The 134726-nt window shown below is 43.9% G+C and overlaps 1 protein-coding gene across 1 annotated transcript; it reads right to left on the bottom strand.

The window, feature by feature from the left end:
- Positions 1-13746: 13746 nt before the first annotated feature.
- LOC115092923 (protein NipSnap homolog 3A-like) lies at positions 13747-94718 on the bottom strand. The gene is given in 6 exon segments (XM_029604353.1): positions 13747-13964; positions 25246-25332; positions 38512-38661; positions 48544-48702; positions 67663-67867; positions 94439-94718. Coding segments are annotated over 6 exon segments (750 nt in total). The 5' UTR covers positions 94511-94718; the 3' UTR covers positions 13747-13887.
- Between the last annotated feature and the right edge of the window lie 40008 nt (positions 94719-134726).

Genomic DNA, 134726 nt, shown 5'->3' with positions numbered 1-134726 from the left:
TGAAACTGGAGAGCTGCTGCAACATACAGCTCAGTCTGGAGCTGTGATTCCAGGACTTGCTGAGCGTACACAGGTCTGGGACTTGTGACTCATAGGACATAGGAGCAAAGAGAGTACTGGGGTTAGGGAGAAAGGAAGGGGAAGAATGATGGGCTCAACCCCAGAGGGAGGAAAAGTGGTGATGGTGGATGGGTGAGGGGGAAAAGAGAGAAGGGTGGTGGAAGAAGAGAGAAATTTGATACGCATCATTACCCCCTCCTCCTGCTGATCAACAGCAATCTCAGGGTGACTACAACTCAAACGTTCTCAGGTATGTCACCTGCCAGAAATGTGTCCCTGAAGACCATTTCCTCAGAAATGGCCCAGTTCCAAATCTGACACAGAACCTAGAACCCTGTACCTTTCTGCTTTTTGATACAGAACACTGCTACCTGATTGTCTGAATGATGACAATTTTGTGGGGCAACTGATCTTTGAAAGTCATTAAAGTATATTGTATTGCTCTTAGCTGTAGGAAACTTATCTGATGAAGTATTTATTGACAAGATCATAGATCTTGGGTGTGCAGCACCTCTAGGTGAGCTCCCCATCCCAGACTGAATGCATCTGTTTCAGGACAATTTGCACCTGAGAAATTTGGAAGGGGATTCCTTTGGCCAAATTGGATCAAGCTAGCCACCAGATCTCTCAGTTGCCTTTGACACTGTTGATCACAATTACTGATACAACATTTAAGTGACAGCAGCATCAATGACACAATCCTTAAATGGTTAAGGTCTTTCCTGGAGAACAGTACTCAATCTATCATAAGCTAACAAATCATCTTCATCCAAAGTCTGGAGTACCCCAGACTTCAGTGCTATCACTAATCCTTTTCAACATTTACATCCATCTGATCTATGACCTTAGCCATTGCTATTAATTGCATCAGTAGCATGGGATCTTCTTAGTGTTTGGGTAATTGCCAGGTTCTTGTGGCCTGGTTTGGCCTCTGTTGGAAACAGGATGCTGGGCCTGATGGACCCTTGGTCTGACCCAGCATGGCAATTTCTTATGTTCTTATGTTCAACACCTTTTTCCTGATGACACACAACTCTGCATCAAAGCAGGATCAAATTAAACTTCAGCCATCACAAATCTTAATCACTGTCTCACAGCAGTAGCCCAGTGGTTCCACAACCACAACCACAACCACAAACTCAAACTCAATCCCTCCAAATCAAAACTCCTCTGGCTAAGCAGACAAGGTCACCCTCTGCTATCCTTGCCTTCCTTATTGGGCCCTCCCTGACAACCAAAAGATCCAGTACGAAGTCTGGGAGGCCAAGTTTACCTCAGCTCCCATATTGGAAACCCACATTTCAAAGGCGGTGAAGGCCTACTCTATGCACCTGTACCAGATTCGCCAACTTCAGAATTTTTCAATAAACACAATCTGGCCACTGTGATACATGCTGCAATCATTAGCCAGATTGACTATTGTAACTCTCTATTCCATGGAATCACAACACAATCTCAAATGGCTCCAGCTGCTGCAAAGCACAACTGCTAGAATTCAGGTAGGAGCCAAGGCATCTGACCACATAAGACCTATCTTAAGGAATTACACTGGCTTCCAGTTGAAGAAAGGATTCCATTCAAAACTCCTTGCTTTGTCTTCAGGTGTGTAAACAGTATGGCCCCTGATTATCTCTCCCAGCTTCTTTTCTCTTATACCCCTTCTAGAGATCTTCATTCCTCCCAAATGCCCCTTCTTTACTCTCTACCACTGGCTTCTGCCAGACAGACCTGCGCTAGACTCCATGCATTCAGTTGCTTTCACCCAAACCATGGGTGCACCATCCTTATGCCAAGGGATTTCCTACCTCACCTTCAGGAAAGAGCCAAAGCCTGGTTATTCAGCCAAGCCTTCCAAATTTCATCAATAGCTGTGATAACTGCAACAGGGTTAGAAAACGAAAGCTCCCTTATCCATTACGGAGCTTAGTTGTGAAACGTCATTCTCACCCATAACCGGACTTTACCCAGAGAGTCTCCCTTCCACTGCACTAGGTTCCTGCCCCATTAGTACTGCAGAGTTATCTTTCATTACCCAGGCTCCCTATTCTATCTGACAAACGGGTCTGCTTCTATCCCTTTACTACCTCAAATGACCAATGGAACTCCCTTATACTTCCAGTCATTGCTCCATGTGCCCTCCTTGTGTTCCCTTTGATGACCGTATACTGTGCACTATTGTAATAGCGATCATAAATTTGGGTTAGCAAGGTCTCCCCTACCTGCCACAAATATTGAAATGTTTGGATAGAGGGCCCAAGTCCTCGCTGTGGGATCCGCTCCCTTCCACCAAATTTAAAAAGTTTGCTGGAAGGATTCACAGCCTCCCCCGGCCAAGGATTCCCCTCTTCTGAGCCCCAAATTTAAAACGTTTGCATGAGGTGCCTGACAACTCTCTTCGGAATCTTTCCCCCTGTCCAAAAATAAAGCAAAAAAATGCAGTGCTAGATCCCCCAGCCCCCCACCCTTCTGATATTATAAACAATTATTCTGCCCCAGTCTCCCCATCTCACTTTCATTCCCTAATATTTAAATAAAAGTTACATATAGAAACATAGAAATGACGGCAGAAGAAGACTGAACGGCCCATCCAGTCTGCCCAGCAAGCTTTCACACTTATTTTGTTCTCACACTTACCTGTTACTCTTGGCCCTTATTAGTAACTTTTTGGTTCTATTTCCCTTCCACCCCCGCCATTTCTGTAGAGAGCAGTGCTGGATCTGCATCTAAGAGAAGTATCAGGCTTAATTGGTTAGGGGTAGTAACCACCGCAATAAGCAAGTAACTCCCACGCTTATTTGTTTACCCAGCCTGTGCAAGTTGAAGTTGTTCTGGGCCCCCACCCTCCTGACCTACCCCGAATCCTCCAAGATCCCCAAGCCAAGCTGGGAGCTGGTTCAGGCTTTCCATTAATGCAGCTTCCAGCGCTGCTCTGACAGGGTGGAGGCCTAGAGCCGCTTTCTCTTTTATTTAAATACCGGGGGGGCCGCGGCAGAACATTTTTTTATAAATATCAGAGGCATGAGTAGGAGGGGGGGATCTGGTGCTGCTCATTGAAGCTTTCATTGTGACCGGGACAGCGGGGGGAATGGCACAGGCGATGTTGAACCCCCCTGCACAAACTTTCTACGATGGTCAACAGGGAGGGGGATCCAGAGGAGGGCTGAAGGCCCCTCGCACAGCTTCTTTTGGCTTTGAGGAAGGAGCGATCCCATGGGGACTGTCGGGCCCTGCACAGCTTTTTGCTGAAAGCAGGATGAGGGAGGATCTAACACCTAAACACAATTTCCTTTTCATCTGGGTGGGAGGAAGGGGGTCAAGATTGGCTCTGGCAGCCAGATTTGTTTTAAAACGAAGCCACATAAGATTTGCAGCACTAACTGGCTAAATTTAGCAGGGGAACGTAGCCATATTTAAATCAATGACTAGTTTTAAATGAATTTTCAGCTGAAAACCAAGCTGCTTAGATTCAGCTGTACATCCCTAAATATAACTGGCTAATTTTAGCCACTCCACTGCTTTTTGAATACAGACCTCACTTTGTTACTATGTTTTGAAAATGTTATTATAAACTTAGGGGCTCATTTACTACGTTGCTGTATACCGTGGGCGTCACAAAGCCGCAGTAATTGGCCCTGCCACTTTGTGATATCTGTGGTATTTTTTCCTTGTGGTTAAATACTGCAGAAAAAAAATACCACAGCAGTATATGACCCCCAAACAACGCATGATGACAGCCTGGGACTGTGAGGCTGCTATTGCTTAAAAGAGCTGATGGCCCCAAGGTATTTGAAATACCTCATATTATCCCCATCTGAAGCCATTTACTACGCAGAAAACAGCATTTATCTTGCAGTAAATAGTAGAGCCATAGCTAGCCTATGGCCGATGTGGCCTTGGCCATAGGTGCCCATCCACTAGTGATGCTGTCACACAAAAACTATCAGCCTCCAGCCTCTTCCTCCCTCTTCACACCCTGGCAGTAAATAGCAGCTCGGCCCATAGAGTCTTGATAACAATTGATTTCCTCCGCCCTCCTCTTGCCGGGGCAATTAAGAACAGCGCGGCCCACACTCCTGAGCCCTCTATCCTCCGCCCTGTCAATGAAAAGTAGCGCTGATCATAGGGCCACAAAAAACATCGGCCTCCTTCTCCCCCCCCCACCCCCACCCCCCACCTTCCCGCCCTGGTAGTGCAGAGCAGGGCAACCCCATGGCCGCAAAAAGCATTAGCTTTTTCCTCCTCCCATCTCCTGCTCAGCAGTGAAAGGTAGCATGGCCAGCAGGGCCTCAAGGAGCAGCAATGAGCAGCAGCAGTGTGGCCCGCATGATACCAAGAAGTATTGGCCTCACTCCCCATGCTTCAGCCTACTTGGAGGCTAGATGAGAGAGAGAGAGAGGTATGAGCATGTGTGCGTCTGATTGAGCATGTGAGAGTTATGAGAATATATGATTGAGCATGTGTGAGAGAGCCTATGTATGTGTGGGGGGGGGGGGGTGAGTGAGCATGTGAGAGAGGTATGAGCAATGTGTGTGTGACTGAGCATATGAAAGAGACTGAATGAGTGTATGTATGGCTGTGTATAGTTGAGCATGAGACAGCGAACAAGTGTGTATGTGTATATGAATAAGCATGTGTGAGAGAGCCTATGTATGTGTGTGTGTGTGTGTGGGGGTGAGATTGAGCATGTGAGAGAGAAGCATGAGGGTGTGTGTACATGATTAAGCATGTGAGAGAGAGAGGTGTGAGCATATGTGTGTGTGACTGAGCATATGAAAGAGACTGAATGAGTGTATGTATGGTTGTGTATAGTTGAGCATGAGACAGCGAACAAGTGTGTATGTGTATATGAATAAGCATGTGTGAGAGAGCCTATGTATGTGTGTATGTGTGGGGGGTGAGATTGAGCATGTGAGAGAGAAGCATGAGGGCGTGTGTGCATGATTAAGCATGTGAGAGAGAGGTATGAGCATGTGTGTGTGTGACGGAGCATATGAAAGAGACTGAATGAGTGTATGTATGGTTGGGTATAGTTGAGCATGCGACAGCGAACAAGTGTGTATGTGTATATGATTGAGTATGTGTGAGAGAGAGCATATGAACGTGTGTGAATGACTGAGACTGTGACATAGCATATGAGCCTGTATGTGTATACGATTTATCATGTGGGAGAGACTGAACAAGTATTTAGGTGCATGTGTGTGATTGAGCAAGAGAGAGAGCGAATGATCATATGTGTGTATATATACAGTTGGACATGAGAGAGAAAACAAGTGTGTGTGTATGTGAGTGAGTGTGTGTGTGTGTCTATGTATATGATTGAGCACGTATGTGTATATGATTGAGCATGTGTGAGAGAAAGCATGGAGAAAGTTTATATGCAACAACCCCTCCTCTCTCCTTGCTAATCCATGATAATCTCAGGTGAACTGGAAATCAAAATTTCCCAGATATGGACAGCAGGGGATTTTAAAAAATCCTTATTAGTTTTAATTATTGGGTGATATTTCATGTATCAGCTGTTTTAAAATATTTTATTGACTTTTGGAAATGGATAGAGAGATGAGTTTTTAATTATTGGATGTTCTAGTCATCAGCTGTTTTGAAATATTTATAATTTTTATTAGTATGCTTTTACCATTATGATTTATGGTTCTTGATTCTATTGTTTGATGTTTTATGAGGAATGTGGTATTTCTGCTTTTTCATAGTGGCACTGCATAACTCTGGCTTGTTGTGGTTTCCAGTTCAGTTTTTGTCTGCACATTTCTATTTACACATTACAGTCTCTCTTTAGGAAATTGGGGAGGGTCTGTCTGTGTTCGGCATGTGTGATCCAGGTGAAGTGCTCTGCTAGTTTGTAGTTTTTATGTGGGGATCTATAACAGCCTGGCTTGTTCTGTTTTTTTAATAGGAGGTGTTTTGGTATTTAAGGCCTGATGTAATATTTGCAATGTTGCCTTTTCATAGGTAGGATTGAATGCTGGTATGTAATTCCATTTACTTGTGGCTTTCTGAGGGCCAAGCCTTCACCTTACATGCACTACCATAGGCCTAACATCATACTGGTTCCAAGTGCCTTTTTTGTTTTTCTTGTTTTGCAGAGTTTTCTAGTGAGCGCATAGCAATGCATGTAAACATAATATAGATGTTATTATAAGTGATATTTTTACCTCAGAATGTCCTTTTTTCATGTAAAATCTGAATAATCTTTAATTATGTGTGGGGAGGGTGTGACCGGGAGGGTGGTGACACCTAGTGGTTGGATTGGGGGCCCATGACTGCAGGTGCATGGCCCCCAGGCCAGGACGGACACTGCAAAGACTGGAGTAAATAAAGTTGAGAGGGGAAAAAAGATCTCTGGGAGTTGTGAATGAAGGCTCCTGCACCAGGAAGTCTGTACTGGTTCCGACTGAGCTGGAAGCCCAAAGGAGCCGGAGGAAACTGCAGGGTGAAAATAAAACTCAAAGACCCCTCCATTTGACAGTCTCCCAACTTGTGGTGTTGTATGTTGTGCTCAGGATGAGGGAGCAATTTTTCACTTGGCCATAGGTGCCACATGGCCTGGCTACAGCTGTGGTAAATGGCCTAGCACAGCTTAATGAATGAGCCCCCTTACTTTTCACTGGAGTTCATAGCCACCTTTGGCAATGAAGGGGTTATTTACAATTTTATCAAGGGCTTAGAAAAAAAACCTGGTCTTATGATGCTTGTGATGATGTCACAAGGGCAGCAGCACCTGACTGCTTGGTGTCCAGGGAGATTCAGTTCACGTTTATATCATCCAGGAGAAGAAGGAGGGAAATGAAAAATGAAGAAGCTCCAGTGTTCAGGAAGAGCAAACAAGAAGAGTCAGGAATCTATCTACCTCTTGAGAGCCTGCCAGGTACTTGTGACCTAGCTTGGCCACTGATGGAAACAGGATATTGGGCTTGATGGACCCTTGATCTGACCCAGTATGGCAAGTCTTATGTTCAGATGATTTTAGTGTGGCTTCAAGAGGTGTAGTGTGCTGTAAAAGCTCCAAGGATCCAGTACGCAGACACTGTAAAAAGGATGTGAATCATAGAGTGTTATTATGGATGTCTTTGTGATGGTGAGAATGTGCTGCATGTTTGGGCTGCCAACTGTCATACTGGTATTTCATTTGCAAACCATGTGTCAACAAATGGCATAATTGACCATACCGATAACATGATTATGACTGTAATCATCATAATTATGGCTTGTGGCTGCAGTTCGTGTGTCCTCTCATAATAGCTGATTTTGCACATCATATTTTTTTTATTGCTTCCATCACTACAAATCCAAATATGAGTTTATCTTTCTTAAAATAAAAATGCATTTTTTCATAAGACAGAGACTTCTGTTTTCCCCTTCAGATTAAGAACATGCTGCCCTCTTTTTTCTGTAATATTTGCATCTGGTCTCCTTTTTATTTGGAGAGGGAGAGGTAGGAAGAAGGGCAATCTCTTCATATTCAGGCTTTTTTGAACTTTTTCTCTTCTGTAATTAACAACTCCCTATCGCAAAGACAAGCGGTACACAGTTCACCCATCAACTATCCATGCTATATTACACACTCATTCTTATGCACCTTTCTCCCATTCACTCTCACTAGTTGGCATGCCTCTTTCTAGTTCTCACTCATACTCATTCACTCTTAGCAAACAGTGCCCTTTCTTTCTCACTCACTCATTCACACACACAAACAGTAATCATCTTCCACTTTCCTTCATACAGCCAGTAATCAGATCTACTTCTTTTGCAAGTCAAATACAAGATTACAAGAAGCTACTAAACAAAGCTTCAGTGCAAGCTGTCTCAGTAGCACATGGCACGTTAAACCAATGAATATGGCCTGGCCCTGGGGCACAAGAAACCACCCCAGATCTGGATGGGCAACTACAAAACGTATAAGATAAAGAGATTCTGCTCTGGTCCTTGAGGACCACAAAGTAGTCTGTGATTTTCAGAATGTTCACAAACTATGTTTCATAACATGTCTAGTTAAAATATGAATAGCATTAATTTGCACATTCTGAATGTGCTGAAAATCAGCCTAGTTTGTGGCTCTTAAGTAATGAAGTTGGCCAACTCCATTAGACAGAAAAGAGATTCTCCAGTATGGTGCATCACACTTTAAATCCAATGTTACATTTTCTTTTTTAATGTTCCTCCTTTGTACCTTTTCTCGGATAGTGTGGGGAGCCAAAACTATATACCATAAACCCTGGATGACTGAAAACCAACATCAGAAAATATTTATTCATAAAGAGGGTGGGGGATGCCTGGAATACCCTTCTGGAGGAGGTGGTGAAGACAAAAACAGTGAAAGAATTCAAAGTGGCATGGGATAATCACTGTGGATCCCTAAAGGCTAGAGCATGGAAATGAAGAAAAGAGTGCATGGGAGTAACTTGGCTGGTGTGGTGGTTACTACTCGTAACCAATAAACCTTGATACTGTTGATGCAACTCCAAAATTGCCCTCTGCTTCAACGGCAGGGGGAAAAAGGGAACTGGATTCAGACAGCAACCGAGGACCCTGACTTTTACAGTCTGGGAACTGATAAGCATGGGGGTAAGCTGCATGGAATGGCAGATACTACCATAAGCTTGCTGGGAAGACTGGATGGACCATTTTGTCCTTTTCTGCCGTCATTTCTCTGTTTTTGTGAACATGGGTTGAAATTCTCTTCCAGCTACACATTGTATGTATGTTAATGTGTAAATATACATTTACTGTCCGGTGTTTCTCTCAGATTGTTTATCTAGTTTACTTTTTCATGCACTAACTTATATGCATCAGTACTTTGTCCATCATTATAGCTTTGAATCATCACCATTTACACCACCATTTATGCTGCCTAGATCCATATATAATAAGATGTCATCCTCTGTACAGTATCTTCTAGCCCAATTAATTTTTTATTAGTCAGCAAAATCATTAGCAGTTATACAGAGCTCCAAGAAATTTGTAAAAAGCAATAAGTTTAAAATCATACATTTATTGCCCCAAACTAAACTCAAAACAAATTATCCTTTTCTCAACTAATGTGCTGCCAAAATGGTCATGGTGTGCCTGAAACAACAAGACGTGCTTAAGATGAGACACTGCAACCTTACCAACATAGCTTACCTGACCAATTTTATTGTGTGAAACATCAAATGTAGAACACATAAACAATGATTATCATCAACCCTGTTCGCTAAAAGAACTTCTTTTAGATCTGGTCTTTTTTTTACTGTAGAGAATTTCATGATATAGTTAAACAGTTGCGATGTGAACTTACAGTTTACTTATACTGCGGATTCACACCAAGTGAGCATTTTTAGATATTCTGATTAACTGTGTGGAGTCAGAGTTTCAATTCATGATCTTTTAGAAGCCAACAGATCATAATACTTTAATACATTTTGATAGTTGCCATCCATTTAGATTATGTCAGCATTTACCAATTGGACAATTTTTGAGACTTAGGAAATTATATTCCACTACTACAGAATATAAGATATGAGACTCAGAGATGAGAAATAGGTTCTTAGAAAGAGAATATCCAAAGAAAGTAGTGGAAAGGGCATACAAGAAAGACAGGTTGGTTAATTGAGAATTATTTTTTCAACCACAGAACTCACAAAAGTCTAACAAATTAGTTTGTGTTTTGCCATTTACACCAGAGACATTTGCACTTACTAGGGCTAAAAATCTAAACGATAGCTTAGTTCATTCATTATATCATAAGCGAATTCACGAGTGAGAGGAGGCATGACTGAAAGGGCATATTTCATGTGGACAATGCAGTGTCTGTTCAAAATCGTTTGAAGGGAATACACTCAGTTTTCCATGGCAACGACCATTCCAATTACGATCCCATACTTCATGTATAACGACAGAAGTGGTATATATAATCTGGTGCCCATATGCCCATGTCTTCCCTTGATACAGGGAAAACACCTCATACCTTAAAACTTTGAATTCAGGAACATTTAAGTTCTATCATTTGAAGGAAGATCTAGCCTCTACTAGTATCCCATTGGACCAAGAAGAATCATATAATGGATGACTTAAATTTTGCTGTGTTACCACAATTCACCCCAAGATAAAGTTAAGGTCATTTCTCAAAGTTTCTTCTACAAAAAGAACAAGCCTTTATTTTTAGGTGGAATACAGTGATTCCGCATGCCCTAAATAAAGAAGTAGAGTGGATGGCTTTTTATTAAAAAGAGATCCTTAAGAGTATGGCAATTTTGACTGGTTGTAAGAATCCCACTAATGAGATTGGCTATGGTCATTTTTTAAGACTGGCTGTATATAGAAATATGTCAGACCCGCCATGATGATTCTATGAGGAGAAGGTGACTCACCAGCTTTCAGTAAGTTACATACAAAAACGTTCAATAGATATTTTATAACATAGATAGGGCTTTGAGAATAAGTGAGTATAAGTATTTTATGGTTTTTTTTTGTGATAGGTCTTGGTGACCATTTGAGAGATTTCTTATATAAGGGCAGTTTAGTGTTTCCGAGACACAGTTCTAAAACAAATCAGAAAGCCAGTTTGGAGTAAATTTCTACGTCCATTGCAACTTAGTTAATATTGTCTTGGAGAAAACATATAGTCTCGATATATATATATATTTTTTTTTTATTGAAGAATTTCCCATTTCCCTGACGCAGGCACTTGTTGTCGAAATGATGTAGTGTTGGGAAAAGGGAGAGAAGCTAGTCGAAAACAGAGAAAGCTGACAGGAGAAAAAGAGTGGAAAGGAACAAGCCAAAAAAAGAGAAAGCTGACAGGAAAAAGGAGAAAACTGAAAAAGAGTAAGTGCATATAAAATCAGGAAGGACAGAGCAAGCAGTTGTAGAGAAAAGAGAGAAAGTGGTCATAAAATGGTTATAGGCAGTCTCACTGAGACTGTGGGCCTTATTTTCCAAGGCTATCGCATGCCTGCGCTACCTAAATCAGGGCGGAGTCGGCCCTGGAAGAGGAGGAGCTGGGGTGTCACCGGGGCCGACTCCGCGAAGACGCCGCGGACTGCGAAAAGGTATGGGCCTTTTCGCGTCCTACTTCACGCCCAATAAGTACACCTTCTATGGTGGCGCTATTGGCTGCGAAACCGGCAGCCATCGCACCGCGGCGGTGCGATGGCTGCCGGCTAGCGCAGGACCCCCGCTTCGACCCCCCCGCCTCCTATTAGCGCAATTTTCTAAAGTATCGCAGGCCTGCGATACTTTAGAAAATGAGGCCCTGTGTCTGTCATTTTCTAATTTTCATTAACTGTTTTGTGTCTGTATGTAAAATATATAAGTGGCTTTTACTTAATTGTATAGGTTTTTAATAGGCGTTGCATGGTAAAATATTTTTATATATGTTTAGAAACTTTTTATACATTTTTATGAATTTAGGTATAATTACCAAAATAAATATTAATACTACTGGATATATGAAAATTTGTATTTTACTGTTCATGAAAAATCTTAATTATTTTTTTTTTTTTACCACAACTAAATGTATGCATATGCATACAGATAGTTAAAACAGTTATTCTTTAGAGCTTTTGATCCACAATAAATTCATTTTAACATTAAATAGACCTTATTCTTTGGCTGGTATTAATAGATTTATATATGTGTGTGTGTGTATATATATATATATATATATATATATATATATATAAAATCTCTGGTAACATTCATGCAATATTCAAGTCATGAAAATGAACCTCATTACAGCATTGATCAATGTGTTTCAGGAACACTGCACCAAATTCCATAAACATAAAGGAAAATGAGAACACAATTCAATTTCTGGAAGACAGGGCCATTAACAAGTATTAGCCAGATGGAGTTACGTATCATTTATTCCTGGGTGTGAACAATATGGAAAGGACTTTCTTCTTGGCATCTGTTGGATATTTCCAAATGACCTGGACTTCCCCTGTCTGAGATAGATGCTGGGCTTGATAAACTATTGGTCTGATCCAGCATGGCATAAACAACTATGTCATACTTGTAAGAAACTACTTAAAAACTCCACAACATTGTACAAAGTAAAATACACTGAGAAATACAGTCAGAAATGTGAAACCTGATCTAGGAAATAGACATGAATCTTCCATCTCAGACCTACAGTTAGATGTCAATGTGTATATTGGAGAGTGGGAAGAATCAAATGCCATTTCTTTAGTAACAACTTCTCAAGATTCACACTTGGATTATCCAAAAAGATACCAGAGATCAAGGACAGTCTTTTGCTTCATGATTTGGGCATAGTAAAGCAAAGTAACTTGTTGCACTGCTGCCAATGGGTCGGATTTTAAAAGCTACACCCGATTTTATAACATGTGCGTGCAGCCGTGCGCATGTTATAAAATCCGGGGTCGGCACGCACAAGGGGATGCATACTTGTGCACCTTGCGTGTGCCGAGCCCAAGGGGAGCCCCGCTGGCTTTCCCTGTTCCTTCCGAGGCCGCTCTGAAATCCATATTGTTCACGGCCTCAGAGGGAACTTTCCTTCCGCCCCGGCCCCCACCTTCCCCTCCCTTCCCCACCCCCCAGCCCTACCTAAACTCCCCCCCCCCAATACCTTTGTTCTTCAAGTTGCACCTGCCCCGGGCAGGGGTGGGTTGTGCGCGCCGGCTGAGTGCCGGCGCGTGATCCCCCACCTAAAAGCCCTTCGGAGGCCTCTGGCCACACCCCAGCCCCGCCCCGCTCACTCCCAGCCCCTTTTTTCAAGCCCCGGGACATACGCTCGTCCCGGGGCTTGCGCATATATTACGCGTGTAACCGTTTTAAAATCTGCCCCAATCTGCACATGTCCAAAATTTGAAATAATGAATAAATTGGTATCTAGTATGAGGAAACAGATACTTGCCTTCCAAGTTTCAGAAATCATATAGTTGTAGCTAACATATGGTATAGAAAGAAGGAAAAAAGGTCACCCACCTTCCATAACATATAGCTCAACATAGTAACATAGTAAATGACAGCAGATAAAAACCAAAAGGCCCATCCAGTCTGCCCAGCAGCAATTTTATGTGCATTTACTCAAAGTAGATCATCTTCCCACATGGAACCAACCCCTAATCTCATTGTGTCCCCTTAAACAACATAAGGGGGGCATTCGTATCATGTCAGGTTCAGTGAGTGGGCAAAGTGATAAAACATTAGGGAATATTACAGGCAAATTTTATATTATAAATTTTATATAATAAAATAAGGAATAATATCATACTCCTAAAAATACATACAAAGATTTTTATCCGTATATAAACAATATTTATATTTAAAAAATGTGGGGTTCTGCTATTTAAGAAGAAAATACTACTTAATTTGATTTACCACTTTCTTGGATCTGTTGTTTCAAGCAATCAATAATTAACTAGCTTTTTTGGGATCATATCGCTATGTAAGCATGTATGTGCAAGTAAGAACATTTGAAGTCACTTTGTAGTATTCTACACAGTAAGATTTACGGTGTTTTCTTTATCGAATGGACACTTTTTATGAACTTTGGGTGTATATTAATTGTATTGTGGTATAAAAATATAAACATTTAAAAAATATAAATATAAATATTGTTTATATATGTATAAATACAAATCTTAATGTATTTTTAGGAGTATGATATTGTTACTTATTTTGTTATATATTTGTATAATTTTGAGGAACAAAAAATTGGTTGTCTGCCATTCTGTCTATATTATATATATTTAATAAATAAACCATATTACAGAAAAATGACATGAATGTCTTCTTAATAATGATTTAAGGATTATGACATCAGTTGGCAACTGGTCATGATGAGGTTGAGATGGTGGAGGAGAGCTATTTCAGGGGTGAAAACGGTGCAGGAATCAGTAGCGCATTCCTCTGGAACTCCAGGAATTTAACACTCTCCCTCACTGAAAACAGAACATAAACAAATTACAGGATGCTGAGAAAAGGCCTATTATCCAGTGGCATAATTTACTTCAGAACTTTCCGTTTACATACCATAAATGGTGTTTTCCATAGACAGCAGGATGAATTAGCCATGAAACGGGGGTGATATCTCAGCTCAGAGTGTTTGCTCTACTGAGCATGTGCAGAAATTCATGCAGGGGCGCTGCCCCATGAGCCTCTCAATTAATTTTAGAGCAAAGTTTAGCTAGGTAGTCAACTTTCCAAGGAAGCGGGCAGGTATTAATTATGGCTAACTCATCCTATTGGTTATGAAGAGCACCATTTGAGGTAAGCAAACTTGCTTTCTCCGTCAACCAACAGAGCTGAATTAGCCATGACATATTGGGAGTCCCAAGTTGAAGGTTACAGTGAAGCAATTACTGAAAATGTAACCCAGACTTCACCATGGAGAGTAGACTACTGGGTGAACAGTTTACGCAAAACTGCTTGTCCAAATTTCCTGTCAATTCTTGAAGGGATGTGTAGGTAAGCACTGATGACCAGGATGCAGATTTCCAAATGTCCTCGACAGGTTTGCAGAGGAGTCACTAATGCGGTCATTCCTCTTACTTGAAGAACCTTAATGGAGTCCGTAATCTGGAGGCCAGCAAGCGCATAACAATCCGCGATATAGTCTGCTAGCCAGTTGTACAATGCTCACTTAGCAATTACTATGCTTAGATAGTTAGGATTGTAAGATATGAATTGTTGTGAGGCCTGACAATGTAGCTTCCAGTAGCAAGCCAAGGATCTCTTACAGACCAATAAATGAAGGGCTTTTTCAATTTTATATGCATGTGGGCTTGGAAAGAACATGGCTAATAGCATGGCTTGATTTATAGGATATCACTTTTGGTAGAAATTTGGGGTGGATGCAGAGCAACACCCTGTTGTGGAAATACTGCATATATGGTGACTCTTTTGGCTGATGTGATTGTAACAAGTAATACTATTTTTCATGCGAGAAACTTTAAAGCCACCAACTTCAATGGCTCAAAAGGTGGCTTCAAAAATTGTGCCAGAGCCATAGTAAGGACCCATGAATATGTGGTTTGGCCAACAGAGACTTGGTATGCCATAGGCCATTCATAAACTTTGATACTAAAGGATGAGTAGATATTGGTTTTCCCTCCATTTGAACATGGTAGGCTGTTATGGCACTGATGTGCACCTTGACTAACAAAGTGCCGAGACAAGAAAAAAGAAAGATCAAGTACTGAAGTAGTTCCTGTGGTTCCCAAGTGAACAGGTCCAGGGAGCTCCACTGACACCAGGATGAAAACTATTTCTATTTAAAACTGTAAATCTTCCTAGTTGAAGGTTTCCTGGCAGATATTAATACATCTTCAACTTCCTTTAGAAAGATAAGGATGTGATCAGTGAGCGCTCAACATCCAGGCTGTTAGGTTGAGAGAAAGGAGGTTCAGATGGCCCTCTTCTTGAGTCAATAACGTTGAATCAGCCCCTAGAGGAGTTGCGGGGGGGGGGGGGGGGGGCTCAGTTGTAGTAGGTATGAGAGCCATACTTGTCTGGGACATGTGCAATAAGTATTGAGCACTTTTTGCATTGTTCTGACTATTAGTGGAGTCGGTGGAAAAGCGTACATCAGATCTGTATTCAAGGTGAGCAGAAAGGCATTTGGAGACGACCTGAGTTTGCCTAGAAGAATGGAGAAAAATCTTTCCACTTTTCTGTTTTTCTCTGATGTGAAGAGGAGCAGGAGGTGTGGCGCTTTATGTCCGGGATGGCATAGAGTCCAACAGGATAAACATCCTGCATGAGACTAAATACAAAATTGAATCTTTATGGGTAGAAATCCCTTGTGTATCAGGGAAGACTACAGTGATAGGGGTATACTACCGTCCACCTGGTCAAGATGGTGAGATGGACAGTGAAATGCTAAGAGAAATTAGGGAAGCTAACCAAATTGGTAGTGCAGTAATAATGGGAGACTTCAATTACCCCAATATAGACTGGGTAAATGTATCATCGGGTCACGCTAGAGAGATAACGTTCCTGGATGGAATAAATGATAGCTTTATGGAGCAATTGGTTCAGGAACAGACGAGAGAGGGAGCAATTTTAGATCTAATTCTCAGTGGAGCACAGGACTTGGTGAGAGAGGTAACGGTGGTGGGGCTGCTTGGCAATAGTGATCATAATATGATCAAATTTGATTTAATGACCGGAAAAGGAACAGTGTGCAAATCCAAGGCACTTGTGCTAAACTTTCAAAAGGAAAACTTTGATAAAATGAGAAAAATTGTTAGAAAAAAACTGAAAGGAGCAGCTACAAAAGTAAAAAATGTCCAAGAGGCGTGGTCATTGTTAAAAAATACCATTCTAGAAGCACAGTCCAGATGTATTCCACACATTAAGAAAGGTGGAAAGAAGGCAAAACGATTACCGGCATGGTTATAAGGGAAGGTGAAAGAAGCTATTTTAGCCAAAAGATCTTCATTCAAAAATTGGAAGAAGGATCCAACAGAAGAAAATAGGATAAAGCATAAACGTTGGCAAGTTAAATGTAAGGACCCAAAAAGTTAAATGTAAGACATTGATAAGACAGGCTAAGAGAGAATTTGAAAAGAAGTTGGCTGTAGAGGCAAAAACTCACAGTAAAAACTTTTTTAAATATATCCGAAGCAGAAAGCCTGTGAGGGAGTCAGTTGGACCGTTAGATGATCGAGGGGTTAAAGGGGCACTTAGAGAAGATAAGGCCATCGCGGAAAGATTAAATGATTTCTTTGCTTCGGTGTTTACTGAAGAGGATGTTGGGGAGGTACCCGTAATGGAGAAGGTTTTCATGGGTAATGATTCAGATGGACTGAATCAAATCACGGTGAACCTAGAAGATGTGGTAGGCCTGATTGACAAACTGAAGAGTAGTAAATCACCTGGACCGGATGGTATACACCCCAGAGTTCTGAAGGAACTAAAAAATGAAATTTCAGACCTATTAGTAAAAATTTGTAACTTATCATTAAAATCATCCATTGTACCTGAAGACTGGAGGATAGCAAATGTAACCCCAATATTTAAAAAGGGCTCCAGGGGCGATCCTGGAAACTACAGACCGGTTAGCCTGACTTCAGTGCCAGGAAAAATAGTGGAAAGTGTTCTAAACATCAAAATCACAGAACATATAGAAAGACATGGTTTAATGGAACAAAGTCAGCATGGCTTTACCCAGGGCAAGTCTTGCCTCACAAATCTGCTTCACTTTTTTGAAGGAGTTAATAACATGTGGATAAAGGTGAACCGGTAGATATAGTATACTTGGATTTTCAGAAGGCGTTTGACAAAGTTCCTCATGAGAGGCTTCTAGGAAAAGTAAAAAGTCATGGGATAGGTGGCGATGTCCTTTCGTGGATTGCAAACTGGCTAAAAGACAGGAAACAGAGAGTAGGATTAAATGGGCAATTTTCTCAGTGGAAGGAAGTGGACAGTGGAGTGCCTCAGGGATCTGTATTGGGACCCTTACTGTTCAATATATTTATAAATGATCTGGAAAGAAATACGACGAGTGAGATAATCAAATTTGCAGATGACACAAAATTGTTCAGAGTAGTTAAATCACAAGCAGATTGTGATAAATTGCAGGAAGACCTAGTGAGACTGGAAAATTGGGCATCCAAATGGCAGATGAAATTTAATGTGGATAAGTGCAAGGTGATGCATATAGGGAAAAATAACCAATGCTATAATTACACGATGTTGGGTTCCATATTAGGTGCTACAACCCAAGAAAGAGATCTAGGTGTCATAGTGGATAACACATTGAAATCGTCTGTTCAGTGTGCTGCGGCAGTCAAAAAAGCAAACAGAATGTTGGGAATTATTAGAAAAGGAATGATGAATAAAACGGAAAATGTCATAATGCCTCTGTATCGCTCCATGGTGAGACCGCACCTTGAATACTGTGTACAATTCTGGTCGCCGCATCTCAAAAAAGATATAATTGCGATGGAGAAGGTACAGAGAAGGGCTACCAAAATGATAAGGGGAATGGAACAACTCCCCTATGAGGAAAGACTAAAGAGGTTAGGACTTTTCAGCTTGGAGAAGAGACGACTGAGGGGGGATATGATAGAGGTGTTTAAAATCATGAGAGGTCTAGAACGGGTAGATGTGAATCGGTAATTTACTCTTTCGGATAGTAGAAAGACTAGGGGACACTCCATGAAGTTAGCATGGGGCACATTTAAAACTAATCGGAGAAAGTTCTTTTTTACTCAACGCACAATTAAACTCTGGAATTTGTTGCCAGAGGATGTGGTTAGTGCAGTTAGTATAGCTGTGTTTAAAAAAGGATTGGATAAGTTCTTGGAGGAGAAGTCCATTACCTGCTATTAAGTTCACTTAGAGAATAGCCACTGCCATTAGCAATGGTTACATGGAATAGACTTAGTTTTTGGGTACTTGCCAGGTTCTTATGGCCTGGATTGGCCACTGTTGGAAACAGGATGCTGGGCTTGATGGACCCTTGGTCTGACCCAGTATGGCATTTTCTTATGTTCTTATCATCGCAGGGTATGCATGTATGTTATTTTAATACTGTATTGTCATTTTATTGTATAATTTTTATTTCTTTCATTTAATTTATTTATTATGTATGTTTTGTTGTAAACCGTTTTGATTAATTCTTTTGAATTGTAAAGGCGGTATATAAACATTTTAAAATAAATAAATTAATTAAATAAATAATTAATGGATGTCCCCCAAAGGTTGACAAAAGCGGATAAACAGTTTATCCGCTTTTGACTGATGCAGGGCCCATTCCTGAGGATGAAACACTTTGCAGAGGCTATCTGCCAATGTGTTGTAAATCCCTGGAAGCTAGATCATTTGCAGAACTGCTTGTGGTCGCACATCAATTCCCATATCTTGAGAGAGTCCATGACACTGTGCCTCCTTTTTTGTTGACATAAAACATGGCTACTTGATTGTCAATTTGAATGAGACTCCTCTTTCCCTCAAAGAGATGTGAGAAAGCTCTTAGGGTGTGGCGGACTGCTTAAAACATACCAACAGTAGGGATTTGGAAAAAGTTCAAGTCCACAGATTTCAAATAGTTGTACAAAAGGAATAATTTAATCACTTAGAAAAGACAACATCTCAATGAATATTGTTCATGGTCCCCTGACATGGACCGTGTTTTATTTTTATTGCGTCGGGAGGAACCAAATCCGCCTCGAAATGCTGGAGAGGAGTGGGCAGTATATGGGAAGAACTCACTATCTCTAAATTTGCTGGGGAAAAGTGTGGCTTTTCTCTGTCAATGCTTTAAAGCTACCTTTTTGACTGATGATGACAACATTATACTGAGATTTGGTCCCTCCCAACATAGTTAAAATGAAACATGGTCTTTTCGGGGGACCGTGAATATTATTCATTGAGATATTGTCTTTTCTAAGCGATTAAAGCATTTCTTTTGAACAGCTATTAGAAATTTGTAGACCTGAACTTTTTCCAAATCACTACTGTTGGTATACAACTATATCAGTGATTTTGGGTTTCCACCTTCTTTATTTGGACTGCTTGAAACACCAACAAGTTGATTTGAAACTGATGTTTCACAGATGACAAGTTCTTTGAGTTTTTAAGGGTTCCCTGGGTGTCTGTTGCTAACGTGAACTGATGGGGAAGCAAATGAAGGGGTGCAGAAGTAGAGGTAGAGCCTGAATCTGCTGGAATTGTTGGAAAGGGCGTCTCTGGAAGAACAATTAAAAGTAGGGACGCCTTGATGATGACTGTTGCACAGAGCTAGTAGAGGGCAACTGGACTGCTACAAGTTGCTCTTTTATCTATGCAACTGTTTCTCTGAGCTTGTCTTTGAAGAAATGATCACCTGTACAAGGAACATCTGCTAACTTCCACTGGACATTGTCAAACAACTGCTGGCTCACAGCCACGCCATGTGATGCTCTCTGATGGAAGCAGATGATGAAAAGGCCATCTTGTTGAATGCCTTGTTTACTGATCGAATGAGATGATGAATACACTCTTCTGGGTCCAGGAGCAGCTGTGGACATGAGGTATGGCCCCCATCAACTAGATCTAGAAGTGGCTTAAGTGTCTGCCTGCAATCATGTAAGTACTGCATCAAGTAGAACAGATGAGCAGAAATGCAAGCACTGAGCTCTGGAACACAAAGTTGTCCAGTCATCTGGGATTTCTTCATGATGGAGCACTGGAGAATATCCTTGTTTTCTTTGGCCTGTTTAAGTGCCGATTCCATAATGACTGAATGATGGGACAGATGCAACACACTTGAAGCCCAGGGTTTTCTGGACTCTGTATTTTAGATCTAATTTTTTGCTACTGGAGCATGGAAATTGGGAAGTCAAAAATCAAAGTTTTTGGATATTCAGCCCTTTATCTGGCTAGATTTTAACTGGATGTGTCATTATCCAGCTAAAATATTGCTGGATCAAAAAGAGGCATCACAGGGGCATTTTGGTAAGTAAAGTTATTTGACTAACTTAGCTGATTTTGAATTATAACTGGTTATATTAGCTGGATAACTTTAGACTTACTTCACAATAGGTCTAAAGTTATCTGGCCTTGTGTGGCAGGTTAACTTCATACTTAACTGGATATTTTCAATTGATATCTGGTTAAGTAGCGCTTTAAAAAAAAAAAAAAAAAGAATGAAGTAAAAGGCCTATGGCCCGATTTTATACTTTCATGTACAAACTTGTATCCAAGCCCTGTTGGGTCGACCATCCCCTCTGCCTCCTAATCTCCATTTGAATGCAAGGCGTGCTCTGGGATCCATGGGTGGCCCACCTTTCCCTGGATCTCACATTATTGAATACCCCCACTCTTTCCCAGACTCAATATTCAGTGCCGCATTTCCTCCCGCCTCCCCCATCAAACACTAAAAATCCCTGCAGAGAGTGGGATCTGAACTTACCTGCTCCTAGCAAGCTCCAGGGCAGCTTCTGTATGTAGTTTACATTTCTAGCACAGCTTGCCAGGAGTGGGAAATTCAGACCCTGCCCCCGGAAGGGATTTTTAGGGTTCAAGGGGATGGAAGGAGGGTCTGGGGAGTGGGCAGGTGCAGCTCTGAATCTTGAGACTGAGAGGGTATGGAGGGGTAGAAGGACATTGCAACATTAGGTTTAATAATGCTCGATCTGGGGAAGGGGATAGGGGGCCATCTGCAGACCCTGGAACATTTACCTTACATTTAAAAGGGGATTAGAAGATTAGGGAAGGGGTTGCATGGCCTGACAGTGCTTGGATACAAGTTTGTATATGAAAGTAGCAAATCGGGCCATATTCTTTTTTTTTCCCCCAAACGTTACTTAACCGGATTTCTTTTGAAGATAATCTGGTTAAGTAGGAAGTTATCCAGCCTTGTGCGCTGGATAACTAAAAAAATATAACCAGCTATATTCAAATTTAGCCGGTTAGGTTTTTTAGTTGTTTGTCTACATGTAACCAGATTACTTTAGGAAGGTATAATTCAATGGGACATTTAGCCCATTGAATAAATGGGATAAGTTATCCAGCTAAATTTAGCTAGATAATTTGCACTGAATATTGGCCTCCAGATTTTCTCACATTCTTGTCTACAAGTTTTGCAGGTCGGAATGTATTGAAATGGCTGCCGACTTCACTGGGGTGTTTAGGATCTGGAGAAGGCCAAATAATTCTGTGTGAGGGTCCTGGTCCTTATGAATATTCACTCCCAGGGCCTTGCCCAAGTTAACCAGAAATTGGGAATAGGAGAGGTCTTCAGGTGGAGATGAGGGTACTGGTGGATCAGTTGGGGGTCGGAGGGAATTCTCATCCATCCTTCCTCTTATGTGATACAGGACTTCAACGATAATACAAACGACTGAGGTAGAGAACTTGGTTACTTCTAAATGGAGTTTGCCTAGGGAATGTCCACTGTGAGAATAGTGAGGACTTGAACCTCCTCGAGGGGATTCTTTTAGGGAACCCCTGGAATTGGGGGGGGGGGGGGGAGAGGGGGCAAAAGGGACTCCTGCTTGAGGGGAAAACCTGATACCCTCTTGAAGAGTGCTCTCCTTGTCCTTAGCCACCAGAAAGGCAAAGAAAGTCTTCACCAACTCTGCCACTTGGTCTAATGGCCAATGTGTCCTCTGGCTAGGCATTGGAAGTGGAAGATTTTCTTCAGAAATCAAGATAGGCTCCTTTTGCATGCTCTCTGTACTCTGCAATATCTGCCCCAGGGGGAAGATAGTTAGAGATTAAGGGCATCATTGTCTCTAGAATAAGACCTTGCTCAATCAGCCTCGATGAGAAATAGCCCTCGAGATAGGAGGAAGTAAGTGGCTCATATCTCCCTAAGCACCTCCAATCCTCCCTGAATATGTAGAAGATGACAATTTGAGGAATAGTTGTGTTGTAGCACCAAAGCTTGGTGCACCGACAATGCCAATCCATGCTCTGAGGCTCAAGATGTTGCAGGATCCCCAGTCCGATGTGACAATAGTGCCAAGAGAGGAAGCATTGCTGGCACTGGGGTTCAATGCATTGACAAATGCTGCACTGACATTTCCAGGGCTTCATGTATTCACTGTGCTACCAGTGCTGAGAATCAATGTTATTTCATGGTGCCGATGGCACCACTGGCTGTAAGGAGTGACGCTTCTTTTTCTTAATCTGCCCTGAGCCTCATTCTGCTTGCAAGGAGCTTGCAACTGAGACTGGCGCTTACACTGCTTGCATTACCACAAGAAGGTGAAGGGGCCCCAGGTCTGCTCTAATGAGGGGAAGAAGCTCCTGCTCAACTTGGCACACGGGGAGCTAGATGAGGCTCCACTCTGGGAGAAGGAATGGCTGTAGCTCTTTAGAGATTTTACATAGCTCTTTAGAGACTTAAGAGCTCCTCCAACTTAATTTCTGAGTTTATAGAGACATCTGGCCACAGTGATAGCACTTAGCTTAGTTGTAGACAAGACTTAGATACCAGTCACATATGTCATGGCCATCAGTGACGGACATCATATTACCTACATACACAATCCTGAAGCCACTGATAGTGTAGTGGGCTTCTTAGAGCCAGGTATTATCTGTGAGACCATCTCATTATGCAATCTGTATGTAAAGACAATTGAGCAATGGTTAAGCCATAGTAGGCTTAAGCTCAATTCTAAAAAAAACAGAGCTTCTTCTGTTAAGTGTGATTGAGAACCCTACTAATTGCCCACCTTCCTCAGTCACACTAGGTACAGAGATCATTGAGATAAAAAGAGTAGCTCGTAACCTGGGAATACAATTAGATACCAATCTGTCTTTAACATATCATATCTCTCATTTAGTTAAGACTTCATTTTTCAAATTACAGACAATAAAAAGATTAAAACCACTACTATTTAAATCCGATTTTCAAATGGTTCTTCAATCTCTCGTTTTCTCAGGATTAGACTATTGTAATAGTCTTTTTTTGGGTTTGTCAGATTCTACTTTAAGACCTTTGCAACAGATTCAGAATTCTGCTGCCCGATTACTAACAGGAGCACCCATGAGACATCATATTTCCCCCATCTTATTTGGCTTACACTGGTTGCCTATTAAGTTTAGGGTGAAATATAAAATACTGTCACTAATCCATTCATTAATACATGATCCGGATTCAAATTGGCTCTGTACCTCATTACGGTTATATAAACCTACTAGAAATCTTAGATCTACCACCAAGTACCTACTTGATGTTCCCACGGTTAGGCTGGCCAGATTGAATATAACCAGAGAGAGAGCTTTCTCGGTGGCGGGACCCATACTTTGGAACTCGATTCCAAATACATTAAGATTAATTACTGATCACAATGAATTTAAGAAGGTATTGAAAACCTACCTATTTAAAATGGCCTTTGCAGGAATTGAGGAAATGAATATATTTCCTCAAAGACCTTTATAATATTAGTGGATGTATGTTATACATAGAGCTAATAGTTTGTTTTTACTAACCATGTGATAACACTGGTCTCCGGTTTCTTAACCTTTTCTGACTTTTCTTGTTTTAGTTATAAACTTAGTATAGTTATGTTAAAGAATTAGGGATTATAATTATACATTGTATTTTTTTTCCATCTATTACTTTACTTATTTTTATTTATATTTATTGATTTTGTTTTTGTTATGCAGTTTTTTTGTTTAGTTATTTCTTTTAGTTTTTTATATTTTGAAGTTGTGAACCGTCTTGGTCAGACTTTGTCTGTGAAAGTCGGTATATAAAATGTTTTAAATAAATAAATAAATACATACATACATACATACATAAAGTGCTGCTTTCACTAAAGAAAAAAAATGAGAGAAAGGGAACATGTCCATGCTGATGCTCAGACAAAACAAGACTGAGAGGCTCACATTGCAATGTCTGTGTGGGAATTCTGGTACATGCTCAGTACAGCAAAAGCTCTATGAGCTAAGAGAGAAGGGTCCACTTGGTCCTGTGAGATAACATACCCATGGCTAATTCAGTTCTGCATGTCAACGGAAAAGCTATAAACCATTAGCCATACCCATGAAAGACAGTTGTAAAAATATATAAAATCAAATATCTACAAAGTTAGTAAGACACTCACAAAAAGTCTGACCATGGATACACAGTTTAAATTCTATGAAATTATTTAAGTTATGAACAGGAATGAAAAACTGCTAAGTGCCAGGTTGCCCAGACACCTAAAAATTGGTGCCTGGTTCTAGCTAATGAGAAGCTGATATGCTATGGTGTTCCAGATCTGGGAGAAGCTGCTATGCCTCATTGGGCTAGAAGAGAACAGCAACTGCATGTGGCAGGCCCAGGTTGTGAGCAGCTACTGCAAGCTGGAGTTGTTCCCTGCCTCACAGAGGAGAGGCTAGAGAAGTGATGGAAGATAGGTATGAAGGTGAAAAGAGGATGGAAATATTAAAACAAAACAGCAAAAAGATTGACAAAAAACAAACAAGAAAAAAGGAGCAAAATAGTCAACAACAAAAAATCATAATTGAAAAATACAATTTTACCTTGGCTCCGAAAAATGTCTGCAGGCACCCAAGTTTTCGATATATTTTTCCACCTCTAGTTATGCTTAATTATAGATTAACCAGTTGCTATTCAAGTTCAACAAAGTGCATGAGTGCCTGTATTTTTTTTCTTGGTTGACAAGTAAGGGATAGGTTTCATTGTAATTGAAATGGCTTCATGACATACAAAGGCATCTTGGAAATGTTAGCACATTAAAAAAATATTAGCTATGTTGAAATTGTTTGCTAACTTACCAGCTGCTACCACTCTGGCATCTTCATGGGCCACATGTCTTCCAGCAGCACGACTGTCTGCATGCTCATTCCACCACAGCACATGAACTATGACAACAACCCCCAACCAAAAATCAAAACAGGAGTACAAGTATTACAAGTATAAAACATGGCTTTTCAAACAAGCCTTCCCAGACTCAGATTAAACCCAATATTTTCCGACAAACAACCTCCAAGCAACAACTTTCTTTTTACAACCAATTTTGCAACCAACTCTAAGCATTACCAACATCCAGAATTTCATTACTTCTGATCTCGTCCATCTTGTTATGTGAATTGAACAATTCATTGTAAATCACCCACTTCCCTGCTTGCTAATTCTACCATTTTACGGGTTAATATACTATGTTAAAGTTACTATCTTCTCTTCTTCTTGCTCCTAGTTGTAAGCCTCCTTATTTTATTGTAACTGCATCTATTGTATGTTTAGGACATATTATCTTGTTCTCTGTTCCGGTTATCACCCCACTGTTTATTGTAAACCGGCTTGATGTGATATTTTCACGAATGCCGGCATAGAAAAAATTTAAATAAATAAATAAATAAGTATTAATGTTCTAGCTAAAACTGTAGCAAACCTTTCATGGCAGATGTCAAAAGGCATGGAAAAATGAAGCCTTACTGATAACTTCCTTTCCTTGAATTCTGTTACAGATGTGTAGGTTTTCTCCCCTACTAGCAGATGGATACAGAAGACGCATCTTTTTCTGTGACATCAGCACTGATAGTTACAATAATGCAGTTACAGCAAAAAGCCAAAATTCTTATGTCAAAGCCATGGGATTAAAATCTAACTACAGATTCAAACTTAAATAACATCTACATAATTTGAAACACTGAAAGGATCCTCCAAAGAAATGATCCTTCTAAATTAACCAATAAGAAAAAGGTGGTGGTGATGCCCTTGTACAGGTTCTTGGTGAGGCCTCATTTTTGAGTACTGTGTTCAGTTCTGGAGTCTCCTATCTTGTTCCTGTGTCCCTGCCTTACCCTATCCTTGCCATCATTCAGTCTTGCCTTGACTTGTCTTGTCCTTCCTCAGCCTGATTTTCTTGATTCTGACCTTGGCTCTGGACCCTAACCATTCTTGTTTGCTGCCCGGACTTGACCCTAGCTTTGGACCTAACCTTGCTTTGTCTGCTGCTTGTACTGATCTCCAGCTCGTCTACTGGTTCTCGTTGTCTGCTGCCTGCCCTGACCTGTGGCCTGTCTACTGGTTCTCCTGGTCTGCTGCTTGCCCTGACTTCCTCCTGGCCTTGGACTCTTGTTCTTGCCATCAACCTTGGAACCCACTTAAGACTAACCAGCTGCTTGAACCCAAGGGCTCAACCTGTGGGGAAGGCAGCTGGTATAGGCGAAGCTCCAGTCTATTCTGTCACAGGGCATGTCCGCCTGCTGATGGAGTGGACCTAGTAGGTTTCCCATTAGGCTGTGCCAACCACTCCTTGGCATCAAGAGTCCACCATCCAGATCTGTTACAGATTGACATGGTTAGTGAAAAAATGTAAGGAAACCCAAGCGTCTGCCTTACAAATATCCTCCAAATATCCTGTACCTTTATAAATAGGAGATAGCAACCACTTGAAACTTTAAAGATATTTGAGGTCAAACCTGAATGCAACCCTCTCTGAAAAAAGGTCAAAATGTTGGAAATATCGGATTGCCACAGTGATACAGACCACTCCCTGCAGCATACTTCAAACAGATGCTAGACTCAAACATAAGCAAGGAAAATGGAATTCTTATGGATCTTCAACAGAGTAAATGTTACTAAAAGGAAACATCCCTTACTATGCAATCGCAACCTATCAAGAACCAGACCCTAAGGTAGATTAATCTGGACCCTCCATGAAAATCAGACTGTGATTTAAGAGACCTTGATACCCTTGGAATCATACTGGAGAATCAACCTGTAGTCTCACAAGGTGTGCGTGCCAAGGACTGCTTGGCCAATCCAAAGCCATTTGAATGACTTGCGAAAAAAAAGTTTAATTATTATTCTCAAGGTTCTCACTCTCAGAAGCTAGGGAGGAAACACATAGAACAGCTGTCCCTCTGACAAATGTCAGAATGTCTATTCCTTTGGCGCCATACTTACAATGATATCTGAAGAACCAGAGGACTTTGGCATTCTTGTGAGTTGACATTAGGACTATGTGTGGAGGCTTTCATCATTCTCTAAAAAAGTATCCTAACTGAGCTCCCGCTCTCTGGGAACCAACACATCTCTGAAGAGAGAGACAGACTGGATGTTTCCCAGTCCCACAAAATGAGTCATGGAAATTGCAAAAGATTTTGCTGTGTCTATTGAAAGATAGAGGGCTCATTTTCTTAGAGACCCCTTTACTCCAGGTGTCTGACTATCCACATAAATCACTCCCATGACATCAGAGAGAACCCAGACTACCATTTTCTTCACCAAGGATAGGAGAAATAGAGGAGGAAATGCCATCTGTTGATGGACCATAAGCCCTTCTCCTCTGACTAAAATCCCATGAGCAATCTGGTCCTGGTAGTCAGTTCCTCACCTCAACAATCTTGCATCTGTTTTGAGGAGCATCAACTGAGGAGGTTATAGACTCATTCTCCTCAGCAAGTTCAATGGCATCAACCCCTTAGAGAGGTTTTCCCTACCTGACCCTGGAGCAGAAGACAAACTTCATAGATCAGAAACTGAGACCAGTGAGAGAGATGGGAAAACTACAGAGGAGTCATATGGGCCTGGCTCACTGAACCAAACCTCAGGAGGCTGCCATGAAGCCAAAGAGCCCCTCTGAGCAAAAAAATTCTCTATCTGACTCACAACTGGAGTCATTCTTTCATGAGTCAAATAGGGTTCGCCTACTTTGGCATCAAAGAGAAATCCCAGGTATTCCAGAAACTGGTAAGAAACAACTTTCTCTTGGCAAAGTTGATTACCCAGCCTGAGTCCTCTGTTGGATACCGTAAACAACTTGCTGGTGGTCCTGTTAAGCAATCACAGATGTATGGATGAACCATAATCTATTTCTTTTGTAAGAAAGCTGCCACCACTACAATTATCTTGGAAAATTTCTTGGAGTCATGGCAAGATCAAAATGGGTATGCCTTGAACTGAAAGTGCAAAAAATGGAGAAACTGAAAGGATGCAAAAAAATGAAGGAACCTATGTTGATCTTCCCAGATAGGAATATGGAAGTAAACCTCAGAAAGATTCTGAGAAGAGAGAAATTTGTCCTGCCGCATAGTCACTAATATGGACCGGAGGGTTTCCATACTAAAATGGGAAATGTGAAAACTACTGTTTACCTCTTTTAAATCGAGGATGGGTCTCTATAGGAACTGTCCTTCTTCAGGACCACAAAATAAATGGGAGTATCCATCATGCTCCTGTGCTTTACATGCAAATGGAACTGAATAGTCCTGCTAACCCCGATTCATCCATACCAGATCGGGAATTCGGTGTGGATAAAAGACTGGGATGAGTCTGATTTCCTCCAGCCTCGATGGAAAGGGCCGTACACTGTATTACTAACTACTCCAACAGCTGTCAAAGTTTTTGGATGTCCTTCATGGATTCATTGGACACGTCTCAAACCAGCTTCAGCCAACTGGCAGGTCTCCAAGATAGGAGACCACAAATTAAGATTCACCCAAGGCAGGCCCAATGCTAGTCCTGAGTAAAAAGATATCAGTAACTGCAGCTAAATATTAATGTGTCCATTTCTCTCCTTCCTTTCAGAATCCATTACTTATGAATGCAACCATCTACGTCATAAAGCAATGTCACAGATTCCGACTTCCAAGATCTACGTTGCATCCATCTTCTACATTCACTTACTACTCTTCTGTACACCGACTACTTCTGTTTTCCTGTCCTTGAGCAAGAATTGCACCGAATGTATCAAGCTAATTCGTACTACCACTCAAACTGGATTTCAAGTTGTCTCAACAATCATCCACCAATCTCAACCACCAACTTCCTGTGCCACACTACCTGCTTGCGCCCTGAATACTACTCAAGGCTATCAATCCTTCCATCGATGTTTAGAAACTGGCAAAGTCATCTGTCATACCCCAACAACTCCTAAGTACTACAACATCACCCTCACTGCAGGTCTACCAAAGAGCTACACATCAAGTATTGTCCCAGAAGGAAAGGGCATCTTGTACTACATCAACTCCACTAAGGTTCTTATGGGAAGTGAAACGATTGTCACAATAACGTTCGATGCCTGTAAAGCCATTGATAAACACCCAAATGCACTCCACTGTGGGTCTCAAGCCTGGAGAAATTCCTATGTCTACAATCACAAATACCTCTGCCCATACAACCGTGCAGCTAATCCATCCAGTTGGCTACCATGCGGAGGGGACTTGACACTGTCAGGATGGGCTCTAGTTTGTGATTACACCGGAGGAGGTTACCATGGCTGCCACGGAATAGGACGGTTAACTGCAGTAACTGGTAATACAGTATCTATACAATGGCCTCTAAGAAGTGAAGGATTCCCTTGGCAAGATACTTGGGGATTTGGTATCGACGGAACTGGAAAAGACCCTATGACCTACATTACCATCACTCAGCGGAGAGACAAACCTCGTCCAATTATTCACCAGACTACTGTGGTGGGTTATCAATCCTTTTTCGATGAAATATCTCATGCCACTGAGGAATTAAAGAAACATACAATTTCTCAGCAAGTAAAAAACCTGTTTGTCAATTTGGCAGAAAACATAGCTCTCTCTCTCGAAGTCAAGAACTGTTTTGTATGTGGAGGAACAGATACAGGAGAGCAATGGCCATGGGAAGCCAAGGAAACATTCCAATCTGATCTTAACACCTTGAATACCACTGTAACCTATAACCGTAAATCTCATCCATATGAGTGGGCGCTACAGACTGATGTTATTGGCAGACTATGCATCTCTCGACAACATTCACGCATCTACACCGTGCCTGTTGGAAATTCTCCATGCACAGGAGTTCTTACTGCCAACCTTACCACCCAGACATGGTGGCAGACTGAGAATTCTACCATGCCTACTCCCATCTGGACTGAATCGACTTTGAACAAGACATGGACAGCTGCGGGCGTTGCTACTACCGTTTTCAATGCTCCAGATGGTTATTATTATGTATGTGGACGAAGAGCCTATGAACAATTACCAACAAGCTGGTATGGAACTTGCTTCCTGGCTACAATTCGGCCAAGTTTCTTCCTACTTCCCATCACTGCTGGGGAAACCTTAGGAGTTCCAGTATACAGTCCCATGAGACCCAACAAACGTCGAAGCACTCCTAAAGTATCCATAGGAGATTGGAAAGATCAAGAGTGGCCTCCTGAACGAATTGTACAATACTATGGTCCAGCCACCTGGGCTGAGGATGGTTCTTATGGATATAGAACACCTATCTATATGCTCAATCGAATTATAAGACTCCAAGCAGTACTGGAACTCCTGACAAATGATTCTGCCTTGGCTCTCAACATCTTAGCCAAGCAAAACACTAAAATTCTAACAGCTGTCTACCAAAATCGATTGGCTTTAGACTACCTCCTAGCCCAGGAAGGTGGTGTATGTGGCAAATTTAATCTTTCTAACTGTTGTTTGCAGGTAGATGACAAGAGTAAAGTCATTGAGGAGATTACTGATCGAATGATTCGCCTGGCCCATGTACCAGTGCAGACGTGGACTGGAATTCTTGACTGGACAGGTTCTTTACCCAACTGGCTCACTTCCATTCCTGACCTTAAAGAGCTCCTCTTTCCTCTGATACTTCTTGTTCTGACATGCATTCTATTTCCTATTTGTCTCCCTCTTATTTTTAGACATCTCCGATCCATGATTGAACATATTGCTGATTGGCGAGCAGCTGCTCACGTCATGATGATTAATAAGTATGTGTCTGTCTCCACATTCCCTTCATCTGATTCTTCTGACTACGACACTAACAATGATTCGGATACTGATTCTGATAAAGAGTACCTAACTACTAACTTATAAGTCTGATAAACTCTAACCTCTAAGCATTACCATAATGGAGCCACCGTGTTGTTGGGGTAAGTCGGGCTACAAAGGGGGGTGACACCAATAGGGTCCACCCATCTCAAACCCGTGAAGCAACCAACGACCTAACAACATATTAGGGCTCACATTCAATGTCACTGGTATTAACTCTTATTGTCGTTTCAGTTACTCTTCAGATATAAAGTGATACTTCTGCCTTCTCTTCAAAGTTGAAGTATCAAAGGGGGGAATGAAGGGGTTCAATTTCGTGACCCCCCTGAAGTACGAACGAACAACTGAACATCCTCCGACTAATCATGCCAGCAGTGAAACGCACAGCCATCTTGAACGTACTAATATTTGCAACGCAAATGATACGTAATGCGTAGTGACGCAGTGGCGCACTAACTTTTAGCGTAACGTAACGTAACTCCATTTTGGAATAATACTTTGTATTGTATTAATACGAATGCCGATGTAAAATGTCTAACACGTCAATTAAATGACGAAACAATAGTCTGATCATAAGCTACACCTACTAGAGGACCACGCTAGCTAATGCTTGTTCAGCAATTTGTGAAATGTTTGTTCAGCAAAAACCAGAACGCATGTGTGAAAGATAAGAGTTGTAAAGTGCATAAAAGTTTGCTCCGAAGGGGGCGTAGCATGCAGTTGTACTGAGCCTTTGTCGTAGCTGCATCTTGCTGGCAATAAAAGTCTATCTTTACGGATCAGTTGTCTGGACCTCCTTACTGACTAAAAAGAGACGGTTACAGAACCATTACTTGCAAGCATGGAAGCTACTTGAGCATAATAAGAACAGCCACCCTCCAAGTGGATGAAACATATGGAGAGACCATATAGGCATCGGGAATTGAAGGGGCAAGAACTAGGGTGCAACTGTGAAGATATCTAGGACTATTCCTGGTGAAACTGCTGACAGAGAATGCCTACAAACACTCCCAAGTGGAGGAACCACCAATCTTTATCAGGAGGAGTAGTTGGACACACTGGAACCAGATGATTCACTTCTTGGCCTTATGGCCGTCTGAAAGAACTGATCTCTTCTGAAACTGAACAACTGAGAAGTCAACTGCTTCCCTGAGGTTTTGCTCCCCTAAGTCCTTATACAAGCTTGTTTAAGTCTGTGCCAAAGAAATAGTTTCCCACTTGAAAATATGTTTGCTTAGATGGGTTTTGAAGGAAGCATCTGCAGCCCAGTGTTGTAGCCAGAACAGTCTTTAAGCTGCAAATGAAGAGGCAACAGAATTAGAAGATATCCCAATAAGGTCATATAAGGCGCCCTCCAGGAAACTAGTTCCAGACTCCACATGAGCTGCTGTACCCAGCGCAAGTACCCAAGCTACACAGATAGTGATCTGTACTGGTAAAGATGCGAATGAAAAGGCATGTTTCAAAAGAATTTAAATCTTTCTATCCTAATGATCTTTGAAAGCTGGGACCCCCTATCACCGGATTAGGGGTTTTGCAATTTAGTGAAGCCTTGACCCCTTTGAACTATTTTCAGTTGATTCCCACTCCATTAGGAGCATACCCTGCACTTCTGAATGGAAAGAAAAGCTTTTTTTTTGGAGGGTTTAAAGATTTCGCTTTTCAGCACTTCAAAGTGGATTACATTCAGGTATTGTAGGTATTTATATAACCTAGATTCCCTGCAGAATAGGGTCCCATAATAGAACCTCCACAACCTGAAAAAAACTGATGTCCGCTATGCGGGCTAGAACCCGGAATGCAGAGTTGCTTACCTGTAACAGGTGTTCTCCCAAGACAGCAGGATATTAGTCCTCATAGATGGGCGACATCATCAGATGGAGCCCTGTCACGGAACACTTTTCTAGTTTCTAGAACTTTGACTGGCACACTGAGCATGCCCAGCATGCCATCAACCCCGTGGCCACACTGGGTCCCCCTTCAGTCTAGTTTCTTAGCAGAAAAATACGAGCGAAAAAATAAAACAACAAAACGTAGGTGAACCCAACTCCGCGGGGTTGCGGGCAGGTTTCGTGAGGACTAACATCACCCCTACTTGGTCCACGGGAGACTTACCCTCCTCCAGTTGCTTGCTTCAGGAGAAATAGCTGATCCCCTCACTTTAATCCATTTTTTCAAAACTTTAATAAGCTAGAGGGAGAAGAGGGGTAAGACAATTTCAAACAGAAGTTCCTCCTGAGGCAAAAAAAAGCTTCCACTCTCTAAGCTCTACTAAACCCCCTCTAGGGCTGGAAGCCTTTTACAGGACTTGCTTAACTAGGAAGCACTAGAAGCCTGGCCCACAGTTTGCTGTGAATAAAGCAGAAAAGGCTAATTAATGGAGAACTGCCCCAAAATTCTCCACCAGGCAATGCACAAGCTGAAGCCTGGGAGTCAAGTATGTCCTGTCACCTGCTGGAGACAATGGCAATTTGCTGAAGCTGCACCATGGTAGCTATCAGTGATGATGTCACAGAAAAAGTCGTTCCCTCCGTTTCCATCTACTGATGAGAGAAAACCCAAATGTTTGGCCTAGTGTAGCAGGATGATAAGGATGTTTTTATTTATATTTTCTAAACATTATAAACCATGGGGTCAGCCTAATGCCAAAGGGGTTGATTTCAAAAGCGTTGCTCATATTACAATGCCCATATACGCGTGTATGTGGGCTGCACAGATTTTAAAACTGTAATTTATATGCTTATATCCACGTACACGATCAAAAAATAAGGGGGTGGAAATGGGGCAGGACTTGGGTGTTCTGGGGCAGGGCCAACTGTTAAGCGCATAACTCCATATTTTTAAACCTGAGGCCGCCGCGCACAGTGGCTTGTTAGTTGTGTAACTTTACCGCTTCCCTGATGAGGAGCAAGTCTGCAGATCTTGCATTTTAGCGACTACACAACAGAGTGAGGGGTCCGTGTCAACTGGGGAGCATGCAGGACGAAGAACCAGAGGGGTCTGGAAAACCTCGAGATTGACTGGGCAAACTGGTGGACTAACTGGAAAACCTGGGAATGTCCCTTGTGCGAGCATGTTTTAAAATCCATTTACATGCACGTGTTAAAGCCTGCAAAATCCTTTGGAAGATACGAAACAGGTTTGCTTCGGTAACCTTTTAAAATTAGGAGCATATTTACACGCAGAGGCATATTTTAAATCATACGCGCAAAAGTGCACGCATGATTTAAAACTACAGTACATCTACGCTCGCAAGCATGCTCTGATATTGTTTAGTTTAGCAATGTTTCCCAACCACTGTTCCATGGCACACTGGTGTGCCTTCAGACCTGACCAGGTGCCAGAGAAAAGTCACCACTGCCTGAAGCTCTGCTCTCAGCACCTCATAGCAACAAGAGTCACCAGCATTGCCTCTTAAACATGTAGGCGCTTCTTTAGGAGCACATGTGTAATCATGCATGTCTCCTCTTCCTAGCTACAGCAGAGTTTTCCAACCTTTTCAAGTCTAAGGCACACCTAGATTAACTAAATTGTTGCCTGGCACCCCAATCTCCATGGAGCAGTAATTGCAGATGTAGCGAAGACGCATATACAGTCAAAAGAAGAGCTAAGGAAGCACCGAAAGCCCCACTACGCTCTCTTCTAAATTTTAGAGCAGAGGGAAAGTCGGGGCTGAGACAAACATGAACCCATGACAGTGGACTAGATCCCTCTATATTCAAGCGAAGGACAAGGGAGAAGATGGTATGATGCAGTCAGTCAGCTCAGTTAGTTACCTTGGCTGCTCCATGTAGTTGCCAGAGCTCCTCCCTCCACTGTTGCTGCTCCCAGTGCTCAGAGCATGTTAAATCCAGTGCTCAGTGCACACTCTCCCCATCTCATTCATCATGGGGATAAGTCAGAGGCTGGAAGAACTCAAAGGAAGAAGTTGGGGAGGGAGAAGAAGAGGAGGTGCTGTTTGCTGTAGCCAGGAAGAGGAGACATGCATGAGTACACATGAATTCATTAAGAAGCGCCGACACATTTAGGAGCCAAGGCTGGTGCTGCAAGATGCTGAGATCAGAACCCAGGAGCAGAGCATCAGGCAGTGGCAACTTTTCCATGGCACACCTAATCAGGTCTGAAGGCACACGAGTGTGCCATGGCATATTAGTTGGGGAGGTATAGCATGAGAGCTGGAGTATGGTAATTAATGGGCAGCATAAGGGCATGGCTAGCTGAGCCACACTTTATGCAGCAGGCAGTATATTCTCCTCTTCCCACTCCTGAGTGCCTCCTTTGAGTCCTTCCAGACTCTGACGAACAAACAAACTGAGCTGGCTGCTAGCATCACACAGACTTCTCATTTCTCTTGTACTTATATATAGATGGAAATGGTTCATTGTCACAGCTTCATGTGTCTCGGTCCCCTCTCTCCCTCTGTTTTAAAATTTGGAAGAGGGAGCAATAGGGTTATTAGTGCTTCCCTAGCTCTTCTTATGACAATATAAGTCTCCTCCATGTCCGCATTTACTGCACTGTGGAGACTGGTGTGTCACATAACATTTAATTAATCTAAGTGTGCTTCTGGCTTGAAAAGATTGAGAAATACTGCTGTATGGCGATGGATCTACCTTCTACATGTTGTTGGTAAGTGCCAATTGCATGGAGGTAAACCCTTACTGAGTTGGTCTTGAGACCTGACTTGGACAAATGTAGAATGCCTGGAATGCTCTTTCAGAGGAAGTGGTGAAGACAAAAACAGTCAAAGAATTCAAAGGGGCATGGGATAAATACTCTGGATCCCTAAAGGCTAGGAGGATGGAAATAAGGAAAAGGGTGCATGGGGGTAACCTGCTGGTACAACGGTTGCTACCCTTAATCAATAAGCCTTGATGCAATTGAAACATTGCTCTTTGCCTTCAACGGCAGGGGGAAATGGGGAGTTGGCAGGCCCCAACTTTTATGGTCTGGAGAACTGATAAGCAAGCATGGGGGTAACCTGCACGGAGCAGCAGTTACTCCCCTTAACAGAAGACATAGGAATACCACCCTTAACGCTTTTGCTGCAACTACAACATTGCTCTCTACTTTGATGGAGGTAGAGCGGAGGGGGTGGGTGGGAGAGGAATTGGATTCAGACGACAATCAACACAGGCCCTGACATTTAAGGTCTGGGGTACTGATACGCAGACATAAAGGAAAAAGCATAGAACTGATTCTAAGGCTAAGTCTATAAGCAAATCACGTCAAGCAGCACTGTCTGAATTTTCAAGAAGGCTCATCACCCAATAAAAATGTTGCTAGCAGTAAATTTTTATGGGTCATCATAAGGCTTGGGATAACTGCATGAAGCAGCAGTTGCTATCCTTAAAAGTAACATGGGGGTGACCGCATGGCATGGCAGATACTACCATAAGAAGCTTGCTGGGCAGACTGGATGGACCATTTGGTCCTTTTCTGCCATCATTACTATGTTAGAAGGTAAGAAGCAGTTTTTATGAGGCGCAGAAGAAAGGGTGCAAAGTCTTTTGCTCACACCACAAGGCAAACCTCCTCCATCAATCCAGAAGATTTACCCTTGGACTCCTTCCTTGAAGCTAACCAAACATGAGATACATCCTCTGAAAGATCTAGGGGTTGCAGGCTGTGAGCGCCAGGGACCTAATGTTAAGATGGCACAACTGATTTCAATCTTGAGTGATGAAGGTTGAGGAATTCCCCAGCCTGATCAGAACCCTGATGGACATCTCCCACAGGAGTGGAAACCAAATCTGTCTTGGCCAAGAGGGGGCTATGAGAATCATTATTCTCCTGTCTTCTCTTAACTTCAAAATCTTTGCAACGAGCGGAATTGAAGAAAACACATACAGCAGACTCTTGCTCCAATTGAGGTTAATCTGCCTTATATACCTGACCAGGAACAGAAGAGTAGGACATTCCTGTTCTGGAGAGACACAAACAGATCTACTAGGAGTGTGCCCCACTCACTGCATACCTAGTGTGGGACCATTTGTGGTGTTCCAGGAACTGTCTGCCAGGATAATCTTCTCGCTGCCCCCGAGGACCATCCCCTGCAAGATGGTTGAGTCCCAGATCTGGACAGACTGTTGACACAGAAGGTATGATCCCTGGCCTCCCTGCTTGTTGCTGTCACTAGTTGATTGTCCATCTGGGCCATGGTCACTTTGTTGGCCAACCGATCTCTATAAGCATTTAGAGTGCACCAAACCATGCTTAGCTCTAGAAGGTTTATCTGATGAGGCTTTTCCACAAGCCTTGAATATGGAGCCCTTCTCCATGTGCTTCCCACCCAGGCTGGACTTATCTGTAGTTAGACTGGACTGAAGGCATTTGGAAAAGGATGCCTCTAGTCAGACTGGAATTGTAACATCACTAGGACAAGGAGTCCTTGAGAGCCTGAGTGATGTGGATGTTGTCTCAAAGATCCTGAGTACAGCCACTGTCACCTGAGGGATTACTGGGCTTGTCGTATATTCACTTCTAGATGATTTATGGTACAATACTGATCTGCTTTCCTTTAAAAAGGAGCTGAAAACATTATTGTTTAAAGAAGCCTTTAGTATAATTTAATAGTTCTCATGTCTGATACAAGTACTCTTCACTTTGCCCCTGCAAACAGGGTGGTGATTGAGATAGTAGGTGTATGGGAGGGCTTGGGAAAAGGAGAGGTGGGGAGTGTGGGGAATAGGGAGCAGAGCCCATATCTTTCTCCAGGAACAGCCAGCAGCATTATTATGGATCATTTCATTTGGGAGGGGTTTGAGGGGCTCTGGCAGCAAGGATTTTAAAACTTGATAGAGGTGGAGGGGTGGGAATTGGGCTATGAGACCTGCGATTTATTTCTTTCTTAAACTTTAGGGGCACCACTTAGCCAGATATCTTTTGAAGATATCCAGTTAAATTGAATGTTTTCTGGCCACATAAAACAGGATAACGTTTTGCAGAGATATTCAGAGGGACTGTAGCCAGATAACTTGTCCAGTCGCCAGCTTACTGAATACTGGCCTCTAACAGATTGGTAAGGAAAGACTTCCCTTTGCTAAAACCATGTCCATCTATATGGCCAGTGATTTTGTTTTTATAAACGACTTCTACCATTTTCCCAATGTCAGGCTCACCGGTCTGTTTCCCAGATCACCACTACTACCCCTGGCACAACCACATCATGCAAATTAAGAGGAACCCAATTTTCCGAATAAGTAAAAAAAAACAAAAAAAAACTGCATGTCCCTGGAAAGAGCTCCAAATGTACCCAGCCATTCCCACCAAACTGAGCATTACCTCTGTTAAGCATTCCATACTCTACGTGGAAGACTCCAATCAACTTAGTGTACCCAGCATTGATGTGAGCAGTGATGGCTGTTTTGAAGGCTTGACCCCAAAGGGCAGGCCCACCAGGTTTCATCTGAAATGTGACCAGTTCATAAATCCCTAGAAAAATACATACAAACATAGGCCACGATGGAGAATCAAATCAACACAATGACTTTATTACCTTGCCTATGAGACCTTTTTACTTCAGCAAGAGGGTCTCAGGCACAAATTACTGAGGTGGCAATGGAGTGGCTCTTCTCTGATTTTTCAACTTGCAGTAATAGTTTCTCCGTGGACAAAAGATACGTACAGCCACACAAGCGGGGTGAAGTCATTTGATGGTACCATCACTGGGGCTGGGGGTGGAGATAGCTGTCTCCTAGCTCTGAATGTTCCAGAAGACTTTTCACAGCATGCATGGAGTTCCCATGCTCCTTATGTCATGCAGATTGTCCTCAATTTGTTTCATTCACTGACGTGTTCAGTCAGGGACATTTTTTCAGCTTACTTTATAACACTGCTGTCATGATTTTTATGATTTTTTAAAATTCTTTTTAGGTTCTCTTTTCTTTCTATAGTTTTTCAAGCTATTAAAATAAAAAAAAATACCTTTAAAGCTATGTAACAAGTATAACAAGAAGAGGACTTATATGCTCATACCAGTTCACCCCACATAGAAGACTGGCGAGGTTAAAAGCATCTGGACTATGAGAGGATGTTTACGATAGTATTGCATATACCCTTTTGTCTTGGAGACAATTTAGTTGGAGAAAAGGTGAGAGAGACAGATGTCATTACAAAACAACCTTGGCATCAGTGTCTTCAGAGCATTTTTCTCAGAAGTATCATCAAAACAGAGATAGCATCCATACCAAAAATTACAGACAATGTTAATCAATTTCCTCATTAGCAATTTCATAAGCAAACCCAGCCGGCAAGATCTAAAGCATGAGGCCGTCCATAACAGAAACAGGGAAACCTACTGCCCAAAAGACATCAAAACATGATTAGCCCTAATGGTCAAAAGACAAGTTTTTGACAATTTAAAGACAGTTCTCCCAGTGGGGGGAGGAATTCAGCATTTTTATCCCAGATGGTCCAAAATAGCAGCAGCCAAATGGTTCTTAACAATGATCAAAAAGGTTTACTTTCTGAATTTTCAAACCCAGTTTACTCGCCACAATCTTCATTAGTTTATCATTCATGGGAACAAGAAAGCATTCTACTGAAAGAATTAAAATCCCGTTTACAGGCTTGTGCAATAGAGCAGATACCAAAAACAGAAAGAGAAGGGATTTTATTCCAAATATTTCCTCAATCCCAATTATGTGTGTCCAATTATGAATTTGAATATTCACCTGAAAAGAAAAAAAGTTCAAAATGAACTCCTTGGGAACCATTCTCCCTCACTTACAGAAAACTGAATTATCTACACTGGACCTCAAAGATGCTTATCTTCATATTCCTATTCACATTTACCACAGAAAATTCCTTCACTTCTCTTTAAGGAACCATCATTTTCAGTACAAGGCTCTCCTTTTTGGTTTAGCAGCAGCTCAAAGAGTATTCACAAAATGCTTAGCAGCAGTAGCAGCATTTTTCAGGAAAAACAGAATTTCAATCTATCCCTATTTAGTTGATTGTCTCATACTGAGCACATTTTATTGACAATCTCACAAGGACAAGCATTATGTAAGAAACTGCCTTCAAAAGCTAGGCTTCATAATAAATTGGGACAACTTCTCAGCACAATTCTACACAGTGCTTTGAATTTATAGGAGAACAATTAGATTCAAAATTGCAAAAGGCATTAAGAACATAAGAAGTTGCCATACTGGGTCAAACCAAGGGTTCATCAAGACCAGCAACCTGTTTCCAACAGTGGCCAATCCAGGCCACAAGAACTTGGCAATTACCCAAACACTAAGTAGATCCCACGCTACTGATGCCAGTAATAGCAGTGAGTATTTTCTAAGACAACTTGATTAATAGCAGCTAATGGACTTCTCCTCCAGGAACTTATCCAAACCTTTTTTAAACCCAACTATACTAACTTCCTTATCCACATCCTCTGGCAACAAATTCCAGAGCTTAATAGTGCACTGAGTGAAAATAATTTTCTCTGATTTGTTTTAAATGTGCTACTTGCTAACTTCATGGTATGCCCCCTAGTCCTATTATCCAAAAGAGTAAATAACCAATCCACATTTACCCAATTGTTAGGATCCCCAGCAGTGTGAGATCGTGACTGGGTCCCGTCACCTGGGCAGGCAGGAGGCCTGTTTCTGCTCCTCCTGTCGCTGCCTCCCGCTGTTGACACCGACCGCTGCAGCAGCGGCCTGATCATGCAGCGCCTCCACATGCCGAGCTCTGTGTCTGGCCCCCTAGGCAGCGAATTTAAAGGGCCAACGGCAGGAAAGTTCTCTGCGGCCCACGAAGATGATGTCAGGCAGGGTGGGTATTTATATCCTGCCCTGCTACCCCCACTTCGCCTCAGCATTCTTAAGTGCGAGTTGTCTGCGTTCCCGATTCCTGCCTTGATTCCAGCGTTCCTGCCTTGCCTCCTGTTCCTGATTCCTTGTTCCAGCATTTCTGTTCCTTGTCTCCAGTCCCTGCCTTGCTCCTCATCCCTATGAATTGATCTGGTTCTGACCCTGCTTCGCCTGACTCTGCTTGACCTCCGCCTGCCTTGATTTTCGCCTGGTATCTCGACTCTGCTTGATCTCCGCCTGCCCTGACCTTCTGCCTGGCCTCTAGACCTCACTTGTTCGCTGCCTGTCCCGACCTCTGGCCTATCCCTCTTTCTGCTTGTCCGCTGCCTGCCTCGACCCTTGGCTCATCCAACATGGCTTCAGCTTATCTTCTGGTTCCACAACTTGAGAGATCCGCATCTAAGTCCTGCCAGCCCTGGTACCCAAAGGCTCAACCTGCGGGAAACAAGGGCTGGTATAGGTGAAGGTCCTGTTGGGTCTTCTTCTCCTGTACTGCCTCCCGATGACGAGGACCAACAGGGGCCCTCTCCTGGTGGTAGCGACAACCTCATCTCAGCTCAAGGGTCCACCTTTCCATGATTTTATAGACTATTATATCCCCTTTCAGCTGTCTCTTCTCCAAGCTGAACAGATCTAATCTCTTTAGCCTTTCCTCACAGGGGAGTGGTTTATCCCCTTTATTATTTTGGTTGCCCTTCTCTACCTTCTCCACTGCAGTTATATTTTTTCTGAGATGTGGCGACCAGAACTGAACACATTCAAAGTGTGGTCTCACCATGGAGAGAACCAGAGAAAACTCAGCTTAATGAAGGTAGTGGTCAAAGTGGCAACACGTATGTCTGTAACATCTCATTTCTACATGAAAATGCTAGAAACACTGCAGCCACAATCCATGTAGTAACACTAGTGAGGTTGCATGAGATAAGCTCAGTGGCATTTCAAATCACAGCGCTCCTACAGCCATTGTCACAGAAGATATTTACTCTGCCAAGCCTAATGGAATTGTTGGTATGGTGGTTGAATCCTGCAAATCTACTAGGGGGGTCACTTGTTTACATCTCCTCAAGCTCAGCACATCATAACAGATGCATCTCTTCAAGGATGGTGGGCTCATCTAATGGTTATCTGTTCATAGGGGACATAGACCGATCAAGAATCTACTTTACACATTAATCTTCTAGAATTAAGAATGATTTTCAAAGCCCTCAGTGTTCAAGACCTGGATAAATTCAGAAGTCCAGATTCGAACACAAAATCCAGTGGCAATGTTTTAAATTAAAAAAAAACAAACAAGGGGGAATGGGTTTTGAAGGAGAAACTCTCAAAATATGTAGCTGGGCTATCTCAAGAAGCAATATACCTCCTAGGCAAGGAGAATGTGATAGTAGATGCCCTAAGTCACAAATTTCCCCTCTATTGTTCCAAGAGGATAACAGAGGGTACAATAGTGTGGGATGCATTCCAGATTCATTGGAGCAACTCACTATTCACTGCAAAGACTATAACAAAACTGAGAAGGGACTCAGGAAAACTGATTCTAATAGTTCCTTTAAGGCCACGTCAAATTTTGTTTTCATGGCTTTAAAAGCTAGTTCAGGTCTCATGTGTTCAGCTACTGATCATTCCAGATCTCCTAAACATTTCAACGGAACTCTCCTCTAATCCAACAGCTTGGATATTGAAAGCAAAGTAATAATGATATTTGTTGAGGTTCTGGCAGTGAGCACCACGGCCAGGCCCTTACCTCTGGGCTCCCGGACCTGCTCCCGCTTCCAGAGGCCTGATGTGCGGCCTGTTTGGTGGCGTCCCCGCTGGGGCCGCACTGCTGCGAGCTCTCCCATGAATGCCTGGCTCCTAGGCGCGCGCCACTTGGGCACTTTTCTAGGCCGTTTCCCGCCACTGGTGACTCCGCCCAACTCCTGAAGTCAGACGCCGCGGCCTTGATAAGCCGGCCGCGGTCATCCAGTCTTTGCCTTGCAACGGGTTAGCTCCTGGTTTCCTGTTGCGCTGTGCCCCGGAGTGACCCGCTTGGCTACGTCGCTCCATTCCTGCTACAGTTCCTGCCTGGTTCCAGTACCCGAGTCTTGCTGCAGATCCTGCCTGGTTCCAGAACCCGAGCCCAGTTACAGTATTGCTACTGTCCTAGTCTGGTTCCAGTTACCTGTCCTGATCCACAACCCGCCTAAGTCCCAGCAGCCGGGCCCCTGCGGGCTCCTCCCAGGGGGGCTTCGGCTTCCAAGGGTGAAGCCACTAAGTCCCAGCGGCCGGGCCCCTACGGGCTCCTCCCGGGGGAGCACCAGCTTCCAGGGTGAAGAGCATCTACGTCCTGCCTGAACATCTGCCTCCCGGCCTGCTATTCATTAGAGACATTGACCATCTTTCCCAGTCTCCAGCAGGTCGGCCCAAGGGTCCACTAAACAGAGACTCCCATAACAATATTAGCATATGCAGGTGAGGTTAAAGAGATTTTGCTAGCAGTGAAAAGACTTGCCACTAGACGCTCATATAATTTCAAATCGAAAAGATTTTTGAATTGGTGTTCATCAGTATATGAGGATCCCTTTAATGGTATAATATCTACACTTCTGCAATTGTCTAACACAGACATAAAGACAAACTCAGACAGAGTTCATTTAAGTTCAATTGCATCAACTGAATGGCTGCCCTATTTCGCAGGCACCTATAGCAACAAGATTTATAAAGGATTTATTCCATCTCAAAACTCCAAAAAGAATACTATCACCATTTCATTGGGGTCTTAACTTCGTTCTTTCTCAATTATGAAACCACCGTTTGAACCAATAGATACATCAGAACTAAAATGATTAACATGGAAAATTGTATTCTTAGTTGCTATCACATCTGTAGGCAGGATACATGAACTTCAAGCTTTAGTAACCTATCCTCTATTAACTCTAATTTTTTCCAACCAAATAATATTAAGAACACATAAAATTTCTTCCCAAACTAGTCTCTCAATTTAATCTAAATCAATTGCTCTATCAACTTTGTTTTCAAAAGGTTATTCTTCCTCAGATGAACAAATGCTGTTTATCTTAACAGAATAAAGAGCATAAGAACACCTCAGTTATTTTTTCTCATTTGACAGTAAAAAAGCAGACCATTTTGTCCTGGCTATCATAACATATATATCTTTTGCTATTCAAAATCAACAATTCTGCTAACTCAATCAAAGCACATCAAATTAGAGCAAAAACAGCTTCCAATGTTCAAATGAACTAAGCATCTTCACAAGACATCTGCCTTGATTCACACTTTTATGAAGCATTACTGTCTAGATAGGAAAATTGGTTCTTACCTGCTAATTTTCATTCCTATAATTCCACAGATCAGACCAGACAAGCGGGTTTTATTCATCCCTTTCCAGCAGATGGAGGTAGGGAACAAAACTTTGGGCACTGCCACATATACGAGAGTGCCACCTGCAGTCCCTCATTATTAATCGATACCCAAGCCAAGATAAGAAAAATAAAGAGCGAACGAGGCTCCCAACATAGATACCCCTGAGCAACTAGGTAACCATGCAGAAAACGCTAAACTTAGAAATTGAAGCCAAAAAATGGCAAATCTGCTTTGCAAATAAATACAGCAGTAGACCAAGCAGTCTTTCAGCAGAGATCCTCAGGACATGCCTCTGGACTGATCTGGTATTACAGGAACGAAAATTAGTGGGTAAGAACCAATTTTCCTTTCCTGAACATACCCAGATCAGTCCAGCAAACGGGATGTACCAAAGCCCTCTTACACTGGGCGGGAACCTGAAAGACCCACTCGAAGAACACTCTCTCCAAAAGGGGGCCGCCTCCGGAGCCCGCACATCCAAACGGTAATGCTTGGTAAAAGTGTGCAATGAAAACCACCCCACGGCTCTAAAGATCTCTTGGTAAGACACCAGCTGACACTCAGTCCAGGATGGCGCCTGAGCTCCAGTTGAATGTGCTCTAAGACCCACTGTAACCACTCTTCCTTTTGATAGATAAGCTGGAGAGATCGTCTCTTTCAACCAAAGAGACAAAGAAGCCTTAGACGCCTTTTCGCTCTTTTTTGCTCCCCCGAACAGGACGAACAACAAAAAGCATTAGTGACTTAAAAGTAACGTAATACCACCCGTCTCACATCCAAAAGGTAAAGTTCTCGTCCCATCGAAGGATACCGAGCCCAATCCGGAAACCCGGGCAACTCCATGCAAGGACGATATCCGGAGAAACGGATCACGGCACGAAAGCGTCTGCAATTCCGAAATTCTTCTAGCCGAACAGATAGCTACCAAAAAGACCGTCTTCAGAGTCAGGATCTTCAAAGATACCCAATTCAGAGGCTCAAACAGCCCCTTGCAAAGGACCCATAGCATGAGATTAAGATTCCTTTCCGGACAAATGCGACACAGAGGTGGACGGAGATGTTTGACTCCTCATAGAAAACGCACTACATCCAGATGGCATGTCAAGTCCTTCCCCTGGACTCTCCCTCTGAGTCAACCCAAAGTGGAAACCTGGACCCAAAAGGAACTATGGGCTAATCCTTTGGATAAATCCACCTGCAAAAAAGACAAAATATGGGACACCGACACCTGAAGAGGGTCCAATCCCTGTTGTCCACATCAGGTCTCAAACACTTTCCATACCCCAGAATAGGCTAAAGAGATAGCAGGGTGTCTCGCTTGGAGCAGCATGGTAATTAGTGGTTCCGAATACCCCCTCACGAGCAATTGCCTCCTCTCAAAAGCCAGGCTATGAGACAAAAGCGATCCTCCTGATCAGAAAATATAGGACCCTGACGCAGGAGATCCGGTAAATGGGTCAGGTGTAGCGGTCCGTCCACTGCCAGCCGCACCAGATCCACGAACCACAGATGGCGAGGCCATTCCAGAGCCAGCAGAATCACTAACCCTGCGTGGCCCTCTACACGCCTGAGAACCTTTGCTATCAGTGGCCATGGAAGAAAGACATACAGGAGGACTCCGGTCGGCCACGGATATAAGAGGGCATCGAGCCCCATCGCCCCGGACTCCCTCCGGTGGCTGAAGAACCTTTGCATCTTGGTATTGAGACTCGTTGCCATGAGATCAAACTGCAGGGTTCCCCACAGTTCGCAGAGAAGTTCCCAGGCCCTCTGAGAGAATTCCCACTCCCTCGGATCCAACTGCTGCCGGCTGAGGTAGTACGAATTCAGGCGAAAACACCCCGGGGCCCCTGAAGGGCGCTTGGGGCTGCTAAGGCCTGAGACATCTGGACCTTTTTCCCTAGGTTGAACAATGGGAGACAGGAGCGGCGGGGACCCTCCGGACCACCGGGGAGAAGCTCCCCTATCCAGCTCTGCTTCTGCGGATATAGCCATGCCCTCCTGTGATCCCAGCACCACCGCGGCTTTGCTTGCCTTTCAGACCCCTCTCCCCCCATCCAGCACACTCCGTGCAGAGGAGGAGGTCATTCAGGCCGACCGACAGGCTACCATAGGCCCTGCAGGTCTCTCTGAGCTGCTTGTCTGTCACAATAAGCACCAAGAAATAAAGCAAGGCAAAATAAAAATCCAAACAGGCAATCCTATGCTTGCCGTGCTTCCACGCGGCCCGGATCGCGAGGGGGAGGGGCGTACCACGCGGTAGCTGTCAAACCCTGAAGAGGGCACACTGCCCCAAGAATTTCCCACCGGCACGATGAACAGGCCGCTGCCGCGACTGAAAACCGCGTAGCCCGTTTGGGAGTACAGGCAGCCCCCACCGGAGTGAATCTGCCCCGACCTGGACCACCCTCCTCTGAATGATCCCCCAATCTGCCCACTTACTGCCCGGCCTGCACCCGATGATCTCACCGAGGATTTCAGCCTGCTAGGCCGCACAGCCTGCCACATGCTTCTGCTGTTGCAAAAGCAGATAGCTGCCGGTGCAGTCAGTCAGTACTGCAGGATTAGTACCTCTACCATCTGCTGGAGCTAGAGAAATACTGAGGGACTGCAGGTGGCACTCTCGTATATGTGGCAGTGCCCAAAGTTTTGTTCTCTACCTCCATCTGCTGGTAGGGTTGAATAAAACCCGCTTGTTTGGATTGATCTGGGTATGTTAAGGAACAAGATTCATGTAGAGACAGCACATTTTGGTCACTTAAAACTCCAGAGTTTGATTGAATCATTTATTTATTAATTTATTTATTAAAGGCTTTTCTATACCGAATTTCTTGATACAAATCAAATCAGCTCGGTTTACATCGTACAAGTAGGAACTATAACCAACCAAACAGTAGAGACGATTTGAAGGAGTATAAAGTTACATTATAACAAGGATGTGTAAACTTGGAGTAGGAAATAAGAAGGGGGACGAAAGATTATAATATACATTGGAGAATGCGAGGGAGGCAAGGAGCAGTCCTCATGATAATTTGTAAACGTTTTCTTAATAATTTATATACATGGTTTAGCGCTTGTTTGTATGCATAGTTGCTAGAACAGTTATAAGTCAGGCTGTTGGGCTGGTGTCAGTGAAGGCTCGGCAGAACAGCCAAGTCTTTAATTTCTTTTTAAAAGTTAGAAGGCATGATTCCTGCCTGAGGCCCGGAGGCATGGTGTTCCAGATGGAGGGACCTGTGATGGAGAATGTCCGGTCTCTGATATTTGAATGTTGTATAGCTTCAGCTTCTCTCGTAATGGGTTGTATATCTGAACAAATTATCTTTTTTTTTTTTTTTTAAAATCCTTCAGATTGGGAGTCCGCACTTGGGTGGCTATTTGTATCTGCTTAACCATGGAGAAGCAGGATTGTTGACCTGTAATGAGAGTTCTCCATGGACAGCAGTACAAATCAGCCATACAATCCCACCCACCTCCCAGAAGTTGAAGCACAGCTGGTAAAAATCTAAAGACAGCTTGCGCAAAGGCAGAAGCAGCACAGCAACTTCCATGCATGCTAAGTTCACTTAGAGAATAGCCACTGCCATTAGCAATGGTTACATGGAATAGACTTAGTTTTTGGGTACTTGCCAGGTTCTTATGGCCTGGATTGGCCACTGTTGGAAACAGGATGCTGGGCTTGATGGACCCTTGGTCTGACCCAGTATGGCATTTTCTTATGTTCTTATGTTCTGAAAAGTCTCCTAGATCTTTTGGAGCTAGGAGAGAGAGATTTTTTTTCCACAATAGCACCATCAGATGACATCATCCCACTTTTGTGGCTGATTTGTACTGGTGTCTATGGAGAATAACCTTTACAGGTAAGCAACCCTGCTTCATCCGAAATCAGGACAGAATTTATACTTCCTGCCATGTTTCTAATATATAGCTATTCACTGTTGCAGTTCTGTCCAGTGAATTAAGCTGATACTGCAAAATTTACAACAGTACCAATACTCAAGGGCACAATACAAAATGTATACCTAGCCCTATTTAAACATGTATATTCTGCAAGTCTCCGTAACAATCATCAATGCAGATTACAGTAAAAAAACATAAGTCAAAATTGAATATTGAATACATATGATACAAGTAAAAGTAATACCTTCTTTTTCAGGTTTCCCCAGCTGGCACCACGGAACTAGGTAAGCAATTTCATTTTCCTGTTTATCTAACATGGGCAGAATTTTGGAGATAAATTTTCCCTGCCATTCCTGATCCTGGGCTAATTTTTTCCGGACTTCTGTTCAATGTTCAAAACTGTCTATGACAGAAGAAAAAAAATTAAGGAAAGATACAGCTTGTGATCAATGCCATTCACATTTTTACACCATTCAGTTGCACTCTGGCTTCATATTTAATAAAAGATGCACTGAAACTGAATTTATCGTTCTAGATTTTCCTGACATATATCCTATAGAAAATATTGGCATATATTCATTGATAAATCTGGAGCAATTTTTGCTCCCTTCTTCCTTATTGCTTGATTTATTTCCATTGTTTATTACAAAACTGTACTAAAGGGGTCCACAACTGGAAAAATTAAACCTTTCAGCTATAAAACTAATTATATTATATGTGTAACTTTTCTACTAGAACTGATATGCAAATCGGCATGATAGAAAAACTGCACATGAAATTTTCCTAAGGAAGTTTTGAAAAAAAAAAAACCCCCCAACTCTCCAACTATTTGAGAAATGTAGGGTTTTTTTGTGAACTGTGACCCACAAAACTAATTCAACATGTAGTTTTTGTACATGGTAAAGGTTAATGAGCTGCTTAGCATGGTTTTGCATCAAAGCAGTTCATTAACAATTTGAATAACATTTGCACACAGAAAGCTACAAAATTTCCTTTGTAAAGGAGAAAAACTTAAAACATAGCTACTGCAAATAATGCACACTATTTCCCAATTTATGAACAAGATTGTCTCTGCGAAAGTTTTGAAGCAATACCACATTGACCTCTATGCCTGGGTACTCTTTATGTTGTATTGCTTTCCCTCTTTAAATTATTCATTTAAACACTCAAATACTGCATAATAAAGAGGAGCTTACAAAGCTCAGCATAATAGTTTCTTAATACCAAGTATCATATTTGGGACGGATTTAGGACTTTGCCGCTTCCAGGCACTTTTGGTGTTTTACAATCCCCCATCTTCTGTAAGGGTCTATTACAAGGTAGCAGAGGGCTGTTGGCTGCTGAATGAGCTTCAGCTGAGCTGGAGGGCAGCAAATCTTTGCCAGCCTGCTGCCCTAAATGTTTGCTGCCTTAGTCACAAATATAATGTGTGCCTATTGATAAATCCAGGGATGTATCTTATTGATTTTATATATGTCAGTTCCTGATGAGCTTGCTATGTTTTCTGTCATTTTCTTCTCTTTTCCTGAACCAATACACCTGAAACTGATAATCATTTATGATTTATAAAAAATTTAGAATGTGTTGTAGGGGGAGACATTTTTTTTAAGAAAGCCCTCAATATTACCCAAAGAGGGTTTTCTTGGTCTAATAGCGCTTCTCACATCCAAATCAGCCTGACAAAATGCACACAAGCTTCTTTGTGCCTAAAATTGTTTCTTTTCTGCAGACTCCTTCGAACAGCTCAATTTAGAGGCCTAATTCGTCAAGGATTTTCCTATATGCACATAAACCTCTGTATGAATTGGGTCCTACTACATTCTGTATTGAGAAAGTTTAAGCAAGGGGATTTACTTTCTAGTTAAACTTTCTAAGTTTCAACCATCTCATTCAACTTAATTTTCAATGTGATGGCAGTAACATAAAATATGATGGTCCACAGATTGAAAGTCACATCTAGTTTGCCCAGTTTTATTTCCGTTACAATGTCAGAGACCCTAGCTGATCTCTCACTTTCCCTTAACTACATCTTGGCTAAGAATCCTTTTCCTTTTCCTATGCTTTCTTGAATTCTGTTACTGTTTTTAACCACTATCTCAACAAGGAGGCAGTTCCATGCATCCACTATCCTCTGTAAAGAAATATTTTATAATGTTACTCTGAAGTCTACCTCACTGTAGTCTATCATACCATCTAATCTAGAACTTCCTTTCCACTATACTCGGAAGCTGGAGAGAATTAAAAATGATGCCGACATGTTTGTTTCTCAAATGTGCCATCTGCAATGGAATGTGGACTATTCTGGAAGGCACTTTTGGACTGCTTGCACCAGAAGACAGGGGGGAAGAATCAGCTATGGTTGGGACCCTTCCTTAACTCACTGACAGGGAAAAACCCCTAAAACTAGAAAATGCATGGGTTTGCACTTGCCCTCTAGTCTAATGAGGTTCCTGAACTCTCCAATGACTGAAGAAAGTAGGTGCTGAGCTGGGACAGCAGCTGACAAACAGGTCGATCCAGTAACGTGCAGTTAAAGATTGCCCGTCTGTAACGTGCTGGGAGCGCACAATACAGACGAGTAAGGCCATCCAGCCATACAGTCTCCAGTTTCACGCGTCCTTAGCGCTTCCTAAAATAAACACCTAACCCTTTCCGCACCCAGCATGTAAATGAACGAAAAAGCTGTATAATGAAGGAATTAGCTATTCCCCTCCGATACTGTAACGGGCGCTGATATTATCTCCTTAGGAACGCGCTGTTTTGCCGCGGCCTTAACCTGTTAGTTTACCGCCTCCCCCTAGTAGGAGTTAGGACTGTGTAACAAATCCATCGACACCGCTTAAGATACTCAAACACAATAAAACAATAAGCCTGGCACCTTCCTTGATGTAGTACGTCCCGGATGCCCCCCCCCCCCCAGTGTGCCCGCCACTACCCCTTTCATCAGCTGCATCCACCCATTATGCCCCTCACGGGCATGTCCCGCTTCACAGAGCGCTCCCACTCAAATCCGTTCATGGGTATATACCCTTTCGCCCCCCCTCACAGCGCCATGCTACCACTGCGACCCGGAGGAGGTGAGGCACAGCGGCGAAGACAGACGGGAGAGGAGAAAAAGCAGAGCCGAGCAAAGCAAAAGCGTGCAGCAAGCCGGCGAAATAGACCTGCGAGCAGAGGCAATAGCAGCGGTTCGGTAAGCCTGGCACCCTCCTTGTTGTAGTACGTCCCGGATGCCCCCCCCCCCCCCCCAGCGCGCCCGCCACTACCCCTTTCATCAGCTGCATCAACTGCGACCCGGCAGTCCCGTGAGGCCTATAAAAAAAAAATCCCCGGCTCCCGCGCCCCCGCACTGGCCCGCCGACTCTACCCCCCCCCCCTCTCCTCCCGATCGGGCAGATAGGCGGCGGCGACGAAAACCAAAGCAATTTTTTTTTTTTCAAAAAGCGACATCACACATTGCATAAAATAATTTCTCCAGCCTTAAAGCGACTTACTTTTGGGATCTGTCAAGATCCCAAAAGTAAGTCGCAAAAGTAACTTACTTTTCTGAAGCCATCAGGAACATGATCTTAGCTCCTCCGGACGAAGACGAAGATGGCCGCCTGCACGGGGAAAGCGTGCAATTGGCCGCTGAAGACGTGACCTCACGTCTTCAGCGGCCAATTGCACGCTTTCCCCCGTGCAGGCGGCCATCTTCGTCTTGAGCTACGATCGTGATGGCTTCAGAAAAGTAAGTTACTTTTGCGACTTACTTGACAGATCCCAAAAGTAAGTCGCTTTAAGGCTGGAGAAATTATTTTATGCAATGTGTGATGTTGCTTTTTGAAAAAAAAAAATTGCTTTGGTTTTCGTCGCCGCCGCCTCCTTGCCCGATCGGGAGGAGGGGGGGGGGGTAGAGTCGGCGGGCCAGTGCGGGGGCGCGGGAGCCGGGGATTTTTTTTTTTTTTTTGTAGGCCTCACGGGACTGCCGGGGCGCAGTGGATGCAGCTGATGAAAGGGGGTAGTGGCGGGCGCGCTGGGGAGGGGGGGGCATCCGGGACGTACTACATCAAGGAGGGTGCCAGGCTTACCGAACCGCTGCTATTGCCTCTGCTTGCAGGTCTATTTCGCCGGCTTGCTGCACGCTTTCGCTTTGCTCGGCTCTGCTTTTTCTCCTCTCCCGTCTGTCTTCGCCGCTGTGCCTCACCTCCTCCCGGAGCAAGGCTGCTTTCGCGCCCTGCTCCGGGAGGAGAGACACAGCGACGAAGCAACAAAGACTTTTCGTGTTTTTTTACACTTCCTGGTTCCTGTCATTCCAAATGCCATTTGAAATGCCATTTGAAATGACAGGTACCGTCGCACCCTGGTTACTGTATAGGCGCTGTATTAAGCGCCTATACAGTAAAATGGGTTACGCGGCCATAACCCTTCCCTACCGCTTTAAAGCCGCGGCATGCATTTGCATGCGATTAGAGGAGAGTATCGGGGAGTTAGTGAAGAGAACTGTGGGTGCGGGGAGGAAGGGTGCGCCTGACACTGCCGCACTGTTTCTACCGCGGCCTTACTGGATCGACCTGTAAGAGAGATGCAGTGGCATGGCATGCTGCTGTTAGCAGAGTTCATCCCTCTACCACTAAACAGAGAAGGAAACACTTCCTTAATGCAGCCAGAGAAAAATGTGAAAAAGCAGCAGTATGGACTGCTAAGGCTGCGTCTCTTATCACAAATTATGAGTCATTTTACACAGTTCTAGTTTTCCATGACAAATTAATAGACCTGGAAGATAAGGGGGAAATCAGTAGTTGCAATGTAACTAGACTTCAGTAAGGCTTTTCACCATCTCACATGATATACTCCTTAGGAAAAATATGAAGACAATATGATCTACAATTTAAAAAAAAAAAAAAGAGACAAAATAGATTGAACACTCGTAGGCCGATGCAATATTGAGTGCTGAGCCTAGGACACAAATTAATGAGCACTTGGATGCGTGTTTTGGACATGCATCAGTAAACCCTGATGCAATAAGGGGATCAGCACATCCAAACTTGCATGTAGCTAATAGCGCTTACTACATGTAAATTCCAAGTAGATGAGGCCATTATCTATTACCCTGCGATGCAAGAAATCCCCGTGCGCCCGAGGCACACTTTTTAACCTGTCAAATTTTATGCCTGCCCAGAGCACGTGTAGTCTTCCCATTCGTCAAGGGCTCAACTTAAAAACAAAAAAACTGCTTTTCTGTGGTTCTTCCTACATAGTATCGTCATGATACTTAGGAGGAAGAATCACAGAAAGCAGCACCATGCAAAAAAAGTCTTAGATGTAAAAAAAAATTTCAGGGTACACATATACACCCACAATATACAAACAGGGTGTATTGTGCCAGTAAATTAGATGCTACGTAATAAAATGGACACTCATAAATAGGAAAATTGTGCTTAGCTGCTAATATTTGTTCTTGGAATATCACAGATCAGTCTAAACAAGTGGTTTTCCATCCCTACCAGCAGATGGAGGAAGAGAATAAAAACGTTTCAGATGCTGCTACTTAACCAAAAGTGCCCCCTGCAGTCCCTCAGTATTGATCTGTACGCAAGCCAAGATGTCTAGCCCTAGACTTCAAGGATCTCACCCTCTAGAGTGAGCTACGGAATAAGTTGGAACTCCCAACCAAACTGAACCCTGAACTAGGGAAAAGAAAAGGAAATTTTGAGTCTCAAATAACTGAGAACTTTGTACAATCTCATTCCTAATTCTGCCGCACAAACTTAAATTCTGCATCACTAGCAGCATCTAGATGCAGAAAATGTCTTTCAAAAAAATACTCATAATCATAATGGGATGGAAGTCTGGACTGATCGGTGGTATTCCAGGAATGAAAATTAGCAGGTAAGAACCAATTTTCCTTTCCTGTTCATACCCCAGATCAGTCCAGACAAGTGGGATATTCCCAAGCCCCTCTACACTGGGTGGGATCCCGAAAGACCTGCATGCAGCATACTATCACTAAAGGAGGCCTCCTCCAGGGCCCTGACATCCAAACGGTAATGTCTAGTAAAAGTGTGCAAAGAGGACCAAGTTGCTGTTTGACAAATCTGCTATGGAGACACCAACAGACACTTCACCCAGGAGGCTGCCTGAGCCCTATCGGAATGCACCCGCAAACCTTCAGGGATTGACAGACCTTTACCTATCGCCCCCCTTTAACTAATGAGCAATCGTACTCTTAGTCATTTTTCAACCTTTCTTTGGTCCACTGAATAACACAAAGAGATGGTCCGAGCTCTGAAATCTATTAGTTACCTTGAGATATCTTAGGAGTACCCGACGCATCTCCAAAAGATGAAGTTCTCTTGCATGGGGGAATCAGACGTCAGGTGGGAAAACCCCAGCAACTCCACCGTCTGGCTAAGATGAAAAGCCGACACAACCTTGGGTAAAAAAGGAAGGAACAGCACACAACAAGACACTATCATCAGAAATTTGCAAAAAAGGCTCTCTGCATGATAAGGCCTGGAGCTCTGAAATTTGCCACGCCGAGCAAATCGCCACCAGGAACACAGTCTTCAGGGTAAGGTCCTTCAAAGAAGCCCTTCTCAAAGGCAAGTCCACACAGCGCTCGAACAACTAAATTAATATTCTAGGACAGACGAATCCTATGGACTGGAGGATGCAAATGCTTCACTCCCTTAAGGAAATATACTACGTCTGGATGAGATGCTAAAGGTCGTCCCTGCAAACTCCACCTGAAACAACCCAAGGCTGCCACCTGGACTCGGAGAGAATTATAGTCTAACTCCTTGACAAGCCCTCTTGCAAAAAAGCCAAGACATGGGCAATGTTCACCTGCAAAGGATCAGCGACCTGGACCCCACACCAGGACTCAAACACTCTCCAAACTCTGATATATGCCAAACAAGTAGAGGATCTTCTAGCCTGAAGAAAAGTAGTAATCATTGGCTCTGAATACCCCTTCAAGCAGAAATGCTGCCTCTCAAAAGCCAGCCCGCTAGACAGAAGTGATTCGCCTGTTCTGAAAAGAAGGGTCCTTGATGCAGCACTACCCTCAGGTGGCTTAACTGGACAGGCCTGTCTACCACTGAACTAGCTGAACTAGATCCGCAAACCATGTACGGCGCGGCCACTCCAGCGCTACCAAGATCACTCTTCCCTGATGTTGTTTGATGTGATGTAACACCCGACCTACGAGCAGCCATGGAAGGAAGACATATAGCAGAAGACTCCCTGGCCATGGATGAACCAGGGCATTGATCCCTGCAGAGCTGAACTTCTTCCAGTGGCTGAACTTGGGGTTGCCCCACCTGTGCCGAATGAGCGCAAAAGCTTCCCCCAACAGCTCCCGTTCCCCCGGGTCCAGCTGTTGACTGCTGAGATAATCCACCTGCACATTCTCCATACCTGCCACATGAGAGGCTGCTAGTGCTGTTACATGAAGTTCCGCCCAGGCAAAGAGTTATTGAACCTGAGCCACCAACGACTATTCGTTCCGCTCTGCCAATTGATATAGGCCACTGTCGTTGCACTGTCTGAGAACAGCCGTACCGCACCTCCCTGAATCCAAGGAAGAAAGAACAACAGTGGCCTCTGGACAGCCCATCTTTCCAGACAGTTGATTGACCAGGACACTTCCATCAGTGACCACTTTCCTTGGGCTGCAGATCCCAGACATATTGCTCCCCAACTGGTAAGACTGGCATCCATGGTCACTACAACCCAGTCCAGAACTTCCAGATCCATTCCTTTCTCCAAATTGGGATATGACAGCCACCACGAGAGACTGGACCTGGATTCCTCTTGGAGCAGCAACAGTAGCTGAAATTCCTCCGACAACAGATTCCAGCAGGACAGGAGTGCTTTCTGAAGAGGATGCATGTGCACAAAAGTCCATGGCACCAAATCCAGTGTAGAAGCCATGGAATCTAGCACCTGTAAATAATCCCAGACTTTGGGGACTGACAGTTCCCGCAGACGAACACTTGCGACTGTAACTTGGTCACCCTTTCTGGGGTAAGGAACACCCTGACTAACCAGGTGTTGACTCGTACGCTCAGATACTCCAAGGTCTGGGATGGTTCCAGATGGCTCTTCACCAGGTTTATCACCCAGCCCAGGAACCTTAAACGCTCCATAACTCATCAACTGGAACAGCGACACTACTTCCGACTTTGCCCGAATGAGCCAATCGTCCAGGTATGGATGCACTAGTATTCCTTCTCTTCTGAGGGCCGCCACCACCATCACCATCACCTTCGTGAACATTCTTGGTGCAGAAGCCAGCCCAAAGGGTAGAGCTTCAAACTGAAAATGCTCTCCTAGAACCGTGAAGCGAAGAAACTTCTGATGATCTGCTCTGATGGGAATGTGGAGATATGCTTCTGTTAGATCCAAGGAGGCTAGAAACTACCCCTTTCGCACCGCTTCTATCTGAAAGCGCGGCACCTGCAAGGCTGCTTTGTCACTTTGCAGATCTAGAATGGACCGAAATGAGCCTTCCTTCTTGGGAACCATGAAGTACACAGAATACCTTCCTTGCCTTTGCTGCAGCTATAGAAGGGTGTCCCGCACAGCCGCTCTCTTACTGGGAAAAGCGCAACAGGACACCACAAACGCCTCTTTGAGGAGTTGAGAAAATTCTAAGGCATAGCCTTAGAAGTGACTCTGGTCTACTCCTCATTGAGACAACCTTCCTCTGACAGCCACCAGGGAGGAGTGGATCAGTCTGCCTTAACTGGATGGGTTTTGTGCCCCTGGAACCCTGACCTGCACTATCCATGGTCGGCCTATGGGTTCCTAGGATTGCTGTCTTCCCGAACCCTACTTCTGCGTGGATCCGGAAGAACCTCTGTTGGAGCGAAATCTCATCTCATGGAAGCGAGTGCACAGCGCGAAGGTCTTCTTATTTCCTTTCTTATCCTCGGGCAATCTATTCCCTTGAGAATCTGCCAAATGCTTCATCAGCTTCTCCAGGTCCTCCCCAAACAACAACTTTCCTTTGAAGGGGAGATTACAAAGCGGCGCCTTTGATCACACATCCACTGGAATCTTCGAGCGGCTACCATGGACACCATATTCCTGACTGAAGTGCAAAGCATATCATAGAGGGCATCCGCCACATGGCCCACCCCCATCTCCAACCAAGCATCTTGGCCAGGATCAGTAGAGGTCCCTGATGCTTTCTGCACCCAGCACAAACAAGCCATCTGCATTAGACTAGTGCAGACTGCAGCTTTAAGGCTCAGAGCCGAGACCTCAAACAGCCTCATTAACAGGAACTCCAGCTTCTGGTCTTGGACATCTTTCAACACTGCCAACCCTGCCACAGGGATGGCCATTTTCTTCATCACTGCCTACACCGCCACATCCATCTTTGGAAGCTTCCAAAGCTCTAAGGTGTCCTCCGGCAGGGGATGCAACCTGGCCATAGCCCTGGCCACCTTCAATCCTGCCTCCGGGAACTCCCATTCCTGGCTTTGCACTTTTTTCTCGATAAAGGGAGGGCCTTTTGCAGTTCACACAGTCTGTCCAACACCGGGTTTACCCACTCGTTGTCAGAATCCTCCTGTGCAACCTTGATCCCCAGCTCCTCCAGGGTCATCCCCTTCTGCCAGAGAAGCATCATCCACATCTGGGTCACCACCCAGCAGATTCGTCACCGTCAGAATCTTCAGAGGAGTCCTCTTCTGCTCGTGATAGATCCAGCACAAAAGGCACAAAATGCCCTCTGACTTCGAAGGCACCTCAGCCTGAGACTTCTTAGCCATGGCTTGGGATCTCTAGATGGCCGGCCGCTTACCCGCCAGTTCCTTATTAACAAGGTAAGCCTCATGCAATAACAACACAAAATCCATGGAAAAGCCATCACGGTCCCCCTCCTCTGCAGCTGTCAGATCCTCCCCTGGTCCCGATGGCATCTCTCCACCATCTTCAGACTCCTGGTACACTGGAGAAAGTGGGAAAGGGGAGTCTCTATACTCCCTATCTATGGCAGGACTCCTGCCACATGGAGCCAAAATGGCCACTCTCTTACTCCCACTATGGAGAACAAACAGATGATCTGACTTTCGAGAAGACTTAGAGACTTCCAGATACTGCATGACAAGATGCTTAACATCCAAGGAGCGCAAAAGGTGAAATTCCTCTGCCTCCCTGACCTTATCCAGGGATGGCAAGGAGATGGACTGATTCAAATGAAAGTCCGAGACTACCTTGGGCAAAAAGGATGGAACAGTACGCAGCTGTAACGCTCCCGCATTCTCCAAAAGGAACTGCTCCTGGCAAGACAATGCGTGCAGCTCAGAAATCCGACGCGCAAAACATATATTTATTTATTTGTTTTTATTTAAAATCTTTTATATACCATCGTTTAGTAATACACCATCACAACGGTTTACATATAGGCACATATATTTGGTTTGGTTATAGATGAATTTACAAAAGTGCCATTACAATGTCGGTACATGCTCATATAAAATAATGTATAAGAAAAGTGGCATGGATCTAGTCCATGTATATGATTAATAAGGTAATCATTCAAGGGTTATGCTTAAGCTGGAGTTTTTCTAACAATTATTGAGTATAAAGTAAAAGTTGTGGGACCAATTATCTAGGTAACCTTGTTCTAAGTTTTTTTCATTCTCCGTTCTCATTGTGAAATGCTTTTCTGAATAGCCAGGTTTTTAAACCTTTTTTGAAGATTTTTGGATCACTCTGTAATCTTGTCTCTAGTGGCAATGTGTTCCATAACGTTGGACCGGCCAAGGATAGCACTCTCTCTCTAACTTGTGTTAGTTTCGCTGTTTTTACCGATGGGATTGTTAGTAGTGCTTTATTGGCTGACCTCAGATTTCTTTGGGATACGTGTAATCGTAGTGCTGTGTTTAACCAGTCAGCTTTATCTTCATTGATTAGTTTGTGAATTATGCAAAGTGTTTTAAATTGCACTCTCTGTTCTATTGGTAGCCAGTATAGTTCGGCCAGTGTTTGGGTAATGTGGTCTCTTTTGCCGGTGAGTATTCTGGCGGCAGAGTTTTGAAGGACTTGTAGAGGTCTTATTGTGGAGTACGGTAATCCCAGAAATAGTGTGTTACAGTAATCAGTACTTGTGAAGATAAGTGCTTGGAGGACTGTCCTGAAATGTTTCTGGGTTAGTAACGGTTTCAGCCTCCTTAGGATCATGAGTTTGGCGTAGCCTTCTCTGACTTTCAGTGATATGTGGTGTTTAAGGCTAAGTTCTGTGTCAATTATTACTCCTAGGTTTCGAGCTTTCTCGGCTATATTCACTTCCTGACCATTTTTAAGTTTGATAGGATTTTGTATTAGTTCCATGTTTTTTCGTTCTAGGTGTATAAATTCCGTTTTTTCAATGTTTATCACTAGCTCCATTTTGCTTAGTAATTGCCTAATTATGTCTAGGTACATCATTGCTAAGTTTAGTGTTTTTTCAATTGTTTCGTCTATGGGCAAGATTAGTTGAATGTCATCTGCGTAGATGTAGTGTGTTATACCGAGTCCTGCTAGGAGGTGGCACAGCGGTAACATGTAGATGTTAGTGTTGCTGATAGTGCAGAGCCCTGAGGTACTCCTGTCATTAACTTTATTTTATCTGATGTTGTGTTTATCATCTGTACTTGAAAAAATCTATTGTTTAGGTAGGATCTGAACCAGTCTAGTGTTTTGTTTTGTAGACCTATAGCCACCAGGAACACTGTCTTCAAAGTCAACAACCATAAGGAAAGGCTACTCAGTGATCGGAATGTAGGGTTCGTCAACAGGTCCAGCACCAAATTAAGACTCCACAATGGAACCAGTAACCTCAAGGGAGGCCTAGGATACTTCACTCCCTTCAAAAAGCGGGCCACATCAGGATGAGACAAGGAAACACCATTCACTAGGTCTTTGAAACAGGCAAGAGACGCTACCTGCACCTTTATTCAATCCATCCTTCAAAAAATCCAGAATGAGAGGGATGTTAACTGAACGTGGAAGAACACCCTGCTCCTCACACCAGGTCTCAAAAACTCTCCAAACCCACACATAAGCCAAGGAAGTGGAGAACTTGCGAGCACAGATTAAGATGGCAATCACTGCAGGGGAATAACCACGCTTTAACAGGCAAGCCCTCTCAAGGGCCAAAGAGAAAGAAAGAACAGAGTCTGATCTTCGTGAAGAATTGGTCCCTGCTGAAGCAGATCCATGTGCGATGGATGACGAAGGGGGGCCTCCAACAGGAGTCATTGCAAATCTGCATACCACAGATGCCTGGGCCAGTCCGGCGCCACCAGGTGTAATAGCCCCCTGTGGCCTTCAATCTTGCGAATTATCCTGCCCAGCAAGGGCCACGGAGGAAAGGGATAATGCAATCCTTCTTCTGGCTAGACTTTTACGAAAACGTCTATTCCTAGGGTCCACAGATCTCTTCTGCGACTGTAGAAGTGAGGAACCTTTGCATTTCGAGAAGTCACACAGGTCTAGGAACAGAAGGCCCCAGTGATCCACAATCAGCTGAAATGTCTCGGCTAGCAACACCCACTCTCCTGGGTCCAGACTCTCCCTCCTGAGAAAGTCCACTCTTATGTTCCCTTTTCCTACAATGTGAGAGGCCAAGATCATCTACAGATGACCTTCTGTCCATTCCATCAGCTGGTCTATTTCCTGCGATACTTGCTGGCTCTTGGTTCCTCCCTGGCAATTGATATAGGCCATCATCGTCGCATTTCTAACATCATGCAAACTGCTTGATTCCACAGCCTGTGGCTGAACTGCAAGCATGACAATTGTACCGACTGGGCCTCAGGCGATTGCTATTCCAGTGGGAGTCTTCGGCATTCCAATGCGCCTGGGCCGTTAACTCCAGACAGTGAGCCTCCCAACCGTGGAGACTCGCATCTGTCATGACTACCAACCTGGCCGGAGAGGACAAGGGAGCTCAGATGATCCTTCTGCAACAACCACTGGAGGCGAGAGCAGATTTCCATCAGCAAGAGGAGCTGAACCGCATAATCCTGAGATTGTGGGTTCCAACGAGATAGCAGAGTGCACTAAAAAGGACGCATATGTGCCCTTGCCCACGGCACCACTTCCAGGGTAGCTTCCATCAAACAGAGTACCTGTAGGTAGGACTACACCATTGGGAGTATGGTGTTCATCAACTGATGCACTGGAGACATCAATCTCTGAATCCGAACATCCGATAGGAAAACTCTGTCCTGTCTCATGTCGAACTGGACCCACAAATACTCCAATGACTGGAATGGATGAAGATTACTCTTGGTCAGGTTCATCACCCAACCAAGTTCCTGCAATAAAGAGATCACCTTGTGGGTCACCAGGCGGCTCTCTTCTTGAGACTTGGATTGAATCAGCCAGATGTCCAAATATGGGTACACCAGGATTCCTTCTTTTCGTGCATGATATGTATCGGGCTGCCAGAGAACAAAAAGAAGTCTATACTTACAATGAAAAATTAAGACTATAATATACATTTAAAGATTGCCATATAAAACATTTCTTGCCAGATAATTAATCAGATGCTCTATTCAAAAAAGTAAATGAATTACACTTACCCTCTCCATCAAAGAACAGTGTAGTGAGAGATCAATGTAATTATTTTATTCAAGATTAATTAAGGTTTCACCAATTCTGGTCACTAATTACGATAATTATCTTAGGAGTGATGTGCATATGAATTTGTATCTGAATTCCCTTGGATGGCCCTCTCCTTGAAAATATTTATTTTGATAGAGTTTAAAGAATTGGATCAACTCATTAATATAAGTTTCATGACAGAGAAAAATTGATTATTAGCGTCTTTTGGATATGATCAACTTGCGATATATATTTAAAATCAATTCTGTTTGCAGTTTGAAAAGACCAATTGTTAAATTACTTGGTTTAAATTAATTGTATCTACTTCTCTACGGAAAGGTGTAGACCAGACAGATTAACAAAATTACTTGGTTTTCATTTACTGCTTCATCAGACAAATGTGTACATGTTGTGTTTGTGGCATTGTGGACCCTTGGTTGCTGTGGCGATGACTCTGCCCACGGGGAGGGGCCCCGTGGGGAACCACAGCAATAGGCTGAACTCAGTTAGCAGACACAGAATGGATGGAGGGCTTTATTATACTGCTGTAGGTAGATGATGTAGATAGGAAGGTAAGGCAATGAGGTCCGCGAGGTGCCAATACGTTTGACAGGCCCGGAAGTGGATTCTACCCAGATGTTCACGATAGGCAGGAACCCGCAGTGCGGGTAACGCCGCGGCTGGTGGGTGGAGTTGGAGCACCGGATCGTAGAGGTACTCACAGGAGTGTAGGCCTCTTCCTGGTGATGAGATGGTGGGACTGAAGGTCTGTGGTGCAGGATACATAGGCTGATAGGCCCTCGAAGAGTGAGTACCTGAAGTCGAGTATCCTGAAATGGAGAAGAGAGAGAAAGACCCCCCAAGGAGCGGTTGTCTTAGTTAGTGGAGCCCTGGAGGGAAGTTGGAAGCGAGAGACCCTACGAGGAGCAGGTGTCTAGAGCTTCTGGTGGAGCGAGGCCCTTGAAGTGAAAGCAGCGTCTAAGCGTGCAGCTTAGAGCGGTCAGAGTAGCTAAACCGAAGTCCTTGCTAACTCAAAGGTGGTAGCGAAACGGAGGCTTGATATACCCGGAGGTATTGACGTCATGCGGTAGGGACGCCCCCGAGGTTCCCACCATGACATGTATTTGAGCGCAGGGTGTGTGCGCGCGCCCTAGGAGGCCACGGGAGTGAGCATGGCGGACTTTAACACCCATGCTAGGTTGGAGACGCCGAGGCCCTTGGCACTGGAGGCAGCCATCTTGCCCAAGGAAGGAGAGGAGGGAAGAAAAGAGGTAAGGCAGAGCGGTCACAGCCGCCCGCGACCGACAGACGCAACAGTATATGAGAGATCAAATTAATAAATTCTTTAATTTAGGATAAATTAATGGTTTTTCCAATTCAGGATCTTTGATTAAGATAAGATTAAGTCTTTTGAAGCATATGAACTGTATGGACTAGCCTGGAAACATTTAAAGGAGCTGTGTGCAACTATGATCAAACAAAATGGAAGCCAAGCAACTCGCAATAGATACAGTAAAACTGCACTGAGAAGAAACCTGCTAATGCTGAATAAGGTGACATTTAAAATTACCTGTTAATTTATTTTCCTTTAATCCAGACAAATGTATTATGTTCCCCTTGCCAGCAGATGGAGAGAGAGAGAAAAAAAGCTCAAAAGCTGATCACTCCCCCTATAGGGGTCTGGTACTGCTTTCAGCTCTTCAGTATCCCATGGCAAAGCTAAGGGAAATGAAGGCAATTGTTTGTTTTGGTTTCCAAATCATCACCACAACCAAAACCTTACTCAACCAAGAACTTCACTCCACGGTGATTAATTCAGGAATTAGATAATCCCTACACCAAGGTCATGATTAGGCTAACTTCCTTCAGAGTGAGTAACAACGTACTAGCTGCTAGTTTCCTGAATTTGTCAGACTGAGAGCCTCTGATCATTGCTGCTTCCTTTGATGGATTCTAGACAGGTCTGGCAGGACTAAAAGAAAAGGTAACAGGCAAGTCTAAAATTTCACCTTCCTTATCATCCAAGCCAGGGCAGTCCAGACAAGTGGGACATACCCAAACTCCACCCAAACCAGGCAGGACGAAGCCACAATAGCCCTTAGGACTACTGAATAAAACATCTCAAAATATAACCTACAATGGACTTAAGAAAGCTCTCTCTGTCCTGGCCTACATTGCCTGACATTCTCCCACATCAGCAAGAAAAGCCTGATTCCAACAGACGTGAAACACTACCCTTGGAAGAGAGACAGTATTAGGCACAGAAATACCCTTTCCTTCAAAATTGCTAAAAGCCACCAAGGAAACAGACTTCAGAACTACTCAAAAAGATGCCCTATGAGGCTTGAGAGGAAGAGAGGCCAGATCCCTTCAAAAAGTAAGTTCAGGGTCCAAGGGGGCTGATGACATCAGTGGAGCGAGAGGCAGCTTGATTCCCCGCTCCCGACCGATCCGTTTGGAATCTCTCTTTTTTGCAGCCATCCGGGGCTCGTTTTGAGCGGTAAAGTTACCGTTTTGCAGCTGAAGACCCCTACATGTCGAATTGAAGGCAGGGTCCTGACTTCCAAAAATATTCCTATCAAAAAAGGGACCGGGAGGTCCGACCCGAAAAATTCAAAATGGCGGCCGCGACTGAACTAGAAATTGAGGACGGCGAGGACGAAGGGCCGGCAGGCCCCGACTCAGAAATCCCGACCAGGGGTGAGTTCAAGCTGTGGTTCAGCAAATTGAGGCACGATCTTCAAAATTTTAAAAAAGAAATTAGGAAGGTGGTGGGTGAGCTGCGAGAGGAAGTGAGTGACATGGGCCATCGCATTTTTGAATATGAAACCTTAACGGAGGCCCAAGCGGAATCACTTAGTGCCCTTAAAAAAGAAAATGCAGCTATGACTACTGAAATGCAACAGCTCTCTATGAAATTGGAGGACCTAGAAAATAGGAGCAGTAGAGTAAACCTGCGGTTCTGAGGCATCCCAGAAACGCCAGAGTATTCTGATTGCGTGCAAGTTGTCTCCAAACTGTGTGCTGAAGTGCTTTCTGCGCAAGGGAATAACACCCCTGAGGACGCGGGGCAGATTAAGCCTGTGAAAATTGAAAGGGCACACAGGGTTTTGGGACCCAAATTAGCTTAATAGGGTCAAAGATGTCATCGCCTGCTTTCACGAATATGCAGTTAAGGAGCGGGTGTATATGATAGCACGCAAGCAGGGGAAGCTACACTTGGATGGGCATGAAATCCAGGTCTACGCGGATGTCTCTCCTCTCACACTTAAGAAGCGTCTGGACTTGAAACCAGTCACTGTGCTTTTGAATAAAGAAAATATCAGATACAGATGGCTATTCCCTTTTGGGTTAGGCTTTACTATTCAAGGTAAATCCTACAAGGCGCAAACAATACAGGAGGCTGCAAAATGTTTACAGGAAGCAGGTTACCATATGCCTGATTATCATGCTCCTGCGTCTCCAAACACAGCACAAAAGGAAGAACCTCGTTGGCAGAGAATGGGCAAAGGCGGGAAGAGGCTTTGGCATACGCCAGATCCGGAAATCACTGCTAGCGAACCAACCTGATCTCTCAGCTTTGCTTACATGGGGTCATATCTTCTTCGGGAGAATATTCGGATGGCTGCATTATTTCATTTGCTGACTCTTTTGCGAGATTCCTCACGGGATGGGCAGTGGGAGATCTGCTGTGCCATTCCCCTAAAGATGGGTGACGAGGCCAGAGGTTTATATGATCTCGAGATAAGGGGTGGGGGGAGGGGGAGGGTGATTTTGGGGCTTTTCGGCTGATTTTTCTCTGCTCTTACAAGCAATTTGTCACACATCAGGGGAGTGCTTGGTCAGCCTTGAATTTGTTTTTGGACCGGCCGATTAGATCAGGCGTACTTATACTGGAATAATGGCGACTTTCAGACTATTATCCTTGAATGGTAAAGGATTAAACTCCCCACGCAAGCGTAAACTTTTATTTCAGGATCTTCAGAGGATATTTGGATTGACAGCAAGCTAAACTACAAAAAACATATCTCAACAAAAACTAAAGAAGGCTTCCATAAACTCCAAATACTTAAACATCTAAAACTAATGCTCCACCACCAAGATTTCAGAACTGTCTTACAATCTTTTATTCTCACTAGCATGGACTATTGCAACTCACTCCTGATAGGTCTATCCAAAACGACTTTAAAACCACTTCAGCTACTACAAAATGCCGCTGCTAGAGTCCTATCTGGCAAAAAGAAATCAGACCACATAACCCCCGTACTCAACAGCCTACACTGGCTACCGGTAGAAAAAAGAATTGAATTCAAAACGCTAACAATATTACACAACGCAATATACAACGCAGATAGCACGGCCCTTGACAATGTCATACATATTCGCAATGCACAACGTACAACAAGAACAGAAAGTAAATTACACCATCTATCCCATTAGCCAAGTTATCCACAACAAGAAACAGAGCCATATCCATCGCTGGTCCGAAACTATGGAACTCACTACCAGAACACCTGAGCTAACAAAGCAACATTAAATCCTTCAAAAAAGAACTCAAAACATGGATTTTCAGTCAGACTCTCAACGATGGTATTGGTTAATGTCAAATAAAACACCCACTATATAAACAGTTCCGGACCACAATGCCAATCCCAAGACATTGACACAGAACGAGTTAAACTAATGTATTAGGGAATGTTTATTGATTCTCCCCCAGAACTGTTCACCCCTTGCTCATGTTTTGATCATAGATATATCCTGTTATAAACGTTGCTGTCGACTGTAATAATTAGTTTTTCTCAGGTTCAATCTCTGTTAATTGTAATAGGTTGTTATGCACATTTCAATCTCTGTTATATGTAATAGGTTGTTGTACATGTAAACCGGGGTGAAGGCAGCTAGCTATACCTCGGTATAAAAAAACTCTTAAATAAATAAAAAATAAATAGATAGATAACTTTTCAGTTATCCGTCTAAATGGCTTCTAAATATCAGTCTTTGTATGGCAGACTCTCTATCATTTGAGGTTGTTAAGAGCAGATTAGACAAACATTTATCTAAAATTTTATAAGTACAGGACATTCTTCCTGATTATATGGGGATGGGCTAGAATCTAGATGAGTGAGTCCCTTCCACTCCTAAATACAAACAATAAAAGCAAATAGAAGTTACATTTGTGCCAATCGTTGACACTTTACACAGCAATGATATTAGAAAATTATTATTTATTTTATTATTTATTTTTGGCTTTTATATACCGGAAGTTCCTGTATAATATACATATCACTCCGGTTTACAAGGAACTGATTAACTATCGCCTGGATGGCGGTTTACATGGAACATATAGAACAATTAATACCATTAGAAAACAAATTAAAAACAAGCAGTAACAATTATTATATATAATATCCTAAATTTAGTCAAAAACTGAATATAAGGTTGCATAAATCTATTTTACAAGGGCCCTCATACACTGAAATCCCCCTTCCCCCCACAAAATCCTTCCCCTCACTTCAATACATCATCCAGAACAGAGCAATATATGGAATTCCCCCGATAACTTTTTCCCAAAGAGTATGCTAATACATGGTCTACCTCAATCATTGTCTTCTTTTCTAGTCAATGGGGAATGGTTTGCTATCTTAAATTTTTAATTTCGTTTTTTGATTTATGTCTAGCGACAATCATAAATAGAAATCCAAGAAGCAACATGCAGCTACATCTGTCTACTGTTTGCAAATATGGCCCAAGCACTAGAAAATGACACAGTTCATACCATATTTCCAAATATGCAAGATCTTATTCATTCCACCTAGCTCCATGGTCCAGAAGCCAGTTAGCTCAGAATGAGCTGTGCGAATATGCATATGTTCATTACATAACTTCAGGAACTCTTGCATCTTCTTTGGCTTAACATCGTAAGTCCGAATCTCAAATAATTTGCTATCTTCCTGACGTGGTCCTGTGGCAAACAAACATACCTAAAGAAGAAAAAAAAGGTTGAAATAAACAGGATCTATAGAGATTAAAGAAATGAAATTAAATTATAAATAGCTTGGTTGGGATGTCTGTATACATCTAGAGAAAATGAAAAAAACCCAACAGAGTGGTAATTACATTAAATGATTCAAGTGACATTGTAAATCATATCTGAGTTTGTTTTATGTATTTTTAATTGGCAAAAGACAGAAAGATACTTGGCTGCATAGGGAGAGGAATAGTCAAAAGAAAAAGGGAGGCAATATTGCCCCTGTATAGGTCCCTGGTGAGACCTCACTTGGAATATTGTGTACAGTTCTGGAGACCGCACCTTCAAAAGGATATGAACAGGATGGAGCTGGTCGAGAGGATGGCTATTAAAATAATCAGTTGTTTTTGTTCTAAAGCATATGGGGATAGACGAACGGTGAGATAAGTGTGAATTGATAGAGACATTCAAATATCTCAAAGGTTTCCATGCAAAGGAGGTGAGCCTTTTTCAATGGAAAGGAGGCTCTAGAACGAAGGATTATAGGACGAGGGTGAAAAGGGGTACACTGAGAAGTAATATAGAAACATAGAAATGACGGCAGAAGAAGATCAAACGGTCCATCCAGTCTGCCCAGCAAGCTTGCACTTTTTTTATTTAAATTTTTTTTCCCATACTTATCTTTTTCTCTTGTCCCTTGTAAGTGACTTTTTGTTCTATTTCCCTTCTATCCCGCCGTCCCTTCCACCCCCGCCATCGATGGAGTTAGCAGTGCTGGAGTTGCATCTAAGTGAAGTATCAGTGCTGGAGCTGCATCTAAGTGAAGTATCTAGCTAATTGTTTAGGGGTAGTAACCGCCATCATAGCAAGCTACTCCCACGCATGTTTATCCAGCCTGTGCAACTCAGTCCTTGTTGGTTGTTGTCCGAATATAAATCATCTTTTCATCATTCCCCCTGCCGTTGAAGCAGAGAACTATGCTGGATATCATTGAAAGTGAAGTATCAGGCTAATTTGGTTTGGGGTAGTAACTGCCGTATTAAGCAAGCTACTCCCCTGCTTTTTTTGTGGATGCAAATCCTTTTTTTTTGCCATTTCCCCTTGCCGTTGAAGCATAGAGCAATGTTGGAGTCGCATTAACCATGTGTATGTTTATTTAATTAGGATATTAATCTCCATGTAGTAGCTGTCATTCCCGCAAGCCACCCCCATGCCTCTTCACTTCATTTCCATCCTCTATACTTTATGGATCCACAGTGTTTATCCCTCGCCTCTTTGAAATCCTTCACAGTTTTGGTCTTCACCACTTCCTCAGGAAGGGCGTTCCAGGCATCCTCCACCCTCTCCGTGAAGAAATACTTCCTGTCATTGGTTCTGAGTCTTCCTCCCTGGAGTTTTAAATCTTGATCCCTGGTTCTGCTGATTTTTTTGCAAGGAAAAGGATTGGCCTTTAGGAAATATTTATTTACAGAGAGGGTGCTGGATGCATGGCACGGCCTCCTGGTGGAGGAGAAAAAAATGGTACCTGAATTTAAGAACGCATGGGATAAAGCAAGTTTGTTTATCATAAATGGTGCTTTCCATAGATAGCAGGATGAATTAACCATCACATGTGGGTGACATCATCCGGCAGCACCGAATGGACTCGTCTGTCCAAGACAATAGAGCCCTGAGCTCTACTGAGTATGTGTGGGAATTCCCGTGCAGGGGTTGCCTCATGAGCACCCTCAGTCAGGACCATAGCTAAATCTAGCAATGTAGTGAACACTCCAGGGAGGTGGGAGGGAATTCCATGGCTAAATCATCCTGCTATCTACAGAAAGCACCATTTACGGTGAGCAAATTTGCATTTTCTGTTGATAAGCAGCCTGAATTAGCCATTATATGTGGGGAGTCCTAAGCTAAGAGTTGCTGCAGAACGTTTACTTAGTAGGCAATCTGGTCCCCATTGTGGAGACTGGACTACAGCAAAAAGAGGTTCTGTAAAACTGCCCATTTGAATATACTGTCAGTCTTTGAGAGGCTATCCAGATAGTAGTGGGATGTGAAGATATGAACTGAAGACTAAGTTGCAGCTCTGCAAAAGTCCTCAATGGGCATGTAATAAAGATGAGCAACAGAGACCATAGTACTTACTTGATAAGCTTTAACTGAATCTGTGAGTTGTAATCCTGCTAAGTGATAGCAGTGTTGAATGCACTGTTACGATCCCAGTCACCAGGATAATAACCGGGCACTTACCGCTTCCTCCCGCGCCACAGAACGCCCGATCCGCACCACAGAACGCCCGATTCACGGCCCTCCAGGCTGCATGGCAGCAGCGTCCCCACGAGGGAGACGCCGCCGAAGACTCCGCCCCTCGTCGGGGGAACGCGTGCGCGCAGGGCCCCGCGTTTTCAATGTCAGAACCCGGATGTGCTGACACGCCTCCGATGACGTCAGACGCCGGGGTAGGGGATTTAAACTGGGGACCGGGGCTTTTCAAATTGCCTTGCAACGAGGTTCCTTCTACGAAGTACTAGTTGCCTTCTGACTTCCCGGTTCCTGATTTCTGCTGCCTGTCTTGGATTCTACCTGCCTGACCCTGACTTCTGTTTTGCCTGCCGCCTGCCTTGACTTCTGGTTCGTGATCCTGACTTCTGTTTTGCCTGCCGCCTGCCTTGACTTCTGGTTCGTGATCCTGACTTCTGTTTTGCCTGCCGCCTGCCTTGACTTCTGGTTCGTGACCCTGACTTCCGTTTTGCCTGCTGCCTGCCCTGACCCCTGGTTTGTGACCCTGTCTTCTGCTTGTCCGCCGCCTGCCTTGATCTCCGGTCCGTACTCTGGTCCTGGGTTTCGTCAGTTCTTCGCCTAAGTCCCAGCGGTCCGGGTCCCTACGGGCTCCTCCTGGGGGGACCTCGGACTTCCAGGGTGAAGACTCCTAAGTCCTAGCGACCCGGGCCTCCACAGCTTCTCTGGAGGGGTCACGGGTTTCCAGGTGAAGTTTCTTCTACCCAGTGTGAGTCTGCCTCCCGACTGTCCCCTCCGGGTCGGTCGGCCTAAGGATCCACTTCCGGATTTGGACAATCATAACATGCACTCAGATAACTAATTAACGTTTGCTTGGTGACCGTAGTTCCTAGACAGTTTGGGTTGTAGAATACGAAAAGCTGATTGGTTTGACAATGGGGGTTGAGTCTTTCCTTTGTAATAAGCAGAAACCTGTTTGCAGTCCAAAGTATTGTCAATAATTTCTGGACTCAAAGCCAGTGCAACAAGAACACTCAAACTCAGTACAATAGTACAAATTGAAATTTATTTGGCTTTACCAAGTGTTCCTGTGAGATGCGATATGCCCTCTATCTGTAATAACTAGCATCTCAATGAATATATGACATGCCCTGACTTATATAATCAAAATACAGCACTACCGAAGTTTCCAGAATGAATGACGTGACTGCCCAAAGACTTCTTTACAAAGATACATTATGCTGTTGTCATGACAATCTATCATGTATAGGAAATGCTTGTGAGGACCTCCCTCAACTGAGAATTCTTCTAACCCTGTTCATCCTCCCACCATAAAAGTTCCTTTATCAACCTGGCTTTGATGCACTTTGTTCTTCTGTTCTTCTCTTGATATTCTTTGTTGTGTAAACACATAGCAAGTCTGTGGTTTCAATAGGAAGCTCAGCATGAATTCCGTTTTCTGGAGCCAGGACTTAATTAAAACTGTACCCTCAGGGGCATCTTCATTCACCTGGCTCCTGTCCGTTGAAATAGGCATCTGCAAGACAAAAGCCTGCATCCCGGACCCAGCTTCCCTGTATTGTGGTGCAAACATTGTCATTGATGCCTTCCTGGCCTTTAATTATATGCTTTGCAGAGCTTACAAGTTTCCTAAATCTTCTACATCCTTCGAATCTGTGATAGTCAGAAAGTCACTCAGAGTTCATTCACCTCTGACAGGCCACAGTACAGCAGAGGCATCTGGGTATTTTTGGTTGTCTTAATCAGACATATTCTTCATTTCCCTCTATGGGACACCGTTAATGGACAGGTGTCACATCAATCAATCTTCGATGATGAGCCATGACAAAGGAACTTAAAAGTGTGTCCTAACCCCTAACCTTGGTATTTATCAGGTGTAGTGCATAGGTGTGTGTCCCTCTAGATTCCTAATTAATATGAATGATACTCCCACAAGCATTCACTAGTTAATCAAACAATAACATCAAAACTAATTTTCACTAGGTAGCTATTAGCTCTATAATGGAGCTATACAGATACCTGCATTATAAAAAGGACCTACTTCATAATAACATGATCACATATGTTATCTTTCAGAATCAAGTAAGTACATAATAGTGGTATAACATGTAAAGATAAGTACACAGAGAGACTAGTATGAAAGTACTATGTTTCTCATATAATACTAGGTATACTGGGCAAATCTTTTCAATAAGTACTCTTATTATGAACAACTACCCAGGATAATATTCATTAAAATGGCAAGCAGGGATATAATCAATGCACCTTACCAGAAAAGTAAAGGAACCAATAGAATAGAAGAAACAAGAATCAATAGAAGAACTCATACTGTGTTGTGCATACATGATGTAAAAGTGTTGCAAAGCATAAGACATATTCTAGTCATATGCTGCAGTGATGGAAGATCAAATACAAAGGCATATGCATGATAGGGAAAGGCATAGCAAAAGTCCAAAACATCATACTAATTCTGTAGGGTAGTTATAGTGCTATCCAGTATTATGACAACAACCCGTAGCAGTGAAAGCTCTCACTGTATGGCCAGTCCTAATTCGCTTGTGGCAGTCATATGTCCAAGAGATAACAACTTAATTGTTTAAGTCTTTTTTTTTTTTTTTTTCTCCTTTATCTTTTGGTCATCAATGTTACAACGTTATCATTAAATTTTGAACTTATGTACACTGTTCCAAGTTTCATAACCTTGTTCTATGTAATGCCTTTTGGCAATTTTCATGTTCTGTTTCAATGTAAACCGATGTGATCTTTATTTCATATAGGAACACCGGTATATAAAAATCTAAAAATAAATAAATAAATAAAGAGATAATACAGCTGTGGATGGCAAGGTTTCTAAACCGATGTCAGTCGAGGGGTATTAGTTATTAAGGTAGATGATGACTAGTAATACTGCTTCGTCTTCAGGTACTTCTAGGGAAATGGGGCTCATACCCTTCTTAAATGATGGTAAGCCTAAGTGTAATTGGGAATAATCATAAAAACAAGTAAAAGCTGACACTATGAGAAAGTCTTTAGCATATTATGTGAACTAAAACAAAATAATGTATTTTGCAGAATTGATAAACCATCAGTGTGAGTCTTTGCACAGGGAAAGGAAGAAATTTAATACAAATCGAAGACAGAACTAAGAAAAATTATATCTTCCCCTTTGGAATCCTAAATAGAAACCAACTAGCTTATAAGTCACAGATAGAGTTTATAGTGAAAGGGCCAAGATAAGAAGAAAAGAACAATGAGCAATTAATATACCCAAAGATATAGTAATAAAATGTTACAGATCCCCATAGCAGAGCTCCTCATGTGTAAGGTATGTATTTGTTTCATGATTGTAATAACTGTGAAAAATTCAATAAAGTATAAATAAAAAAAAAAAAAAGAAGAACAATCTCATAATAAATATCACAGGCTACACTAGTAAGAAATCTTAGTGAAAGAGAGTGAAACAGTCATTAGGTGAAATCTAGTAAATAGTGGCATAGTAAAAAGATATTCAAAGAAGGGTTCAGCGAAAACATTAGAATAAGAAATAGAATATTGAGATATTAAAGATCAGCAAAGTGATTACCCTAAGTGCAAGCTGCAAAACAAAAGAATAGGAATTGCTTATAACTTAGGCTGGTGTGGAAGAGAAATATAAAGAGATCTCCCTCTTGAACCCTAAATTATCATATTTGAATCACACTGAAACACATCACCCTCTATGTGATCGAAGAAGCTTCCATAGATAAAGATAAAAAAACCTAGTACATATGCATTTAGCTGATTCAGCATATAAGTATTATAAAGTCTAAGACTGGAAAATACTACTTAACTTGGAACATACAAACTAATAAAAACAGCATCACTTCAAATAATATCATTAACTTGAACAGCTAAGTGCTGACAGAGAATGAAAGAACCTAAATTCTGCATAAAGTCATTCCCACAGAACAAAGAAAAACACAAAAATCAGGTATGAATTATAAGCCTTGCAGTCCATATAGTATGTAAGAACTTCTGTGGCCAAATATAAGTTCTGCAATCAGTGCGTATATAGTTCTTTTAGTAGGATTCAGTGATGGCAGAGTAGAATCTCTTAACTCCTTAGATTAGATGCATGTGTTTGAAATCAAACCTAAATAAAAGTGCAACAAAGCCGATTAAGTAGTAAGAAAATACTTTTATGTCACGTACTCCCTATATTTAATTTGCCAAATAATCCCCACATTATTTCAAAACATCATGCAATGGTCCAGACCACAAACATAAATACTCAGACTGTACATTAAAACATATATGTCACAGCACTGACCACATAATACATGCATTCATTCATTCCTCCTTGTACACATGTAACATAGAACAGACAACATGACAAACTTTTGAGCTCAAAAAGAAAAAAATACTTTAAAATATAAAAGAATTGGATCGATCCACAAAAGAAAACAAAAACTCAGGATGAAAATTAAAATAGATCTATTCAAAAATTGAAAAGGAATCAAACTGGAAAAAACTAATCTTCATCTCCCATAGAACAGAGACAGATGTGCCTTGTGCTTTGGTACCCTGAAAAGAAATCTAATATATGACAGTTAATATCATGATTAAAAATAAAGTTAAAAAAATAACATTACAGGTTCCTTAAAAGTCAAACTGCTGTTATACCTTAATTCAGAAAAAAACAGTCATAAAGCTACTTTCCTTTCTATGTTGGTTCACCTCTAGGAGGCGCTGTCCCCTGTGATAAGAGCTACTTCCTTTTACAAATCTAAAATCCTTTTTTTTTTCTATGCTTGTAAACTCCTACCTCGCTTTCTAAAAGAGAAACTTAAAACAGACAACTTTGCACTTAATTAGAAGTCATTTTATTTCCATCCAAGGTGCATATGTTCCACAAAGTTCTTACTACCAAATCCTGTAAATACCCTAAATAAAAATACGAATCATTTCCAAAAGCACAAACATATCAACTAGGAATCTGGAAGTCTGCAAAATAAAAGGATGGCACATACTACTATGCATTAACCAAAAGTTTTTCTTACTGGCACATAAATAGATAATAGGCATTGCTGCTTAACTCTCTGCTGTTCACCGTCTCATAATCTTTCTCCTTTACATATCGTCTAAACAGTCCACAATACAAACGTTCAATACCTGAACTCCCATCAAAATAAACCACCTAATTCATTCCCTTTCTTCGAAAAGTTAGCATCTAATGAGATATAATCAAAACTGAGAAATATCTATCATCCTTACTGCCACATAAAGGTCATACATATTAGTGCCTTCTGTTTGTTTCTGACCTGTGTTTAATTTACAATAGCTCATATCTGCACACAATTGTTTAAAAGCAAACCCATGATGAAAGATTTAAATGTAACTGACCCACATTTTTATTTCTCTACTTCTACCAAAACATTCTAAATGTCTCACCACACAGCCTTCTGCATATAAAAGAAATCTTTTCCCTCTTTAACATTACATCCTCTCTCATCCCTAATATTCACTTTCCCCATACTTTCAACACAAATTTCTGTTTTCACATTAAACAGATCAATTCATTAGTCCCTCTTCTATCACCTTTGCACCCCGTCCTGTAACATACTCAACCCTCAAACATCTTACCTCAGCAAAACTGTATAATTCATTTTAAAAGTGATTCACTCCCAGGGTTGTTTTTTTTTCTTTCGTCTCAAACACATTCCTAAGGGGGGGTTCACCTCCTCTCCCGCCAAACAACTATTACACTCAATGAATAGGTTAGTTAAGTGATAAAGCACTTAAACAGATCATTTCATTAAAATGGCATCGCTCTCTTTTGGTATATCTATAAATTGTTTTCCTTTCTATCTCTCTGCCTATGCACCTGACCAAAGAAAAAACATCCCTTTCCAATGATAAATCAAATCTGATTATGAATGGCTTTAAATAAACACAGTTTCATGCTTTCTAGATGTAACCCACCGCACACTGTGCTAAGATCTCTTCACAATAAACCCTCATTACTAACACAATTCTAAAAACGTAGATGCCAATATGAGCATCTCTACATTCCTGGTAAGAAAATATGTATGGAAACTAGCTGGATAAACCGACAAGCCACTCGTTCTCCTTCTGCCAGCATTGCTATGTTTCTATGTTTACTGTAAACATAAGATACATTGTAACATCAGCAACAAAGGCATTACGACTACATCCAATGTGAAGATCAAAAAAGTACCATGGTCGGACCACACTCTCATCTCTACCTCTTTCGCCTTGAAAGAGACCAACACCCCTAATATTCCTTCACCTTCATTCCAATACAGGAGGCGATGCTCCCCAGATGATCTTAACATCCAGATGGAGTCACAGCTCCCTCTATTAGATCTCACCGACCCGAACACTGCCATTCGTTCCTGGAACAATATAACAGAAAATATAGCTAACAAGCTCTGCCCTTCAACTATAAAAAAATCTCACACCAATGCCTCCAACAGACAACCTTGGTTCACCAATGAACTCAGAAAACTAAAACAAAGCTTAAGAAAGAAAGAAGCGACTTGGCGTAAAACTCCTAGTGACATCACCATCTCATCATACAAATCTACACTATACCAGTACAAAGCCCTCACCTCAAAATCAAAAAAAGATTATTTTGCATCTAAGATTCACAACCTGGTCTTTGATGCTAAAGCCCTCTTCGCTTATGTATCCAGCCTCACGCAAACCATACCGCGAGAAATCCCCAGCGACATGGCACAATCCAAAGCTGAAGAACTGGCCCAATTTTTCCAAAATAAAATCGACAATCTTTTAACCCAACTGCCTTCCAATACAGTAGACGCCCTCCCAACATACCAACACCCGACCTTCTTAAACTCCAGCCTTAACACTTTTGAGCCCGTCTCTTCCACTGAGATACAAACCATCCTGAGAAGAATGAAACCTTCATCTCATCCTGCAGACCACATCCCCACTAAACTACTTCTATCCATTCCAGACACAATAGCTACATCATTGACAAACATCATCAACTGCTCTCTAGCCCAAGGATCCTTCCCAGACGATCTCAAAATGGCCTCAATCTCACCTCTCCTAAAGAAACCCAACCTTGACCCAAAGGACCCCATCAACTTCCGCCCCATAGCTAACCTCCCATTCATCGCCAAGATCATGGAAAAACTTGTTAACACTCAACTCTCAAACTACATAGAAGACAACAATCTCCTCTTCGCCCCACAACACGGATTTCGAAAAAATCGAGGCACAGAATCTCTCCTCATCTCTTTGACAGACCATATACTATTGGGCCTTGACAAAGGAAACTCGTTCCTACTGATCTTGCTAGACCTATCCGCAGCGTTTGATACGGTCAACCATGCCATCCTCCTAAACCTATTGTCATCCATAGGAATTAGCGGCACCGTCTTCTCCTGGTTTAAAACCTTTCTCAACAACAGAGGTTACAAAGTTAAACTCCAAAACAAGGAATCCTCAAGATTTGACTCTGCTATAGGAGTCCCACAAGGTTCTTCACTATCCCCGACTCTATTCAATATTTACCTTCTTCCTCTCTGCCAACTTCTCACTGACCTCAATCTAAAGTTTTTCCTATACGCAGATGATATTCAAATCATCATCCCTATTAAAGACACTTACTCTAATGCTCTTGACTACTGGGAATCATGCCACCAAAAAATCAAACAATTACTCAACAGCCTACACCTCATCTTAAATTCCTCCAAGACTGAGATCCTACTCATCTCGCCTGAAAACACAAACAACAGTACTCTTCCTTCCAATCTTCTTACCACACAAACCAGAGACCTAGGAGTGATAATAGATAACCGGCTAAACTTCAAGGCACACATCAATAAAACAACTAAAGACTGCTTCTATAAACTCCAGGTCCTAAAAAGGATAAGACCTCTTTTCCACGCTCACGATTTCAGAACGATCATCCAAGCAGTCATTTTCTCGAAACTGGACTACTGCAATTCCCTATTGCTAGGTCTACCTTCATCCTACTCCAAACCACTCCAGATGGTGCAAAATTCAGCAGCCCGTATTCTGACAGGCACAAGGAAAAGAGACCACATCTCCCCCGTCTTGAAAGAGCTTCATTGGTTACCCGTATACTTCCGCATCATGTATAAGGCCTTAACCATCATCTATAAAACTATACATCAACTCACCACTCTCGATCTCCAATTCCCTCTCCAATTACATAATTCTACTAGACCTACCAGAGATGCTTATAGAGGCTCCCTACTAGTTCCCCCAGCGAAAACGACCAAACACATCACCCTAAGAGATCGCGCCACCTCCACAGCTGGCCCTCTACTGTGGAATTCCATTCCTACAGACCTCAGACAGGAGCCATGCCTCCCAACATTTAGGAAAAAACTTAAGACTTGGTTATTCAAGCAAGCTTTTCCGGACACAACCTAATGACACAATCCAATGACTCATAAAACACCTTGCCGTTTGTATTTAATATTTATTCTATACTACATTTATATTGTATTTTGTTAACTAGTCTCTCCTCTCTTCTTCCTTCCAAGTTCGGCTTCCCTTGTTAAATGTAACTGTACCTTCTGTCACCACAGTTCTAGTTCCATGTATTTATTATCATTTTTTGTATTTATTGCACCCCCGTTCTATGTAAACCAGCAAGATATGTTTTCATGATTGCCGGTATATAAAAACTCTAAATAAATAAAATAAATAAAATAAAAACAAGCAAGGGAGGGGAAAAGAAAAACAGCATAGAACTGAAAGATTCCTTTCTCTATTTAATGAACTGCAGCAATTAATTCAAATGTCCCTATATACCACACTGCCAGCAGTTCACAAATGTCCAGATTTAAGTTCAACTACAATCACTAAACTTTTGTACAAGGAAACATTTTACACAAAATCTTGACTTATATAAATAGATGCACACAGACAAGAAATAGACTTCCTTGTTAAAGCTAATCAAAGAAGGAAAAGAAAGAAATTAATCACATGTAACCTGCTGTAAAAGATTAAAGCCGTTAGCATCTTCCTGTACACACAACAAACAACCAGACTTTGGTAAAAATCCACTAACTAAAAACTCTTTATCATACTAATAATAACTTTCAAAGTTACCCAATTTAACTTATTCCTTCTTCTTCCTTTCGAAGCAACTGTACTGCAGTAAAACAATCTCTCCCGTACTCCATGCGGTCTGAGGACAAAAGACCCCAGACTGACTAGTGCTGGCTACCCCTCTGTTTTTTCAACTGTTCAATCTGAAAATAGCAGAACTTAATTTAGATTTTAATCAAATCATCAACTCATGTCCTGTCTTTGCAAAAAGTATTCTAATCCCGATGTAACACACAATCTATATACACTGTACAACAAATAAAATAAAAACATTGATACTTACAGATTTTTCCTTTTTTTTTTTTTTTTTTACTTACTCACAAAATGGATCCAACTTCATTCCACATCTGCTCTGAACTCATAATTCTCCGGGATAACCTCCACTCATGTGGGCAACTCACTATCTTTGAACGGAAAGCCAAATTACCCATTCAAGAACCTAGCGTCAGGTTTGTCCACCAAACATAACACTACAGCTTATTAATAATTAATAATTATAATAACAACAGCTATTAAAGTCCCACCTGGGGTGCCAAAATGTCAATAATTTCTGGACTCAAAGCCAGGGCAACAAGAACACTCAAACTCAGTACAATAGTACAAATTGAAATTTATTTGGCTTTACCAAGTGTTCCTGTGAGATGCGATATGCCCTCTATCTGTAATAACTAGCATCTCAATGAATATATGACATGCCCTGACTTATATAATCAAAATACAGCACTACCGAAGTTTCCAGAATGAATGACGTGACTGCCCAAAGACTTCTTTACAAAGATACATTATACTGTTGTCATGACAATCTATCATGTATAGGAAATGCTTGTGAGGACCTCCCTCAACTGAGAATTCTTCTAACCCTGTTCATCCTCCCACCATAAAAGTTCCTTTATCAACCTGGCTTTGATGCACTTTGTTCTTCTGTTCTTCTCTTGATATTCTTTGTTGTGTAAACACATAGCAAGTCTGTGGTTTCAATAGGAAGCTCAGCATGAATTCCGTTTTCTGGAGCCAGGACTTAATTAAAACTGTACCCTCAGGGGCATCTTCATTCACCTGGCTCCTGTCCGTTGAAATAGGCATCTGCAAGACAAAAGCCTGCATCCCGGACCCAGCTTCCCTGTATTGTGGTGCAAACATTGTCATTGATGCCTTCCTGGCCTTTAATTATATGCTTTGCAGAGCTTACAAGTTTCCTAAATCTTCTACATCCTTCGAATCTGTGATAGTCAGAAAGTCACTCAGAGTTCATTCACCTCTGACAGGCCTCAGTACAGCAGAGGCATCTGGGTATTTTTGGTTGTCTTAATCAGACATATTCTTCAGTATGAAGGACCTTTTCACCATCATGAGCATAGGGCCTTGATGTGGAAGGTGGAGACCACTTTTGACAGAAACTTGGGGGGAGTTTGGAGAACTACCCTATTGTAAAAAAGCTACAGATATGAAGGATAGAGAACAAGAGCCTGGAGTTCGCAGACTCTAGCAAAAATGATGGAAAATAGAAAAAAAAAATTACCATCCAAGTCAAATATTTTAGGAAAGCCATTTCCAGACGCTCAAACGGAGGCTTGGTTACCTGGGAAAGAACAACATTGGGATCCAATGGTACAGAAGATACTAGTAGATGAGTGGATATTGGTTTACATCGTATCATGGTAGGCTGCTATGGCGCCAAGATGCACTCGCACCAAAGATATTGCAAGATCTCAGTTTGAAAGGTAGAAAAAAGATATTGAAATAGATGCTGAGGATGAGGTGAGAAAGTATTAATTGCCTTTAGCAGACACCACTTATAGAGTATCTATCCCACTTGAAGGCATTGCTGCGCCTGGTAGATAGTTTCCTAGATGAGACTGATATCGACAATCTCTGTAGATAGGTCGAGATTTGCAATTCCTGAGCAGTCAACTCCAGGCTGTTAAGTTGAGGGCAGCGAGGTTGGGATGATAAAAAGAGTTTTGCTCTCATGAGTTAATAGCATTGGATCTAATGGCAGTGGAATGAGAGGACTGCTGGAAAGTTGTACAATATATACCATGCTTGTCTGGGCCATGCTGAAACTATGATGACTAGTCCTGAAGAACGTTTTGTACTGTTCTGGCTATGAGCAGTATCAGTAGAAAAGCACACATGAGGTTTGATCCTCAATCGAAGAGGAAAGTATCCTGAGCTCTCCGTAGCTCGCTTGGAAGAAATGAGCAGAATTAATTTACCTTGCTTTGAAGCAAACAGGTCTACTATTGTCTGATTCCATAATCTAAATATTTTGTCTGCTACATATTTTTGCAAAGATCATTCGTGCGGTCAAAATCTTCTGCGAGCATGATGGAGATCCCAGGGAGATAGGAAGTCTACAGCAGTGCCTGATTTTTGTCCTTCAAAATTCCACATCTTGAGTGCTTCCCAGCAGAGGGGCCGTGATTCCATTCCCCCTTGGTTGTTGACATAATACATGGTCACCTGGTTGTCCGTCTAAATGAGGATGCTCTTGCCCCGAAGATGGTGCATGAACACTAACAAAGCACTTCTTATTGCTCGCAGCTCAAGCAGGTTGATTTGAAACCAACTTTCCTTGGGAGACCACGTACCCTGGGTTCGACAGGAGCCGACGTGAGCTCCCCACCACTTCGTTGAGGAGTCAGTTAATGTTATTCAGTATGGAGGACAATGACGAGGTGCTCCCTCTCAAAGACATGAGCCATCTCTTAGGAAATTTAGATCTCCCTGGAGAGTTAAGAACATAAGAAGTTGCCATCTTGAGTGAGACCAAGAGTCCAACAAGCCCAGCACCCTGTTTCCAACTGCGGCCATTCCAGGTTGGTTACAAGTACCTGGCAAGTACCCAAACATTAAATAGATCCCATGGTACTAATACTAGCAATCACAATTACTATTCCCTAAGTCAATTTGATTAATAGCAGTTCATGGACGTCTCCTCCAGGAACTTATCCAAACCTTTCTTAAACCCAGCTATACTAACTGTCCTAACCACATCCTTCGGCAATGAATTTCAAAGCTTAATTACGTTGAGTGAAAAAAAATGTTCTACAATTTTTTAATTGTGCTTCTTGCTAACTTCATGGAGCGCCCCCTAGACCTTCCATTATCTTAAAGAGTAAATAACTGATTCACATTTACCTGTTCAAGTCCTTTCTTGATTTTGTAGACCTCTATCATATCCCCCCTCAGCCATGTCTTCTCCAAGCTGAACAGCCCTAACCTCTTTAGCCTTTCCTCATAGGGGAGCCATTCTATCCCCTTTATCATTTTGGCTGCCTTCTCTGTACCTTCTCCAGTGCAACTATATTTTTTTTTTTAGATGCAGCAACCAGAATTGCAGACAGTATTCAAGATGCGGTTTCACTATGAAGCAATACAGAGGCATTATGACATTTTCCGTTTTATTCACCATTCGCTTCCTAATAATTCCTAAAATTCTGTTTGCTTTTTTGCCTGCTGCAGTACACTGAGCCGATGATTTTAATGTATTATCACTAAGATGCCTAGATCTTGTTCCTGGGTGGTAGCTCCTAATATGCACCTTGAATACTGCACCTTGAATACTGTGTACAGTTCTGGTCGCCGCATCTCAAAAAAGATATAATTGCGATGGAGAAGGTACAGAGAAGGGCTACCAAAATGATAAGGGGAATGGAACAGCTCCCCTATGAGGAAAGACTGAAGAGGATAGGACTTTTCAGCTTGGAGAAGAGACGGCTGAGGGGGGATATGATAGAGGTGTTTAAAATCATGAGAGGTCTAGAACTGGTAGATGTGCATCGGTTTTTTTACTCTTTCGGATAATAGAAATACTAGGGGGCACTCCATAAAGTTAGCATGTGGCACATCTAAAACTAATCAGAGAAAGTTCTTTTTCACTCAACGCACAATTAAACTCTGGAATTTGTTGCCAGAGGATGTGGTTAGTGCAGTTAGTATAGCTGTGTTTAAAAAAGGATTGGATAAGTTCTTGGAGGAGAAGTCCATTACCTGCTATTAACATACAGTGTCAAAATTGACCGCCATGAGTCGAAACACAGAAAACTATTACAAGGCGTGCCGCAAGGATCCTCACTATCATCTACACTTTTCAACATATACCTCACTCCCCTCTGTCGACTTTTAGTGAAACTGGGTCTCCCACATTTCATATATGCAGATGATGTTCAGATCCTCATCCCCATCAATGATTCCTTACCTAATGCTCTGAAAATTTGGGATACGGCTCTTGTTGAAATAAAGAAACTACTTACCGAAAATTTCCTAGCAATAAACACTAGCAAGACAGAGCTCCTCATCATCACTCCACAAAACAACTTTTCTTTTAACACTAACCTACATTCTCCATCTGACACTCTCAATTTACAGCAAGTCCGCAGCCTCGGCGTTATCATTGACAATCATTTCTCCTTAAAGAAATTTATCACTTCCACCATCAAAAATGGATTCTTTAAGCTACATATTCTAAAAAGAATTAAACCGCTCCTACATCCACATGACTTCCGGACAGTCTTACAAGCTATAATATTGTCAAAACTGGACTACTGCAATTCCATCCTACTAGGTCTCCCTAAAAATTCACTACAACCATTACAGATGCTACAAAATGCTGCTGCACGCTTACTCACCAATACTCACCGCCATGAACACATTACACCAGCTCTCCAATTCCTTCACTGGCTTCCAGTAGCATCTAGGATATTATTCAAAGTACTCACACTCATTCATAAGTCTATCTATAACCAAGATATGCAATGGTTCTCTGATCAGTTTACATTCCGCACATCAAAGAGACCAATAAGAAAAATGCACCAAGCCAAACTCGTTTCTTCATCACTTAAACACATCAAACATGCTGCTACTAGAGACCGCTCATTCACGATCGCCGGAACAAACATCTGGAACAAAATGCCTACAGACCTGCGCCTAGAGCCCTGCCATAGGAAATTCAAACAGAACCTTAAAACCTGGCTGTTCAAACAAGCTTACACTCAATAATCATCCCCTCTTCAGAAATGATGATCGCTTGTTCCACTCAAATTACTTTACCTGCCTTTAAATAGATATCTTGCTATAACTCCTGCTCATCTATTGTATCTAAATATCCACTCTACACCCACCCTTTGTAAAGTCTGTTTTTCGGATCCTCATACACACTCCATATTAATGAATCGCTCGTTGCTAAGTTTTATTTTACCTGTTTCTGATTTCCCTTCCTTATTAGGCATGCCTCAGCTGTAGAATATGATTATCATTGGTTTAATAGTTTTGTTTTATGTGGTATTTATATTGTTTCCTCTTAATTTCATTTAATTGTAAAGCATGTTGCTGATTTATTGTTCATTGTAAACCGAGGTGATGTTTTTAACGTGCCGCGGTATATAAAAAAAAATCACTAAATAAATAAAATAATTAAGTTGACTTAGATAATAACCACCGCTATTACTAGCAACGGTAACATGGAATAGACTTAGTTTTTGGGTACTTGCTAGGTTCTTATGGCCTGGATTGGCCACCGTTGGAAACAGGATGCTGGGCTTGATGGACCCTTGGTCTGACACAGTATGGCATGTTCTTATGTTCTTATGGAACCTAACATCGTGTAAACTACAGCATGGGTAATTTTTTTCCTTGCACTTGTCCACATTAAATTTTATCTGCTGTTTGGATGCCCAATCTTTCAGTCTCACAAGGTCCTCCTCCAATTTATCACAATCTGCTTGTGATTTAAGTACTCTAAATAATTTTGTATCAATCGCAAATTTGATTACCTCACTTGTCGTATTCCTTTCCAGATCATTTATAAATATATTAAAAAGCACCAGTCCAAGTACAGATCCCTGAGGTACTCCATTGTTTCCTCTTTTCCACTGAGGCAATTGACCATTTAATCCTCCTCCTCTGTTTCCTGTCTTTTAACCAGTTTGTAATCCACGAAAGGACATTGCCTCCTATCCCATGACTGTTTAGTTTTCTTAGAAGCCTCTCATGAGGGACTTTGTCAAATGCCTTCTGAAAATCCACATACACTTCTTCTACCGGTTCACCTTTATCCACATGTTTTTTAACCCCTTCAAAAAAATGAAGCAGATTTGTGAGGCAAGACTTCCCTTGGGTAACTCCATGCTGACTGTGTTCTATTAAACCGTGTCTTTCTATATGCTCTGTGATTTTGATCTTTAGAATAGTTTCCACTATTTTTCCCGACAATGAAGTCAGGCTCACCAGTCTATAGTTTTCCAAATCACCCCTAGAGCCCTTTTTAAATATTGGGGTTACATTGGCCACCATCCAGTCTTCAGGTACAATGGATGATTTTAATGATAGGTTACAAATTTTAACAGACAGATCTTAAATTTCATTTTTTTAGTTCCATCAGAACCCTGGGGTGCATACCATCCGGTCCAGGTGATTTGTTACTCTTTAGTTTGTCAATCTGGCCTACTACATCTTCCAGGTTTACCGTTATTTTGTTCAGTTCATCTGACTCATTATCCTTGAAAACCATCTCTCACATGACCGTCATGGGGCTAAATGTAAATGTACAGTTTGCATCCACGGGAACCCCCCAATCGCCAATAATGGAAGTAAAGCAGAACTATGACATTCCCAGTACAAATCACCCTGCAAAAAATGATATTCTGGTTCTGGTGTCATCTCTGTAACAGCAACACAAACTCCCTCTACTACCAGGCTCAATAGCCCTACTTAAGAAAAGACAGCAGTTCACTACCAATGCATATCCTCTTCAGAAAACACAACAAATAAGACAGAAACAAATGCCTACATGCTACCGTGTTTCCCCGATAGTAAGACACCCCTGATAGTAAGACGTAGTGGGAATTTTAGGGGGGTCGGCTAATGTAACACATCCCCCGAAAGTAAGACGTACCTGTCATTTCAAAAAAAAAATATTTTTAAATACCTGTCGGAGGGCCGCGTGGGTCCAGGCGGCTGGCGGCGGGAGCCGGGTGGTCGCGTGTTAAATCTAGGCCGCGGGCGGGTGGGCGCTTGTTCCAGGCGGCGGCGGGGGGGGGGGCGGGTGGACGCGCGTTAGTTCGAGATGGCCGGCGGGCGGTGGGTGGTCGCATGTTAAATCTAGGCCGGGTCGCACAGGCGCGCATTCATTCACTGCCGGTGGGGGCCGAGGCAGCCCCCACCGGCAGTGAATGAATGCGCGCACAGGCCCACAGCGCCTGTGTGACCCCTGCGATTCGGCGCTGGGGGCTGCCGGTGGGGGCTGCGGCAGTGAATGAATTCATTCATCCAGGCGGAGGAGCCGGCTGCTTTCGCCGCTGCCGGCTGCTTTCGGCTGCCGCTGCCGGCTGCTTTCGGCGCTCAAGGCAGTCACATGCTGTGACGTCACGGCATGTGACTGCCTTGAGCGCCGAAAGCAGCCCCCACCGGCAGCCCCCAGCGCCGAATCGCAGGGGTCGCACAGGCGCTGTGGGCCTGTGCGCGCATTCATTCACTGCCGGTGGGGGCTGCCAAGGCAGCCCCCACCGGCAGTGAATGAATGCGCGCCTGTGCGACCCGGCCTAGATTTAACACGCGACCACCCGCCACCCGCCGGCCGTCTCGAACTAACGCGCGTCCACCCCCCCCCCCCCCCCCCCCCGCCGCCTGGAACAAGCGCCCACCCGCCCGCGGCCTAGATTTAACACGCGACCACCCGGCTCCCGCCGCCAGCCGCCTGGACCCATGCAGCCCTCCGACAGGTATTTAAAAATAATTTTTTTTTGAACACTCAGGTTTTTTTTCCAATATAAGACATACCCTGAAAGTAAGACATAGTGGGACTTTTGGGGGTAAAAAGAAAGTAAGATGCTGTCTTATATTCGGGGAAACACGGTAGTAAAATACCTCATCTCAGTCACACACACAGAACTGACCTAAAATACTCCCAGGATCTGCAGTAATGCACATAAACTAATCTTCACACAGTTATACTTGTACTATGGAATGCATTCAAACATTATCAACTTTACCTTTTAAAAGGCAACACTACTAATATTAAATCAGACTCTAAACACCAATACACTTCCTATTAGGAAAAACAGAACAAGCCAAGCAGCTATAGATTCCCACACAGAAATCACTGTAAAATTATAATAATAAACAGAATAAATGTTTCAAAATATCTATGACAATCTACACAATAAGAGAATCTTTATTTGAATACAATATCTTGATGCAAAACATATTGATTAGTTAGTTTTAACATTGTCTAGCGAAAATTGTGTTTTTATATTAATAAAAATATGTTTTGCATGAAGATATTGTATTCAAATAACGATTCTCTTATTGTGTAGATTGTTATCTAAAGTAGAGAGAATTATTGAAAATATATCCCTGTTTTTGTTTACCGTGTGGTTACCTATTTATGGAGTAGTATGGATCAAAATATCTATGAGTAGAATAATACCCAATTAAAATCTCATAAAAGTTATTAAAACCTCTCCAAACACCAATAAAATATTTAAAAACAGCAGACATCACACAATATTCAATAATTAAAATGACAGTCAAACAAGAAAAATAAATTTAAAAAGCCACTTTTACTTACTCCCTCTAACAGCGCTCCTACTCCTCTCCCATGCAGGCCAGTAGCACACACCAGAAGCAGCAGTAGTTGCTGAAGCACTGTCCTCTTGGTCCTCTTTCTTAGGTTCCACGACCAGTCTGTCTGTCTCTCTCACACACATCACAACCCCATGACCAGTTTCTGTCTCACACACATCAATCATCTCCCTGACCAGTCTCTCTCATACACACACACAGGCTTCCCACTCCATATTCTCTCTCACATATACAGGCTTCTCACTCTCAAGCTGGCTCTCACACCCCCCCCCCCCACACACACACCCAAGTTTCTCACTCCCATGCTCACTCTCTCCATACACACACAAGGACTTATTGTTCCCATAATCACTGTCTCACACACATACACACACCAGTTTCTCTCTCACTCCCATGCTTGCGCTCTCCACATGCACAAGCTTCTCATTCCCATAATTACTTTCTTTCTCACACACACACACACACACCAGTCACCTCTCCAACCTGTCTCTTCTCTCATGCATACACACACACACACAAGCTTCCCACTCCCATTTTCTCCCATGCTCTCTCTCACATACCCCTCACACACCAGGCTTCTTACTCCCATCTTCTCTCACATGTACAGGTTTCTCACTTCCATACTCTTTCACTCACACACACATAACCAGTCATCTCCCAGACCAGTCTCTCTTTCTCTCACATTCTCCAGTCAACTCCCTGACCAGTCACTTTCATTGTCACTCACATATACACATGTTATCTCTCTGATCAGTTTCTCTCAATCACACACCTACTCTATCTTACATTTACACACATGCTCTCAATCACAGACACACTCTCACTTACACATTGGCTGGCTGCCTCTCAGTTCCTGCCTCCTCCCCTCCCCGAGCACAAATGCTAGCTGCAACAGCCTCCTCCTCCAGCCCCTGCAGGCCAAGAAAGAAGAATTCTACTGCTAATGCTGCTGTCTCTTTTGCCGATTGCCGCCTGCTTCTGATTTTGCTCTGGGCCCATGTTACTGCTCGGGGCAGATGCTGCCGCCGCTACTTTTCAATGCAATATGGCTCTTTCTTCTTCTTGCGCACTTCACTGCACATCACTTCCTGTTCTGGGCCATGGGGGCAAGAGCGGGAAGAAGAAAAGGCCAGCCGCATTTGCCAGCTTCCACTAACACTGTTGCCGTTCCCATCCGGGCTTGTACATACTGATAGCCCGGGTGGCAATGGCAGCAGTGGAAAATAGTCTGACTCTCGCTTGGTAGAGGAAGGGGAGGGAAGAGCAGCGGGAGTCCAGGTACCATGTGACACATCTATGGGTGCTTGGCGGCACACTGGTGAGTCACAACAAACCTGTTGAGAATCACTGATCTAACAGTCCAACTGACTCCCTCACAGGGAGTTTTTGCTTCTACAGCCAACTTAATTTCAAATTCTCTCTTCGCCTGTCTTATCAATGTTTTACACTTAACTTGACAATGCTTATGCTTTATCCTATTTTCTTCAGACGGATCCTTCTTCAATTTTTTGAAGAATGTTTTTTTGGCTAAATTAGCCTCTTTCACCTCACCTTTTTAGTCATGCCAGTAATCGTTTTGCCTTCCTTCCACCTTTCTTAATGCGTGGAATACATCTGGACTGTGCTTCTAAAATTGTATTTTTAAACAATGTCCATGCCTGCTGTACACTTTTAACCTTTGCAGCTGCACCTATCAGTTTATTCTAACTATTTTCCTCATTTTATCAAAGTTTCCCCTATGAAAATGTAATGTTAGAGCTGAAGATTTACATAGTCCCCTTTCCAGTCATTAGTTCAAATTTGATCATATTTGATTATATTATGATTACTATTGGCATGTGCAACCCCCCCTCCCCCAATCATTACCTCTCTCACCAAATCCTGCATTCTACTAAGAATTAAATGTAAAATAGCTCCCTTTCTTGTCGGTCCTGAACCAATTGCTCCATGAAGCAGTCGTTTATTCCATCCAGGAACTTTACGTCTCTAGCATGTCCTAATGTTACATTTACCCAGTCAATATTGGGGTAATTGAAATCTCCCATTATTACTGCCAAACTGGTTAGCTTCCCTGATTTCTCTTACCATTTCATCATCCGTCTGATTATTTTAACCAGGTGGACGATAGTACTATCACTATACTCTTACCCAACACACATGGGATTTCTACCCACACCTTACCAAATTGATCCTCCCTATCGTTCAATACAATTTGTACACTGTTGTAGCACTGTCCCATTGGTTATCCTCCTTCCACCAGGTCTCTGAGATGCCAGTTATATCTATCTCATCATTCACTGATATACACTCTAACTCTCCCATCTTTCTTCTTAGACGTCATATAATTATGTATGTGAAGTTATGTAAACTACTTTGGTTGTTTTTGGACAAATTATGCAGAATATAAGTGTATTTAAATAAAATAAAAATAAGATATGTTCTCTCCTGTAATGAGTCTATCCACATCCCTATAAATTTCAGTCTTTGGGCTGGAACAAAATTCAATTTCAGAAAACTTAAGCTCTATAGTATAGAGATTATGTGGTGTAGATCACTGAACACAGACACTGGAGAACAAGCCGTGATCAAATAGTCATCCAGATAAGGAAAGAGTCCCAATATTGCAGATAAGCTGCTACCATCGTCAGGCATTTGGTGAAGACTCTTGGGGCAGCTGAGATGCCAAATGAGAACACTCTATATTGGCAATGAATAGAATCCACCTTGAACTTGAAGTTAGTGACAATGTGAACAGTGGATAAGACCTTCGTCTTGAGCATCGGTATATTAAAAGAATTTAAATAAATAAATTAAAGCAACCTTGAGGTTCAATGCACATATCCATTCAGAGAGTAATGCTGAGGGAGTTCATTTTGAATTTATTTTGAAGCAGGTGCTTGTTCACATGCCTCAGATGCAGAATTGGCAGCAAACCTCCCGATTTCTTGGGGATGAGAAAGTACTGAGAGTAAAACCTCTATGTATGTTGAGAATTAGGTAGAGGTTCCATTGCCTGCTGCTATAGAATTGTCTGAACTTCCAAACGTTCTGGAAGTTGGGACAGACTTAGCCACAGTACAGAACAATGTGGAAGAAGCATTAAGTGAAACGCAAGCAGAATCCAGCATGCAGTATCTGAAGAACCCATGGGTCGTTGGTGATAAGGCACCATTTTTTCAGAAAAGTTGGATTCTATCCCCAACTGAAACACAGGAATGTGGCTTGAATGATGAGATCAAAAACTGGGCCCTAGTTTAGGGTGGGCCAGTTGAGCTGATTTTTGCTGTCTGCATCTTTGTCTAGGCCTTGTGGTAAGAGGCTGTTGATAAATTTGGTAGGGATGCTTGTGGAAAAACGGATATTTATAAGGATAGAAAGGCCTTCATAGTGCAGATGGCTGCTCAAGCCATCTGCACTATGAAGGCCTCAAAGTTTGTCACCAAACAGGTTACTCCTGAGACAGGGAAGATCTGCTAATTTCTCATGGCCATTCTCCTGAATTGTGCTGGCCCTAAGCCACGCCATATGACGAAAGCCTATGAATAATGCAGAGGTTCTAGAAATAGAATTGAAGGCTTCATAGACTGAATGTAGAAGGTGGTGAATACTTTTGCATCCTTCTAGCTGAAGGAAACGCTTCAGCTTTTGTAGGCAGTCATGGATATACGGCACCATATAGAACTGATGAATTATAATTTGTGCAGTGTGCATGGAAGCTTGGAACACCTTTTTACCAAACTGGTCAGGAAACCAGGTCTTTTCCAGGTGGAGAATTGGAGTGGATTCAACCACCACTGAATGATGCAACAATTGCATGACACTAAATCCTGGAAATTGTTGATGCCATTACTTCAGGTCCAATTTTCTTGCCATTGGCATGGCAGAAAAAGGAGTTTCCTACATTCTTATCTGCAGAGCACTTAGAATCACATGGACAGGTAGATCCATGATGGCTCTGACGGTGCATCAAGGATTTGTAGAAGGCCCAGCAGTTTAATTCGCAAGTCTTTATCTTTACAACATGGACAGCTAGAGTGCATGCCATCTTTTCTATGAATTTCGAATAACAAAGGAGGATCTGCTGCAACTCCTTAAAGAGTTACTCAGCTATTCAATACAGTGCACCCTGAAGCATTGTGAACCCAGGGACATCTGTCCACAGTCATAACAATTTTGTTGGTCATGCTCCGGGCCCAGGCAGATGTAGCAGAAAGTTCATGTGTCAGTAATAGACATTACCTCATCACAAATGAACCTTCTCAAATTGCTGAAGATTGGCCCTTTCTTCTGTGACACCTCAAAGAGGTATGGCCTCTTGTAGAAGAAAGAACATGGATGTCAAATTTTTTCCACTCTTTTTTTTTTTTTAGTTAATGTTTTTGTGGGGCTGCCAAGGCAGCAAAAATGAAGAAAAAGTGAAAAATTTAGAAACATTAGAGAAAAACTATAAGAAGAGACAATACATGTCCTCAAGAACTGCAAACAGGCTAGGTTTTCAGGATAACCACAATGAATATGTATGAGATAGATTTGCATGCACTGCCTCCATTATATGAAGATCTCTCTCATGCATATTCATTGTGAATAGGTCCTGAAAACCTGGCCTGATGGTGGCTCTCAAGGACAGGAGCTGGTCAGCCCTGCCCCACTTACTATCTGGGAGAGACAATGCCACTGGATGAAGTCACCCACATGTAACTGGATTAGCCTGCTTATTAATGGAAACATACAAGGGATCTTTCTGAAGAAGTAATGGGAACTGTAAAGCTAAATTAAGGGCCGATACAGTAAAAACGCGGGAGAACGCCCACTCTCCTGTGCACGCGATTCAATATTTTAATTTATTTTAATTAGGGCCGGTGGTAAAAAGAGGCACTAGGGACACTAGTGCATCCCTAGCGTCTCTTTTTGGACAGGAGCGGCGGCGGCTGTCAGTGGGTTTGACAGCCGATGCTCAATTTTACTGGCGTCGGTTCTCGAGCCTGCTGACAGTCACGGGTTCGGAAACTGGACGCCAGCAAAATTGAGCATCCGGTTTTCAACCTGCGAGCCGCGGGCCTATTTCAAATTTTTTTTTTCTATTTTTTTTTACTTTTTTTTAACTTTCGGAACCTCCAACTTAATATCGCCATGATATTAAGTCGGAGGGTGCATAGAAAAGCAGTTTTTACTGCTTTTCTGTGCACTTTCCTGGTGCCCGGAGAAATTAGCGCCTACCTTTGGGTAGGCGCTAATTTCTGAAAGTAAAATGCGCGGCTTGGCTGCACATTTTACTTTCTGTATCGCGCGGGAACCCTTAATAGGGCCATCAACATGCATTTGCATGTTGCGGGCGCTATTAGGTTCGAGGGGGTTGGACGCGCGTTTTGGACGCACTATTACCTCTCCTGAATAAGGGGTAAAGCTAGCGCGTCCAAAACGCGCGTCCAATCGCGGGGTAACAATACGCTTCGCCGGAGCGCACTGTACTGTATCGGCCCGTTAGTTAGGTAGACTAGATAGGCCACATGGTCTTTCTGCCATCATGTTTTTATGTTTTATTGTATACCATCATAATCATGACTCATTATGAGCACTAGATTGTTTGGCAAATAATAAAAGTGATAAATAATAATTAAAAGTCTTAATACAATGCTGTTTTCCCTAATAATTTAGGATCTTAAATCTAACCACAGAGAAACAGAGATCAGTGCTATACAAGGAATGGTAGATGGAGGGACTGAATCAGTCTCTCTCTGGCTTACAGGTCTGTGCTGTAGCCATTATACTGTATTGCTAGCACAAAATGAACCCCCCTATGTTTTATGACATAGGGTTGGCAACATGACATACAAAGAGACATTCCTCCTGCTATGCCACCTCGCTCATTTTCAAAGTTTATGGGCTGGTTCTGCTAATCTTGCAGCAATCACACTACTTCCTTCTCTCTTAATTGATTTAATTAGATTACATCACTTTATTTCCTTGTTGGTTTATGGTGTTTCCGGGCATCTAGCTATGGTTAATTTATATTAAATGGTACCAGAGTGGAAGTGACAAAAATCAGTGGCCTACATCATACAGTCATCACTCTTCTAAATCCAAGTGTGGTCATATCTTATTCAGAACTCAGGATGGTAAGGAGGTGCATTTTAGACCGATCAAAGTATTACTGAGTCCTGTGTCACAAAAGTGAATAGCGAAGCAACATGATTAATTTTCCCTCGGTAAAATTCCGTTGTGACAGCTGCAGTGCACACCCGGCAGCTCCCTTATTACAGGTTGCAGTGCGCGAGGGGGAGAGAGACATTGTTCCGTGAACGTGCCGGGTGTGCACACAGGCATTTGTCCCCCTTGCCCGCGAGATGGTAAAAGCAACAGTGTGGCCATTCATCCAGTGGGCTCAAGAATTTAAGGCAAAGTGGGAGCGAGGGATGTTTGACAAACACATGACAATCAAAAAGGAGCAGAAGGTAAGAAAAAAAAAAGCAACGGCGACGTTAACGTCCTTCCGTTGCAGCAGATGCACCCTCACCGCCCCCTGTACCTCCCCTCTCCCAGCGCCGCGCGCGAGCAACCCAAGGGGCCGCTTGAAACCGCCGTTTCCTGTACGAGCCTTCCCCGCGAGCCCCTGGGGCCTTTCCTCTCGCTCACTCACCTGGGCTCGCGCTGCCGCCGCCGCCGCGCGCACGGCCCCCGCTCCCCGCAGGAGGCTGCGGACATTCAGCATGGCCAAGTAATAGGGAGAAATAATGTGAAATAAACACGAACAGATCGAGGCGTAAGCATACGGTCTTTCTCAAGTACAACGTGCCCTCTCCCAATGAAGGGAAGTTTGCAAAGAAGGCAGGCGGATGTGGAAATAGAAACAACAAAACTTCCTGGGCGCCAAATCTAAACACTGTGCAGTATTAAACACTACGACCAGTGGAGTGACGTTTGTGGAAGTTGTACTCGGCCTAGCACTTTGCTGTTGTTCAGGATCTTCCCCCGCCCCACACACGTTATCAGTTGCCTAAGCAACCTTCGGACGTTAAGACAAAGTGACCATAATGTTAACGAGCAGTGCTGACAACTTCTACTTGAAAAAGTCACTAGATAGATCCACAGTGAAAAGTCTCCGGATTGAGTAAAATTTAATTGAATCTATGTTGTTGGACAGTGGTCACCCAAAGATTGGTGCATATTGGAGGGGTAGGGAAAGAGAGGTGGCTCACACTAACCTGTTCTTTCAGAAACTGACACATGCTTAGACACTGATATGTACTCTCAGACACCCCCCCCCCCCCCCCTCCAAGCTTCCACTGTTGCTCATGTGCTCACATTCAGGTGAATTTTCAACTGAGCTTCCTATGGGGCCATATCAATACAGTGTGCTCAGCCGAGCGAACTGTTTAACCCGTTGTCCGATGCTATTACTCATTCACTCCAAATGCAAAAAGATAAATGTGCGTCTCAGAGGCACATTTATTGCTCAGATATTAACCCTTGCCTGGAGTAGGCATTAATAGCTGAGCGCATTGAAAAGAAGTACAGAAAAGCAGAAAAAACTGCATTTCTGTACTTCTTTTTTAAAGTAAAAAAAAACTTGGCAGACCCTAGCACCTCCTTCCTAGCACTACCCCCTAATTTAAATATTGCATGGTGCCCCCCTTGTGGGCGCCATGCGTGCGTTAAAGCGAGCGCTGACTTTTCAGCGCCCGCTTTCCGCAAAGTTTTTTGCATCGGCCCCTATGTAAATATACTTTAGATTAGCATTACATCCCTACTCCCTTAGAAATTAACTTGATAATAAATTAACAAAATGAAGATGCGATGATAGTCCAGCAGCGAGAGGGAGGTTTTCCAGTCTTTTGCACTTAGTGCCACATGTAAAATTAACTCCCAGTTGGGGTGAGGCTGTATGTGTGCACTAGGTGTAAAGAGCTCCTAGCCCTCAGAACAAGTCCGATCTCTAGAGTCTAAAGTGGCAGACCTGGAGGAGCTAAGAGAGACAGAGGTATTATATAGGAGATCTTTAGAGACATAGTAGAGCAGTCCCACCTCCAGTCTTTCAGCCCCTGTGCTGCTTTGGAGGTGAAAGGTCACCTGGAAGGAAAACATCACCTTGCTGAGGCAGGAAGCAATTTTGTAGCTAGAACCTGGCCTAAAGGTGATGTAGTATCCTCTTGCATTGAGAATATGTCTCCAGGAGCACGTGCCCAGGAGGGGAAGGGTTAGGATAGCCGTTGTGGTTGGTGATTCAATTATTAGGAATGTAGATAGATTGGTGGTTGATGATGTGTAACTTGCCTGCCTGGTGCAAAGGTCGCAGACCTCAGTTTCAGATCGGATTTTAGATCATGCTGGGGAGGTACAAATGACAGGAAAGTGCAGGAGGAAGGTTCTGGAAGCCAAATTTAGGATAGGGGTAGGCTTAGAATTAACATAAGGAAATTATCTACAATATAAATGGGCTCTGACCGACGGCCCGCAAATGCGCAGTAGAGCGCGGCTCTGCCCGATGTGCCGCGCATATGCGGGCACGAGAGCAGGTCGGACAGAGCACATCGGGCAGAGCGGAGCGGCGCCGGGAGGAAATGGAGCTGTGTGAGGGCTGCAGTGAAGCGTACGTGCGCACACGAGAGCGAGAGAGACCCGGAGAGAGCACGTCTGGCAGAGCAGAGCGGCGCTGGGAGGAAATGGAGCCTTGTGAGGGCTGCGGTGAGGCGTGCATGCGCACATGAGAGAGAGAGAGAAACCCGCAGAGCACGTCGGTCAGAGCTTAATGTGCAGTACAGAGCGGCTCTGACGGACGTGCATGCAAGGGGCGTGCAAAGGGAGAGAGGGTGGAGGGGGAAGAGGATAATAAGAGGTAAGGGGAGGGCCAGAGGAGGAGTGGGAGAAAAAGGAAGAGAAGGGTGCTGGGCAGGTGAGGAGCAGTGAGGAAAAGGGGAGTGTAATGGAAGAATGAGGGGAGAGGGGGCCTGCAGGGCAGACCAGAGGGTGATAGAATGGGAAGGGGCTGCAGGAGAGGACCTGTGGAAGAAAGGAGGAACATTGGGAGAATGAGAGATGAGGAGGAGCAGTGGGAGGGGGTTGGGGAGATGGGGCAGCAGGACAGTAAGAGGGGAGGGGAGCTGGAGGAGGGAGCATTGGGTGCAAGGGGAGTGCAAAGGGAGAGAGGGTGGAGGGGGAAGAGGATAGTAGAGAAAAGGGAGGGCCAGAGGAGGAGGAGTGGGAGAATAAGGAAGAGTGAGGAGCAGTGAGGGAAAGGGGAGTGTAATGGAAGAATGAGGGGAGAGGGGGGCTGCAGGGGCAGACCAGCGAATGATAGAATGGGAAGGGGCTGCAGGAGAGGACCTGTGGAAGAAAGGAGGAACATTGGGAGAATGAGAGATGAGGAGGAGCAGTGGGAAAGTGAGAGGGGAAGGGGGTTGGGGAGATGGGGCAGCAGAAGACTGAGGGGAGGGGAGCTGAAGGAGGGAGCATTGGGTGCAAGGGGAAGGCAAAGGGAGAGAGGGTGGGGGAGGGGGAAGAGTACACATCCTGACACCTCCACACACAACGCTTAGCTGGCATTTGGAATAAACATCTTGTCCGTTTTAACGGGCTTAACGGCTTGTTCATTATAAAAAGGGTGGTGGATGCATAAAATTGCCTCTCAGTAGAGATGGTAGAAACTAAAACAATAACAGAATTCAAAAAATCCTGGGAAAAGCACAGACAATCTTTTGGTACAAGGATATGAGAATAAAATCTTTTATTTTTATTATTTTTTTAATGTTTAGCTCACACCTTTTCATTGGTATCTCAAGGCAAGTTACATTCAGGTACAGTTGGTATTTCCCTGTCGTGTGTTTGCCGGCTTGCGCCCAGGGACATGGCTATTTTATAACATAAGTGCATATATGTGCACATGATATAAAATAGGCTGAATGTGCACACATGCGCACAATTTTAAGTGGGCATGTGCCTATGCGTGCAAATCCTGCTTCAACCACGTAAATGGGGGATTTTAATAGACACATGCACTGACGCAATTGCCCGGTTTTCCAGTTCGTTCCCAGTTTGCTCAGGGAAAGGATAAGTTTTCCAAATCCCCCTACTTTATTAGCCCTCTTTCCCCCCTGTTAGCCCTGACCCTTAAAGCCCTACTGATGTGTGTAATTTTTATTTATTACTTATACGCCATCCATAGCAGAAGTAAAGTTATGCAGCAGAGGACATGGCGTGTGCTTGTGCGCATAAGTATTTACGCGCTGGTTTCAATGTGAAATCCAGGAACGCCCATGCAGTGACCTGCCCATGCCCTGCCGCTTTTATGGGAATTTTTTTTTGAGATATGCTCATACACTAGTGCCTTTTAAAATCCTCTCGGTGTGCGCCAGCCCAACATATTCGTGTATCTCCCGGTCTTGTGTATGCTGGGCTCTAAAAACTCACCTTTAAGGGGCCTATTTATTTAAAGTTTATTTCCCATTCTTTATCTGTATGAAAAATGCTTAGTAAATGCCCTCTCAGTTTTTATCTGAGGCAATAGAGGGCGAAGTGACTTGCCCAAGGAACAGTAGTGGGATTTGAACCCTTGCTTCTCTGATGCTTTGCCTACCGCTCTAACTACTAAGCTACTCTTCCATTCCTGGGATTGGATAGGTGTGTGTGGTATTGCATCAGGAATGCATGGACTGGATGGGCTGTACAGTCCTTATTTACCATCATTTTCAGTATTTCTATAAGTTAAAATCTTTTGATCCCAGAGTTACCTTATATAAGCCACCAAGAAGGGGCAAGATGTTTTCAAAGTGCAGCTAGAACTTTGTCAATTCCTTCTTTCAAGCTGATGGGTTGTACTGGGCCTCATCTGAAGCTATAGGAGTAAGAAGCTTACATCAAGGTAGAGGAATATTTTTGTTCAAGTGTTATTTTATTTCCTTTAATATAGTACTTCCTTGTCATTTGGGTAGGTCAATCCCAATGAGTGGGTTATGCACCTCTGCCAGCAGATGGAGACAGAGCAAAAGCTGACGTTCAGCCCCAACATCAGCCCACTAGTATTCTCGGTCTACAGTAGTTGGTGGACATGTATTTCCCTGTGAGTAAAAAAAAAAAAAGAAAGAAGTTGGAAAGGAGATGTCCATGTAGCACCGCTTGCCTTCTGAGGTGATACCGTGCGGCCCCTCCCTCAGTAAAGTGCATCAGTACGGTAGCCTTGACTGGTGTGGACCTAAATTCCAATTAGCGGTTGCAGGCTGAGAGAGGCTCGGTGGTGAAGGCTTTAGCCCTCTCCTCCCCCGTACCCGGGACTCTTTCCTGCTCTCAGCCAGGGAGGGCTGAGCTCAGGTAAACGTTTTTAGCTTTAAAAAAAAAAAAAAGATTCAGTGACAGGAAGACAGCAGGAGAAGTATCTGTTTCCTCGACGTTTGGCTGTCCTGTTCAAGTCTGTGGGGAGTTTTGTGAAGTGAGGAGAGAGTGCAGGCATGACGGATTGAGCAGCCATTTGGCTAGACCCCGCTTTCAGATTTCTCCCATTTTGGCGCGCTTTTTTGCAACAGATCATTGGTGCGTACTTGCGGGTGTGTGCCCATTCTCGTTTGTGCTTGCAATTGGGCGTTCTTCCTTCTGGATGCATATCTTATGCACTCAGTTTAGTAGTTCATCCTGGACATCCAGTTTGGGTGTCCAGTAGGACGAGCGGCTTAGGCACATGGGCTTGGACGCACATTTTTTGTGCGTTCATATTAGGCGCGTTTGTATGTGGAGGAAAGCTAGGTGTGAGCTTTCATTGGGCTGTGCTCTTATAGCATGGTGCTCACGACGAAGAAACTTAAGTGCCTTTCTATCTGTGCTGCCTGCCACATCAGAGCCATTCAGCTGGTGCTTTTTTTTAAGCCTGTGCCAGCACTGTCTGGATGATCGGGGAGATTTGCCTCCTTCCTATTTTGCCGACGATGGTCTGTCTCCTCGGTCTGAGGGGAGTGGGACCGAGGGAAACACTGCAGGGGTGTCTCCTCCCCTGATTGGTCTGCAAGTTGAGTGCTCAGGGGACACTGGCTTGCAGGATGTCAGGTTCGGGCCAATGGGGCCTGGAATGGACCCGGCCTCCTTTTCCTGGGTGGAATTCTTCCAGGGATTGCAGACATGCCTTCAGAGCTGGTCTGCTGAAGTGGTAATTCCTACTAAGGTAGTCCAGGCGCTCCGAGTGCTCCGCTGCCTGTCTCCACAGTCAAGCGCATTGCAGTCTGACAGAGCTCGAATACAGGTGGATCAGGATGATACTGATGATGAAAGTGGGGGCTTTCCTGGTGAGGAAGGGGATATCCCCCCAGATTTGAAGCCATATAGAACTCTTCTACATTTCTTTCAGAGATATGAGTTGCTGGGTCTGATATTTCAGACCTTGAAGACCCTCAGAGTAGATGGGCCTGACTCCTTGGTGACTCAGAAGAAGTATCCTATTTTGGTCTCCCTGCGCAAGGCTTCTTATTTCTTTTCCCTCTTGGATGCAATTCAGGAGTTGGTTGAGCTGGAATGGAATGCATCAGAAGCGTCCTTTAAAGGAGAACTCGTCTTAGCGGGTTTATACCCCTTGAATTCAATGCCAGAGAGCAGTTGCATTTCCCTAAGGTGGATGCTATTGTGTGTTCTGTCATGAAACGTACCTCCATCCTGGTAGAGGGAGGTGTAGCTCTGAAGGGTGTTCAGGATAGGAGGATTGAGGCTATTCTGAAGGAAGCCTTTGAGGCAATGACAATGAACTTACAGATTGCTTCTTGTTGAATCTTGGTAGCTCGGGCCACCTCGTGGCTTTGTCAAGAGTCTGGTGGCATTGGGCCTGATTTAGGGCCTATGATAGAACTGGGGGCCATTGCCTTGGCTGATGTGGGCTGTGACTTGGTACACACAGCCGCAAGAGGTGATACTTCAGTAATTGCGACCAGGCTGAGCAACTGGTCCGCAGATACTATTTCAAAGTCCAATCCTGGTTAAGCTGCCTTTCAAAAGCTCGCTTTTGTTTGGCAGTGAATTGGAAAAAATGGCAAGTAAATGGGAAGAGACCCAGATTCCACATTTGCTGGAGGATAAGAAGCCAGTTTCCCGGACTTCTCAGGCGAGTGGCCGCTCTTGAGACCACTGGCGTTTTCAGCCTTATAGGGGATGTTCTTCTCAGAGATCCCGTCCCTTTCGCAGATCTCAGTCCTTTTGCCCCCATAATCCTCAAAAGAATATGGGCTTTGGAGGCAGAGCCCCCCTGTCTTCCCAATGAAGGTTTGCAGGCTCACCTGGTGGTGCAGGAGATAGTTGGTTGTCTTTCTCGGTTGTATCACAAGTGTGCTCAGATTACTTCGGATCAATGGATTCTCAAAGTGGTTCTGAACGGCTATGCTCTAGAATTTCTTCTCATTCCTCCAGATGCCTTCATGGTCTCTCTATGCAACTCCCCTTAGAAGAGTGTAGAATCGGAAGTGACATTACAATGGCTGTTGATTCTGAAAGTCGTGGTCCACATTCCTGAATCGCAGCGAAATATGGCCTGATATTCCATTTATTTTGTTGTGCCCAAGAAAGAAGGGTCATTTTGGCCCATACTGGATCTCAAGGGCTTCAAGCAATATCTTTGAGTCATGCATTTCAGGATGGAATCAGTGCTCTCTATCATAGTGGTGGTTCAAGCAGGGGAGTACCTCACGTCTCTGGATCTGCTGGAGGCGTATCTGCATATTCCCACCCGGCAGAAAAATCAGCGGTTCCTCCAATTTGCCATCCTGGAATGTCATTACCAATTTCAGGCCTTGCCTTTCAAACTAGCCACAACAGCCTTTCCAAGGTCATGGTAGCGGTAGCAGTGGCCCTTCGCAAGGAGGACATTCTAATTTACCCCTATCTGGACGACTGGTTGATTCAAGCCAAGACATTGGAAGAGAGTTTTCGCGTTTCCCGCAGAGTGGTTCCCTTGCTACAGGAATTAGGCTGAGTTTTGAATTTGGCCAAGAGCAATTTGCAGCCATCTCACATCCTAGAAAATCTCGGGATTCAATTCAGTACAAGGCAGGGCAGAGTGTTTCTGCCGGAGTCTTAGATCCACTCGTTGATGCTGCGAGTCCGATCCCTACAGAACTCTGTTCGTCCGACTGTGTTGCCTTCTCTACAGGTCCAGGGGTTGATGGCTGCCACATTAGAAGTGATTCTCTCGGTGCCCTTTTCAGTGCTCCTTGCTCTCCCAATAGAGTCTGCAGGTGCACAACTTTGCGATGAGGCTGCTCTTTCCATTAGAGGTGAAATCCCAGTTGAACTGGTGGCTACAGCGAACCATCTCAGGAAGGGAATTTCCCTGATGATGTCATAATGGTTGCTACTCACGATATATGCGAGCCTCTGGGGCTGGGAGGCTCATAGACAGGAGTTGGTGGTCCAAGGGCGCTGGAATGTAGTGGAGCGGCAGTGGAACATTGACTGGAAGCTCGAGCAGTTTGGTTGGCATGCCTATGGTTCACCGAGCAACTAGAGGCTCAGGCAGTCCAGATAATATCAGACAATGTGACAACAGTGGCTTACATCAATCATCAGGGTGGAACTAAAAGTCGATAGGTGTCAGAGGATGCACTCATGGTATGGGCGGAGCAGCATCTCCTAAACCTTTCCGCCTCTCACATTACTGGGAAGGACAATATCAGAGCTGATTTCCTCAGCAGGAGAAGCTTGGATCCAGTAGAATGGGAGCTGGCGGACGAGGCCTTTCAGCTCCTGGTGGTCTGCTGGGGCGTACTGGATCTAGGCCTGTTGGTGAACTTTGACAACACGAGGGTTCCATGCTTTTTCAGTCACAGGCGGGATGGGCATAGACTCTCTCATTCAGGAGTGACCACATGTCACCCTACTGTATGCGTTCTCACCTTGGCCTTTGATAGGCTGGTATAGAAGACTGCAAGTCAGACCAATATGTCCTTTTAGTGGCTCCGGATAGGGCTCAAAGGCCATGGTATGCCGATCTCCAGAGACTTCTGGTGGGCAGTCCCCTCTGGCTACCATCTCGGACAGATCTGTTACATCGGGCCCATTTTACACGAAGATCCGGGTTGGTTCTCTTTTACAATTTGGCCATTGAAAGGGCTCAGCTGTTGAAGCGCAGTTATTCGCTTTCTGTAATTTCCCCTCTTCTTTGGGCCTGGAAATTTTCTACTTCTCTATCTTACGTTAGTTTGGAGAATCTTTGAAGCCTGATGTTCTGAGCGAGGTACTCAACCTCTCAAGGTGGATATTCCTTTGATTCTCGAATTTGTACAAGATGGTTTGTTTAAGGGTTTGGCCCTTAATACCTTGAAGGTTCAAGTTGCAGCACTGGCTTGTTACAGGGGAAGAGTCGATGGAGGGCCTTTGTCTTCCCATCTGGACGTGTCCCATTTCTTGTGGGGAGTTAAACATCTTCGTCCCCCATTGTGGCTTCTGGTGCCTTTGTGGGATCTTAACTTAATCCTTGAGTTTTTAGCAGGTCCGAATATTTTTTTATTTTTGACCACTGCATGCTCTTTCCTTGCGGCTGCTTACTTTGAAGACAGTTTTTCTGGTAGCAGTCTGTTCAACTCATCGTGTCTTTTTGAGCTGCAGGCCCTTTTGGACATGAGACTGGTTCTGTTGCGTTACTTGGAGGTTACGAACAGTTTTCCACCTGTCGGATCATCCTTTTGTGCTGTGGCGTAGCCCCTGTACAGGAGGGCATAAGGCTTCTAGGGCCACTTTTTCTCGGTGGTTGGAAGAAGCTATCGGCTCTGCATTCATTGCTCAAGGTCGGCCAGTGCGGGACGGTCTTCGGACACATCCTGTCCGTTCACAAGCAGCTTCCTGGGCCGAGTGGCAACAAGTTTCGCTGCAAGGAATCTGTCGAGTGGCTGCTTGTAAGTCTTTGTCCACTTTTACTAGGCATTCCCATTTGGAGATGTATCAAAGCTTCCCTCCACGTAGGGAAGCTTTGATACATCCCAGGAGTCTGGACTGATCCTGGTACGTATAGGGAAAGGAAAATTGGTACATATCTGTGAATTTTCATTCCTGTAGAACCACGGATCAGTCCAGACGCTCGCCCATTGCAGGTTAGCAGGGTTGGAGAGTCCGCTCAATCATTTATTATTAGTTTCTCGGGGGATTTACTCTACCAAATGGCTCTGGTTCTGTTTCACACAGCGCTCTTGTGCGACTGGGTTTTTAAATGAGTTTGCAAGTTTTTATCTTCCTTCTGCTTGTTTAAAAAACAAAATTGTTTATTGTTAGTGTTTACTTGAAGTTTGATTCATCTGGCTTGGGTACAGTTCAATACTGACGGACTGCAGATGGCACCTCGAGATATAGGCAGTGTCAGTCAAAACATTCTCTGCCTCCATCTGCTGGAGGGGAGGCAAAACTCAGGAGTCTGGACTGATCCGTGGTACTACAGGAACGAAAATTAGCAGATAAGAACCAATTTTCCTTTAAGCATCCTGCCCTTCAAAAGTCATCTCCTCTTTGGGGAAAAATTAGATGCCCTAAGGAAGAGCCTGGTAGATTCAAAGCCACAGAGACTCCCAGAGAATAGGGCCAAAGGTTCCTTAAGGCCCTCTAAACAAAAAATAAAAAAATTTAAAGGGTTTAGGCAAATGAGAGTCCTGGGCAGTTAGGGAGTTAGGCCCAACGGAGCGAGCCCTTTTGAGCAGTACACGGCTGGGTTAGAGTTAAAGCCCCCAGAACTCCAGGGGGGTTTAAAGTGGCTAAGTGATGGTCAGGGGGCCCACCCCTGATCCTCTTCCAGAAGGTGGTCACCTAATATTGTTTTTCAAAGAGTGGGCCCAAGTCACCAGGGTCAGGTGGGTCCTGGAGGTGATCCGCCTAGGGTACTCCCTGGAGTTGTGTACCACAGTTCCAGAATACATTTTGGAGTCCATTTGCCAATCGCAGGAGAAAAGTGAGGCAATCAGAACGACCCTAGATAAACTGGTGGCACTAGAAGAGATACTACCAGTTCTAGTCCCAGGAGGGGCACAGGTTGTTACTCCCTCCATTTTGTAGTACCCAAAGTACTACAAAGGGAGTTTGACTGCGCTGTACATAGCAGAAGCATATTTATATATCCCCATCAGAGAATCGCATTGCAGATATCTCAGGTAACCATTACTGGAGAACCATTATCACTTCCAAGCACTGCCATTTGGTCTAGCCACAGCAGCAAGAACCTTTATGAAGGTGATGGTAGTTGGGGGCAGCAGCACTAAGAAAGGAAGGTATTCCAGTGCACCCATATCTGGAGGATTGGCTGATTAGAGCCAGGTCAGAGAATGAGAGCAGTAGAAGAGGACCGGGAGGCTGATCTGCATACTGCTCCCAGCATCTCCTGGGTGAGGAGTCCAGAGGTCACAGCAAGTGATCCAGGGATTGAATTCCACAGCCCCAGCTTCCAGAGGCCTCGCACCCTTTGCAGTAGAAGAGGACCGGGAGGCTCATCTGCATACTGCTCCCAGCATTCCTCGGGAGAGGAGTCCAGAGGTCACAGCAAGTGATCCAGGGAATGAATTCCACAGCCCCAGTTTCCTGTGGCCCCGCACCCTTTGCAATAAGAGGACCGGAAGCGCGCACGCCTAATGGTGCTCGAATCTCAAACCCTTCAATTCTTTGAGTGAAGATCAATTTAATGGTGGTTAGAGAGGATTGGTAAGTATAGCTTTGGGAAATCTTTGGACTTATAAAAGTCTGGATAAAGGTGAAATAGTGGGATATAATCTATATAGTTTGTGTGTGTATGCGATAATAAGCAAGCCAGAGATAGTTAATTCTAGTGTCTGTCTTTCCCACCCACTCAACCCTTGATTTTTAGCAAGAGACACTTTCTCATTAAATATCAATTAGGCTCTTATCTAAATCATAATATTCTACCAGCCCTTATTGAAAGCTTAATCAACCCCTTGTAGGACACTAGCTGATTAATTAGTAAATATATTTGTAAATTCAAAATACTCTAATTCCAACTTCCTTAGTATCCTAAACTTAACTAGGAACTCAACAAAATTAAGATGAAGGCAGCAGTCCAGCAGCAAGATGGGGGCTTTCCAGTCTTTTGCATTGAGTGTCACGTATGATTTTTTACCCGCCAGTGAGAGATTGTATTTGTGCACTCAGTGCAAATAGCTCCTGGCTCTCAGGGAATGAGACCAATGTCTGGAGGCTAGAGTGGCAGACTTGGAGTTGCTGAGGTAGACAGAGAGGTACATTGATGAGACCTTCAGGGACATAGTAGCCAAGTCCCAAATCCAGTCTGGCACCCCAGTGCTGCCTTGGATCAGAAAGATCTCCCAGTTGGAGAACATCACTCTGGTGTAGCAGGAAGTGATTTTGTAGCAAAGACCTGCTCTCCAGGTGATGTATTGTCCTCTCGCACTGAGGACAAGTCTGCCAGGGCTACTGCCCAGGAGGGAAGGGTTAGGCCGGCCATCAGACTTGGTGATTCAATTATTAGAAATGTAGATAGCAGAGTTGCTGGTGGACATGAGGACCGCCTGGTAACTTGCCTGCCTGTTACGAAGGTGGCAGACCTCACGCGTCACCTAGATAGGATTATAGACAGTGCTGGGGAGGAACCGGCTGTCTTGGTACATGTGGGCACCAACAACATAGGAAAATGTGAGAGAGAGGTTCTGGAAGCCAAATTTAGGATTTTAGGTAGAAAGCTGAAATCCAGAACCTCCAGGGTTGCATTCTCTGAAATGCTTCCTGTTCCACATGCAGGTCCCCAGAGGCAGTCAGATTTCCAGAGTTTCAATGCGTGGATGAGACGATGGTGCATGGAAGAGGGCTTCAGTTTTGTTTAGAACTGGGGAACCTTTTGGGGAAAGGGGAGACTTTTCCGAAAGGATGGGCTCCACCTTACCAGAGTGGAACCAAATGCTGGCACTAACTTTTAAAAAGGAGATAGAACCGCTTTTAAACTAGAACAAGGGGGAAAGCCGACAGTCACTCAGCAGTGCATGCTTCAGAGACATGTATCCTTGAAGGATACTAATGAAACAAGAAAGCTAGGGTATCCCAACAGAGGGGTTCCAATCAAAGCAAACGTAGTCCATGTGCCTACATGTAAAAAATCACCTGAGCTAAAGATTTCCAAATTATCCCTATCAACTGAAAAGCAGGTTGTTAATACAAACAAAAAACACACTTTCAAATGTCTGTATGCCAGAAGTTTAAGAAGTAAGATGGGAGAGTTAGAGTGTATAGCAGTAAATGATGAGATTGACATAATTGGCATCACAAAGACCTGGTAGAAGGAGGATAACCAATGGGACAGTGCTATTTCAGGGTACAAATTATATCGCAATGATCGGGAAGATCAACTTGGTGGGGGTGTGGCACTTTTTGTCCGGGAGTGTATATAGTCCAACAGCATAAAGATCATACAAGAGACTTAATGCTCAGTAGAAACTATATGGGTAGAAACCCCATGTAGGTTAGTTAAGAGTATAGTGATAGGAGTATACTACCGTCCACCTGGACAAAAAGGTCAGACTGATGATGAAATGCTAAGAGAAATCAGGAAAGCTAACCAATTTGGCAGTGCAGTAATAATGGGAGATTTCAGTTATCCCAATATTGACTGGGTAAATGTAACATCAGGACTTGCTAGAGACATAAAGTTTCTAGATGTAATAAATGACTGCATCATGGAGCAATTGGTTCTGAAAGGTGCAACTACAAAGGTTAAAAGTGTTCAACAGGCATGGATATTGTTTAAAAATACAATCCTAGATGCGCAGTCCAGATGTATTCCACGCATTAAGAAAGGTGGAAGGAAGGCAAAATGATTACGAGAATGACTAAAAGGTAGCAAATCACCTGGACCAGATAGTATGCATGCTAGGGTTCTGAAGAAAATAAAAAATGAAATTTCTGATCTATTAGTTAAAATTTGTAACCTATCATTAAAATCATCCATTGTACCAGAAGACTGGAGGGTGGCCAATGTAACCCCAATATTTAAAAAGGGTCCCAGGGGCGATCCGGGAAAATATGGACCAGTGAGCCTAACTTCAGTGCTGGGAAAAATAGCAGAAACTATTCTAAAGATCAAAATCATAGAGCATATAGAAAGACATGGTTTAATGGAACACAGTCAACATGCATTTACCCAAGGGAAGTCTTACCTAATAAATCTGCTTCATTTTTTTGAAGGGGTTAATAAACATGTGGATAATGGTGAATCGGAAGATGTAGTGTATTTGGATTTTCAGAAGGCGTTTGACAAAGTCCCTCATGAGAGGCTTCCAAGAAAATTAAAAACTCATAGGATAGGAGGCGATGTCCTTTCGTGATTACAAACTTGTTAAAAGACAGGAAACAGAGAGTAGGATTAAATGGTCAATTTTCTCAGTGGAAGAGGGTAAACAGTGGAGTGCCTCAGGGATCTGTGCTTGGACCAGTGCTTTTCAATATATTTATAAATGATCTGGAAAGGAATATGACGAGTGAGGTTATCAAATTTGCGGATGATACAAAATTATTCAGAGTAGTCAAATCACAAGCGGATTGTGATACATTACAGGAGGACCTTGCAAGACTGGAAGATTGGGCATCCAAATGGGAGATGAAATTTAATGTGGACAAGTGCAAGGTGTTGCATATAGGGAAAATAACCCTTGCTGTAGTTACACAATGTTAGGTTCCATATTAGGAGCTACCACCCAGGAAAAAGATCTAGGCATCATAGTGGATAATACTTTAAAATCATCGGCTCAGTGTGCTGCAGCAGTCAAAAAAACAAGCAGAATGTTAGGAATTATTAGGAAGGGAATGGTTAATAAAATGGAAAATGTCATAATGCCTCTATATCGCTCCATGGTGAGACCGCAACTTGAATACTGTGTACAGTTCTGGTCGCCGCATCTCAAAAACGATATAGTTGCATGGCGAAGGTACAGAGAAGGTCAACCAAATTGATAAAGGGAATGGATCAGCTTCCATATGAAGAAAGGCTGAAGAGGTTAGGGCTGTTCAGCTTAGAGAAGAGATGGCTGAGGGGGGATATGATAGAGGTCCCAATTCCAGTAAAATTGCCGGAATCAAAGGACTAGGTTCCTCCCTCCTAAAAAGTCGAACCACTTTGGGATCATCCCCGTCCGCTATGTGAGGGGCAGAACTATAGCCCTGACTAGGATCCCCTCCAAGATCCACATCCGGCAGGGACTTGTCCCGGATAACCAAAGCCTCCTGTTCGGAGTCATCCGAAGTAGAAATAGTGGAATGAGGCAGCTCTGAGGGAAGAGGACGCTTTGGAGCACAGATGAGCTCTCTCTGTTCTGTCTTCAATCCTTCGTGGACTTTTAGGCCTTATGAAGAAACCTGATAAAATCCCCTGAAAAGGAGGAAGAGGAATTTGAGGCCTCCTGGAGGCTCTCCTTGTCTAAGCCTGTCGCATCTTCGCGCGGCTTGTCCCCACCAGGAACTGCCGACTGCAGTGACAAGGGAGGCGGATCCGATACTCCCTGCATGGCCTGCTGTGTCGCCGCTCACATGGTACTTAGTAAAGCTTCTGTACCTGCACTGTAGCGAAACGGGTCCAGAGTAGGGGAGCAGTGTGCTGAGGCTTCGGGGCCGCGCGAGCTGGCCGACTGACATCTTTCGCGGTCGAAATAGACGGACCTTCCCCACCGGGGAGGCAAGCAGAGCAGAGACTCTCCCTTGAGAGCCGCACACATGCATCTCCACAAGCACGGCAGGCCATGCCACGCGGCATCAAGAGAAAAATTGAAAAAACGGCACGAAGAAAAAGAAAAGAATTAAATAAACCCTGACACGAAAAGTAAAACCTACTGCACCGCTGAACACTGAATGAGTGAAATAAACCACAAAAAAAGCTGCTGGCAGAAAGCAGAAAATAGTATATTTTATTTATTTATTTTTTTTACCTGACAAAATGCTGCGGACCCTGGGAGCTGCTCCAAATAGGGTGAGTGAGCCGGGCCTCCCGGTATCACCCTGACCAGGAATGTTTGCTGGTCAGGGCTCCCCAACTCTGGCGACCTTAGAACCAGGAGGGATAGTCCCTTCAGGACCTCCTGACCTCCTGGGAGGCAGGCGGCTGCTAACGAGAGCTAGACCACTGAACTTACTTTCTTTCTTTTTTTTTTTTTTTTTAATCTTAAAGTAATAGTCTCATGTAAACAAAAGACCTAGCAACCTTACTGAAAATAATTCCTAAACAACCTAAGAAGAAAAAAAGTACCACAGACTGCAGGGTTAGCACGTCCACCTCTTCTGGTAGACAGAGAAATTCTGACGGACTGCAGGTGGCACCCCAGGGTATACGTCAGAGTCAGTAGAATGTTTCTCTGCCTCCCTCTGCTGGATTGGTGACATAACCCAGGGTCTGGACTGATCCAGGTAGGTACAGGGAAGTCATTTTGCCACTGATGTTTTTTTGTTATAACATTGACATTTTCAGGAAAAATAAAATCCATCTGAAAACAAAGGTTTCTAACATTATTCAATAAATAGCACTTGTGGCAGTGCACGATGGCATCTCAGTATGAGGGTCTTGTCTGCGATACTGAGTTCTATATTATAGCAGAATTCAATTTCTGATATGTTGAAAATCACAAACTATAGCTGCAGAGCAATGCAGCAAGAAGAGTGGCATCAACACCTCAGTGCTCTGTGTAGGGGCCAACATAGGCCAAAGAGAGTCATGAACACTCCAGGTAATCTTCAGAGGAGTAAAGGTCACCACCAAGAGTGGCATGAACACTACAAGGCATTTAAAGTAATGCAAAAAGCACCAACAATAATGGCATGAACTACCACAAGGCACCTAAAGACAAAAAGGCAGCAACAACAATTCAGTGGTAGGGACAGACCAAAACCAAGCGAGAAGGGCAAAGCAGCAGCAACAGTAGGATGAACACCTCCAGGCACAGTAAGAAGGGTGAACCAATAGCAAAAACACTATGAACATCCCAAGGCTACCAGTGAGAAGTATACAGCACACTGGCATCAAAACCCCAAGGCATAGAATGTGGCATAGAGATCATAGCAGGTGGAATCAAAACTGTTACCTAATTCTATGCACTGTCTCCTGAACCACATCAAATCTATCCTATCTGCTTGCTTCTGGCTTCTGAGGGAAGGAACTCTGTGATGGTTCTGGTGTAGGCTCTTTGACCTTGAAACATTTCTGTGACTGGAGCAGCAAAGGCTTCCTAAACTATGAGATGCAGTGGTTTCTGATACTCTGACTGGGGCCACAGCATCTGGAAAGGCTTTTGTGCAGCCCTTGTCTGGGGGAAGTATGTAAGTGTAATCAGGGGTTAAAATGTAGGGATGTGCATTTGTTTTTCATGAATTAGACAATGTCAACGATATTGTCTAATTCATTATTGTTCGGTAGCCCCGAAAAACGAAGTGTATTTTGCCGAATTTTCAACAAAATTCGTATTTCGTGTTAGTGCGCAGTAACACCGATTAGTGCCCATTATTTCATAAGTGCATTATGCGCAGTAATGTCCTTTAGTGCGCGCTGCTTCAGCCATTACCACGTACTAACAGGACTTAATGTGCGGTATGTCTAGAAAACTATACTGCGCAAAAAGGGGCAGATTTTAAAATATACACCCGATTTTATAACATGCACATGCAGCCGCATGTAGAGCAATTGGTTTTCATCAAAATGAACTTTCCACTGCTTGTATATCCGGATGTTCCTTGTGACTGGGATGAGGACTGAGCCTCTTGACTAGGCCCGGGATGCAAGGTCGGTTGGAGACGCAGCAGGATGGAGCATTCATATCTTGTGATTCCTGGACTGGCTTCTTCATGAAGCTTCGTCCTGCTGTGTCCCCGACACCACCCGTTGGGGCGCACTACAGCCTGCCAGCAGTGAGCGCTGCTAGTTCCTGCCTCCTGTCCAGGCCTGAGATGCAAGATCGAGGGCTGGAAGAGAGGCTTTCCTCTATGCAGCTACGCTCCCCGCACCGCCCGCTGGGCACCCGGCACTACCGCTACCACCACACTGCCGCTGCTGCCTCTTGTGGCCCCCAGAAGAAGCCAGTCCGTGAGTCACAACACATGAACGCTCTTTCTTTCCTGCTGCATCCCCGACACCAACAGTTGGGGCGCACTACAGCCTGCCAGCTCTCTCTCCCACAGACACGATGTGTACACAGGCTTCTCACTCCCAGGCTCTCTCGTCCACAGAGACAACATGCACACACAGGCTTCTCACTCCCAGGCTCTCTCTCCCATAGGCACAACACGCACACACAGGCTTCTCACTCACTCCCAGGCCTCTGCTTCCTTTCCCCCAGTGTCCACCTCTGAGAGAGGCAGGTCCCTGCTGGGTTCCTCTGCCTCCTTTCTCCCAGCGTCCACCTCTGAGGCAGGCAGGTCCCTGCTGGGTTCCTCTGCCTCCTTTCCCCCAGGGTCCACCTCTGAGGCAGGCAGGTCCCTGCTGGGTTCCTCTGCCTTCCTTTCCCCCAGTGTCCACCTCTGAGGCAGGCAGGTCCCTGCTGGGTTCCTCTGCCTCCTTTCCCCCAGTGTCCACCTCTGAGAGAGGCAGGTCCCTGCTGGGTTCCTCTGCCTCCTTTCCCCCAGCGTCCACCTCTGAGAGAGGCAGGTCCCTGCTGGGTTCCTTTGCCTCTTTTCCCCCTGCATCCATCTCCAAGGCAGGCAGGTCCCTGCTGGGTTCCTCTGCCTCCTTTCCCCCAGTGTCCACCTCTGAGAGAGGCAGGTCCCTGCTGGGTTCCTCTGCCTCCTTTCCCCCAGTGTCCACCTCTGAGAGAGGCAGGTCCCTGCTGGGTTCCTCTGCCTCCTTTCTCCCAGCGTCCACCTCCGAGGCAGGCAGTTCCCCATTGGGTTCCTCTGCCTCTTTTCCCCCAGTGTCCACCTCCGAGGCAGGCAGTTCCCCATTGGGTTCCTTTGCCTCTTTTCCCCCTGCATCCATCTCCAAGGCAGGCAGGTCCCTGCTGGGTTCCTCTGCTTCCTTTCCCCCAGTGTCCACCTCTGAGGCAGGCAGGTCCCTGCTGGGTTCCTCTGCCTCCTTTCCCCCAGTGTCCACCTCTGAGAGAGGCAGGTCCCTGCTGGGTTCCTCTGCCTCCTTTCCCCCAGCGTCCACCTCTGAGAGAGGCAGGTCCCTGCTGGGTTCCTTTGCCTCTTTTCCCCCTGCATCCATCTCCAAGGCAGGCAGGTCCCTGCTGGGTTCCTCTGCCTCCTTTCCCCCAGTGTCCACCTCTGAGAGAGGCAGGTCCCTGCTGGGTTCCTCTGCCTCCTTTCCCCCAGCGTCCACCTCTGAGAGAGGCAGGTCCCTGCTGGGTTCCTCTGCCTCCTTTCTCCCAGCGTCCACCTCCGAGGCAGGCAGTTCCCCATTGGGTTCCTCTGCCTCTTTTCCCCCAGTGTCCACCTCCGAGGCAGGCAGTTCCCCATTGGGTTCCTTTGCCTCTTTTCCCCCTGCATCCATCTCCAAGGCAGGCAGGTCCCTGCTGGGTTCCTCTGCCTCCTTTCCCCCAGTGTCCACCTCCAAGGCATGAGTCTCAGTCTGATTTACAAAACAAAATAATTGTGTGAATGAAGTATGAAAGATTTTCAGGCCAATGCAATAAAGTGCACTTACAGTGCGCAGAGAGGTTGCTGGCTACTAAAGGCTAGCTATGCCTGTTATATCCCACTACTGTAACAATACATTGATTAAAATAAAAATATACACACCCTGGCGTGTGGGTTAATGTGTGTGCAGAAACTCTTCGATGCCAAAAATTGCCCTGTGTCCTAGGAGTCCATTTAAAGCAGAGAATGAATTAATGCTTGTAATACTTACTGTAATTCTGCCAGTCCCAGAATTGTTGTTCATTGCAATACAACTAGTAAAGTACTAACTAGTATCTACTAAGTACCAGGACTAAGAAAGCAAAATCATGCAAAACGAACCAAAGACCTTCAGAAATAATAATAAAAAAAGAAAAACTGAGCACCCAGCAGTTGTACATTTCTGAAGGATTTTTTTTTCATAATTCTGCTTTCTTACTCCTACTTTAGTATCAGAAGCATTACATTTGCAGCTTCAAATGGCTGCCTTGGTCATGCAGCAATTTTTGGCATCAAAGTTATACTCATTGCAGTACCTGAGTGCAGTGCACACAATATTGCATTGGCCAGGTTGAAAGATGTGTGAATGGTCAGTAGCCATGGTTGAAGCCTTGACGTTGGCGCTACTGCTCACAAATATACAACTTGTGCTAATTCAACCAGACTGAATGTTTTATGAAAGTGTATGACTGAGTGCCTTACTAGTAAAAACACTGACGTTTGTTGGATTATAATACGTACATGTCTGTTCTCTGTAATTTAGTACCATACTATTTAATTTAGGAATAATTATTATTAATAAGTTAAATAACTTTTTTTATTAGTATAGTAATAAATAAATACAGAAAAATATCTATGAACGTAATCAAACACACTGGACAGTTTGTCACATTAGAAGAATTCTCAGTCCACTAATATTTCTAAAATTACAAAAATAAACACATTTTTTTGAACAAAAACATTTTATTCAGACATTTTGTTTATTTATCTATTTATTTATTTGTTCAGTTTTATATACCGGTTTATAAAAATCAAACAGAGAATATAAAATTAAAACATATTTGCATAAATTAACAGTGGGAGAAATGAAGGGAAGGAGGTGAGGCTGGTGGTGAAAGAGGACAAGGAAATAAAGGGAAAAGGAGGATGGTAATAGTCTTGGTATGTATTCATCTTTGGGATGGACTTCTAGCGTTGTTAATTATAAGTTCATATTGCTGTTACAATGGTTGATGCCAGATGCTACTTCAGTATCTCTCTTGCATGGGTCTGGTTGGTAGTGTTGATTGAAGTTAGATTGTTGAATTAAATCATTATTGTAGACTTTGTGAAAAAGGAAAGTCTTAAGATCCTTCTTGAAAGTTTTGATATTAGTTTGAGTTCTCAAATAAGGTGGTAGGGAGTTCCATTTTTTAGGACAGGCAATGGAGAAAGCTCTATTTTTTGTTGATAGATGAGCATCTCTGATCGGAGGAATTATTAGACGAGAAGGGTTATTTGATCGAAGATTCCTTTTGTTATTCTGTGGAGTGATTTTCAAATTTGTCAGTTTATGGTGATCGGAATGTATTAATTTGTGTATAATGGTCAAAATCTTATATTCAATTCGGGATTTAATTCCTAATAAATGTAGCCAATGTAGTGAAGTTAACATTGGGGTGATGTGATCATTCTTTTCTTTTTTTCAGTTAAAATTCTGGCTGCTGAATTCTGAAGAATCTGTAGAGGCTTGATGTTAATATACGGAAGACCAATCATGAGGGAATTACAGTAGTCAATGGTTGAGAAAATTATTAGTTGTAAAACTGTTCTGAAATCTACTGAATTTAGAAAGGGTTTTATCCACCTTAGGATTAGGAGTTTATGATATCCTTCTTTTAAACAATTATCACAAAATTAAAAAAAATATATTATTATATAAATTAAAAAAAAGATGAGTGGAGTCGCCCCGGTCAGGGTGAAATATGATGCCTTCTCTTCATGATGTTGCAGCAGGGTCATGTGGAGAAGAGGGTGGCGACCTGGGAGGATCCTGCTCTGGCATCTCCTCCTCACAAGATGCCATTGCCCTCTGCTCCTGAGAGGCCTCCTCCAGGGCTGACAACCTCCTCTCCACATTCTGCTGCAATATCATAAAGTCGGCATCATATTTCACCCTGAACTGCTGCACTTCCTGCAGGATCTCCTCCAGCTTGGCAAACTGCAGGGCGTGCACAGCTAGGAGGAGATCCTGGAGGAAGTACGGGAGAACTGGTGCTGGTGCTGGGCCGGGCTACTGTTGCTGTTTCTCCTGCTGCCGCCGCTACTTCCTCTTCTTACCCTGTAAAGAAACGTAAAAAAAAAAATTTCAACATGAGACATAGAACAATACATATATGGCAAATAAATAAGCAAATATGCACGCAAGTTTATAAAATCTACCCCTTAATTTACTAACTTAGAGGGTTTTAGGAAAATGAGGAGTCCATAACAGGGGAGAGGGAGATCGGAGGGATATCACTCTAGATAGTTTAGAGATAGTACATAATTTGAAGGATTGGATGGAAAAATAAAGGAATCACTCTCAAGTTAGACAAAATATGATGGTACACTAAAATTCTCTTCTTTCTCCTTCCATTCCTTAGTTTACTCTCAAAGTGTTGCATCCATCAGTTGTAGACGGCTGCACCCTCTCTGCCTTACCTCTTTTCTAGCTCTGTCCTCTCCTCTGGTTAAGATGGCTGCCTCCGCTGTTATTTGCCAACCTCTCCGGTGTCCCCGGACCGGCATGGGTGATTGTGTTCGCCATATTTTTTCCTGAGGCCTCCTAAGGTGTGCGCGCCACCTGCTCCTTTGAATGTGTCAAGGCAGAAACCTTGGGGGCGGCCCCACCGTATGACATCTCTACCTCCCGGTACTTAGCCTCCGTTCACCAACAGTGCTATGAGTTAGCAAGGATTACGATCCAGCTAATTCTGACTGCTTCTAAGCTGATCTCGCTGATTCCTGGAAGCTCTGGGTACCCGCTCCTCGGGGGCCCTTCTGCTTCTATCCACCCTCCGGGGTTTGCCTCGCTCTAACTATCCAGCTCCTCGGGGATCTTGTCTGTTCTTTTCTCCAGGAACCCTGCCGGAAGGAACCCTAGGTACTCGCTCCTCGAGGACCTACTTGCTTCTATCTCTTCGGGTATCCTGCACCATGAACCTCGGGTCCTCTACTTTGCTCATCTACTACAGAGGAACTGCAGCCTTGACTACAGCTACCATTCCAGTGAGTACCTCAGCTCTTCAGACTCTCTATCTGCTTCACCCCACCAGATCCTTGGCGTACTCCGCTTGTGGACCACTACCGGATCTATCTACATCAGTCATACTACTGGGACCGGGTTCTCGGGTTACCCCGCTCTGCGGACCACTACCGTACCTACATCTCCCAGCCAGGGAGAGAGATAAACGACACCTGAATATCCTGTGTCAGGTCGTGACTCATTCCAGAGGTACTCAGAGTCAACAAGCACTGTCCGCTCCTCGGACAGCACCGTTGCTGTACAATAAAGCTTCTTTCCTCTGTGTCCGCTTACTCCAGAGTTCAGTCTATCACTGTGGTTCACCACGGGGCCCCTCTCCGTGGAAGGAATCATTGCCACAACGACCAAGGGTCCACAAACATGCCCTAAACACAACAGATTGCTAACTCCATGGACTCGGCTCAGCTCACAGCCCTACAGGCCATTCTTGCTCTGGCCCAACAGATCATCGAGCAACAAAAGTCTTTGAAAAATCTGGCTGCCACCTGCAATCAGTTACATGCACAACTGAATACCCTGACAGTTCCAGTTAAAGAACTGATACCTCCAGTAGTGACTGTCAAGATTACTGTACCTCTATCTACTCCTAAATGCTTCATTGGGGAAGCATGGATGTGCAGAGGTTTTATTAAAAAATGTAGTATACATTTCTCTTTGCAACCTAACTACTTCCCCAAAGCTACCGCCAAGACCACCTATATCCTATCATTACTTGATGGAAGAGCCCTGGCCTGGGCTTCACCGCTATGGGAACACGGTGACCCAGTATTAAATGACTTGACCGGCTTCTTGTAGCTCTTCAAGTCTGTATTTGATGACCCAGCTCGTCAAACCATTGCGGGATCTACCCTGCTACATCTCCAGCATGGTAACAAGCCTTTACCAGACTATGTGATTGAATTCAAGACTTTAGCATCCGACCTACATTTGGACTTAGGCTTCTACGTGCTATTTTCATGGAAGGTCTCAACTCCCGATTGAAGGATGAATCGGTGGCTCATGATTTGCCTGATACCCTAGAGTCTCTCATGGAATTGGTTGGGAGAATTGACCGCCGCATTCGAGACCGGACTCAGGAGGCTAAGAGTCCCCGGAAGCATGTCCCGGTAGGTAACCATCCTAAACTCATGCATACAGCTCCTAACCCACCATCTAGACATACTGAAGAGGACGAGCCTATGCAACTAGGCCGTAGCCATTTAACTTCAAAGGAGAGACGTTTTCACAAATGCATGGGGTTATGCATGTACTGTGGTCAATCCGGCCATGCTGTCCAGACTTGTCCCATCTGTCCGGGACATGCAGACCTAGGATACACAGGAGGATTCTTCCTCCTGTGGATCCTACTCCTCCACTATCTCTTCCAGTCTCACTTATCTGTGGTAGTCTTGAATTCCAAACCCTTGCCCTCGTGGACTCCGGGGCAGGAGGAAATTTTATTTTAAAATGCTTGGTGGAACATCTGCTAATTCCTACTATGCCCATGGCCACACCATTGCTACTAGGATCTATACATGGAGAACCACTTCCTGGATAGTTTTTGCTGACTACGCAGGCCACAGGCCTACTCACCAGAGCTCTACATTTGGAGACCATCTCTTTCCTCGTGTTGGAGAAGACCATGCACCCTGTGGTTCTCGGACTGCCCTGGCTGCAGGACCATATGCCTCAGTTCAACTGGGCAATGCTGGAACTATCACGATGGAGACCTGGCTGTCATGGCAGATGCTTTTCAGAAGTCTCTCCAGTATCCTATATGCCTACTATACCATCTTTACCTGGCCTACCTCCTCAATATGCCTCAGTTCGGGACGTGTTCTTGAAACAGGGAGCAGATGTATTACCACCTCACAGGGTTTTTGACTGTGCTATTAACCTGAAGCCAAATTCGGAGCCTCCCAAGTGAAGAGTCTACCCTCTCTCGGCAGCAGAGACTAAGGCTATGTCAGCCTATATACAAGAGAACCTCGAAAATGGATTCATCAGACCTTTAAAATCCCCGGCTGGCGCAGGATCTTTCTTCGTTGGGGGAAAAAAGATGGTACCCTTCGCCCTTGCATCGATTACAGAAGTCTGAATGAGATTACTATCAAAGACCGCTATCCCTTACCTCTAATACTGGAATTATTTGACAGGCTTCAGGGAGCCAAGATATTCTCTAAATTGGATCTCAAGGGAGCTTACAACCTGGTGCGTATCTCGTCCAGAGACGAGTGGAAATCAGCCTTTAACGCGTGGACACTTTGAGTATCTCATCATGCCCTTCGGATTGAGCATTGCACAAGCAGTATTTCAAAATATGATGAATGACATCCTGCATGACCTTCTGTATCAATGTGTAGTGGTTTACCTTGACGACATCCTGATCTTCTCTCAAGATCTGCAAACACACCAGGAGGACGTAAAGAGGGTACTGAAACAGTTACGTGATAATCATCTGTACGAGCAACTTGAAAAGTGTGAATTCATAAGGAATCGGTATCATTCCTAGGTTACATCGTTTCCAAGAAAGGCTTCCAGGTGGACCCCCAAAAATTAGAGGGCATCTGAGACTGTCCTCAACCCACAGGCCTGAAGGCATTATGGCACTTCCTGGGCTTCACGAACTACTACCGTTCTTTCAATAAGAACTACTCCTCCTTGACAGTTCCACTCATGGCCATGACGAAGAAGGGGGCTAATTCCGCCAACTGGTCTCCTGAGGCAGTGGTGACTTTTCAGACTCTTAAAGAAGCCTTCCAAAAAAAGCCTTGTCTCCGCCATTCAGTTCCGCATCGCCCATTCATCGTCGAGGTCAACGCTTCAGACATCGGCGTGGGAGCTGTCTTAAGTCAGTTCAGCAACTCCAATGTTCTCCATCCTTGTTCCTTCTTCTCAAGGTGATTCTCTCCTGCTGAAAAAAATTATGGAACTGGAGACAAAGAACTTCTCTCTATAAAACTGGCCTGTGAGGAGTAGCGTCCCTGGCTGGAGGGTGCTCAACATCAAATTCTAGTATACACCGATCACAAAAACTTGGAGTATCTCCGACATGCACAGTGGTTCAATCACCAACAGGTTAGATGGTCACTGTTTTTTTAACAGATTTGATTTTCTACTCAAATATCATCCGGGAGACAAAAACGACCGAGCTGACGCGCTTTCATGCTCCTTCTCCCCTGAGGACGTGCCTGATGAGCCCCGTCACATCATCAATCCTGAGAGGGTGGTTCTTGCAGCCACTCATGCTATACCTCCTGGGAGGACGGTTGTGGCCCAAAGCTTAAGATAGAAGCTGTTGAAATGGTCCAGGCTGGCTTGGCCAGCCAGCCTGGACCGGACCGTAAACTTGCCATGCTCCAATGATATTATTGGTGGCCAACAATGAAAGAGGATGTGCAAGCCTATGTGGCTTCCTGCGCTACTTGTGCAAAACAAAAACCTCCTGCTGGCCGTCCCTGGGGCCTCTTACAACCTTTGCCGGTTCCAGATAAGCCCTGGACACATATAGCGACCAATTTTGGGATAGACCTACCACTCTCCAATGGAAATAATACAATTTGGGTCACTGTTGATCGCTTCTCTAAAACGGCACACTTTGTGGCTTTGCAAGGCCTACCATCGGCTGCTGAACTAGCGAATCTTTTTGTCAAGCATATTTTCCGCCTCCATGGGATGCCTAAACACATCTTGTCCAACAGAGCTGTGCAATCACCACAAAATTCTGGAGAGCTCTTTGTCAAAAATTTGACATCTCCCTGGACTTAACCTCTGCTTATCACCCACAGTCTAATTGGCAAACTGAAAGGATGAACAGAACGCTTAAACAGTTCCTGCGATCTTATGTGAATACAAGACAAAGTGACTGGGAAGAACTACTACAGTGGGCAGAATTCGTCAAGGCGGGAACCTCATGGGCGGCCCCACCGCATGACATCACTACCTACTGGTACTTAATGTCCATTCACCAACAGTGCTACAAGTTAGCAAGGATTATGGTCCAGCTAATTCTGACCGCTTCTAAGCTGCCCGCTTGGAACACCTCCTCCTACCCTCCGGGATATCTTGCTGATTCCTGGAAGGTCTGGGTACCCGCTCCTTGGGGGCCCTTCCGCTTCTATCCACCCTCCTGGGTTTGCCTCGCTCTAACTATCCAGGACATCCGCTCCTCGGGGGTCTTGTCTGTTCTTTTCTCCAGGAACCCTGCCAGAAGGAACCCTAAGTACTCACTCCTCAAGGACCTACTTGCTCCTATCTCTTCGGGTATCCTGCACCACGGACCTCGGGTCCTCTACTTTGCTCATCTACTACAGAGGAAGTACAGTTTTGACTACAGCTACTATTCTAGTGAGTACCTCAGCTCTTCAGACTCTCTATCTGCTTCACCCCACCAGATCCTCGGCATACTCTGCTTGCGGACCACTATCGGATCTTTCTACATCAGCCATACTACTGGGACCGGGTTCTCGGGTTACCCCACTCTGCAGACCACTACCGGACCTAGGTCTCCCAGCCAGAGTGAGAGCTACACGACACCTGAATATCCTGTGTCAGGTCGGGACTCATTCCAGAGGTACTCAGAGTCAACAAGCACTGTCCGCTCCACAACGACCAAGGGTCCACAAACATGCTTCAAACACAACACATAGTCACTTGGTGTCATTATAATATATACAATTACATACATACATCTATCCCAGCCACTATAACTGACTGATTTCAAAAAATGATTTTATTTTGCAGCCTCAGACAGATATACTACTGGCCCAGATATATTACCTGGTCCACTAGCTGCTGGTGCCTCCATCCTCCTCTGGTGGCAGCTCCTGCTAGGCCCAGGAAGCCCCGCCTCATCCCTGCAGGTGTGTGGTTCTGTACAAGACAGATCAAAATTCAGAGAACAAGAGTTAAAATTTTAAAAACAGGAATGAGATCAGCCACAAGCATTCATTCACTGTTATAATAAATAAACAAACATAATGAAACACAAATTAAATTCCATTACAATTAAATTTCATTACAATTAAAATTTAGTACAGCAGCAGCAACACACTTATTGAATGAATATTTGTGTACTTGTGTAGAATTCTGAAAACAACCTACCAGGCAAGGGACAGGAGAGAGTCCTGCAGACCTCCTCAAGCCCCCTACCCTCGTGAAGTTGCAGGTGATGACCTGAGAATTAGAGGGATAAAGGAAAAAGAATAACATTGATTAATTACAACATGCCCAAGTTTTGCCTTGACCTATTAGGTTATTTTTTATGCAACAGAGAAAAGTTAGTAATAATAAAATACTATTTTATACAGTTATCTTTCAATGTGGCATTCAAAATTCCAAATACCACATTTGAAAATCATAAATATTAATATTAATACCTCAGATAACTTTGTTTCTTTTGTAGTATAATTAGAATTGATACTAGTATAGAATGAGTACTACTACTACTTTTGTTCTTCTAAAACTTTTAAATTATTACTGTACTTATAACTATATATAACGCAGTCTATGCTACTCCTACTACTCTATTCAATTTTCAGATACAAAATATAAATAATAATATGCACAACATTCTTATCTCTCACCTTTTTTTTTAGATCTTCAATTTCAGGAGGGTAAGAGGCTTACCAGCAAAACCTTCTGGAGAGAGGCCATGCTGCAGAATCCATTTCCAGGTTCGGCCAGCAGCCTGGGGGGTGTAAAGGCTCCCCCCATCCAGGAGGATGAGCCGGGCCAGGAGGTCCACATCGGCCTCGGTAAAGCAGGGCTTCCTGGACCTTCTTCTCATCTTTGCAGCTGCCACCTTGGAGGAAGATGGTGGGGGCGACTCTCTGTCACGTTCCATCCTACCATGAGAAAATAAAAAGATAAATAAAAGTATGTGCTTTAGGACAGCTGTCTGTTCAGAAGCTCACACCTTAATGCAGAGAGCTGACTCACCTGTCACAACACTCCCCCCACACCCACACACCATTCATTGGCTGGTATATGGTGGAGGGGAGGGGGTGACGGGCCAGGCAGTTCCCCTGTCTCTGATGGACAGCTGTCTGTTCAGAAGCTCACACCTTAATGCAGAGAGCTGTCTCACCTGTCATGATCCTCCCCCCCCCCCCCCACACCCACACACCATTCACTGGCTGGTATATGGGGGAGGGGAGAGTGTGACGGGCCAGGCAGTTCCCTATATCTGAAGGACAGCTGACAAAACTGGTAAGAAAACTGTGGCCAGGTTGTCAGTCTCTGTTTTAAACCTTTTTTTTTTCACTAAACTAGCATAAAATAAAATGAAGTACTTTTTGCCAGAGGATGTGGTTAGTGCAGTTAGTGTAGCTAGGTTCAAAAAAGGTTTGGATAAGTTCTTGGAGGAGAAGCCATTAATGGCTATTAATCAATTATACTTAGGGAATAGCCACTGCTATTGCATCAGTAGCATGGATTCTTCTTAGTGTTTGGGTACTTGCCAGGTTCTTGTGGCCTGGTTTTGGCCTCTGTTGGAAACAGGCTGCTGGGCTTGATGGACCCTAATGTAACTTACTTAAGTTAAAATGAAATAAAGTACTTCATTTAATATTATTTTTATATTTTATGCAACTTTAGAGAAAAAAAAATGAAATTTAGTGAAATTTTTTTTTTAACTGTGTTCACAGTTAACTATATATATAGAAAAACTAAAACAAAACCTTATATACTTACAATGGTTATGCTCTGGTGGTTATTATTCACTCTTCTCTTGGAAAAGGAACAGTGCTGCACTGCCTCCTGCCTGTCTGTGTGGCGTGTGCACTGTCTCAAAGAAGCAAAACATTACTGTGCACATCAAAGAAGCAAAATGTCCCCGGGGATACCACAGAGCATGCTCTGATTAGTGCGCACTAAGTCTTACCTAGTACGCACTAACTAAGGAATAGTGCGCGCTACCTCTGGATGGGCAGTGCACACTAATTCAAATCACCGTGCACTAAACCTTGAATAGTGCGCACTAACTAAGGATTAGTGCGCGCTACCTCCGGATGGGCGGTTAGTTATGGCTCTACATTCCCATTGGCTGTCTGCAAGGTGGAGAGAACCAATGGGAATGCAGAACCATACCTCTAGCTAACGAACTCCTCATGAATTGATACGTTTTAATTTTTAAGTAGCACTTTTTGTTAGTGTGCACTAACCTTAGTTACAGCACAACACTAGATAAGTAGTGTGCTGTAAGTTCTATTAGGGAGCATTAACTAACCTGTTCGTGCACACTAACGGGCCTTAATGCGCATTAACATCTAAGTAGTGCACACTGTCTTGTCCAGTGTACTGCGCACTAATGCGGATATAGTGCATACTAACTTGTTGTTAGTGTACAGTAAGGCCCATTAGTGCGTACTAACGCAGTTCGGCGAAAAATGCCGAAAACCCCCCCAAACTGTAGGAAAACGAAATTTTTCGCGGAGCGCCCGAACTGAAGCCCAAACTGAAAGCTTTAAACAAAGCACATCTCTATTAAAATGTAGCAGTGTTTAAACTGTTTTAATGTGTGTTTATGTACTGGTTCAAATGGCTCCTACTGTTTCTTTAAGAGGAGTTGGGAGCTGGTAACCGAGCTAAGAAAGCTCATGGCTGGGGGGGGGGGGTTGATGATGTCACCAACCTAAAAGGCCACCTGAGACAGTTCTCCAGTCTCCAGAGAGCCTTTTTGAAGCTATATTGCAGCACTCAGTGGAGCTTTTGCACCGCCACCTAGCTTGGAGTGATGCTAAGAGAGCAGGCATGACTGCCAAGAAGAAAGCTGTGGATTTAAAACAGTTTTCTTTCTTGAAGGCCAGGGAAGTTTTTTGCAGCGGCAATGGAGACTTGGAGCCTACAAGTGAGGCCAAATTAACGACAGAGTTGAAATCAGCAACATCGCTGCATTCGTATGCAGAACCCGATTTACCTATGCATGCTGAAGTTTGCGAATGGTTTTGCGATCTCCGCAAAGATCAAAAATAATAAATCAGAGATGATCGCCATGATGTCTGAATTGAGAGAAGATTTGTTAGGTATTGGACATCGCACAGATAAGCATGGCATGAACATGGATGCCCATGCTCTTCAGCTCGAAGACTTGTAAAAGAAATACTCAACATTGAGAGATGAAAATGCAGCTCTCGCTGAAAAACTTGAGGACATTGAAAACCAGTCCCGGCAATGTAACCTTCAATTTTGGGGTATTGCATAACGCCTGGAAAATACCGACTGCAAGGCTACAATTGTACAATTTTGTGTCTTTCTGCAAGACTCAGAAGAGGCTTTGGCCTCTCCTCATCTTTCTGATATTTCCATAGTACGGGCTCTCCGTGCCTTGGGCTAGCGAGTTGGTGACCGCCTGCAAGATATAATTGTTTCTTTCCATTCTATTGCGGTGAAAGATCAAGTTTTTAATATTGGAAAGAAAAATAAATGTTGGTCCTGGAACTCGCACCAAGCCTCTGTTTTTGCGGACTTCCCTTTCGTCATATTGTGTAAGCGCTTTGAGATAAGAAATGCAACCTCGCTGTTGCGCAAAGAGAACTGCCGGTATTGATTGCTTTATCCCTTAAGCCTGGCATTTACAGTACAAGGGTCTACCCACAAAGTTAAAATGGCGGGAGAAGCAGAGGCCATTCTGGCAGAAGTGGGCTTTGCGATTCCTACCTCTAACATGTTGACGTCTGCAAAAATAGCCTGCCAGGAAGATCACCTTCTTGGCTGCAGGTGGAGAAGGGAGGTCGGTGACTTCAGTGGCAATTAGGATTACTGTTCATTTCTTTGTTCTTTGTGTTGGTGCTAGTTCAGTCCTTTATTTAGGGCTTTTCGAGCTCATCTAATCTGATGCATTGTGTATAAGAGCGCTGCATTTTCATTCAGGTTTCTATTTTGATATGGCTTCTGAGAGGGGGGAGGGGTTGTCTCAGGGCCTAACGGTTTTCCCCTTTCACGTCTGCTCAGAGTATGAGCGGTTCTTTTCAAGGAGGGAGGGGGTGGTGCAGGGGGAGAGGGGAGTTTGGGATTGGGGTTTCATTACTGATAGTACTTTCAGGGTATAGTGGTAAGGCAGTCCCAGTTCTGGTGAGCATTGTGCCTCGGCCCAGGGAGAATAATGGTGGGGGCAGCTTCTATATATGATCTCATTCCTTTTGCCGGCAGTGGGAGGGGATCTGTTATGTGTCCACACTGTTACCACCTTGGTGTTAGCATGATGGCTACGATTAAAATATTTTCCTTGAATGTGAATGGTCTAAATTATAGGAAGAGGAAATTATTGTATGCAGGCTTGGTAGAGTCTCTATAGCCTTTATTCAAGAGACACATCTGAAGAAGTGGCATGAGTATCTTATGGACTCCTCCTCCTATCTGCAGAGATATTTTCGGCTGCTTCTTAAGGTTATAAATACAAGGGAATGGGAATTTTCTTCTCTGCAATTGGTCTGTCAAAATAAGAAGAGTTATAGTGACCCTTTAGGAAGGAATGTTCTCCTTATCATTGAAGTGTGTGTGGGGGGGGTGGGGGGGGGAGAAGTGAAAGCATAGCTCTGATTAATATGTATGCACCCAATATTGACCAAGCCTCCTTTTTTGAGAATTTAGCTTTGACTCTGGATAAATGGTTTGAAGGTAAACTGATTATTGTTAAAGATTTTATATGTCTAAAGTCAAACACCAAAGGGTCCCAGATACAAATTTAAACAGATAGGGGTAGATTTTAAAAGAAACGCGCGGGGCCTACGTTTGCATTTGCTACCTGGCGTGCGCAAATCTATGCCTGATTTTATAACATGCGCGCGCATGTTATAAAATCCGGGGTCAGCGCGCGCAATGGGGTGCACAATTGTGCACCTTGCACGTGCCAAGCCGTGCTGCCTTCCTCCGTTCCATCCCAGGCCGCTCCGAAATCAGAGCAGCCCTGGAGGGAACTTACCCCCCCCACACAACCTTCCCTTCCCTTCCCCTAACTCACCCGCCCTCCAGCCCTAAGCTAAACTCCCCTAAAAAAATTTACTTAGAAGTTACGCCTGCCGTATGACATAGTGAGGGCAAAGGTAGCGCCGGCGCCATTTCTCAACGCAGCCGTGGCCAGAGAGAGAAAGGGAGATCGCGTCGGGAACCCCCAATGGACCCCAGGTAATTTAAAACATTTTGGGGGGGTTCGGGAGGGTGGGGGATTTCTTTTAAAGGTTCGGGGTGGGTTTTAGGGTTTTTTTGGTGTGCCGGTTTTCCTGCCCTCCCCCGATTTACGATTTTTAACGATTTTTTAAAACAAAAAAACCCGACGATAATATTTCCCTCCCCCCCCAGCCAAAATCGATCGTTAAGACGATCGATCACATGATTCACACCTCTAGTTTCCACTGCAAATCTGTACTAAAAATCCATGAAACAATCCACATTTTAGAGAAACCATTTAATTGCTCTGTATTTGAATAAAGCTTCAAGTGTAACTCTGAACTAAAAATCCATTAAAAAATCCACCCTGGAAATAAGTTATTTCAGTGTTGTGTTTATGCTAAAAGCTTCAAGTGTAAATCTGAACTACACCACCTTGAAAGAATCCTTCCTAGAGAGAAATAATTTAAATATTCTGAGTGTGAGAAAAACTTCAGCTGTAAATCTAAATTAAAAATCCATTAAAGAATCCACACCAGAGAGAAACCTTTGCAGTGTTCTGTATGTGCTAAAACATTCAAGTATAAATCTGAACTAAAACACCATGAAATAATTCACCCTGGGGAGAAACCATTTAAATGTCTCCTATGTGATAAATCTTTCCAGCAGAACTATGCACTAAAAAATCATGAAAAAGGCCCATACAGCAGAGAAAAAATTTCTCAGTTCTGAGTGTGATAAATGATCCAAAGGAAAATTGGTTCTTACCTGCTAATTTTCGTTCCTGTAGTACCACGTACCAGTCCAGTCCATAGGTTGTGCATCCTGCTCAGCAGATGGAGACAGACTAGAACTAAAAAGGCATCCCATAATAGGATAGAACCTCCCCTGCCCCCTTCAGCTCGAAGAACCTGCAGTCCGAAGGAGCCAAACACTGGAGCCCAGACATCCAGATGATAGTGCAGAGCAAAGGTATGCAGGGATTTCCAAGTAGCTGCCATACAAATTTCCTGAGGAGAGACCGCTTGGCTCTCGGCCCAAGAAGTGGCCTGAGAGCGTAAAGAGGGAGCCTTTAAACCATTCGGAACCGGACGGCCTTTACAGATATACGCCGATGCAATAGCTTCCTTGAGCCAACAGGCAATAGTGGCCTTCGAGGCTTTATTACCCCTGTTCGGGCCATTCCAGAGAGCAAAAATGTGATTGATACACGGAAATCATTAGTAACTTCAAGGTAACGTGGTAAGACCCTCTTCACATCTAAGTGGTGAAGATTACCTCCTGGCATGTCATCAGAAGAAAAAACCAGGAGCTCAATCGACTGATTGATATGAAAAGAAGACAAGACCTTCAGTAAAAACGACGGTACCGTCCTGAGAGATACGCCGGAATCCGAAAAACGTAGAAAAGGATCTCTGCATGACAAAGCCTGAAGCTCCGAGACCCTTCTGGCTGAACAGATGGAAACCAGGAAGACGGTTTTAAGAGTCAAATCTTTAAGCATAGCTCACCATAGGTGTTTGAAGGGGGCTTTGCAAAGAACCCGAAGAACCAAGTTAAGACTTCAAGAGGAACCAGTGGATTCAAATGTTTGGCCCCTTTGAGGAAACGGATAACATCCGGATGAGCCGCCACCGGATATCCATCAATACTTTCCAGGAGAGAGCCCAGCGCGGAGACCTGAACCCGTAAGGAACTAAAAGACAATCCCTTAAAGAGACCATTCTGGAGAAAAGAAAGGACTTGAGAAACTGGAGCCCTACAAGCCGATGCTCCCGACGCGGCACATGCATTTTTAAAAACCTTCCATACCCGAAGAAAAGCAAGAGACGTAGCTGGCTTTCTAGCTCTCAACAGAGTGGATATAACCTCTTCTTTATATCCTTTCTTCCTCAATCTACTCCATTCAAAAGCCAGGCCGCTAGACAGAAGCGATCCGCCTGGTCGAAAAACACGGTACCCTGCCGAAGGAGATGAGGGAGATGTCCGAGGCGGAGAGGACCGTCGGTGGCAAGATTCACCAGATCAGTGAACCACGGTCTGCGGGGCCATTCCGGAGCCATGAGGATGACAGGACCCCAATGGAGTTCGATTCGTCTGAGTACTTTGCCCACTAATGGCCACGGAGGGGAACACATATAGAAGAATGTCATGAGGCCATGGAAGGACCAGCGCATCCACTCCTTCCACGCAATGCTCTCGTCTGCGGCTGAAAAACCTGGAAGCTTTCGCACTGTACATGGTGGCCATCAGATCCAGGTGTGGGAGACCTCACCTGTGGATGATGAGATCCATTGCCCTGTCCGACAATTCCCACTCACCAGGGTCTAACTGCTGGTGACTGAGAAAATTGGCTTGGACATTCTCCTTCCCCGCAGTGTGGGACGCTGCCAAGAGCTCTAGATGACGTTCTGCCCAGAACAAGAGCTTGCTGGCCTCCAGAGCCACCAGTCAACTCTTTGTGCCTCCCTGACGATTGATATATGCTACTGTGGTGGAGTTGTTGGAGAGAACACGTACCGCCTTGCAATGAAGCAAGGGAAGGAAAACCTTGAGAGCCAGGCGAACAGCTCAGATCTCCAGTCGATTGATGTGCCAGCAAGACAGAATTGGGGACCAGTTCCCCTGTGTAGACTGTGTCTGGCAGACCGCTCCCCAACCGGAGAGGCTGGCGTCCATTGTGACAACGATCCACTTCGGGGTTTGGAGAGACACTTCCTTCAAAAGGTGAGCAGGCGAGAGCCACCACAGCAGTTCTGCGATAATAGATTCGGAGAGCGGCAGAAGGGTCCGAAACTGCTCCGAAACCAGTTTCCAGCGGGACAGCAAAGCTTTCTGTAAAGGACGCATATGCGCAAAAGCCCATGGGACCAGATCGATAGTGGAGTCCATGGAACCCAGGACCAGGAGGTAGTCCCAGGCCGTAGGCAGAGGAAGAGAGATCAAGGTTAGCACTTGGTCCCGAAGTTTGAGCGCTCGTGTGTCCTAAAGGAACACCTTGCTGACTCAAGTGTCGAAGCGTGCTCCCAGGAATTCCAGGGTCTGAGAGGGCTGGAGTTTTCTCTTGTGGAAGTTAATTATCCAGCCGAGAGAGGTGAGGTAAGTCATGACCTTGCTGACCGACAGCTTGCAAAGAGACTCCGACTTGGCCCGGATGAGCCAATCGTCTAGGTAAGGATGGACCAGTACGCTGTCCTGATAGAGGGAGGCCGTCACCACCACCACCATGACCTTGGTGAAAGTCGCGGAGCTGTGGCAAGGCCGAAGGGGAGTGCTCTGAACTGGAAATGTTGAACCAGGATCTCGAATCGTAGGAACCGCTAATGCTCGTGGCGAATTGGAATGTGGAAGTAGGCCTCTGTCAAGTCGAGAGAGGCCAGAAATTCCCCCTTAGTAGATGGAATACTGGCTCGACCCTTGTTCTTCCATCGGGCCTGGGACTATGGCTCCCAGTTCCAGTAGTCTTTTTAGGGTCTGGACCACAGCCAGCCTCTTTCGAGGGCCACAGGGGGAGACCAGATGAAGATCCAGAAAATACAGAGCAAAATCTAATGCATAGCTTTTTTCGATTACCTCTAGGACCCTCTGATCCTTCGTACTCTTGATCCATTCCTCGAGAAACAGAGACAGTCAACTATCTAAGTTTAGAACGGAGGAATGGGCCTTCCTTGTTTCGTTATGGAGTGGACTTTGGGGCCGAGTGAAGCTGGCTACTGGTTTGGAAGGGCCAACAGCCTCCAAAAGAATGAGACCAAGGAAAGGCTCTGGACACATTACCCCTAGTAAAGGAACCACGAGCCCTGGTACTATATCAACGCTGTCCTTGAAAACAAGTGCGTGTAGGAAAGGACTTTGATTGTTTCAGGCGATCCTCTGGGAGCTTATGAAACTTAGTTTCCCCCAAAGACTCAATAAGCTGCTCAAGGTCCTCCCCAAAAAGCAACTGACCCTTAAAGGGGAGAGTGCCCAGCTGCGTCTTAGAAGCGGCATCCGCCGACCAATTTCTCAGCCAGAGAAGATGCCGAGCTGAGACTGCAGAGACCATTGCCCTGACCTGAACCTGAAGAAGATCATAAAGGGCATCAGCCCCATATGCAATCGCTCCTTCCAGCCTAATCGCGTGCTCCGCCTCTGCAGATGGGAGGTCCTAGGTGCTGAGTAACTGCTGTACTCACCTAAGGCTTGCCCGCTACATGAGACTGCTGCAGACTGTCGCCTGCACACCGAGGGACAAAACTTCAAAGATGCATTTTAAATAAAATTCCAACTGACGGACCTGGACATTTTTTAAGACCGTAGCACCCACCACCGGGACAGTGGTATGCCTGGTAACAGCAGAAACGGAAGAATCCACCTTGGGCATCTAAAGCATAACCAAGCAGTCCTCAGGTAGGGGATAGAGTTTATCCATAGCCCTGCCCACTCTGAGTCCAGCCTCCGGGGACTCCCATTCCCGAAGAAGCATAAGCTTATGCATGGGATGGAATGGAAATGTACGTGAAGGAGCCCTAAATCCCGCCAGGAGAGGGTCCGCATTAGGAGGTATAGCAGCCATGACAGTATCCTCCGGAGGAATCTCTATTCCCAATTCTTGCAGAACAAAAGGAATAAGAGGTCCCTGCTCTTCCCTTTGAAAAATGTGGAGTACTCGTGTGTCGTCTCCCTCTAAAGGAGGAGCAGAGAGCAGAGGGTCAGGATCCGGATCAGAATCAGGAGCCAAAGAAGGCTGCAGCTGATCTGGGGGTGGAGAGACCCCGGGGACCATTCTAACCTGAATGGACTCCTGGCCCTCTGTCTCCCTAGGCTGCAGAGAATAAAACCGTGGGGCCTTAGGTGGAGAAAGTCTAGAAAGGGGATCTTCCTCTTCCTGCAGAATGGCGAGATAGGATTTGTGCATAAGATGCACAAATTCTGTAGAAAAACCAGGCCTAGGCTTCCCGGGGGGGGGGGGGGGAGGAGGAAGCTCAAGTACCCCATGAGGAGAATGAGGAGGGCTCAAATCCGGAGGGAGATGTAAAGAATCTGACGCACCTCCTCCGTGCAGCTCCATTTCATGAAGTGATGACTGATCTAAGATGGCTGCTGCTCCCGCTGTTTTTCAGGTTGGGAACGGCTTGGCTGCGCAGCGGGGAGCACAACCACGGGACTCTGAAGTTAAAGGCGCTGAGGAGGGACCCTCTCTGCCGAGTATACAGCCGGAGCAAAAGTCTGTTCGGGAGAGCCTTGTGACAGGCTCTGCACAGGCAGTACATTGAATCGAACAAGGGAAGCTGAGCAGTTAGGAGCTGTATTGAAAAACAAGCAGAGGCAGAGACTGAACGTACTTGCTTGCTGGAGCTGACCACAGTATTGAAATAAAAAAAGGGCATGACTTGAAATGAATCAAGTAATACCTCTCTTCTTTCTGCTTTTAACTTTGAAAAAAAAAATGTTTTTTAAATCAGAAAATAAATGCAGAAATGCCAAGTCCAAGTGGTACAGCTAGTGAAGGGGGAGGGACTGGACCACCAGTTTCACCCCAGTTTCAGCCTCGACTTCACCAGGAAAGGAAGTCCAGGCTGAAGTAATTTCAAGGGGCATAGCCCCCCTGGACCCACAGCAGAACGAGGAGACAGATGTGTCTCCTAGTAAAAAGCCAGAAAACTTTCAAATAATTATAAAATTAAACACTGGTTAATACTTGCTTGATCCATAAAGAAAAAACCCCCCATAGAAAAAAGATAAAGAGATGAGAAGGGGAACCAGGGGTTCAGCTGCCTGCATCTGCTGGGAGACAGACAAATACTGAAGGGAGCAGGGGAGGTTCTATCCTATTATGGGATGCCTTTTCAGTTCTAGTCTGTCTCCATCTGCTGAGCAGGATGCACAACCCATGGTCTGGACTGATCCGGGTACGTACAGGGAACTATAAATCTAAACTAAACTCAAGAAATGTGAAACCATTTCAGTATTCAGAATGTGAGAATGTGTTCAGGTGTAAATCTAAAATAAAACTTCATGAAAGAATCCTTACCAGAGAGAAACCTTTTCAGTGTTCTGATTGTGAGAAAAGCTTCAACTATAAATCTCAATTAAAAATCCATGAAAGAAACAACATTGGGTAAGATCCTTATAAATGTTTTCAATGTGATAAACCTTTCAAGCACAAATATGTATTAAAAATCCATGAAAGACACCACAGTGGTGTTCTGCATGTACTAAAAGATTCAAGCGTAAATCTGACCTAATATACCATGAAGAAATCCACCCTGAACTGGTGCAACATGCTTTCTCTCTTGCTGTATTTAAATCCCATCTAAAACCCCACATTTTTCAAATCACTTTTAATTCTTATGCTGTCTACTTTGAGTCTTAACTTTCTTTTCATTTTAACCATTGTCTTGCTTTATGAAAAGCAAATGTTGCTTACCTGATGTAACAGGTGTTCTCATAGGACAGCAGGATGTTAGTCCTCACAAATGGGTGACATCGAGGATGGAGCCCAACCACGGAAAACTTCTGTCAAAGTTTCAGGAACTTTGACTGGCCCCTACTGGGCATGCCCAGCACGGCACTAACCCTGCAGCCAGCAGGGGTCTCCCTTCAGTCTTGTTTCAAAGCTACAGGCAGTGCCGAAAAATAACATAATAAAAAAACAAACCCGACACCGCGGGGTGGTGGGCGGGTTTCGTGAGGACTAACATCCTGCTGTCCTGTGAGAACACCTGTTACATCAGGTAAGCAACATTTGCTTTCTCACAGGACAAGCAGGATGGTTGTCCTCACAAATGGGTGAGTACCGAGCTGAGGATGTCCTATCGTGCACCAAATGTACCCAAAGGCGTGCAACAGGCACAACAACTGGGGTGTAATTTGGTAGAGGGCATCCGCACCCTACCGGGAAGGTGGAAGGGTGTTAGTACCTTATGCTGGAAAAGGTTACGCAAGACAGATTGGCCGAAGATGGAATCCTGCCTTCCAGCTTTGTCCAGGCAATAATGGGCTGCAAATGTATGGAGGGAACTCCAGGTGGCAGCCTTGCAGATGTCAGGAAACGGCACCGATCGCAGATGTGCTACTGAAGTCGCCATGGCCCTCACAGAGTGTGCTTTAACACGGTCTTGGAAAGGAATGCCAGCTTGCTGATAGCAGAAGGAGATGCAGTCCGCCAACCAGGAGGAAAGAGCCTGCTTACCCACAGGTTGTCCCAACTTGTTAGGATGGAAAGAGACGAATAATTGAGTGTTTTTCCTATGGGCAACTGTGCGGTCTAGATAGAAAGCTAGAGCACGCTTACAGTCGAGGGTATGCAGAGTCTATTCCCCGGGGTTGGAGTGGGGCTTGGGGAAGAAGATAGGTAGTATGATGGATTGATTAATATGAAACTCCGAAACTACCTTAGGCAAAAACTTAGGGTGAGTGTGGAGTACCGCCCGGTCCTGCAGGAGTTTAATGTAAGGCAGATAGGTAACTAAGGCCTGTAGTTCACTAACCCTGCGAGCTGAAGTGATAGCCAAAAGGAATAACACTTTCCATGTGAGATATTTTAGGTCACAGGAGTGAAGAGGTTCGAAAGGTGGTCTCATAAGGCGACCAAGAACCAAATTAAGGTCCCAAGATGGGGCCGGAGGACGTAAAGGTGGCTTCAAATGGAGCAAGCCTTTAAGGAAGCGTGTTACAAGGGGTTGTACTGAAATAGGGACACCCCCGATACCTTTATGGAAGGCGGCTACCACACTGACATGCATTCTGATGGAAGAGGTCTTTAGACCTGATTCAGATAAATGCCAGAGATAGTCCAAGAAATTGGAAATTGGACAGGAAAGGGGATCAAGGGACTGAGAAGTGCACCATGATGTATACCTTTTCCATTTGTATGAATAAGATTTTCTTGTGGAAGGCTTTCGTGAAGCGATCATGACACGAGAAACTGAATCCGAAAGGTTAAATGGTTGAAGAACTAACCTTTCAACATCCATGCCGTCAGGGACAAGGCTTGGAGGTTGGGATGGAGGAGGCATCCGTCGTTTTG

This window comes from Rhinatrema bivittatum, chromosome 1, assembly GCF_901001135.1.
Source record: "Rhinatrema bivittatum chromosome 1, aRhiBiv1.1, whole genome shotgun sequence".
Classification (NCBI taxonomy): Eukaryota; Metazoa; Chordata; class Amphibia; order Gymnophiona; family Rhinatrematidae; genus Rhinatrema; species Rhinatrema bivittatum.
Note: the sequence above shows the minus strand (reverse complement) of the source record. Positions and strands in the feature narration are given on the sequence as shown.